General features: G+C 36.8%; 5 protein-coding genes and 2 long non-coding RNA genes across 8 annotated transcripts; 5 read left to right on the top strand and 2 right to left on the bottom strand.

The window, feature by feature from the left end:
• The first annotated feature begins 211 nt into the window (after positions 1 to 211).
• Positions 212 to 39,116, top strand: LOC128029371 (nectin-3-like protein). The gene is made up of 6 exons (XM_052617129.1): positions 212 to 752; positions 25,254 to 25,601; positions 30,097 to 30,399; positions 32,511 to 32,628; positions 32,786 to 32,937; positions 35,511 to 39,116. Exons 1-6 carry the CDS (start codon positions 662 to 664, stop codon positions 36,185 to 36,187), a joined length of 1,689 nt encoding a protein of 562 aa, XP_052473089.1. The 5' UTR covers positions 212 to 661; the 3' UTR covers positions 36,188 to 39,116.
• A 10,995-nt stretch (positions 39,117 to 50,111) lies between these two features.
• Positions 50,112 to 59,978, top strand: LOC128029365 (uncharacterized). Of its 2 annotated transcripts, none has more exons than XM_052617126.1 (14): positions 50,112 to 50,338; positions 52,242 to 52,568; positions 52,698 to 53,006; positions 54,043 to 54,330; positions 54,420 to 54,567; positions 54,777 to 54,946; positions 55,042 to 55,329; positions 56,237 to 56,548; positions 56,859 to 57,146; positions 57,252 to 57,408; positions 58,133 to 58,293; positions 58,376 to 58,451; positions 58,795 to 58,825; positions 58,924 to 59,978. In XM_052617126.1, the coding sequence occupies exons 1-14, from the start codon at positions 50,272 to 50,274 to the stop codon at positions 59,068 to 59,070; spliced, it is 2,769 nt and encodes a 922-aa protein (XP_052473086.1). In that variant the 5' UTR covers positions 50,112 to 50,271; the 3' UTR covers positions 59,071 to 59,978. The 2 variants fall into 2 exon arrangements, with proteins under 2 accessions (XP_052473086.1, XP_052473085.1); XM_052617125.1 differs by having other exon boundaries at positions 58,921 to 59,978.
• LOC128029370 (uncharacterized) lies at positions 59,376 to 66,853 on the bottom strand. Its single transcript, XR_008187368.1, has 4 exons — positions 66,336 to 66,853; positions 65,987 to 66,193; positions 60,879 to 60,959; positions 59,376 to 59,517 (listed from the first exon to the last, which is right to left on the bottom strand). It is a non-coding gene; the product is annotated as an uncharacterized LOC128029370 (long non-coding RNA).
• LOC128029367 (mediator of RNA polymerase II transcription subunit 29) lies at positions 62,661 to 64,566 on the top strand. The gene is made up of 4 exons (XM_052617128.1): positions 62,661 to 62,940; positions 63,031 to 63,098; positions 64,013 to 64,097; positions 64,184 to 64,566. Exons 1-4 carry the CDS (start codon positions 62,710 to 62,712, stop codon positions 64,406 to 64,408), a joined length of 609 nt encoding a protein of 202 aa, XP_052473088.1. The 5' UTR covers positions 62,661 to 62,709; the 3' UTR covers positions 64,409 to 64,566.
• LOC128029364 (C2 domain-containing protein 3-like) lies at positions 65,519 to 92,682 on the top strand. Its single transcript, XM_052617124.1, has 33 exons — positions 65,519 to 65,720; positions 66,011 to 66,271; positions 69,920 to 70,077; positions 70,182 to 70,372; positions 71,060 to 71,169; positions 71,569 to 71,695; positions 71,810 to 71,923; positions 72,067 to 72,214; positions 72,311 to 72,396; positions 72,576 to 72,770; positions 72,864 to 72,973; positions 73,056 to 73,174; positions 73,271 to 73,402; positions 73,480 to 73,890; positions 74,015 to 74,166; positions 74,982 to 75,225; positions 75,309 to 75,486; positions 75,562 to 75,745; positions 84,489 to 84,661; positions 84,779 to 84,914; positions 85,067 to 85,335; positions 85,792 to 85,869; positions 86,281 to 86,901; positions 87,879 to 88,172; positions 88,252 to 88,390; positions 88,884 to 88,948; positions 89,077 to 89,282; positions 89,667 to 89,800; positions 89,874 to 90,017; positions 90,245 to 90,435; positions 90,502 to 91,270; positions 91,516 to 91,624; positions 92,370 to 92,682. Exons 1-33 carry the CDS (start codon positions 65,669 to 65,671, stop codon positions 92,499 to 92,501), a joined length of 6,432 nt encoding a protein of 2,143 aa, XP_052473084.1. The 5' UTR covers positions 65,519 to 65,668; the 3' UTR covers positions 92,502 to 92,682.
• Positions 67,427 to 69,036, bottom strand: LOC128029369 (uncharacterized). Its single transcript, XR_008187367.1, has 2 exons — positions 68,889 to 69,036; positions 67,427 to 68,035 (listed from the first exon to the last, which is right to left on the bottom strand). It is a non-coding gene; the product is annotated as an uncharacterized LOC128029369 (long non-coding RNA).
• Positions 92,683 to 92,778: 96 nt separating the features above from the next.
• On the top strand, positions 92,779 to 106,225 carry LOC128029366 (calcium/calmodulin-dependent protein kinase kinase 1). The gene is made up of 19 exons (XM_052617127.1): positions 92,779 to 93,422; positions 93,518 to 94,067; positions 97,486 to 97,589; positions 98,231 to 98,568; positions 99,025 to 99,072; positions 99,185 to 99,238; positions 99,505 to 99,556; positions 99,634 to 99,767; positions 100,062 to 100,098; positions 100,196 to 100,217; positions 100,299 to 100,387; positions 100,462 to 100,661; positions 100,748 to 100,801; positions 100,875 to 100,948; positions 101,202 to 101,289; positions 101,373 to 101,501; positions 104,491 to 104,591; positions 104,709 to 104,735; positions 104,858 to 106,225. The coding sequence occupies exons 4-19, from the start codon at positions 98,311 to 98,313 to the stop codon at positions 104,928 to 104,930; spliced, it is 1,440 nt and encodes a 479-aa protein (XP_052473087.1). The 5' UTR covers positions 92,779 to 93,422; positions 93,518 to 94,067; positions 97,486 to 97,589; positions 98,231 to 98,310; the 3' UTR covers positions 104,931 to 106,225.
• Positions 106,226 to 110,072: the final 3,847 nt, after the last annotated feature.

Genomic DNA, 110,072 nt, shown 5'->3' with positions numbered 1-110,072 from the left:
AAAATTTGATATATTTCCTCTTTTAACTCCACAAAAATATTTGTGTGAGCATCAAGTTCCAGAAGCATTTAGTGAGAGAAAAGGGCCAATGAAAATGATTGGTTGGTGTAAATGGCTCCACTCCATTGGGGATTTATCACTCTTGGAAGGCATAAATAAAACACAGGGATCATGGAAAGCGTGTCCAGCATGGCTCACTCTTTAGTCTGAGTCTAAGTGATCTGGGAGACATCTCCCAGCACCCCACTGAGCCAAGCCATTCCAATACCCTGTCTAGTTTTGCAGTGTTAAAAGGAAAAATAAAAAAAAACTTTATATTCTATAAAATGTACCTGACAGCTCAAATGCTCAGATGATGAGGCCTATATCGATTAAAGGCGCTTCAAAAAACCCTAAAGATACTCTACCCGGGGACTCTTTCGCTTTTTGAATTCGTGCAGTCTTGTTTTCTCCAACCATTAAGCCGTCGCTATTATAAGTTCATCATTTGTGTCTGAAAGAGAGCGCTAACTGCATCGCAATGCTCCGCGGTGTTAACGGGTTTATTTTTAGTCGGAGACCGCCGCTGGACTGAAGGTCCCGCCCACGCGCGGCTCGGCTGCTGTGGATCAGACACCAAGTGGATTCAACAAGGAGTAACTCACTACTGCAGTCTGAAACCATGGCAGAGGAAGTAAGACACATCTTTGGGAATAGCACGTTTTTCCATGGACTTCTACCTTTTATTGGGCTTCTGCTGAGTGTCTGCACTGGTGGGTACTTTATCTTTTCATGATGATGTCATCTTGAATCGGACTTACCTTAAAGTTAACAGTTTGCGGTGAAGTTTACGTAGCGAGCTGGGATGAGGTGTCTGCGATAGCATGCCTAGGTGTAAATGCTCCGTTAACTGTTTTAAAATGAACTGTTATTGAATTAACAGTAATAAGCTCTTTATCTTGCTCTCAGAATTATTTTTTTTCACTATAAGATGCCCAAGATACAATCGTGTTCAAGTACTGCTTTATCCTTAATTTACTTTAGTTGTAATGTCCTTTTTTAAAATATACTTTATATATGTTACATATAATGTTAAAAAAATGCAAAACTATTCGATGTTCGAGATATCATTATTTATTTTATTTTATTTTATTTATTTTTTTACATCTAGTCTATTGCATATTTTGTTGTTGTTGAACACGACCAGATTACATTATTAAAATTTTTATTATTGTCTTTCTATTAAATGGCTTAGTTATTACTTGCTAATTTTGGCTTAAGCTTTATAGAGAAATTAAGTGTCAGTGACATTAATATTAAACACCTTTGTGTAGTGGCAGTTACCAAACAGTCACACTCGACAGTCACAGTTTCACATCACGGAATGGGCTATTAGAGTTATGGATGATAAAATAACCTCAAATGCATGCATTTGACAGAGAGGGGTACATCTGAACGTGCTCACAACTTTCACTGACCTTTTTAAAAATGTATATAAATGCTAGGAGAAAACATTCTTAAACTAATGTTTATGGAACATTGTTATAATTTATCGTAGCGTTGAGAGAAACAATGCTCTCTATTATTTGCACTTAATGAACATTCCAAGGAACATTTTTTGTAACTTTTAAATAAGATTTTAATCATAGTCTATGTTACGTATGTTACCATCGTTCCCTGAAGGAGGGAAGAGAGGCGTCACGTTGGTGAACAACGAATTAGGGTCTAGCTTCGAGAGACCAATCTGCTTTGAGTGTAATCCAAACAAGCCAATGCACACTGGCATGCAATTATTGCATCCAGCTGCAGCTGATCACAGAGTGAGCATAAAAAGGCAGCAGGTGCAATGCATACCAGGTTTTCGTAGAGGAGCCGAGCCGGTGACCCAGTCGCTCAGTGGTGATACAGCAGTCATGGAGATGGGACATGATGACTACATTGCCTCCTTCAGGAAACGAGGGTTACATAAGTAACCAAGACGTTCCCTTTCAGTCGGCCACTCTCAACGTCATGTGGGTGACGATGAATTGCGATCCTCTACCAAAGCGCCATGGATGTTGCCCCTTCCAGTGCCCTGTTCGAGCCACCTGTGACCCTTTTTGGTGTAGGCTGGGGCTCGCAACAAGAAGACCACTCACTGTTGTCCTTGCACTACCCACTAAGTGAGATTGGATAACACTGGGAAAACATACCCGTTCCACTTTTAACAGGAACGCTGCGGAAGCCCCATTCTTCCCGAAAGAGGTCTCGGGAGCAAATACTCATATGAACATACGTTTAAGTGCATATGGACAATTGGAGGTGATTGTAACCCTCTTGGAAATGGCAGAAGTCTGCCGGGAAAACACAGGCTCTGAGGCTATACAATGGACTTTACACATATGGGATCCGCTTAGGTCTGTATAAGCATCGCTGGCCAGACGAGTACCTACAGACCCGAAAGGGAGGCACTGTTCGCCCTGCCAGGTGGAGACGGTATTAGGACTGCTCCACCGGGGGACCCCCGTATCCCCGCTAGCTGCACCACCATCAAGGGTGGTGAGGGAGGAGGAACCATCAGGCAGTAAAGGATGTTTAAAGGATGTTTTTACTTATGTGAAGAGGATGATCTTTTCTGTCTATTTTACATAAAAAAATAATATATAAATTATAGTTTAACATTCAGATACATTGCGAACATGGAAACATTTGGGTATGTGCAGAACGAGACGTGAGCAATAACCTCCAAATAAATCTAGCCAAACCCGCGCTCGCTCGTCCTCATATGCAGGCACTGTCATGATCTAATGCACTGTAAATGCCAGATTTTTTAAAACAAATAGGCCTAGCAGAACGCAAAAATTCAAAATCGAACATTTTGCAGAACAGGATCAAATAAAGTACTGGTCATAATTCTTGATGTGAAAAAAGCGGTTCACTGACTGCGCAGCACAGCCACAAGTGCCACATTTACGTTTGGGATAATTTTATTTCTAATACTATAGTGTCATTTGAAGACATTGCAATTGCGTTTTAAATTGCAACAACGAGCACCACAAAACCATTTAAAGAGGCACATTCAGCGGTCTCCTTGGCGGGAAACAGTCAACAAAGTAAAATGATCTCAAACGTATGGCGCACTCTCTTCATTTTATCAAATGATCATCATCACATCTATTCATTTTACAGTCCTGCTACTAGCATTTTATTTAGACTAAAACCCCTTTAAATTCGGGTGAGAAAGCTTTTTTTTCCCAAGTGGCTTTTTCACATAACAATAATACCGCTGCAGACGCATTTTGCAGCATTAAGGTTATTAATTGATCGTTAATTTAAACGGCGATCGATCATGGAAATTATTGAATATTGACATCCCTAAATGCAAATGAGTTGGAAGGAAACCTGGTTATTGTCTGCATCAAACCATGCTTCCGAACAAAAGTCATTCACGGTTCTGGGCAGCTCCAGGACAGCTGTCTCTCCGAGCAGTGTTTGTGAGAGCTGCCAACTTCTCCACCCCATTTACAGAGTGAAATTCTTTGATTACCTGTATCTACCAGGACTGTTGTTGAATCTTCCAAAAGTTTTGGCTTGGGGTCCTTCACATGCGGCAGCAGCACTTTCCACTGTACTAATAACACAGGGCTGTCCCCTGACGTGCCTGACTTTAAATCGGCACTACTAAACACGGATATCGGCCAATGCCGATATTTTACAAAAATGACAAATATCGGCCCGATATATCGGTCGACCTCTAGTCTAGTGACATGCCCAGTAATTCCCCCAACCAGGGTTTGCAGGTTTTCTCGACAAAACCTGCCTAATCGCATTTCGGGGGTCCCTCATTAAAAAAAAAAAAAAAAAAAAAAAAAAAAATCGCATTCAAGGAGTAAAATGCATGTTTTTTCCAGAGGCTAAATATCACACTATTAACGTCACTTCAACCAGCGAACATGAAAATCAGCCCGCGGCAACAGTGTTTAAGTAGCTCAATTTTGAAACACTGCGCCCCAGGATCTAGTTGGAAATTTACTAGGTATGAAAGTGAAATTAAATGAAAAGAAGAAAATAACAGCTGCATTCGCCGGTGCCTACACCAGATCTTGTTGCCGATTTACTAAATGCCCGCAATGAGAACATGACTCATCCGTGAACGCCACCTCAGTGTGATTAATGCCTAGACACGTGAGGTAGTGATTGTGACCATCACCCGGTACCAGGTAATGACTGCATCCAGAAACGCACGGGTGAAATGGCATCTTTAAATGACGGTCCATCATCTTTACAAAGACGGCGCACCCATGAATCTCTTTTAGAGAAATTGTTCTTTCAAGGAAATACTATTTCAGTTCAGAGTCACACAGGGGAAATGACCGCTTGCAGCAAAATGGAGTAGTAGAACCTGAAGTGCACAACCCACTTGACACAAGAATGACCACTGCTGAAGCGTCATGATGCCAACACCAAAAGCTTCCAATGAGCACGTTGAACTCATAGCTCACTGAAGAGACTTGGATTGAGCAGAACGATGTTGTAGCTCTGCTCTAAAGTGGAAAAAGCTGGAATTCATTGCTCCTGCTGCCTTTTTATGCTTACACTGTGATCAGCTGCAGCTGAATGCAATAATTGCATGCAAGTGTGCATTGGCTGGTTTAGTTTACAGTTAAAGTAGATTGATTTCTAGAGGCGAGATACCAATTTGTCAGTCACCAATGTGACGTAGAGAGCGACCCACTGAAAGGGAAACACATTTTACCATTTTTAGACATTTTCATTTATCTGGACATTTTAATGTTCTTAGAATATTAAACAAAAACATTCAAGAAATGTCATATTTTAGGTGAAAAATGAAGTTAACATTTTTGTAACCTTAAATTAAAGTTAAAATCAAGACTAGATAACCAGACCTTTCGACATTATAGAAACATTTAAAAACAATATACCCACAATGGTTTTATAACCTGAATGTATTACTTCGGATATAGTCTCGCATTGCCAGACCTTCAGACAGACTGGGTTTAGCGGCATGTCATTTTGTTTGCAGGAGGGATGTTAAAGAATGTGACACACGTGTCTCCCAGAAATCCTGTATAATTCAACCAATCCGTTGATGATTTTGACAATACTGAAGTTGCCACTTTTGTGTCCCATATGCATCAGATGTTTAGCCAACGGTCCATTGGCATGACGTCTGAGGCTGAGACTACATTGGATAGTGTGTATTTCTCTTGGGATACAACTTCTATTTGAGATTCAGATTCCACTCTCACTCAGACTGATGAACCAGAATGGAATGGTTGTAAAAAGTGTTTTTGTAAATGGATCTGGTGTAGAACAAGTGAAAGGGTTGGTGTGTTTAAGCAAGGGGGTTGAGGGTGCACTTTAGTGCCTGAGAGTAAAAGGACTGAAGTAGACTGAAGAGTCTGGAAGTATTGACCTGTTATTGGGCACTCTGCCAGTGGCACCTTCCACTTTTGTTGCCTTAAATATTAGGTTAAAAGAGGAGAATCTCTCCCCCTGCCCTTTAGAAAAACACTGCAAGAGGAAGTGGTATGTTAAACAGAATGATTATAAAAGTTCGTAGCCCAATGGGAAGGGTGGAAAAATGGATGCAGCAAGCAACTTAAGCATAAATAAAGCATTTACCAAATGGCAGGGTTAGGTAATGGGTCATGGGATTTCGTTTTGATAGACTAGCTGCTAATATTGGCTTTCTGTAGATCAAACAGGAGAAACACTGATTTAAATAATAAGAGACATAAATGGATATTGAATAATTACCAGAGTAGATGGCAGACTATATCCCAGACTATGTCATGTATATGTCAGCCTATTTACACATAATATTTAAGAGGTTTTGTGATTTATTTCTGATTTATTTAAATACAATTATTTTATTAAATATTATTATTCACACACACACACACACACACACACACACACACACACACACACACACACACACACATATATATATATATATATATATATATAATATTTTTTACTCAGAAAAATCTATCAAATTTCAAAATAATTTACAAGGAAATGGCTAATGTATATATACATATAGTATAGATGTATAAAAAAAACATTCGAACAAGTTTTTTGAAAGGTAACCTATATAAGTATTTATATATCAAAAGTAAAATATATATAAAATATATACAATTTGCCATTATTAAATTGGATTAATTATGTCCGAAATATAGCATTTTGGTCTGGGTTGATGAATTGTTTTAGCTGATGTATGGATTTTCATGCATATATCATAAATCTAACGTGTATGTAATTTGAAGAGTGAATGTGATTTGAGGCTTTGTAAAATCAGCATTTTTTTTTTTTTTTTTTTAGTGTGCAAGTTGATTGCGTAGGGTCGTTTCAAGTATACATTTAGTTGACAAGGCATTCTCTGTGGTCGCTATCGGCAAATTACATGCAGGCTAATCCCAGGTCATGTAAGGACACGGTGTCTGTGATAGCCTCTCTGTAGATTGAGAAGGATCTATATTATGTAAATACAGTCAGCAAGTGTCACCCTGATCGGACAAATTAGACCAAGGTGAAAGCAATGCAGGCTCAGCTCCTCCATTATGCAAGTAATACGTCACAAAAATATGGGCTGGCCTGTGTTATTTCATTGCTGCAAGCTGAATGGATCAGCCAGACTGATATAGGCTAATTGTTTTTTTTTTTTTTTTGGCTTCCCTCTTGAAAAGATACTTAAGTTTGGCTGCTTTGTATAGAGCATAGAAAAGACCAGTGGATGTCAATAGTGATCCAGAATGCATGCTTACTTTCACAGGGCAATTTAAACAGACTGACTCTTATTATGTGTGCTGCATCATCCAGCCTGTCTTTTTAGTTCATTTTAATTTCACTTAGCCTACATAGAAGCAGGCTGAAATTTAACAATCACATTAAAAGATTCTTTTGAAGATGGTCCATCGGGAAACGAATGTTGGAACTTATTGTGAGCTGAGGCAGCACAGACAAGCCATGACCACAGAGAAGAATTTTGCTGTGAATGTCTTCCACCCTGGAAGATGTGATAATCAAAAGCTATGTAACTGGGCTGCTCTCCATTAAACAATGTAATGCATTAACCTTTAGCCCTGGGAAAGTGCTTCTCCTTGTTATGAGTGTATTTACTTAGTTGAAAAGAGCAGAATGGCTGATCACAGGCATATGTTGTGTTTTGGATGCTGTATTCCCTGTCAGGCTTCTTAACTAGCTTCCACCGGTCAACCAGCTTCACAAGAACACCATGCTGGTAACATTAGGTGTTGGTGAATATGATAATGTAGGAGGTATGATGTTTCACTTTAATAGTCTTATTCCAGCTAGAATTGGGTCAGTGACCTAAAACCCGACCAGAAAAAAATTATTTCCCATTCTTGTGTTTGCACAGTCACAGTCAGTATTGGCAGTTGCAATGCTTACCCAATAACTTCAGATGGGTGTATATTCCTGTACAACACTTGCATTGACCATATTTAGATCTTTTCCGTTGCATCGCTCATGTGATAGGTGCTGAACATCCTCTAGTTTCCTTACAGAATCAAATCCATCTGTTCTTGCAGTATTGAGAGCCCCATCTGTCTGGGCATTGGAACAAAGAAGGCATTTTATGTGCAATGATCGTCTATGGTGTCTTTGTAATTGTTAGTTGCAGTGGAAGTTTTTAACGAGGGCTGCCGTGCAGGAAGGCAGTCCATGTGCTGTGATGTTGACGAGGCCTCGGCTGCGTTCTCTTTAATTGTTGAAGTATGTGGTTATTGAAGGAATATGGAGAGAGTGGGGTCCTAATGGTCCTGCAGAGACATAAAGGTGGTTTTGGTGCATTTTATTTCTATTGTAAATATGACTGCTCCCTCATGAGAGCAGGAGTCCATGGTTTTGTAGGACAGGGAAGCTTTATTGTAGAACTTGTAATGATTATTCAGCAGCGTTGGAAGGATTTCCTGTTGAACTGGGTTAACTTTTGACAAGAATAAGCTTTAGTGGGTAAATCTTCAGAGATTTGTCTAAAATGATGTGTCCTGTAGTACGACTATTTGAGATAATGTGATATGGGTCAGTGACATAAGTGTCGTAAGTGTCAACAATAAAGAGAATTCTTTAAAATATATATACTTTATAAACACATGCATTGTTTTTTTTTATTAACATGTAAATTAATGGTTTGAATACTTTGTATGTCTTTTTTTTCAAATTTGAATTCTTAATTCATAAATATCATAACATTTTTGGGGAGTTGCACTCTTGACGATTTACAACCTGAACCAACTTTCTGACCTACATTTAATAAATTTAATTGCATTTTTTAATTGACCTTTAGAAAGATTCATGAGGTTCTCCATGATAGCATTTTTTACTTTTATGATACCTTAAGATTAAGGTTTCTTCTCAAGAATTGAATTGTTTTAGTGAGGCTTTTTCTTGATTATGATATATATATATATATTATAGATAGATAGATAGATAGATAGATAGATAGATAGATAGATAGATAGATAGATAGATAGATAGATAGATTTGGAAAAACAACCAAATTCTCCATGGATAGAAAAATTGGCCTAGGAAACATAAAAAAACTAGGGGAAAATTTTACTCCTAAATTTCTATATTTCACTAATAATTACAGATGAACAGTAAGCAACACATTTAATAAAATTTGTAAAAAAATATATATATATTATTTCTTTTTGTTGTTGTTTGTTTGTTTGTTTGTTTTTTTATTTACAACTTGGAAAATAATATTGCTGGACTGACAAATATAGGCATAGAAAAAAATTTCACTCAGAAATTGCTAGTAAATTTCTCAAATAACTACACAGAAATGGCAAACACATTGAATTAAGTGTGAAATTTAAAGTAGAAAAACAGAAATATTATTTTCTTCTAAAACATGCTCCAAAAATCAATTAACAACTTAAAAAAAATAATTATTATTTTCCCCCCATCGCATGTGTGATTTTTTTTTTCTCTTTTGTTAAACTGACACTAAATTGATCCCACATGTGCTAATGTTGCTTGTTGACTTTATAGCTAATGGTCACACAGGTGGAGAATGTATTAAATCGGAGGAATTCGACATGCAAGCAAACTTAAGGACAAAGCACTCAAGGTGGGTGGTTTTGGGTATCAATAATGATTTGTGTTCTGGTCAGCCCTTTTGTGGACAGGGAAAAGAGGAAAAGGGGAGTGTGCAGAGAAACTAAAGTCTATTGTGTTTCATGTTGACCAAACTGCTGTACTACTTTGCTTTTTAATTCCGTCCTGTTTGTCTGTCCTTCCCTTTGTGACATCTTGAGTGTTGTGTGTCTTTGTTGGCAACATTTCAACCCCCTAAAAGCCTTGAGGAACAATGTCTCATCCTTTGATTTTGGCACTCCTAGCAGACTTGTTTTAGTGGACTTTTTGAGGACCTAGATGGTTTTGACATTTCTGGCAGCTGTTGCGCAATTTGAGTCATTGTATGTGCTGATCCAAAGAATGCAAACAGATTTTCACACTTCTTTTGTTTGAATAGCCATAAGCTTTTTCAGTTGAGCCCCGCTTCCCTTTGGTGTATGCATGAACACTAAGACTCAGAAGGGAAGGAAAACATTTCTCAGGGAGTTTGGGATGAAAGTCAAAATCCCAGCCCTTGTATACCCAGATAGCGTGCTGTTCTGAGAAACCTCATTAACAGCTCACATTCCATACTTAAATTACCTTGTTTTGAAGCTCACATTTTAATCAGGCGTTCAGAGGAATAATGCTTAATGTAGTGCTTTTTAAACGAGTTCCCAGCTTGGATTTCAGATTGGGATCGTTTTTCAGAACAACGTGGTACTTGAGGAAATTCAAAAGAATACTCAAAGAAGAAAACTCCACTCAGAAAAAGAGTAGGGGCATTTTAATGTACTTACACTTATGTTTAAAAGTTTGAAATCATATATATATATATTTCAATACTTTTATTAAGCAAGAATGGATTAAAATGATCAGTAAATGCATAGTTGCCATTTTTATTTAAATAAAAACATCTGTTCCTTTTAAGTGTTTATTAAGCAAAAGTATCCTGGGAAAAAAATCTATTGCTGTTTTAAAAATATATATTTTTTTCAATATTGACAATAATAAGAAAAAATCTATCTGTTCCATGACACAGAACCACAGAAAATACTTTCATACAGAATTAATGCATTAGAGTATGTAGCAAAATTGGAATCGTAAAGGGAAATTGATTTGTAAGGCAGAATCAGTAACTCATGTAATATGTGAATGAAAGATTTTTATTAACTAAATATTAAGGGAAACTAATCTAACAAACGAACAAACAAACATAGAAACAATCACTCATACAGGGGAAATGGCAAATGAGATTTGATGGAGGATACCATCAGGAGTCGCGATCACGTTCTTCTGGTTTTGAAGAGTGATGAATTCCAAAGATGTCCTGACTCGATAGTGATTGGGAGTTCCTTCCCAGTGAAATGTGAAAAGAGCTAAGAGAGACATCAGCTGAGATCCTAAGATCTTTGGTGAATGGAAAGTCTTAGAACACTAATATGTTGAATAGGTATCAACATCTAATATACACTCTTGTTTAGATCATCAGAAGATGATTTAGTAGGAGGAAGATTTTCTCCACATACTCTTAGGTCATAAAAGTTATCTGGTCTGGCTGAGGTGACGTGGTTGCCATTGTAACCAAGGGTCTGGAGTCTTTCGCAGACATCCATGTTTACACGGGTCTGCAGGGAGCTACACTGTTACCAAAATGGTCACATATGCGACCTTTTGAAATGACATTGCGACCCTAATTTTTATGGAGTCGTAAATGTATCACTGATTATTTTTGTACCTACTTATTTGTTATGCTATGATTTAATATGAGCATTTATTAAAACAGAAATGTGTATTTTAAGAATACGTTTTATAATGTGCTCCGAGCATTCAACACGTCAAGTTGGCTTGCCAATTTAAACATTCAAAAGAGTTTAAAGCATTCAAACACAAGATGCGGTAAAGCTGAACTGAGTAGCTGGTTACCCGCGTGTTGTGTTCGGTGCGCATGAGAGAGCCGCGTCTCATGTGATACAAATCGCAGTTTAAACAAACAGAAAAAAAAGAGCAAAAAGCTTAATTCAGCACTGCTGTGTTCTGCTGTTCAGGGCGCACGCAGAGACGCGTCTCAAAGTCTTCTTGCTTTTGTACCGACAACAGATACATACAAAATATTTCAAAATACCCGTCTTGGAAAGTGTGTTCGAAAAAAGTATGTGGTTAAGTGAAAGTTGAGAAAGAAATCGGATGTGTATCATTATAATGGATGCATTGTCTCTTAAAGTGACCGCGCCTAATTTACTAGCTCTGCTGTCAGTGTCTTTAATGTATGAAAATAAATGTAAATCATTCAATGCTCTTGATTGAATTACTTTGTAGTTTTAACAACAATTTATCCGATTCCATAGTCAATCCAAAAATCTGATATAATTGATTATATTATTTTACTGGTGGGTGCAGGACACTAGTTCATTTATGTAAGTGAGTATTGCAAATTACAGTGATCTGCGAAATATTATACCCCAAAATTCTTCATACTGTAGGCTACCAGTGAAATTGATTAAAAAAAGTTTTAATTTAATTAAGGACCTGACCATGTTTTGCTTAAGTGTTTCTTTCTTTAATTGCTAATGCAACCTGTTCACACCACAGACTGAACCAAATTAAGCATTGCTTGCTTGGTAACTGTTCAACAAAGTATTGATAGTTGTGTAAATATTGTCATACTGACAGATGTCCGAAGTTTTGTTTGATTCCATTACATATTTTTCTATCAAAGTTATCTGACATTATCAAGAGGAGTTCTTGTCATATTTTATTACCAATGTCTAAACTATAGCAAATAAACTACGATAATGTGAGAAATTTTGAATACATTTTGGTTTGACTGTGTATTTTATTTTACAGTGAATACTATGCAGTGCTATTTTAAATTAACAAAAACAAACGTAAAAAATGTAAACATTGTGTAAATAGCACAAATAAATAAATAAATGGAATGAATATACAGTACAAATTAAACCGTTTCCGACAGGGCCCACTGTACAACCTGCACCAGGGCCCCTCTAACCCTAGCTACGGCCCTGGGTTAAGATACCAAGACGTACTGTAAGAAATAAAACTAGAAGGCATGTGGTTTAAAAGATGGCAAGTAAAATAAAAATGACATCTGTATGCAATACAGTTTCATTATTGTTCATTATTATCCAGAGTGGCTTACTATGAATAATTTGTGCGACCAAATCATGTTTTGCGCCGGTAACTGAAAAAGTTAGTAGCACAAGTGCCACCAGTGGAAAAGGTTAGTGTAGTTCCCTGGTCTGTGATCATTTGTTAATCTAATGAATAATTGATTTCTTAAATCAAATGGAAAATGGTGTGTCTGACTGGTCCAAATGCTACAAAGAAGAGCTGCTATTCTAGTACTTTTACACTATTACTATTTAGTATTATAATTTTTTTTAATATATATGTATATATTACCGACATTTATTGAATTCTTGATTGATTGGCTGACAAGTCTTGATTCATTTTCTGGACAGCTATGAAGTATTTCCATGTGTTTTGACTGCACTACAGTTCAGTATCCACATACAAATCAGATATGACAAACAATTACTTTTTTTCAATAGTTAGTTTTTAATATACGGTATATGGGAGTTGCTTTCAAACTAAATGTAATCAGTGGTACACAACATAGAAGCACTCTTTTAGTCTGTTGAGCGAACCGATGGCACTTTTTCTAACCTCTGTTAGACAGCTCCTAAATTACCAACTGTTCATTCACACACAAGGATGAATAACACAAGCACGAAAGAATTTGCCACCACTAATAAGCAATTCACCCTTGCATTGTTCGCCTTTGACCCCCTCTCATGATGTTAATGGCATCTTATGGAAAGCATTCTTTGTTTTGTTTCAAAAGAAGTCAAGACATCAAAATTACGCGTTGCTTGTGCTTACTGCAGACAAATGAGTCTCAGTAAAGGCCTCATTGTTTGGGTCTTGATTTTGGTGTGAAGGGTCGGCAATGTGTGACATCTTTAATGCTAACATTATCGATTCCTTTTTTACTTTAAGTGCCAGTCTTTAAATCAGATGTGATAGCTTAAAAAAAGACTTGCAATAATGAGTGAGGAAGAAGGAAAGGAGCCTTAGGGAGGAGGGAATGTTTGTGTTTTATTTGAATTAAGTTAGAGGCTTTCTTGGCACTCGGAGAATGGTTTCATTGTTTCCAAGAAAGTAAATATATCAGCTTTCACATATTTTATGACTAATGACTAAAAGATATGTTACCAAATATCAATAAACACAAGTCTGGTGGCCTTAAAACATTGATTTGTCTATGTATTAAACAGAGTCTTGTAATGACTGCTCTTAGAGGTATTAATGATTAGTAAACATTTATAAACATTTGCAAATGTTGAATAGTTTCCACTTTTGAATGGGTACTGCAAAACATGAACAAATAATTAATAGATTATTCGTTAAGATGTGTAAATAGAGGTCTACACAACAAACAAAGAACAACAACTGAAAATCGTATGAAGTGAAAGTGGCAATATTTGAAAAATGCTGAAAAGTGGGCAGAGCACAGCCGAGATAGAGGGGAAGAAACGAGGGTGGGGCTGAGCGGGTGTGCCGTGAACCTGAGACCAGCGGTGATGGATTAATTGACAGCTGCTGTCAGAGTCACTGAAATGGAGAGTGACTGTAGTGACGCAAGTAGCATTGTAACAGATCGTTCATTTGAAGTAGAGGATGTCGAGGTGTCTGTGGACACAGGGCCAGGGCCTAAGCCATATCAATTCGAGCCGCTGGCTACAACTGCGGTCTTAACTCCCGCATTGCAATCAGCATCCTACAATACTAGCGATGCAGCTGCGCAAGAGAGAATGGGACCAGTCTCTGAGTAAGGCACTGTGTCGCTTTTCAGCGTGAGCTGTGTGGAGAAGCCCATTTCCACCTCCATTGAGTTGTAGAAGCAATCCCGCGTAAAATGCAGTTTGCACACTCCAGCTCTAGACGGGAACTCACGGTCTTCAAGGCCAAGAGCATGCAACCACTGGCGCTTAATTTTCAAGTCTGCTGGAAAACTATGCAGTCCAGCAGTGCTGTTGCAACCAGCAACAATACACCTACGTACCATCCTGACCACTGTACTAAATACAGATAAATCTACGCTAAGCTATCCTAACTGATGCAATACTATGCTACTAACTATGCTTATAACAATACTAATGTTACACTAACAACTATGCTAATTAACTACATTGGCTACACGTAAATAACTATATAAATGACTGTTATGCTAAATAGATGTTAATCATCATTTTCAATACTCGCAATTCCAACTCCTGATTCGCTACAGTGATTTTGACGGAACAAGATGGTTTTATACTGCCAAGGGTGTGGTGAGCTGGAAACTGCTTACCACGCAAAAACCGCCACCGCTTATGTCGCGTACCACCGCAAACATCCAATAGGAAAAATCAACTGCAGTAGCCACCGTTCAACCTGAAGAGGGCAGCACTCAAACATTTTTACAACACATATTGTAGAATTAAAACACTTTATACTCAAATGTCAAAAAAGTTACTCAAATCAATGAACAGCACTAATAAAGCCCCATTCTTAGGGCCCTATTTTAACGATCTGAAACGCAAGTGTCAAAGCGCGAAGCGCAAGTAACTTTGTGGGCGGGTCTCTGCGCTGTTGCTATTTTCCCGGCGGGATAAATGGCTCTTGCGCCCGGCGCAAATCTAAAATGGGTTGGTCTGAAGTAGCTTCATTATTCATAGGTGTGGTTTGGGCGTAACGTGAAATAAACCAATCGGAGCGTCATCCAACATTCCCTTTAAAAGCAGGTGCGCAAGTTCCATTATGGATTGCTATTATTATGGCGTATTTACCAGGCGCACGCCAGGAGCGGTTCACAGCCGAGGAGACTGATGTTCTTGTAAGAGCAGTGAAAGACAGAGAAGTTGTGTTGTATGGGGATGGGAGAAACCCACCCAAAATACACCACAATGATTTCCGTCATCTCATGTGTTAATATTTTTTTAGTGTAACAATTTATGATTTGCAAAAATAACTGTTGCATCTGTGTAGATTACATGAGCAAAGTGTATGCGCGTTGTGCACGCTATACATTATGGTCAAGCATGCGCCCTTAAAATAGCATAATGAACAACGCGCAACGCGCCACTGACTTTAGACTAGGTTTTTTCTGGTCAGTGGCGCAATTGTTTAATGGAACAGCAAAATAGCACCAGGGATTGTTTGCGCCGGAACACACCTCCTTTTTTGCGCTGAAATGCCCAGGGAGCGCATGTTCATTCACTAGTTTAGCGACGTGCTTCTGTGGAGGGAAAAGCGCGCTTTGCGCGGGTGCAAAATAGGAATGACACATGCGTCGGTGTACAAAGTCAATTGCGCTGGGTGCAAGATAGGGCCCTTACAGATCATTAACTAAAAAAAAGTTGGTTTAGGGTTTAGTTACTCTTTAAGTAAGTTCATTAGTAAACACTAACAAGAACATTATCTCATATTTCTAGCTATGTGAATATATATTTACTAATGATCTGTTAAGCATTATATAATGTTTGTTAGTAATTAATAAATGAAAGTTATTATAAAGTGTTACCTGTGTTGCTAATGTTACACAAACCATGTTCCTGTGATAATATTATAATGAGATATATATATATATATATATATATATATATATATATATAAGCCCCACCAACCAAGTTTACATGATTGGTTACATGTTTGTGATGGCGGTAAATTTTCTAATCAAATGTGTCTTTTTTGCACTGCAGTTTTAAGGAAAAAATACTGGTAATGAGATTGAATGATAAATGTGCAAATGATTTGTCTTCACATGTCAAAATTCTTTTTAAAAGCACCAGATAAGTAAACAACATGCTTTTCATCAAAGGGGGTCTTTAATTATCAAACCCCCAACCCGTAAGTTCTCCATCATTTTGGATGTGTTCATGTGTGCTTGTCTCATTAATACTTAAAGACTACTGCCGCGTTCCAGGCAACCCGTAACCCGTGTTTTTCCAACCTTATACCCATGAAAGTGCACTGGAACGGCAGTCAAACCCGTGACTTCCCACCCGTGAACTCATACTAGATTGATGTACTCCCAGTTATGAGCTCTGATGTCACATAGGCCGCAGAACAACAATGGCAGCCCCTACGGATAATATCGTATACGGATGCAGTGTTTATGCAAGTGGTACAAGTTGAAAAATAGATTTTAGAACAATATAACATTGCAATTAAATTAATAATCTAGCTACTATGGCTTGCGCTCAGGAAGTTTGGCGTGACTTGCCTGGAACGCTACAAAGTCGTGAGTCGCCTGGAACGCAGCATAACTCAACTGTTACATCAGCAATACTGGTTCAGAGGACTAAAGTTATTCTTGTTTCACAGCGTGTCAACATTTTGTTTTTGAGCAAAGCCAGTTCCAACAATTCCCCTTTTTCTTAGTCTGTGGTTTTACTCCCAAATAGATTAATTCTTAGGAAAGAGAGTTTTCTTTGGGGCATCCAACCACAAAGATTTCTAAATATTTATGATTTCCTTTTGGAACCCAATATAATCATCCTTAATGCATTCAACATTTGTACAAGCCTTGAGCGTACGGTCTCTGTTCTGCACAGTAGTGTCTATAGGTCCAGCAATCAGGTCCTATTAAGGGTCATGAACTAGGATAACTTTATGATCCCTCTCTCTTTTGGCAGTACTATATACGAGTAGTCTGGTTAGTAAGGCCCTCTAGCAGAACGAACCTCTCTCTAAACTGAATAACCATAGCAAGTGCCACAAAACAGCAAAGTTAATTACCTTTGGTATGTCTAGTATAGCTGTTGCATGTCATGTCTCTTTAGCCTCTGATATTCATAGTACAACATTGGCATTGTGACCAAAGGTGAAGCAGTTCAATTGAAGTCACACTGCTCCCATCTAATGTAGACTGACTGCAAACTGAAACAATGGTGTCTCTCTGTCTGTCTTTAGGTCAATCTGTATTCAGCAGCTTTAGTAAAAGTCAGAGAATCAGTTGTTTAACCACAAATATTTCTTTGTTTTTTGTTATGCACATTAGTGGTCAAGCTTCATTTTTTTTATTTGTTGGTTTTTCTCACATCACCCTTTTTTTACATGGATAATGAGAGGGAATAAACTGCTTTAAAGTCTTAAAGGAATAGTTCATCCAAAATTTAAATTAAAAATTAGTTCTTGTTATTTGAATACTATTAATATTCTACCATATAATTTATTAATATTTTTTTTAGATTAGCTTTTATTTATGTATTTTCCATTTTATTGTTTTTATAAGTTATTTTTTTAATTTATAGTCAATTTATGCTCTTTTGTAATTTTTATTAGTTTTTTAAAAATATTTATATTTGTCTTTCACTTATTTTTATTTAAATGAAATAATTTTACGTTTTTATAATTTTAGTACTTCAACTTAAACTTTTAAGTTAGTTGTCAAAACCACATTTTGCTAAATTTATTTTAGCAATTTATTCAGCTCAATTAACAATTTTTTTTATTATTATTTAAAGAGATTTATTATTTTATTATTTTTGGTCAACAATTTTTCTCTTCCATGTCAGTCTCTGCTGCTATTCTCCAGAGTACCACAACACATGCGTGTGCATTCCTCTGCTTGTAAACAAGGCACAGCTCTATGTCAGAATGGTTGCTCCTGCGTCAGCAGCATGCATCGTGGTACTCTCATGAATGGTTGCAGAGACTGACTTGGAAGAGAAGAATTGTTGACTAAAGTCATTATTTTTCTTTTTATTGCACAAAAAAAGTTTTTTGTAGCTCCATAATATGATAGTTGAACCACTGTTTCTGGGCCTTGAAAGTGGTAGTTTCCTTGCTGTCTATGCAGGGTCAGAAAATGTGTGTTCTGAAATATGAACAAAGGTCTTATGGGTTTAAAACAGCTTAATTAATTACTGACAGAATTTTCATTTTTGGGTGAACTATCCCTTTAACATTAACAGCACTGATCTGTATGTTTTCTTTTGTGCAACAAAAAAGATGTTCAGCAGAATATTCATGGTTCACTTTTCATTTGAATAAAAGCGCAAAAGCATCATAAAAGTTGCCCACATTTTTATTTTAATGCAATACTATATTTGAAGTCTTCTTAGTTTTAATCTAATTACTTTTTTGAAGAACAGACAAAAAATGAAGCTTTTATTCAATAAGTCTTGCTTTGCCTGATCCCTGTACTTTATTGTGTGGAAAAGACAAGTGTGATCATTCTCCAAGTGTTCTTATTTTCCACAGAAGGGGAGTCATGCAGGTTTAGAATGAAATGATGATAAGTAAATACTGACAGAATTATGGGTGAAATACTCAAGTTTAAACAAGATTTGTTATCTTCTAACCCTAGCTCAGTCTGATTTCTCATAAAGTTTCTTTTATCTTTTATAGTGCATTTCTGTTGACGTTCACCATCTCTCCACTGCCATTATGACATTAACAAAGCATTCATTTAAAATGTCCTCATTGGTTTTGTCTTGCCTCATCACCGTGGTCTTACAAAACAACTCTAATCTGAGTGAGCTGTTGCGTGCAAAAGAAGAGCCTGGCCTCATATGCTTCCTGCCTTTTTTTGAAACCTGAAAGTAGGGGATGCATCAGCTGGTTTTTACCTCCCAGTGACCTGACAAAAAGTCCAGGGCTTTGGGACAAGTCTCCCCGCACCGAAATGAAGTTAAGATGTTTCACAAGAGGGTGAGGTCAGGTTTGGATCTCAGTTCACGCTGGGGCATTTGGCGTTGGGACGAGGAGTGGAATGCATAGTGGAGGGCTCAAATATACTCTTGGACCCCATGAACAGCTTGTAGCAGTTAGTGATGTCAGGAGAGAGAAAAACAAACACAGGCAACGCTTCAAAGACTGAGCATATCTCTTCCATTAATTCATTTCTGATTTGTTTCCCCTCATTTCCTTCTTGTTCTCACTCATCTTCGCCGTTCCGTGTAGCGACCATTCGATTAGTTCCTTGTTACCTTTGCCAATTTTTTTAATTTTATGCAGTCACACTATACTTCTCATTTCCTGATGAATCTTTAAAATCTGATTGGCAGAGCTGGGCTGGCCCTCAGATGACTTTCTCCAGGCCTACATGCTTTTCGAAGTTTTATGTACTGTTAAACCAGGCCTGGATTGAGTTAATGATGGAACCCTTTAGATTGTGATATCCTCAAGCAAAGTTTGCATGCTTGTGAGGGAACGATGGTAATTGTATCTATCAATTGGTTACATTGACTTTCAATTTGTTCAAAGCCATTTTACACGTTTACAACAAAAGCAGTGAACATAAATCTGGCCTTGATTCGGGTATCTGAGGCAGAAGCCATCTGTTCATCTCTACTGAAAGAGCAGGACATCTATAGATATACTTCTGCATATAAGACTCTACTAAAGAACCTTGTGTTAAAGGAATATTCAGGATTATATACAGTTTAAATGCTATCCACAGCATATGTGGCCTGGAAATCATTTTAGTGCATCCTTCAGTTTGTAAGAACAAATAAAAAATATTATTTTTTTTTATTTTTCTTTAATAGATTTTAATTTTATTGCACTGATGAGGACGGAGGTTCTTATACAACCAGTGTATTTTGAATCCCAAATTATTTCTTTATTGACGCATTTCTTTTAAGTGAATCAGAATCACACAGCTCAACCAGTTGAGTGTGACTCAAATGAATCAGTTAATTTTAATGAATCAAACTCATAGAACTTAACTGTGAAATGTAAATCAGTGTAGTTACAGTACCTGGTTGTCCTTATGAGCATGTGTAAATGTACACACATTATGAGTTTTATATATATTGCATGCTTATATCTCTCTCTCTCTCTCGCTCTCTCTCTCTCTCTCTCTCTCTATATATATATATATACACACATACATATATCAATCAAATAAAGGAATATATTTGGTTTATAATTTTTACTATTGACTAGTTGGGGCCAGTTATTTTTTCATTAATTCTTAAAGGGGGGGGTGAAATGCTCATTTTCAATATCCTGTTAATCTTGAGTACCTATAGAGTAGTACTGCATCCTTCATATCTCCAAAAAGTCTTTAGTTTTATTATATTCATAAGAGAAAAATAGTCTGTGCCGATTTTTTTCGGAAAAACACGAGCGTCTGGAGGCGTGACGTGTGGGCGGAGCTAAAGAATCACGAGCGCCAGTAGGCTTTTGCGTTGAGAGCGTTTGGAAGTTGTGACATTACCCTGAGGAAAAAAAAAACATCATCCAAAACAAACAGTTAGATTCAGCGTTTATTTATGATCCAGAATCAGATCCAGAGGCTGAAACTGAACGAGAGCAGCAGCAGCAACGACTACAACAGCGTCTATATGTGGTATGTATTGAAACTGTATATATTTGCTTTCTGACGCTCCTCGCACTCGCTCCGAGAGGGGCTCGAACCCGGGTCTCCTCTAACAAGGAGGCTAAATGGCTACAGCCACTAACGTCTTTTGCTAGTGCGTCTCTTGAGATCGGACAGCACTACTCGCTGGCCTCCGTTACACTTAGCGGTTTTGGAAAATGACTAAGTTCCACTTTATGCCGTCTTTTTTTTTCTTTAAAGGTGCTTTAAAGAAAAAATGTGCTTACGTGCTGATAGCTAAGTTAACAACACAGAGATATTTGAAGCAGTTTTATTCACCGCCTGCGGTTCCAACACAAGAAATAAACGATATGGAAATCCGGTGTCAAACTGGGCCTTGTTTGTAAAACAAGCATCTTGGAAATGCAGGGAACAAACACAAACACTTGCACAACTCCGTTGATGCTCTTTAAAAATAAACTCTGTCCACTGGTCCCTTGATGTTATTTTTTTTTTGGTAATCTGTGCAGGGTTGTCTTGCCCTTGCAACCAAAAACACACTTCTTTTGTGACATTTCGCACTTGCTCTGGTCAGTGAATGTCTCGTCTCTGCTCTGCAGAGCTTAGTGCCCTCAGGACCCATATAAGGAAATTCCGCTCCATCTAACGTCACACAGAGCCATACTCGAAAAAAACTTTCCGAAACTTGTGACAAACCGGAAGTACAAACGTACAACTTAATTTTTGAAACTTTGTCCATGTTTAACATGGGAATCCAACTCTTTAACAGTGTAAAAAACTCAGTATGCATGAAATAGCATTTCACCCCCCTTTAAGGCTGTGTAAACACCTTTTCAAATAATTATTTTAAATGTTATAATCTCATAATTTGGTAATGAATTTGCATTTAGTTTGACCTGTATTCCTTAAAAGTACTAAAATAATCATCAATAGAATCATTAAGGAACCAGAAGCTTCAGAAGAGTTACATTCACAGTTCCCTTTTCTACTGCCTATGGAGCCTAACCTGGGCTATTCCTTTAATTCTGGTTTAATCAGGGTGGTTTGTGGCAAAATTCAGATAGACTCTTTTTGTGGTATCCCAGACAGGCCAAGATGGAACATGTACCATTTATGGATGCCCGAGCTGTGTAACATACCACAAATTTCATCACGGTGGTGTGTATAGGTTTTTGGAGTTGTTTTCACAGGCGACTGCAGGCCAGTATTTTTGTCAGTGTGTGTTCGTTATCCTCCCTGATGAGCGCCGTTGGATGTGTTTGTAGAATGTATGTGTGTACGTGACAGGGGCAGGGTTGCGAGGTCAGCGGTGGTTTGGCTGGTAGACAGGTGACAGCTGCTCCCAAAGCTCAGACTGCAGTGAAGACTGTGTGTTGTTCTGGCCTATACACAACAAATATACATAGGCCAACCATAAACAAAGCATAAATAACAGCTCAAACCTTTGCCAATTGAAATGCCAGTTGACCCTGGTTTTCCAATGATAAAATAATACAACTGTATTTAGTTAGTACTTGAAATTTTCAGGTTGTCTTATGTTGCCTTGCATCCTAAGAGCTCTAAATCTCCTTGTGCTCACCTGGGTTTTGATGTGGCAGCCCAACATCAAACGTCAGACCACATCTGAAGTTTGCCTGGCCTTAAGTTTTGTTGCGAGTTAAGCACAATTTTAAGCCCCTTTTATTATAACTAGTCATTAGGTAAAACAGAGGGTTCCTTACTGAACAACCTCCGTTTTGGTCGAAAGTCATTTACATTTTTTATAATGTAAAAAGGGTTTAACATTTTAAATAGAAATCTTGTAGAATGGAATAGGACAATGGTTTTTATCCTATACATTTCTTCTTCGTTACCATTTGTCAATGGTGTCTTTATTTGTTCTGGTTGTAAGTGCAGTATGTGTGTGTGTGTGTCTGGATTTCTATGACTGTCACATTGCTAATTTCTAAACATGTTTTGAGACCTCTGCATTCTGCTCCATTGTTGCATTCAGAGTTTATTGTAACACAAGTTATGTCCTGTTACAACGGATGTAAAGTAATGCTCTTGATCCTATTTATACACACCTTTTAAATACTTTTTGAATATGTATATGTTGCTACATGTTATAAAATTCTAACAGATTAGGAATTAAATGATGCTGAGTAAATGATAGAAGAGATTTCATTTTGTGTGATTTATCTGTTTAATAAAACAGTAAAAAATTGAGCCTTACAGGTATAAAACTTTTGTAACCTACACTTGCTGATTGACGTAAATGTCTCTGTAATGATCACAGTGTGAATTGAAATGGGTGATCTTCCGGTCTCAGCAAATTTGATAGTCAACCAGTCAGCCAGATTGCAGTGTAGTCTCTCTCTGTCACACACACACACACACACACCCTCCCTTTCTCCGTCTTTGTGTGTGTGTGGTGGTATTCTTGCAATTACAGGGTGGGCAGGGGAACAGTCTGCACCCATACAGGCATGATATAATAGCAGAGGTTTACCACTAGTATGCAGCTGCCAATGTTTTAAAATATCAGCCACTATTTAGTGCCTGCATAGACCCACTTTTTATCATATGGCCTTGCATACCCAGCCTATGGATTTTAAATAGTATTGGTTTTACCTTGTTTTGATGGTAGGAATACTTCTTAGCACTGTCATTTGTAAAAACAGCATTAAATGCTCTAACTTCTTTTTAAAGAGAGGAAAGCATAGTGTCTCAATTAACAATTTTTCCATCTAAAATGCAGCAATTTGTGGCCTTTAATGACTGAGGAGATTTTATTTTCACTGCTCTGTGTTTAACTCAGAATATGTTTTGCAGAGCTCCCATTCTATAGCCTGTAATTTTTCTGTGTTTTCCAGTGATCTTTACGGAAATGTGTTCCTTTGTTTTGTTTTTTAGAACACCATGATTTCTTGCATGAGGTTTAGCTGCAGTGTGTTGTTGTTTTCTAACCAAGATTGACTGTTAAGGGAATAGTTTACCCAAAAATGAAAAGTCTGTCTCATTTACTCACCCTTTGTCATACTAAACCTGTATGACTGACTTTGTTGAACACGAAAGATCCAATGTTGACCCTACTGGCTTTCATTGTATGGTCAAAAAAAATCTTCAAAATAGCATCTTTTGTGTATAAAGGGATACTAAAGTAATTGGAATGAAAGCGACAAAACTATCCATAAAGCACTGTTTACAAGAAACAAACCAGACGTTTATCAGTATTACGGCACCAAAAGTTCAACCAAAGTCACAAAAAGTGAAAAAAATATTTAAAAAAAAATTACTGAACAATATATGTAAATCAGGCTATTGGATAAACATGTACACTACCATTGAAAAGTTTAGGATCAGTAAGATTTTTTAAAATAAATAAATAGTTTTATTCAGAAAGGACACATTAGATTGATCAAAGGTGACAGAAATACTTTTATATTGTTACAAAAATAACAATAATAAATATTTAGAAGTACACTAGCATGATATCTTTAAGCTAACGACATTCTTGACTGTTATATCATGGTGTCTTTGATAGGACCCCTTATGGACTGTCTGATCTCCTTGTCTTCCCAACACCTTTTTTTTAATCATTCATTTCCATTGTAACAGTATACTAGCTTGCCAGAATATCATGAATCAGCAAATAACTCCAGTATGTTAAAGTAAACATGCAAAGGGCACAGGCACAGATTAAAGACACCTGTTAAACAGCAAAAAACTGTTGTTTTTCATCTTGTTCCAGCAGCTTTTATTAGGCAAGGTGCTCAGACGGTTAATGCAGAGGACAGTCAGAGCGTCCCGCGGCGTGATGCGGAGGTCTGTTTGGTGCTCACTATGGATGTGAAGCAAGAGCTGTGTGGCACAGCACTCTCAGCCTGTTGCAGTTGAGAAGGAAGGCCTCCCGCATGGGGCGTAATTAAGGCTGGGGAAAACATGAGCCCTCATTATCTGCCATACGAGATCTCTCACCATTGTACCTCAGTTATGACTTTTCAAGGGTTCTCCTGATGGAAGTGATGTCAGCCAGATTAGACAGATGGAACTGATGAAGAGCATATAACATTTGAAACTGATTCACCGTATAATGTAAAAAGATTTCAGTAAAATGTTCTTCTAAAATGTTCTAAACCATGTCTGCATTTGTGATAAGAGAAACTACAAACAATTTGTAGAATTTGAATCATCAGTGGCAAATTCTTTAAATTTGAAAACGTACTTACAGACTGTGGGTCAGAAGCGAAACCGTTTTGTAAATACGACTTTATTTACAAAACTGTAAATAAAGCAGTTATGGGAGCAACAATACTACAGCGAGAAGAAAAGTTATGCCTTCTTTCTATGCTTGAACATTTGGGCAGTTTTATGCAAATCTTCCCACATTGTGATGTAGAGAAATGGGCATTAGAACGAGCTGTTTTAGGAGGACGTGGTTGACTATTAACTTGTATAAAGAATATCTCTTCGGATTTGAGAGTTTAGTCTTTGCAACTTTACAGATCTTCTTTATGCACCAAGAACTTGTAACACTCCAAAGTGAAAGGAAAAATGTATATTGCATCATATGACCCCTTTAAAAATAAAGGTTCTTTATTGGCATCTATGATTCAATGAGAACTTTTACATTCATAGAAACTTTCCATTCCACAAAAGGTTATTTAGAGTGGAAAAGGGAAAGAACTGTTTTATGAACTGTTCAATGAATGGTTCTTTGGGGAACCCAGCATTGCTTCAAACCCCCTTTTGGAACCTTTATTTTATAGAGTGTTGAATGGAAACTTGGCAACTGTTCATCTATTTCCTGTATCATTATTTCTGATGATCTGTTTCTCTACAGGTGTGTGGGCCAACAGAGTTGTTGTTCCTGAGCAGGTGACTGCAGTGCTGGGGAAAAACGTTACTTTGACCTGCAGGGTAGAGGTCAGCACAAACCTCAGCCTGACCCAGAGTTCCTGGGAACGCCGGCTTCCCTCCGGCACCACCACTTTGGCTGTCTTCAACCCCCAGTACGGGACCTCCATATCTGATGAGTACAGCAAACGGGTGCACTTCATCAACCCCTCAGTGCATGATGCATCCATTGTCCTGCAGGGCATGGGGTTTGCAGACATTGGGACCTATACTTGTAAAGCGGTCACCTTCCAACTTGGAAACATGCAAGCATCCACAACTGTGGACATTATGGGTGAGTATATGTTTGTGAACATTTTGTACACTATATAATTGTATAGTTGCGAATTCTTTGAGGCGAACCATTTCGTAAAACATTTTAGAATCCTCCTGAAACCTAAAACTGTTGGGTCATACATTTTTTATTCCTCTTATCATTGATGAGGTTAACGCTTTGAAAATTCATGTATCTTGTGTATTCATTGGCTCTGACTAAGTCTTGTCATTCAAAACTGATATGTTATATGAAATGTTTTGTTTAAAGAAACTGTAAATTTGCAATAGGTATAATAATAATAAAAATTTACTTATTATTAATATTAAATTTAAAAACATGATATACATTATATTAGTATTTATTCATACATTTATAATTTTTTCACAGATTTGTTTATTCTTTTATTCAAAACAAAAAGCATGAACAATAACAAATTATAAACATTATTATTCGTAAATATATTAATGTGTTTATTTATTTTCCCATGTTTGTTTATTATTTATAAGAACAAAAATTGTTAACAATAACAAAACATATAAATGCACATTTATTTATTTATTTATTTATTTATACTTGTTTTTATTTATTTATACTGTATTTATTTATACTGTATACTTATGCTTATAGTTTTATTTACGTGCAGTTTTATTTATGCAGGGCACTTAAAAGTGATTAACATTCCAAAAACTGTCTATTGAAAACAAGACTGGAATTAAAGGAGAGTGGTTTAGAAGCTTGTGTTGGAATGACTTATTTTTGGTTGTAATTACAGAAAGGGCTGGAAACACCCTTCACAGAGCCCCTTTTCTGCTCGAGTGAAGAGATGACAGAAATATATGTCACACACTAGCATGACAGCACATTCCTTCTGTTTTGATTTGTGGGGTGCCAATTTTTCCTCCTTGTATATTTCCTGCAGCCATAAAAAAAGAAGCTAATCTTTTCTCTATTTAAGTAATAAAACTTCTGAATTGTATCGATCCAGTCTGAAAAGGCATTATTAGTCCTTGGCTTTTTTACAGAAAAGGGATAAACATTTACTCAAACCTCTAAAACCATAAAAGTCACTGGCCAATCAGCTGCTTCGAGTTTGAAGCCACCATCCCTATTCCTGTAAATTTAACAGTGATGAATCATCAGAGGAATTCTCAGTGACCGTGTGAATTTTACCATTAAAACAGATCAGATGCAGCACGCAAGCCAAGTGGTATAATTTGTACCCACAATTCATTCTGTTCCTTTTTTTAACATGACAGCCCTGGTCTGCAACCCAAAGCGGGAATGTTTGGGTCTGGATTTGTGTGGGTGACAATGACCCGGCCCAAATTCCTTCCTCTTTTGATGATAAATCAATACCCTGACCCTCTCTGGGACATTCGCCCACACACAACCTGCACATAAGATCAGCTGGTTCTCCATTCCCCATCTTCTATTGGGAGGGTTGGGTGTGAATGAGTTGCCAAGATGCCCCTGCAAGATGCCCCTGCAAGTGACGCTGAGTCAGCAGAGCTCCAGCGTGATGTAGATGGTATAGGGTTCAGGTTCGATAAATGCAGAGTGGGTCTGACGTTGGCATTCAGAAGACAGTGCTCTGTAATAAACTGTGTCCCCACCATTAAGGTACCACAGCGCTATATTTAGCATTAGGAGTCCCTGGGGTTATTTCGATTTCTCGTATACAGGAGTGGCCTGTAAACAGAGCAGAACAGGTGCGTGGAGCAGACGGCCTTGTGTGTAGGATTAAGTTGACGTTCCTGGCCCACATGGCAAGACTGTTTCTAAAGAGTGCAGCTGTTGCAGTTCTCTGGAGAGAGTGATGGAGAAAGGAAAGAGGGAAAAGGTCTAATTAAAATAGTATTGATGCAATTTTATTATGGCTGCATTCACTGTTCATTGTGGCCCAAATCTGAATTCTGACCTTTGCCAGTTTTCATGTAAGACATTACTAGATTTTTACACTAGATTTAATGGAATTAATAGAATTCATTGTTCAAAAGTGACATTAAACACATTTGTAATATTACAAAATATTTTCTTTTAAAATAAAACGGGTTCATCAAAGAATCCTGAAAAGAATATATGATGATTTACACAAAGTTATTTAACATTGATAAGTCGTGTTTCTTGTTAGAATAATTTTTGGAAGGATCATGTGACACTGAAGACTGGAGTACTGATGCTGAAAATTCAGCTTTGCATCACAGGAATAAATTACGTTTTTAAATATATTTCAATAGCAAACAGTTGCTTTGAATTAAAATTATATTTCACAATATTACTGTTTTTACTGTACGTTTAAACAAATAATGCAGACTTGGTGAGTATGAGGGAATTCTTTCACAAACTTTTTTTTTTTTTAATCTACAGTTTCATACCATTTGAACAAGGACCCATACATTATTATGGACATAGTTTTAATGCCCAACTTGAAGGCCAAGAATCATGGTATATGAATATATGGACCACATTAATCAGGTCATGTGAATATCCTCACAAAACGGAATTTGAACTGAAAATCGAAATTGGACACTGGCTTGTAGTGCGAATGTAACCTTTCAAGTGAGTGGTCTCTTTGTTAACTAATGTTATTTCAGAAATTAAAACAATAGCTGAAATTGAGTCCGTTGTTTTAATTCCAGCAGTCTGGGGTTTAGTTGTTCAGGGCTGCTGAATATTTTACAATGATTGATTCAGCTGTAATACACAGTGGGCCACATTCATCAATCTAACGTATAATGAACACAGGTCCGTGCGACAGCGTTCACGTGTGATTCATGAAACATTCGTATGCCGCCAATCTCATCGTACAAATTATCGCACGTTGATAAAAGTGGAGGCAGAAAACCTTTATGTTTATGACACGGAGAAACTATTTACACTGTTAAAATAGCAAGATCTTCTGCTATAAATACTACTTAATGCAATTATCTTAATAATAACTTCAGTGTAAATGATAATTTTATTCAAATTTCTAAAAGGGTACCACCCTATTCAGACAATAGAGCCTTCCCTACACATACCCTAACCTTACCCGATACTTTATTTTCAACTTTTTTATTATTTCCTTCATTTTTATTGAAAATAAATGCCTTTCCGATGCGATATGGTATTTGAAAAGGGGAGAATTGTTTTTTGGCAAAGACAGGTTTCGAACTCCGGTCGATCGAGTCAAAAAGCGCACACTTTACCATCTTTCACTGAAACTGATGTACGACGTGCGTCTTTTTGAAGTGTTTACTACCCCAGTCACACGTTGGTGGGCGGAGTTTGTGTAAATAGCCTCTGCCAACAAGACGGGCTATTTGCACTTAGTGTAAATAGACACTCCGTTATTTTATTCAATTTATAGACTTCATTTCTGTTGTTTGCCTTTCACAGAAAAAAAAAAGACATTCTAATCTTACTGGTTAGCGATCGACTAATGAACTTCGTTTGACGGTCAGGAAAATAAAAACTAACAAAATGCTGTCATTCATTCGATTCTCCCCCATGAAAAGCAGCTTGCGTACAAGTTCAGGTAACTCCAAAACCTGTGTACACAAGCTGAGACCAGACGAGAGATTTGATCATAGCCACCACTCACATCCATATTGATAAATTTCAAGTTTTGCATTGAAGCGACCGTACGCCCAATTTTCTTCGTAAATGGGGCCCAATTTGTCTTTCCTTCTGTTCTCTATAAATCCATGTGGAATATCTCAATAAACTAATTTGCCACTTTTCTATAGAGACAGAAGCCACTTAGACGCACTCACATCATGTTGTTGTACTCATACCTCAGCACTCGGTCATTTCAGATCATCCATTTTTTTATGTGAATTTGTACGGTTGGTGTAATAAATCAATTCTGACTGTACTAATGCCTGTTTCCACCCTTAACATGTTTATTTATTCATCTTGTTGTATATCATCCTGTAAGTTCCATATCAGTAAATCATTTTGTACAGTTCTTCCTGACCCTTTCATTTCATTTATTATTTATTTCTTGTTTTTCTGTTGCTTAAGTCAAGTACTGTTATACTTAATAACAGTAACATTTATATTATACACACACACACACACACACACATATATATATATATAGTGTGTGTGTGTTTGTCTACTATTGAAAAATCTGTAAGGAAGACTCATTGGTAAGATTTGTTTAATGCTTTAAAAAAAAACATTTTATGGACAATAAGGCTGCATTTGTTTAATCAAGAAATATTGTAAAATAATATTATAATTTAAAACAACTATTTTCTATTTTAATATGTTTTAACATGTAATTTATTCCTGTGATGCAAAGGTGAATTTCCTGCATCATTACTTCAGTCAGTTGTGCTGCACATTATTTTTGTGGAAACTGTGATTCTTTTTTTTTTTTTTCAGGATTTTTTGATGAAAGGAAAATTCAAAAGAACAGCATTTATTTGAAATATATATATATGAACAGTTTTTATATAAAAAAAAAATTTGCATTAATAAAGACAAGATAAAGTAAGTAAAATAGGTTCTCATTTTCTCTGTGTAGTGGAGCCAAAGGTATATTTGTCTCCTGGCCCCTTGTCTCTGTTGGATGGACGTGGTCAAACTCTGGTGGCGACATGTACAGCTGAAAGGGCTCGTCCAGCAGCAGAGGTCTTCTGGGATTCAGACCTGCCAGGCCAGCAGTCAGCAGTCGTCACACAGCAGGAGCCTGAAGGCACTACCACCACTTCAGTCCACTACGTCTGGGCCCCCACCCGGGATGCATTTGGCCGGTCCCTCAGCTGCGTTGTTCGTCACCCGGCCTTATCCAAGGATTTCCACATTCCCTACCGGCTCAATGTGTTTTGTGAGTGTGAATTGCTTTTATCAACATTCTCCCTGTAGAAGAACTTTAATCTTGTTTTGTATTTCAAGGTCTTCATGGGTTTTCTGTATGCACTGATCGCTCTGTTTTGTTGCTCTCAAATTTATAAGATGTTAATATAGGATTTATTTTAATGTTTTAATCTTCATTGTGCTTCCCTTTGACAACTAAAACTGTTGGCTGCTGTCTGTTTGAATGGCGCACTGCTTAATGGAGGCACTTTTTGAAATATCCGACAAGAAATCTACATTTAGAAAGATAATTTTCTGCAGTAAATTAATTTAAGTTTTAATAATGTTTATATATTTTACAAAAAAAACAAATAATAATATTTACAGTGTAGTGTTGAAAGTGGCAACTGTGGTTTGCATTGTTCAATAAGAAAGCAGAACACTGGCAATGTTGATAAGAATTCGATCACACTGTTGTTATATTGACTGCTGGGGTTGAATCTCAAGGCTCTGTGTTTCGCTCCTGAATCTTCTTTCCATATCACACATATGTTTATTTTCTCAGCCACAGCTAAGCCTCGGCATCCTGAGGTTTCTGTGTAATTGAGTGAGCCAATCACATCTCCCCTGGCTGTTTCTAGGACTCACATCCAGAGCGTGAGAATAATGGCACGCTCAGATTTAATGTCTTATTAAAATAATTTATAGTTTCATTGCTTAAAAAAACAATTACAGAGGACTACACAAAGTCAGCTTCCAAAGTAGCATTTATATGGATTAGAGAGATAGTTCACCCAAAAGAAATGTGCCTCTACAATCCTACACTCAACTTTGCTGTTTCAACCCTGTATGACTTTCTCTGTCGTGGAACACAAAATGACAACAATCTAAAATCTTCCTCGAAGCTATCATATGGGTTGATAAAATGTTAAACCAGCCTGATCTCATGGCAATTCATACATATATTAAGAGGTGACTAATTCGAATTCGAATAATGTACGAATGAGATGGTACAAATTCATACGATTTGTGCTAAATTGTATGTATTTTATGAGTTGCGCAATTCATACAAATTTGTATGAATGACCTACACTTAACCACGCCTCTAAACCTACACACCACTGGGGTCTAGACAAAAAGTGAGGTCGTACAAAATCGCACAAGGTTGTAAGAATTCATACGAATTAGCCACGAACTGCTCGTGAGATAGTGTTGGTTAAACTTGTCAGCTCCAATTTCAAGTAATTTTCATTGTATAGGAAAGAGCAGCACGGACCTTTAACAAAATCGTTTTCATTTTGACGAATCAGTATCACTTCTTAAAGGAACACTCCACTTTAAAAAAAAAAAAAACAGGCTAATTTTCCTAACTCCCCTAGAGTTAAACAGTAAAGTTTTACCGTTTTTGAATCCATTCAGCCGATCTCCGGGTCTGGCAGGTAGCACTTTTAGCTTAGCTTAGCATAGATCATTGAATCTGATTAGACTGTTAGCATCTCGCTCAAAAATGACCAAAGAGTTTCTATATTTTTCCTATTTAAACTGTAGTTACATTGTGTACTAAAACTGATGGAAAATGAAAAGTTGCAATTTTCTAGCTCGATGTGGCTAGGAACTATACTTTCATTCCGGTGTAATAATCAAGGAACTGCCGTACCATGGGTGCAGCAGATGCAGTGATATTACACAGCTCCTGAAAATAGTCCAAAGCTATTGCTGCAACTACACAAACTAGCTGGGGACTATTTTAGACTGCCGCATGTTGCCACAATTTACAGTGTTCATTATAATATCTAAAAATGAATAACATTTGAATTTGAACATGCTTAACCTTTAATATTATAGTAATGTGCCAACTAGAGATTCCCTGTATGTTAAACAACATTAGTTAAGTGATACTGAATATATATTTGTACTGTATCTGATATATATTCAGATGAATTAAAATCGAACCAAGTACTTGTGAAACAAAATCAAATTGATTGTGTGATATATTTCTTAATTCCCAATTCTACAAAATATCCTCTTTTGTGTTCTGTGCAACAGAGGAAAGGGTTTATGTTTTGCTAAGTTCTATAAATGATTATAGCAAGGCGAATCATGTTCTGCCTTCATGCAACAGTGATTTATATTATGTCACAGTTGTTCCAGAGGTTATGGTGATAGGCCTGCAGGACGTGTGGTACGTGGGACAAAAAGATGTACAGCTGGACTGTCGAGCCAGTGCCAACCCACCTGCTCTCTTGTTCCTCTGGACCAGGTCTGTACACTCATCTACACTAAAGTTTACTACTGTACTTCTAATCTTATTGGCCAGGTCAAGTCAATGGTGCAGTAGAATTCAAAGTGACGTCCTGCAGCAAAACTCGTTGTCAGCAAGCTCGAAACTGATAATCGTGTCTTTCGTCACTCCCCAGACTGGACGCACCAATGCCTGCAGGTTTGGACACATCTAATGGCAGCCTGCTGTTTACTCGTCCTTTAGAGCCGAGCGACTCCGGACAATACAGGTGTGAAGTACAGAACGATGTCGGGCAGAGCTTTAAGGATGTACGCTTCTTGGTACAAGGTGAGAAGTTTCTCGTAACCTTTCAGGTCCACAGATACCAGTGATGATGTTTTCTCCATAGGGGGCTGAAGTTTGAGTGATAAATGGTGTCCTGACATTCTCTCTACCCTCTTGAAACAGACACCATTCGCACTTATGCACACAGTCATTTACTCAAGTGAGGCAATGAGGCATAACTCTCTAGTTCTCCATAGTGCACCAGAGAATCGACTCAACTGTTACCGAATTTGCTGTTAACTTGTTGAGTTAACACACAAATATCCTGAGTAAAATGAACCATTTATGATTTCATTGATTTATGGAGTGCTGAAAGAACAAGTCCTAAAATGCGAAAGCAAAAGCAATCTTGGACTTGGTTGCATGGTTTCAAAATCAATGTTTTTTTTTTGGTTAAATGCCTAAAATAAGGTCTGTGGTTAACGCAAGCTATTTTCATGTTTTATTCTGCAACTGGCTTTTAAAAGGCACTTGCTAATGGGACTACAGAGGTTTTCTGGGCCATGAATTGTCATTATACTTAACAGGAAAACTCATCTATTTATTAGTCCACTTTTACAGCCTCATTGTGTTCATACTTGCACTCTTGCGAACTATTCTAACTCAAACTTTCCACCTTTCTTAAGTATAATGGTGCTGACGTTGAAGTCATGCTTTTACTTCTGTGTTTAGCCTTGAAAATTCATTTTTTTATGTTGAGTTTATCTTGATGAACAAAAAGTTTGTCGGACACAGAGCTCATTTTCCTTGGAATAATCCAGAGGTAAATATAAAAATACTATTGGCCTTTAGTTGAGGACACCAGGGTGATGTGAACTTCCAGGATGACCTACAAAAATACATCATCCCTGCTGCGGTCTATTAATGATTTCTTCCACTTTGTCCACCAACTTAGATTTATTATAACCTATTATAATATATTTGGAACAGCCTGGAAAACCCTGACAAAACTCACAGGATGTTTTCTTGTGTTTGACATTTTTGTGTATCATTGAGTGCTTCCTGTGACTGAATATGTGAATTCCTGAATCTCTTGTTGAAGATACTGTTAACAGAAGCTCTTTCTGAAAGCTGGATGAATGTGCCAAATGCTTGACACTTGGCCTGCGAGTTTTCTGCAGTGACGCAAATAAGGTTGGACAAAACTCGCAGCAGTTTCAATTCAACCAGCTCTTTGCCACTGTGCTTTTGACCACATGTTTGGCTCTTTCCCAGGAGGCAAAACATGAGGAACCTTTATCATGTAGCTCTGCGGTCAAATCATAATCCAAATATGTTGGCAGTTTTTGGACTTTAGTGGTGCACAAGCATGGATGGAAAACGTTGTCCCAAGTTGACGTCCCCTACAGGAAATGGTTACACCAAATAGTTATTTTATACTAACCAAAAGTTTTAACATCCTTTCTCTGTTTAATGTCCCTTAAAAAGAGTGAAGTGCCAGTCGTGAAGACTTGTTCATTCTTACTGTCTTCACAGGCCTCCAAATTCAAAGAATTGTGCTCTTTGGTGCCTGAACCTGCTGTTACATCAGCAAGATTTAGTTTTTCCTGTTGGTCATTTCAAGTTCTGTCCTATTATCTTGAGTAATAACCTTTTAAAAACCACTTGCCTCTAAACATTATTTTTCCTTGGCCCTCACAGTATCTGCTGAAGGCTTTTTGTTGTTGTTGTTGTTTTAGTTGATTTTGGGACAAAATTATTGGTACAATATCTGTCAATATAATATCTCTGTGTGTTTGTGTGTGTAGAATTGTGCAGTTCTATATCTTTATCCGCATACATACAGTACACTTAAGCAATATATACTATAAAGCAAAAGTGCCTGATTTTTTTTTTTCACAAACTGTACATATATTATTAGCTGGTTCTTTATATAAAATGATAATGGATAGGTATATATCAAGATTTTCTTTAAAACCGCTTTGAAACAATGTGTACTGTGAAAAGTGCTTTAATGTAAAAAAAAAAAAAAAAAAATTCTGATTATTATTGAGACAAAATATCAGCTTGTCAGTACGGACCAGAATTGGTATATATTTTTATTTATTGATTTGATTTAAATTAATTTCTTTGAATTTTTTAGGTATACGTTTAAATCAAGAAAATTGTTCCCAGTGGTGTTTGAGAAAAAAAAAATTAATTCCAGGTTTATTTTAGAATCATTGAGATATTGTTATAGTTTTTATTCATATTTTGGATTTGTTTTTAATTTTTTCTGTTTAATTTAAGGTTTACTATCATTTAAGTAATTTACATTTTTGTTAGTTTTTCATATGTCTATATAGTTTTCAGATGATTATTTTATTTTATATAGTTTTTTTTTCTTCAGTTTTTAGTTATTTTACACAATGAGATAAACTAAAGTGTTTTATATTTTATTTGAATTCCATTGGTTTTAGTTTAGTGTTATGCTCATTTTAGAGTAAAACTGATTTTGTTTTAAAAGTATTGATTTTAATATCAGATTATCAAGACCAACCAGCATATTAATATCGGTAAATTTACATCACAACTTGTCTTTAATTATATACCTGTTTGCCTATATTTTAATATTTGCCAATATCTCGCCCTTTCAGAGCCGCCACCAACCACCGCAGCCACCAGCACCAGCTCCAGCACCAGCACCAGCACCAGCACCAGCACCAGCTCCAGCAGCAAGTCCATCCTGCCTGACACCAGCTCAACCATCACAGCTCCCATCAACCAACATGCCCACTTCACCGCCCCGACTCGGGCCTCTCCGCCGGACAGCGGCCTGGGCACTATCCTGGGTGGTGCTGTTGGCGGGATCCTGATCCTAGTGTTGCTGATGGCGCTGGTGGGGGCTTTCTACATGCGACAACGCCGGACATTCAGAGGAGACTACTACACCAAACAGTACATCGGCCCATCCGACATGCAAAAAGAGTCACAAATGGACGTCCTTCAACCCCATGAGCTTCAGGACGTTTACGGCGACGACTCGGGCAACGGCAGCCAAGACTTGAAGCCCATTCCCGAAGGAGACATTATCTATCCCGATTACTCCACTGACCACAAAGACATGGAGGGCTGGGAAGACAATCTCAGCCTTCAGAGAGAGAGCTCGTATTACTCCGACCAACACAACCATCATAACGTGAACCCCAGCGGGCCGCCGCTACACAACGGCTCCCCTTACCTGCAGGACGAGTGCTACGACAACGGCACGGACAGGGACTACGTGTCTCACGTCGATGGATCTGTGATTTCACGCAGGGAATGGTATGTTTAAAAAGACTGGGGAACTTTAACTGGACAACAATAATTTAAAATGAGCGAGAAAGTGTTATTTAACTCCGCAGAGTGAGATAAAGTGTATGTTATAAATGTATTTTGTGTATTCTTCATGCTTGGTTTACGATTTCATCCTCACGTTTTACACATAGCAAACGGCTGTAATTTACTGCAGATATGTTCTGGATGGTTTTCGTTCAGTGGACCGCTGCCACTGAAGGATGTAAAGGGGGAGGTTTACATGGTTTATGATCACAGGGTGGATTTACACAAAGAAAACATGTCTGCTAAATTTAAGCTACACTGTGTGCGTATTTCAGTTACCACATTGCACATGACTGTCAGCTTTAAAACCAGGTGCAGGGTATTCTTGGTTCCTTCCTCTCAATTTATTTTTATTTTTATTAAATATATACATATGACTTCTCCAGTGTAGGAGCAAAACATCACTTTATTTTCACATGAAGACACATGAACTAATTTCGAAAGTCTTGAGTCATACGTTTTTATTGCACAGATTTTTTTTCTTTTCTTTTTAAATGAGTATTTATATTTTGTTTTTGAGGAATAAATATCTTAATCTATTAGAATATATTAATATCATATTATGATAAATAATAGAAATATCTTGAAGATATTTTTTGAGAAGCAAAAATTGCATGAGATAGCATACTTCAGTGTTCCATGGATGAAGGTTCTTGTATTTATTATAATTATTATCATTATTATTATTTTAAGCATAAAAATAATGCTTGTTATTTAAAAAAATAAATACAAATAAAATAATACTACTAATAATGTTATGTTTAAAATAATAAATAAACAACAGCAGGGTAAGAAAAATAAACATAATTAAATCATTTAAAAAGTTTACTTAATATATTTAATACATTTAATATTATGTATTCTCAAGAAATTGTACCATATTTTAAATGCTACTATATTTAAAAAAAAGATACATTTTCATGAGAAAGCAAAACTTTTCTTCATAAAGAATATTAAAAATGTACGTTAAGTGTTTGTAAAAGTTTTGTTAAAATTGCCAGTCGAATAATAAAAATAAACTTAATTCAAGATGTACTGTGCTAATTTTACTTTCCCAGCTTAATGTTTTTAATACATTTAAATATTAATAATAATATCTTTTAATAAGATTTTGAAATAAAGAAACTGAATATTGCAATATCGCTAAGAATATTTAAAGATTTACATCTGGTATTCCTTGGAAAAGATTTTTTGTATTATTATCATTAATATCATTATAAGTATATTTTTAGGTTTATGTTAAAAACAATAAAAAAAAATGGCCAGTGGCATTAAGTTTATGCAATTTTTCCTTTTCAGCTAAATTGTATTAAATATGAACACATAAATACATAAATGTACATAAATATGACCCAGCTGGTCTATATTTTGATGCATTTCATCACACAGTGTCTTTTTCATTAATGGATAAGTTAGAGAGCAATAGAAGAAGAGTTTTATGTGGTTCTTCTGAGGACCTGTCATAAGGCTGTTGGGGGGTTGACGCTCGCAACAGATCAAAAAGACCACATTCTGCACCAATGGTTTTACCGAAGCCATATGGCCTTTGCCAATTCAGTTCACTCCTTTTAATTTTATGCTGATTTCTTTTTTTCTCTCCACCTCTCCACCCTTGCTACTCACACACTCCCATCCCTGTGTCGAGAGCTTCAGATTTCCCAGAATAAACTGTCCGGCGAGCATCAGACGTGTGCCGCATGGGCTTCCTCTAGCATGCTTCACCTCAAAGATCAAACTTTGTAATGAATATTTTCTGCCCTCTTGAAAACAGGCCTAGCTCCATTCCGTCTCTGAATTGTGCCGAGCATCTGTTCACAAGCACGCGAGGTTGTTTTTCTCCATTAGTCTCGATGGTCACACGTTACATGCCTATCGAAAAAGATCCGGTAGTCGCTAATGCTTGGGTTCGTTGTTCATAAATCAGCGGCGATGTTGCTTCAGCTGCGGAAGTCTGTTTTGAGTTTTCAAGACAGAAATCTTTTTTTGTTCAATGGATTGGGCTGCTTCTCATCTGGATCTTAACTGGGCAGTTATTTGTATCACTAATTATTGGACAGAAAGTCTTGAATCATGTTAAAAAAAGAGTTTACCTCACTGTAAAAGAATGTGGAGGACAGAACTCAACATTTTATGTTCATTGTTGCATTGAAAATTAGTTCAACTGAAGTTCTAACTGAACTTTACAGTGTATTTTTACCTTGGTATATTTTACTTTTATTCCCTATTCCCAATTTCACCCAGAAAGGTGAATATTTTTTTTTCTTTATTATTATTATTTCTATTTTTTTTTTTTACTTGGTTAAAACGTTAAATACTACATTTCTTCCATTTTGAATAAGCATAGTGCCTTTGGCTGTACATCAAAGCATCAGATATTTATTCTTTCACCATTCAGTGACACACTTTTCTGTTCTGTATTCCCAAAGTGTTATTTGTGTTCCTGTTATTACTGTATTTTCTGGATTTCTGGATGTTTAACAAGATGACACTTGTTGCAAGTTCAAATCCCAGGCAATGGTGCAAACTCACTGGAAATTTACAGCAGAAGCACTTGCAAGTGTGACGGTGCCAGTTGCGGTGTATGTTTTTATGTTGTTTTATTTTTGTACATATTCTGGCAGGAGATACTTGTCTATGGAATAAACATATTTTTATATGAGGCCAGAACATTAAGCAGAGAATGTTCACGCTTAGTTAATGTGCTTTTTATCTTCTCATGTTCATTTTTATATATATATATTTAGTTCTCAGGAGTTTGAAAGATTATTTTGTACATAATAGAGTTACACAAATGTTGATGACCTGTAAATCATTTTGGAAATGAGGGACAGATTGTTGTTTTGTTTTTGATGCCTTCTGTTTATAATAAAAAAGGTCTTTTCGAACATGTTAAGGTTACAGTCTCACTTCATTCAGAAAATATATTTTTTTGTTAAACATATGACCCTTGAAGGCATTTTCAATGTACTAATTTAATGAAGTTACAGGACTGTGAAAATTGACAGTTGTAAAGTTAAATACTTCTGTTCCATAAAAGCATCAGTTATTTATTATTTTACTATTCAGTGACATTTCTCTTCAGTATTCCCATAGTTTAAACAGTAAAATAATATATGTTTATATTTAAGAAAAAATTGATGTAAAAGAAAAATAACATAATAAATAAAATATAATTAAAATATATATATATATATATATATCTATATATATCTATCTATATATATATATATATATATATATATATATATATATATATATATATATATATATACATTTTTTTTTTCTTTTTTAAGCAGAGTGGCAGAATAAATTTATTTTGTTTTATGGAAGTCATTTTTGCAAAAACAGACTGTTCCTCACACAAAGCTATCGTATGGACTCAGCTTTCAGATTTGAAATACAGACAACTAAACTATCTTTATGTTATGGTAAGAGTGCTTTTTGGTTTGGAGTTTGACAGCTTCTTGTCACTTCTGCAGGATGGAAAACAGCAGTTTGGACTCATTTTGTGCTTAGCAGACAATAAAGTTAGCTCTGAAGCATTTTAAGACGGAGTAAATGAGGACAGAATCTCCATATTGGGCAAACTACATCCCTACTATTAATCTTCAAGTACTGTCAATAACCAGATAGAGCTGATAGAGATACCAACTATGTGCTTTTTTTGTCATCGAGTTGTGTCAGCAGAATGTTATACTTCTATAAGGATTAAGGGTATTTGTGTTTTGGGATACCAACAAAATAAAAAGATCTTTTCCTGTATTGCAAAGTTCCAATTCGTGGGACCTGATTAGATTCAAAAACTGAGCTTCGCCACAAAAAGGAACCCGAAAACCACGTCCCCAAAGGCCCCATGTGAAAGGAGGCTTCACACCTGTGATAACTGGCTACTGACCCGACACGTCACCCTCCATTAGGACCAACTCAGCACCCTCTCCATCACTGGGAGGGAAAATAGATTTCTGGCAATGAGAGGTAATCGATCACATCAGCACTGCCCTGATGCATCATGCTGTCTATTCTTCTCTGTATTGACCAACCACACCAAAACATAGACACAACCCTCACACAAGGTCAGCTCTGGATCTGCACCACCGGGACAGTCTGGAGGATTTCTCCCTGCTGTTGACGGATCCTGCATCATTGTGAAAAAAGAAAAGAAAACAAGACCCCGGAAGCTTTGGTCTTATTCCAGTAGCCTTCTCCGATATTTTTTGCTTGAAATTTAAGAGACACTTTCATCCTAAGTGACCTATTTGGAATAACGTAATTGAAACTTAACGTTGACATCAAATTCATCCTTGTGGCTGATCAGCAGCTTCCAAGGTTTTCCAGGGAAAGCTCCGGCGGGCAAGCAGACCCTCGGTCACCCCTCATGTTGTGCTTTCAACACTCAAGTGGTTGTAGTGTCTTCTCTGCGGCGGGACAGCTTTTGTGTTGTCGTGTTGTTTCACCGCAGTGGCCCCAATCTCATCCATCATGCTTTCAGCAGCACGTTTGTCCAGTTTGAGTATAAATATCACTCTGCTGCTGGCCTCAAGTTACCTCCTCCTTGCTTCTCTAACTTCAGCTGTCTTCATTAGCATCACCTCCTCTGCATGTTTGATACTTAGCAAATGGCTTTGGAATACATGTCTTTTCCAACTGTACAGAGGTGTTGAGCAAAATTCAGATAACACTAGTTTAAAAAAGAAGCTTAAGTTTTGTATTTTTATGTACTGTAAAATCGTTATCAGCAATAAGAAGAATAATTTCAGAACGCCTTAGTATTTGTAACCCCCTTTTGCTTTACTGACAGCATTGAAAAATACTTTTTAATGAATTAAATTAGTTTTTTTTTTTTTTTTTTTTACTTTTATAGTATAAATATCTAAAAATGCTTAAAAAACGTTTTCTGGTACAACACTGTATAAAAAGTTTTTCTTTTTAAATTGTAATAATCATAATAAACACAATTAATAATAATAATAATAATAATAATGCAGGAAATCTGATCCACACACAAAAAATGTACAGTTAATATAACAATTTTATTTTATTTTATAATTTTTTTATTTAGTAATCTTTCAAGTTCAGTTCAATGTACTTATACAACATATATATATATATATATATATATATATATATATATATATATATATATATATATATATATATATATATATATAGTATATTTTGTATTTAATATATACCAATCTCATCCAATCTTATATATATATAAAATACAAAATATACATTAAATTATATATATATATATATATATATATATATATATATATATATATATATATATATATATATATATATATATATATATATATATATATATATATAATTTAATGTATATTTTGATATTAAATATATTGTACTCCTTTATTATAATATATGATAGTACAGTTATTAATTCAGTGCATTTATATATGTTGCATTTTAAAGAACTGCATTAGTTATAATCAGTGCAGAAAATCAGTGCAGAAGCAGGAAATCTGACTTACAAGAAAAAAAAAATTACATTGTTAACATAGTAACATAATAGTGAAATATATTTTCTCACAATCTAAAAACTAATCTTGAGTTTCAAACCCTCAAAACTAATCTCTAGAATCAGATTATGAATCCTAGAACTTGGTCTCAAACTTTCGGGCCTCACTGTATCTCTACTCAAAGAATGGGTAACAACGTTTTATATCAGGGTGTTGCTCTCCATGCAGTCCTGTAATTATCTAAGTGTTGTTCAGTTGTTCTCAGGTCAGAAACTGGGACTCCCACTGGGTTCCAGACGCCTGGACTGAAATGTTATAGAGCAGGCTACTCTCATTCTTGTTCATCCTAGAAAAAAATGACCATTGTTGCTAATGAACACAACGCAAGCATCAAAGGCCACAACTGACACAGCAGAACACACAAATTGTCTGCGCTCATGGATTTGGAAGTAATGAAATGCTTCAGAGGGTGAGAGAGTTGGGGAGAATTAAAACACAACGTGGGGTCCTGTGGAAAGAATGCCTTACGTGATTCTGGTTGGGAAAATGAAAAGAGTTCCAATCTACTTCTAGAACAAGTGTTCCCTGTGGCTCAGTGCTTCACGTCTGATAATATGAGTGACTCTGGAGGTAAATGTGAGAATGTGGGGGGTTTAAAGAGGCTTCTTACATCAGCAGTAAAATGCAGTCTCCATAGAAACTTGGCTTGCTGCGCTCTGTGAATGAGGACAGGTCATTGAGCAGGACAGACCTCTCCAATATTTACCAAATAACTCCCGCGACTGTTTGTTGCTTAGAGTTCCTTCACTGACAGAGAAACAGCAGCCAACTGCACGCTGAGAAACTTGTTAAACTTGGTAAATCCAGAGTAAAGTTTTAGCAGCTGTGTTTACCGTAACCTTTGTACTGAATACAATCACAATGTATCGATCCAATGACGATATACTACAAGAAGTTTGGTATAAAGTAGCACAAACACACGCACATGTACAGTACATATATATGTGTGTGTGTGTGTGTGTTATTTTTATATATAAGGATTTGGATTCATGAGTAACCTCACATGACTTGCTCACACTGGCTCCAAACATTTGACTAGTCTTGGGATCTGTTGAGAACCAGCACCTAAAAATACAGTTCAGTAGTTTGTGGTTTTGCTAATGAGAACGTGTGATTTAAAGCTGCTCTCGTGACCTGGGCTCTAGTTGGGATCGTGGCATGTAAGCCCTGTGAACAGTTTGGGTGGGCAACAATTTCACTGAAAACTGACAGAGAAACAACCTCACAGTGTTTTTAGTGCCGGAGCAGATATAATCCTACATGAACTCAAATCCTTTGAAACAATATACAACCCCCGATTCCTTAAGTTCTGGGCTTTTGGCTTCTTTAATGATTTCTTTTTCGAGTCAAAGTCTATTGATTGTAATACAATGTGCCTCTGCTTCTCTCGTAATGTTTCTTTGGCCAGTGAGGCACTTACTGCAACTGATTCTTTGTGTCGCTGAGGCATTTTGATGTGTTTGTCCCAGCTGCTGTGCTGCTGACAGGTGGACAGTAAACACACAAGAAAAAACTGAGGATTTCAGTCGCAGAATGAACACTATGTGGGTTCAGGGACTGTATAATTAGAATATATGTGAGTGTATTAATAGTGTGTGTGCACATGGTCGATCGTCAACACTGCCTCCATCATTAAATCATCCATCAACATCTGCTGCTACTGATTTTCAGTTTCTTAAAGCGTCTTTAGTTCTTGCCACGTTGAGACTTATAGAAACTGATTATACATTTTAGTCCATATTTCACAGACTGCTGCTAATCTATAACTGCATTTTTGAATATTAGAAGGATTTAGGATTTATTTTTGAAATGCAATTAATACTTTTATTTAAAAATGCATTAAATTGATTAAAAGTGAAAGAAAATACATGTATAATGTTACACAAGAATTAGGTTTTTCATCATTTATATATATTTTTTTTATCAGAGAATCAACGTTTAGAGAAAAAACAATGTTTCTTGAATATCAAATCAGGATATGAGAATGATTTCTGAAGGATCACGTGGGAAGAAAAAAAATGGCTCCTGAAAATTCAGCTTTGCCGAAAGAGGATTAAATGAAATTTTAAAACACATCTAAATAGAAAACAATTGTAACATTTCACAGTACTGCTGTTTTTACTATTTTGTGTTATATTTATTTATTTATTTATTGTTAATGCAGTTTTGGTGATATGATGTAATGACTGAAAATTCAAACATTGATAAAAAAAAATCTAAAATATATATTTAAGTCGAAAACAGTTATATTAAAATCTTAATACAATCTGACAATATTGCTGTTTTTATTGTAAACATGCAGTTTTGGTGATTAAAAGCAAGATAGCAGCTGTTCAGTAAAAAATAAAAATAAAAGGTCAAGGTCTTGCTGCAGTCATTTGTTTTGATTAATTGCTGTTACTTCTTGATTCTTTTCATGAAAGCTGAGGAGACCAGTGATTAGGGCATCCAAGTTTTAAAAGGGTTTCGCTATATTTTTAAAACTGGTTCACCACAAAATACATTTTTACAATAGCAAGAGTCTAATAAATTGCTTATGACCGAATGTGAGGGGAACAGGCAGCCTTTAAAAGCCATTAAAGGCAAGCAGCTTGAAGCCCTAATTACAGGGACTTAACATCGGCCTGTGCTGCATTCATGCTGTGACGGTCAGACGCTGGCCTCTGCACTAGATGAAGTAAAATAGACTCTCCCTGTAATGAGCAATGAAGACTTGTGCAGCACATTGCCTAGATTTTTAATCACATTGTCAAGAAACCTAATGAGAAGAAGAAATTGTTAGAAAGCAAATTCAGACCTCAGAGTTGACTTCATCCATGGTTACACCCCAAAAAGCCATTAAAGCATATAATAAATAAGTCTAAATTGACTTAATTGACTCTACCATGCATCTGTGCCAGGTAAAATTCCACAGGAAGAAAGATGAACTGTGGAGGAGACGGAGAAGAAAAGAGCTGAAGAGTCGATAAAAGAAGTATTCACGTACACCTCTTAACCTTGGCCTGCTCTGTTTTCTTCAGTGTCATTTCTCCTCTGGGCTCCTGTTGCAGTTTTCTAATCAATACCACATTGAGGGGAAAATAGTTTCATACTCTTTATGTAATGCTATTAGTTGGCCAATGTTTTTGAGGTTCCATTGATTAAAAGTTATTGAAATTCTGTACACATCATAACCCCATAAATTACTCAAAGAAAAATATAAAAAAACGTTTTGTCTTGCATTGTATAAGCTAGCATCATTTGGCCAAAGATGCAGTGGCTAAATATTTTACAGCAAAATGCAGGAGCAATTGAATTTTACTGTCGAAATAGTCTGTTTATCATCGGCTTATGTTTTAATTTGTCTAATGGCCGATGCAAGCAGCACTGTGTTTGATGTTGGAAAGTGCACTTTGTTTGTAGAATGATATTAAACTCAGCATGCAAACAATGAAAAATACAATTCTAATCAGTGGAAAGACAGAACAACAAAACAAAGCAAAGCAAACCTTTTTAGGCCTAAGTAATCAGAACGCATTTACATGGTTACTATTAAGTAAATTTACATTTATGAGACACTTTAATCCAAAGCAACTTACAGGTCATTCAGGATCTACATTGTTTATCAGTATGTGTGTTCCCTAGGAATTGAACCCATGACCGTTTGCACTGCTAACATAATGCACTGCCACTGAGCCACAGGAACACAACATTTGCAACTACTTGCTTATGGTCAGTTTTGTCTCTTTTTTTCTCAGAATTGTGAGAGATAAACTGGGAGACTGGGAGAAAATAAACTTGGAGACTGGGAGAAAAAGGAAAAGTCAGAATTGCAGGATACAAAGTTGCAACAGTGTGTTTTAAAGTTTAAATTGCAAGACATAAACTCGCAATTCTGAGAAATAAAGTCAAAGTTGCATGAAATAAACACAATTTCTACTTATAATGTCAGAGCTACAAGACATAAACTTGCAATTGCAAGTTATAAAAATCTTAATTGTGAGACATAAACTCGCCATTGCGAGAAAAAGTGTATATCTCGTAATTACCTTTTTCATTTTTATTCAGTGGCGGAAATTTGCCTCCATACTTTCAACTACCATCATTACCAACCATTTGATAAGTGTCTTGCTGAGCAAGTGAAGTTATATAATCAGTATGTTTATAGCAACTTGAATAATAACACATCTAGTTTAATGGCAGACATTTGAATGTAACTCAGTCGTGCTATTAAGTACCGTGGTATCTCCGAGATATAAGCTACTTGTGTGAAGTATATTTCCCCCCTCACACAACCAAGTAATTAAATAGCCTGAGAGACTGCAAGACCTTCTTATATTTGTAACCCCACTGACTGTGAATCACAGAGTAATATGTTGCCATCACTTAGTTTTGTCTTGCTAGTGGCTCCTCTGGTGTCTGAGTAACAGAAGGCCTTCGGACAGCTATGTGCATTCTCCTCTGTTCCCGTGTTGCCCGTGCGTCCATTCATGTTATTAAATTCTCCAGTGGCAGTGATACCTAAAGGGCTCATGCATTTATGTCACTTGGTCAATGGGCATAAAGGCTCTGGAAGCCGTGACAATGCAGTTTCATTTCTCCCTGCTTTTGTAATGCCAGAATGCAATAAAAAAGCCTGGCATCATGTCTGGCTCCAGTTGGACTGTTTTACTGATCCAAAATTCCAGCCCTGAAAACTATTAGTAGTGAAATGTCAGATGTAGAAGAATGGCATCTTGTTCCTTGTAGGTTTAGCTGTTGGACACCATAAAGCAGCTGCTGGACAAGCAAGTTACTAAATATTTTAGATGAGCCACATAAGCCGTGTGATTCAACGAACAATAAATATACATGATCTGATCTACTACCCATTTAAGAGGACTTCAGCTACTGCTGTGACTTGAAAGGGGACAATATTTTGGATTTTAACAAAAAAATGTGCTGTAGAGAAATTAAATCATTGGGTTCAACTTTTTGAAGCTATGGTTATTTGTTTGACCGGTTATCATTATCAGTAATGCAAATGAACAGCAAGTGTGACAGATGCCAGTTTGAACCATGTCAGATCAGCACAGAGACAGCTGCCATTAGAAATACAGGTTTAAGGAGATTTTATTTTGGTTTGCATTTATTCATGCATGTATTTATTAGAATTTGAGCGGATGAGATGTAAAGAATTCATCTGTTTCTTCATTCTAGACACACTGCTCATTACACCTCATGTGTGTGCGTGTGTGTGTGTGTGTGTGTGTGTGTGTTTATTTACTTTAAAAAAATCTAAACATAAAAACATATAAATATTTTTCAGCATTAATTTCTTTAGATTTATTATTCTATATATTATATCCTATCTCCCTAATTGAAGTTTATGTGTGTATATGCAAGTATTATAAGTGTGTGTGTGTCTGCATTTATACTTTTAAAATGAATAACATAAAATATAAACATTTATTGAATTGTATTTGTTTAATTATTTGCTAGTTCATTTTTATATTTTTAGAAAATCATGTCACCAACAGTTAAATATTTGCTATAATTATTTGTAACTTTAGAATTGTCAATGACATTTATATATAATTTATGTTGTTTCTCTATTTTCTTGCTTTTTTTCCAATTTACAGCTACATATTAAAATGATTAAAACATGTGTGTCCTATTAAAAAGTAAATTTAATGCATTTTTCTAAGTCTGCCTAATGAACATCTGCCTCTGAGTTTTTACCCTTAGATGGCAGTCATGGGTTGTGTCTGGCACTGATGCATGACTGATGACTGCATGAACACTGACGTTTCTTTTATATTCTCTTGCTTCAAAATTTCCCTCTTAAAGTGACACTAGTTTGATTAAGTGCTCATAAAATACACATTTTGCAAATGATTAGATCTATTGCTGAAAACAATAAAAAACATAAAGTTTTAATGGCATCGTAAAAATACATGATACCTGGTTGGCCAGTCAGGTGGAGTTCTGACTCAGGGCATTAAATATAGCACACTGAAGTGAGCATTTATGCAAAATTCGACTTCAAGAAATGTATTGATTATTCCCTCCAATGTGGTGCCTCCACACTCAGCAAATTACACTCTCATTCACAGGTTGCGTGTGGAGTTTCTGTTGCGTCAGCTTGAAGAAATAACGCATGAAAGGAGATGTAATTGTAATTACTTTACACTTAATTAATAGCATTCTGTTCCCAATCTTCATAAGCTCGTTTACTCAGCATGCAATACTTTCATCAGAACTGGACTTTCATCTTTTTACAATTTATATGATTTTTATTTTATTTCTTTAATAATCAACGTTAGCATGAATGTGCAGCCCATTTTACTTCTGTAATGTATGATTTATTGATTTTATCCATCTGGAATCGAGTGGACATGGCTGGAGGAAATGTGGACTCCCCAGTGTTGGGACATCAGTGTTTGTTGGCATGGAAAAGCTGCCTGGGTTGCTGGTTTTTCACAGAGACAGTGAGTGGTGCACGGCTCGCCAGGACTGGTGGGCGAAAGTTTGGCTTCCTCTCAGAAACGTGGCATGGACATCAAATCATCTGCCATCTGTTATCAATGTCATCAGTATTAGATGTTTCTATGTAAGCATCCTTTGAAATTATTTTATATATATATGTATATTTATTTATAATAGACAGCAATTTGCAGTTACAAGTGAAAAAAAGGTCAAAAATGTGAAATAAAAAATGTGCAATTTTTTTTTATTATTATTATTCTGTGGCAGAAACAAAAACAGGATTGTGAGATGTAAACTTAAAGAAATTAGAGGGAAAAAAATATAACTTGCAAGAAGTTTATAACCTGACATAATTCTGAGAATTCTGAGAAAAAAGTCCAAATTGTGACATAAAAAGTCACAAGTATCTTTTTTTTTATTCCATGGCTGAAACAAGCTTCCATTATTCATAGATTTTACTTAAAAAAAACGTTAGTTTTTTTTCTTGCTAAATATAATTTTTTACTGTATATGGTGAGCTAACTTACAGGTTTCTATTGTAACCTTTTTACACTCTTTTGTTATGTGCTAAAGATTTTTATTTTATATTTGTGAGCTGTTTATTTGCAGTTCATCCAAGTGAATCACAGCATAGGCAGCATCTGCGGACTCTGTATCGATAAACAATAAATCCCAAAAAGCAATTCTTGTGAATGCAATTCTCTTTGATTCTGAGAAGTGATAGCTACAGTATTGCAATTGTATTACAGTCATTCCCAACTACAAGGTGTGACAATGATACAGCATCATTAGAGGCCAATCTAATGAAACTCCGAACAATGATATGAAAACATCAGAAAATGAAAAACGTATTAATACAGTTGGTCTGTTTTGCACAAGCTCCACTGATTGCCTTTAAAGGAGATTTTTACATTGACTAACAGGAACCCAGCACTGAGGCTGGCGTTTGGCTCAAAGTCTTCCTGTTTACCTTGATAACTGTCATTTTGTGGTGTAAATGTGTGATGATTTGTGTCTGTGTGTCTACGAGTGAACATGTCAGTTGCCATCATGTTTTAGTGCACAGTAATACTCTTAGCAAGTCACAGTTACTCGTAAATCTCAACAGAACAGACGGCAAACGCTCCTGCCACCTACTATTTGCAGTAGGAAACTGAGAAACCTCAATCGAAGTGTCTGCCGTGGACTGAAACTACTTTTTCACTGTTTAGTGAATGAGTGAAAAATGTTGTTGAAACCTCAGTACCCCTTCAACCGATGAGTCAACAGTTTAATTGTAGTTTCCCAAGCAGTGACATCCATTCTCTACAACTCACTTCTCAACAGGACTGAAAGAGGATGTATGACTAAGAATGATAACTGACTAATTTGACAGTTGTAAGCGAATAGAGGTTATACTCTTAGTGACAGGGGCTGAAAAGCTGTTTAGACTGCGTCTACACAATGAGATTTACTTTTTTTCTGTGAACACAAATTGTTCTATTTAATCAGAAAAATTAATCTGCATTTAATAATTTTGCTGATTAATGTACAAGTATGTTAATAGAACCAATCTGGTCCAAATGGTTGGCAGTAAAATGTCATCAACATTTAAATTTAAATTTAAAGTTTGTCATATCATTCTTAATGTGTGGGTTTTTTTGTTGTTGTTGTTGTTGTTGTTTTTATACAAACAACTCATCATCTCATTATAATCTCATTATCATAAACTTAACAGGTTGTCACATCAAAACATCCAGGGCAAAGATGCTAGATCATATCTATGACCATAATAAATAGGCATGAGAGTTATTTTTGAAGTAATGATCTACAAATGTAGTGTAGACAGGCAGTTTCGGGGTTATTCAAAGCCTGACTATTTTTGGGGTTTGGGGTGAGGAGCACACACACATTCACACACTTCTCTAGCAGCTGACTATGACCTCTTCTGTCCCGCAGACTAACAGATTCAACCACACACAGACACACACACAGACACACACACACACACCCTGGCACATACATTGAACTGTTTTTTGCTCCAGTTGCCTTCTTTAATGACTTCAACATGGGCCTGCCAATATTTTTTATTTCAGCAATTATTCTAAATCTTGCTCACAGAGGGGACATGCAAGGTAGGTTCATATTATCTCAGATTTCATTATTTTTGCTTAATTTGATCAGATGATGCTGTTGTGTTTTCTGGCCCTTTTGAATAGCTTGCATATTTTCCGATTGCCTATGTATAATAACAGACCGATTTGGATATAATGTGAATTAATAGAATATGGTTAGATACTTGAACACACAACATGTGCATTTCATCTGAGTCTGTCACTTTGCTCACACTGAGAAGACGTTTCCTGAGAAAAGGGAGGGAATGAGAATTTCTGGCAGGCTTTGCAATTGTGCATAATTAATATTGTTACTGTTTCTTTAAAGTAGCCTGTTGTTTGAATTGTTGCTATTGTTATTTTGATTTTTTTTTGAGGGTTTTGAGTATGTGATGATAAGCATGATAAAATCGGTTGCTCAGTGAGAAAAGCTTCGTGCAATGAACGAAGATTCTTTGACAAATTCTGCTTTAGGCATTTCCACTGTCCTTCGCCAGACATCCTTATTTGAGAAAAACATTGAACCACTTATCCTTTCATTCTGAAACTAATAAATGCTGGTGCATGGAAACAATCAGTTGTGTCTTGTATTTAGTACTGATGAAATTATATCCCTGGAAAAGATTAAATCAGATTAAATTCTTACGAACAAGAAAAATGTGGTTTCAATTGTTCAGTTAACATACAGTAGCAATGCAGAATGCAAGATGCTTTTTTCAGATGGCAAAAAAATGCTTCTTGCAATTGTGTGTTCTGCTGGCTTTATTTATTTAGTTATTTATTTTTTATTTTTCTTGCTCAAGCCATCAGATTCGGAACATCGTCAAATCAGGGTAGTAATGACGCATGCAAAGGCTGTGATTTTGAACACACAGAATTGTGTTCGCATGTAATCAGTTAAATGACGTACAGTGGTATGTGTGCGGTTTGCAGCAGCACGCAGCATTTGTGCAAAAGACCTGTGTTGGAAAGTCTTGTCACATGACTGAAAAACCAAAAACATCTGCTTCCTTTTGTGCAAAGCATCTCAATTTCCATTCTAGACTCTATGCATGCTGCGTGTGATGTCACTTTTGTAATCAGGGCCTTATGCGTTTTTTTTTTACACTGTAGGAAATATTGCCTAATGCATTTTTGAGGTACTTTTAGCTTTTGTAAACAGCGAGAAAATGTCATTGGTCTTTATAGAATTACATTTCCGTCATTTAATTACCCTCATGCAATTTCAAATGATACATGACTTACTTTCTTCCTTGTAATACAAATGCAGATATTTTGAATAATGTGCTGGCCCCTCTTTTCCATCACAATGATAGGGACAGGATGCAAAAAGGAGGCAGAAGCACCATAAAAGTAGTCAACATGACTTAAATTTGGGCCTGTTCTTCACACAAACTTATCACATAACTTCAGAAGCCTTGCAATATGGCGTGCAATTCTTTTTAAGTTTGACAGCCCCAGTCTCCATTAATTTTAATTATACGGAAAAGAATGGCCAGGTCATTTTTCAAAATCTCTATTTTTATCTTAAGTCTTTTGGGTTTGGAACCACAAGAGGGTAAGTAAATAATGACAGACATTTTTGACTGACTTTTTCTTTTTTCTTTTCTTTTAAGAAAGTGGTTTCTTAATTTACTCTGTTGCATAATATACGCCCTTCAGTATTCATTTCACAAAATGTTAGGGGGTGTTAAATGGACATGTCAAGAAATCCTTTTGTCGGCAGCCCTATCTCAAATGAAGAAATCCGTCTAAGTTTGTAAAGAGTGCCAAGTGCTGACATTTCCCCCGACTGTGCTTTATAGGGGTTACACAATGGGTGCAAAGAACAAATTAAAAGAGTTCTTGGCTGAACGATTACTGTAATGGACTATGTCATTAAATCTTTGAGTAATATTCCTTCCTCTGTTTTATTTTTATAAAGATTTGGAGACCAGAGACTTGGTTCTTGACCAAAGAGTGACAGGGATTTTGGGAGAGGAGGTCTACCTGCGCTGTCTGTACACTGGACAAAGTAACATCTTGTTCTCCTCCTGGAACCGTTTAGATTCTACAAAGAAGGCGAGGAAAATGGCAGGCTACAAATTCAGTACCAATTTTTTCAACAGAGAAAACTTTGACATCCCGGCATCAATTACAAACCTTACTGTAAAGGTGAACGTGACTAGTTTTGATCAAGAGGGAGAATACACATGTGTCTTTGACTCTGAAGAGGATGAAACAAAGGACACCACGTATCTCAGTGTTATCGGTGAGTATACAAAAACGCATTTTGCCCAGAAAAAAAGCAAGCATATGAGTTTGAAATGACATGACGAATGTGTAAACTATTGAAAACCATTGGGGGAAAAAATCATCGAACCTCTGTTTTGTCTCTAAGCTCGTCCTGATGTTGACATAACTTTGAAAGAGGAAGTTGTGAATGGGACCATCTACCACGCTGTCACTTGCTCTGCCTCCGGTGCCAAGCCTGAGGCTGTGATTAGATGGGAGATCTCTGGTGCCCTTCCAAGAGACGACATCTTCTCCGTGAACAAGATTAATCCAGTTCATCCCAATGGCACAACCAGTTCAATCAGTGTACTTCGCTTCCCCCTAATTATGAACAATGAGAGCACTGTCACCTGTGTGGTTGAGCATCCAGCTTTTACTGAACCCAAAAGAGCCAACGTAGAGGTAGACACATTTGGTAAGTTCTGTTTCGATAGGCAATAAAAAGAGATCGTTTTATTAGGAAAAGCCAGAGTGTGCAAGACAACATAAGTTAGTTGTGTGTACTTTTGCACTGGCTAATTTGTTCAGAATGAAACCTTAAACACAGAACTGAGAAAACAAGTTTCATTCTCCTATTGTCTGCTCTTTGCACTAAGGCCACATGTGTTTCCTGTGGTACTGTCACATTTGCAGCAGATGTCTGACCACAAAGAACATCCTTGTAGAAATCAAAAACTGCAAAACTGTGAAGAGTAAACATCAGTAGTTCTGTATTTATTACCACTTATTAAATAACCTTTTTATTTATTTATTAACCATATATTACCATTTATTTAAAAAAATGCCTGCTAATCAAACTTATGAATGCTGGTGAACTCAGCAAGAATTGTTCTCACAGCAAACAGTTTATTTGCTTGTTTTCAGGCCTGATTCACAAAAAAGTTATGCAAATCGATTAACAATACCAGCCCAAAAATGTAGTAAGAATTTGCACAGTGCAGTTTCTTAAACTTGCAAACCTGATCAGATAAAATTGTGTTTACCTTCTGCTTTACCTTAGCGGTAATAGAGCAAGACGGACTATTGACCTGTAATTTTGGTTTAGAAGACAATCCGTAAAGTGTTTGCCTATAGTAGTAGTGTTGAGGCTGAAATGAACGACTTCAGCTTAATTGAAATACTCCTGCGCTAAATGCTAAACTATATTGCATTTGGTTAGCGAACAGGTTTTTGCAAGTGTAGCAAATGTTTGGTGACTTAATCTTTTATCACTTCTTGAATCATGACATCTAAACCAAGTGTCTTTCATTCACTGAGAAAGTACCTTGCTTGGAGCTGGAGTAAGTGTCTCCAACAGCTTGGTAAACAGACCGAGCAGCTGTTCAAACTCCTCTAAACTCAAATGTATGCTAGTTTAACCTTAAGATTATTCTCAGACATACAAAGAAAAGACCTGTCTCTTTTTCATGAACTTCCTCTGTTCTTATTGGCACTTTTCTTCTTTTTAACAGTGTCTCCTGTTATAAGCATGGAGACCTCCCTGGTCCAAGAAGGAGGAGAAGACTTTCAAGAGGTCATATGTACAGCAACAGGAGGGAGGCCACATCCAAATATCACATGGATACTGCCTGAATTCAAAAACATGCCACCTTTAGAGAGAAATGTCTCCAGGACAGATTCAGTTATCAGTTCATATTGGTTCCCTTCAGATCCTTATGAAGGAGAAAATATCATTTGTGTCTTTAACTACACGTTTCTCCCGTTCATAAACTCAAGGACAATCACTTTGCCAATTTACTGTGAGTACCAGCACTATTTAAACTGAATAGATGCACATGTGTAGAATATTTGAAGCACTTTTTAATTCGTAAACCTTTTTCCCATCTAGATCTTTCCTCACTTCAGCTGAAAGACCTTGATTATGGCATTAACATTGAGAATCAGACTTCACTGGTGCTTGTGGAGGGGGACACGGATATTACAATCAGGATGGAAGTTGTAGGCAATGTACCAAGTTTTAAAATGAAATGTTCCAGGTAAGATGAAGTAATATTATCACTGAAGGCCTTGAATACGTGCGTAAAATTGAAATAAAAAACGAGCACTGATACAACAAAATGATAGAGTCAATTTTATACACAATATAAAAATTTAAGTATTAGATTGTAGTGTGTTCTTCACAGAATAAAAGCATTGAGACAAGTTGTGAAATGCTTGCTTTGCACTTTTTTATCACTTGGTCAAGGCAAGGCCAACCACTGCCTGAAGATGTGGATGTGGTTGGCAGTGATCTCTTTATCAGAGGACCCGTAGAGCTGCACCTTGTCGGACAATATCTCTGTCAGGCCTCCTACCGTAGACATCAGGCTTCTCTGCACTTCACAATCAAAGTAAATCCAAAAGTCCTACTGCCAGGTACTTTATATTTGCCATCACTCAGTGTTGATATTCTACACTCTACAACTAAAGATTGTAAACTGACTGTAAACATGCTTTGTTTTTACTTTTAGTGACATTTCCCCCAAATATCAGTGTGAATTCAGTAGAAAATTCAGGCTCTGTTCACATTGAGTGTTTGGCATCCAATGCTGTTCCCGCTGCAAATGTGTCCTGGATTCTTCCACAAGAGATTAATAGTACAATTCAGTCTGAAGACACACACCTTAATGGATCTTTCTCTGTCAGAAGTGTGTTGACTGTGTTTAGCTGCATGAACCGCAGATATGTAGTTGAGTGCGTAGTCGACCATCCTGACTTCATGGAAAAAGAAAGGCGGCAGATTGCTCTTCCTGTGTGTGGTAAGACATTGTTGGATGGATGGATGGATGGAAGGATGAATTGATAGGTGGACAAATGGATTGATGGATGGATGGATAGTATAATGATGATAACAGAATGATGGATAATGATGGATGGATGGATGGATGGAATAGTAGATGGAGTGATAGGTGGACAAATGGAAGGATGGATGGATTGTATAATGATGATAATATAACAATGGATGGATGGATGGATGATAGATGGATGCATGAATAGAACCATAGATGGATGGAGTGTTTGACGAATAGATAGATGATAGTACAATGATGGTGATAATAGAATGATAGATGGATGGATGGATGGATGGATGGATGGATTAACCGATCAACAGAACAATGGATGGATGAATTGATAAATAGATACGTGGATGAACAGTAGATAGATGGATGGATAAGTGGATGAATAGATAGGTGGATACCTGGATGGTTGGATAGAACTATAGATGGATGGAGAGGTTGATGAATGGTAGATTATAGTACAATGATGATAATAGAATGAATGATTGATTGATTGATTGATTGATTGATTGATTGATTGATAGGTGGATGAACAGTAGATGGATGGATGGATGGATGGATTGATTGACAACTGGATGAATAGATAGGTGGATGTATGGACAGGTGGATGAACAGTAGATGGATGGATGGATTGATAAGTGGATGAATAGATAGGTGGATGAATGGACAGGTGGATGAACAGTAGATGGATGGATGGATTGATAAGTGGATGAATAGATAGGTGGATGAATGCATAGGTGGATGGAGGTATGGATTGTATAGAACAATGGATGGATAGATGCATGCTGTTTACATAGGCAGCATACTAGGTTTTAAAACAGAGCCATCTATCAAAAATTCTGACATGTAGTTCGTTTTCTGGTTGTAGCACCACCGAATATAACCCTGCAGTCTGGTGTCGAATGGGACAATGGCATGACATATGCATGGCTGGTGTGTTCAGTGCAGAGCCAGACCCCGGCAACAAACATCACCTGGACTGTCGAGCGCCATGGCATTGATACGAGCTCTAGTGAATGTGCAATGACTCAATCTGCGTTTCAGGAGGATCATGTGAATGTTGCTCAGAGCAGGGTGCGTATTCCTATTCACTCACATGCCGGATGCACCGTGACCTGTGTGGTTGAGCTTCAAGGGTTAGAGAAACCAGAGAACAAGAGCATCGTCCTCCCATCCTTGAGTAAGTTTTACTATTACATTAACCCCAAAAGTAGTTTGACACTTGAGCCACACTTAGAAAAGTATTAATGTGATTGCATAAGAAAGCTACAAATCAGTCCATTCATACTTTTTAAACATGACCTAATTATCACCGTGAAACTGCTATGCTTCTTATAGCTTGAATTTAAAGAAATAATCAAGTTTAATTGACAGCAGTTGATGAAAACCTAAAACCCTAAAATGACCACTACAATGACAAGAACAGCTTGAACAGTTGCTTTTACAAAATTAACACAATAATGAAGTAATGAAAACGTCTTTGCTGTCAGGGCCATCTGCAAGCCGCGCGTTTCTGGGTGAAGAGAGATACACTGAGATTTGGCATGCAGTGTGTGAGTACAGCGGTGATGGGGTGAAACCCAACATCTCCTGGGTCCTTCCTGATGAAGACGCTGTAACTCAAGCGACTACCGAGGTCAAATATAACGGAATTAAAGTAGAAGTCAATTCAACTCATGAATTTCAACTCAGTCAGTATGAGGGGAAAGATTTGACATGTCTGATCCAGAACAAGCTCGGCAGGGATGAGAGGCGGAAAATACGAGTTCCAAAATATTGTAAGCATTCCTTAACCCCAAAATACTGACTGGCACAATTTCTGGCTGTTCTTTCAGTAAATGTATTTTATTTGCTGAATGCAATCTGCTTTATCGTTCACTCAGCTATTTCAAGTATTGAGGTTTTAAACAAAACCACACTTGATCGTAGAAGTCATGGCCAGAATGAGCATCGTTTAGCACTGCAAGAAAACCTCTCGAATCAGAAGATACATCTCAGAGCCCATGGCAATGCTCCATTGTACAAGACAATATGTTACAGGTATGTTGAGTAGAGCATGCTTAAATAAGGCACAAAATACTCAAGAATTCAAAGTTGCCGCACAGAAAAACAGTTCATTAATGTACCATGGCCTATTGCACAGTTCTCAAAACCTAAATACTGCACACTGTTTTTTCTTTCATTTCGGACATCCAGAGAGTAACATAGAGAAGACAAGGGCTAGTTAATGCTTTCACATTCATGTTTTACTAAAGGATTATTTATGCTATACAATAAATGTGGTGCCCTCTTACCAGTAGAATTATTCAACTTAAAAAAAAATAATTTAGTTTAACCTTAAGTACTAAAATACCTAAAGCTAAATTACTTTAACCTAATAAATAAAAATAAATAAATAATATATAGACATGTTAGAAAAAATGAATTTTACTAAGATTACTAAGACTTTTGTGAAAATTGTGTGTGCTCCTGTGGCTCAGTGGTAGAGCATTGTGTTTGCGATGCGAAAGGTTGTGGGTTTGGGTCCCAGGGAACACACATACTGTGAAAAAAAAATTTAGAGCCTGAATGTACTGTAAGTTGTATTGGATAAAAGTGTCATTTTGTGTGATCTACCCCTTTAACTTTTCAGTTTTGTTTGTGCTAATTTCAGACATCTTGACCAAAACTCTTCTAGATCGTCCATCTTTCAGTTTCTAGAGAAAAATAGACTTTTTTTTCCCAAGTTGTCATCTGAGACGTCTCTGAATTTTTCTCATCCCAGGGAGGACGGGTCGGCAGCTGACACCGCGGGAATGGCACTGGTTTTTACAGAACCAGTGTCTGAACTGGATGCAGGACTGTACATATGCCACGTCTCGTACCACCACCACACAGCTAAAGTTTTCATTCGGGTGGATGTAACTAGTGAAGAGACTCAACACAGTGAGTTTTACACATATCAGGCCTAGATTATCAGCAGACGGAATTATGGTCAATCGGGGTAATGAACGTCTGTTTCCCACAGTGATATTCATCACTATTTGTTCCACATCAGCCGCTGCAATCACCCTCATCCTGATTATCATTCTGGCTGTCCTCTGGTGAGTAGACTCGCTTTCTAACAAACTAAATAAAATTCAGCTGTTTTCTTTTTGGATATTATACCATACAGGTGAGAACAGTGAAGGCAAACAGGAAGCAAGGTATCTTACCTAGACCAATGGCATGCACAGTGTTCATAAACAGGATACATGGTGGCTTGCACAGGCTGGCAGTACGAGACCACATCTCTACCACATCTCTGCTATTCCTGCGACATAAACAGACTGCTCATGTCTTAGTGGTAGACATGTCAATTTGAATTGCAAAAGTTTCTGTGGCTTTTTGTTTTAGAAAAAAAAAAATCCCCCTTGATATAAATTTCCTAATCTTATTTCTTTCTAGCAAAAGTGGGAGAAGTCAATCATCACAAAAGGTACAAAGACAGAGGGTTATATAATTGCAACTATAGCTTGTCCAATAGATATCAAAAACTGATTTGATTATTATTATTTTTATTTTTTTTCAAAGAAGAAAGACAGAAGAGAGCGTGAGTCTCTAGCAGCTCTAATGCAGGACCCTCACTCCCCAGACAAGACGGTGATTCCAGGCACGGCTGGGTCGCACTATGCTGAGCTTGTGCACTATTCCATTGTGTTTGATGCTAAAAGCACCGTGTGACCCACTTGTTGAATTATATGACGTTATGTATAAGTTTTTGCACATACTTGTGGAGCTCATCACAGCTTGCGTGCATTAAAAGGGGGCCTTGTTTAAGAAATGTATTCATTTTCAGTCAGATTTTGCTGAAAGTTTACTCAACATCAGGCCATCCACGATTTTAGACTAATTGTTTCATCTGAACACATCTGGAAAAATTACAATAATCCACAGCACTCCAGACCATCACTGCATGTTTCAGGTTTCTCCAAAACTTCTCCAAATCTTTTCAGACGAAGAAACAACTCATCTGCATACATGGGTGAGCACATTTAAGCAAATGTTTATTTCTGGATGAACTATTCTTTAGTGGTCTCAGGGGTTTTGGACCCCACTGTACAGTATATACACTTTGCAGTTGGTGTTTCTGATATGTAGCTGTTCTTCTTCCTCAATTATAAATACCATCTGTAAGGAAAATGAAGTAGCTTGGTATTACTTTCAGCATTATGATTTCCTTTGATAAGTAGCATTGTTTCAGAAATATTCTACGCACATTTTTAAACGTTCTACTACTTTTAAAGACTGTTCTGATTTACACAGATGTTCTGATATGTTCTTATTCACACAGAGGTATACTTTAAGAGTCTGACTGGGGTTTTCTATCTTGTTTTCATTGTAATTGATCTTGTAGCAGACAAACTGACTGACTCTGTAACGCTGCAGCGTCCTCTGCTGATCATACAGTATAAAATGAGGGAATCCACATCTGGGCCTGATGTGTCCAGTCTGATATTTTAGTTATAAGATTCACAAGCTTCAGTCTTTGTTTCAGCTTTGTGTTGCGCTAAGATGTTTAGGCATCTCCAGGGTAAATAATGTGACTCTGATTCTTGTAAAAATACAATAAAATACTTGATAAGTTTAAATAGTTTTCGACTCTGTTTGTTTTGTCAGTTAAAAACTATTATCCAATCATAAGTCAATATATGAGAAAATTCATTGAATATCACATGTATTTTTTTTTCTCAATTAAATGTAGTTTCCTTTTACATTGATTTACAAAACATACAACACTATGGGGAGATCTGACCCTCGAAACTGAATTACTGCTGACAAACCATTCATACACAGTCCATACATAAAAAAGCAAAATATTAACGTTTTGTTAATATTTAAAGTTTCTTGTAAAGACAAGGTTTAAGTTGAAAATCAACTTTATTCACATTCGCAGGTGCTTTCCGTGTCTTTATGAATTCTAAACAGTAGAAATGTGTCCTGAAAAAATAACAAAATAGATACCTTCTGAACAGCTCTAGTTCATTATGCTACATTTTGATTACTACATTACGATCTATTGCTATCTCCATTATTTGAAAATCTGATGACATTTTATATTAGTGTTGTTGTTAATATATTCCATTATTAATCAACATACTATCAGAAAGGCACAGTTCTAGTCTGCAACGCTGATTTTCCATCCCTAATACAGCATTAGACCTGCAACTGACAATCCTTTATGATAATTAAGGAGATTTTTCAAGTGATTTAATAGATTTTTGATAACAGTCCTTGATTATTTGCATGTTTGTCAGTTTTTAATAGAAAGTCTATCTATAAAATAAATCAGGGGTGGCCTGTAGCTTTCTAGTTACCCTTAGACCTTGTTCAGGTGTGTTTGATTAAACATTCATCATTCATCTAAACATCTGAATGATGTTCTCTGGAATAAATTGCACAATATCTTATCGACTAGCTTGAAGCCCAGACTTGACAATGCACCAATGAACAAACACAAATCTATGAAATATATGAAATAAGACAGTTACCCCATCACCAGGACTCTGTTTGCTTCTGTCAAAAATTCTCCCAGATTTTTTTTCTCCCAGAAAGAAAACAGCAATATCTACCTGTGAACAAGTAAAAAACAGAGCCACCTTAAAATACTTACTTTTGAACAGTTCATTTTGATAAACCAAGATACATAATAATAAGGTATATTTTTTGTTGTTGTTCAAAATTAAAAGTTTAAATTCCCACTGGCTATTAATATATTATGTAATTTCATGATTATTCCCGTTGTCTTTAAAATAACAGCCCCAATAAGGTAAAGTGTACTGACGAATGAAACGACAAGCATTAATGCTAAACTAAAATATGCTTTAATGTCATTTCTAATGATTGATTTCTATTCAATAAGTATCTAAGCTACAATTATATTCATTCTGGTGGCCTATGTTTATCAACACATGGAAATAAGTACTTTTTTTAATTCAAATAAAATATATTTAAACGTAATGATAATGAGCTAAACCCGTTAATTTGGCATTATTACAAGATCACTTTTTAAAAGTGTACTTAAAGAGAGATGCCTTGGTGACATTTCTCTAAACTATATTTCTCCATCTCTCAGGTAAGATTCTGGCTTCAATTAACTCTACATGTTTTATACATATATTGTGTAACCATAAGGTATTACATTTTTTCAGTTACAAGTTTGTGCAAACTAGTTTTGATTCTGTAATGACCAAATATCAAATATGATATGACAATTTCCTCTTAAAGGCCTCTAAAATCAAAACTTTGCTGAAAAACCTGATTTATCTGCCATCTGATAGTAGTTTATTTTATTTCTTTTTTTGCAAGTATAGGCCTAGTAATGTAAACTTAAGGTTATGATTCACTCATCTTTATTTGTCTTTGCTGATTTTTATAAAGTACATATAAAAATAACTTTTATGTTATTGTTAGTACTGTTGATAATATAAGTTAATAATATTTTAAGACGAACACTTAATGGACTGAAGTAACTTAGGTGTACTTGATTATGCATGTTTTTTTTTATCATGTTAAATATGAATATCAAATATGATTAATCAGGCTTTTGAGCGATGTTGATTTGTACATTTTTCAAAACATCATTGTATTGTATTGCATTGATGTGGTTAGTCATATAATTAACTAAATCTATTTAAAATTTGTTTATTTATTGTTAAAACAATAGTTGACAGTGCCACAAATGTTCCTCTAGATGGCGCCATTTGATTTTATTTCAACCATGGTGACGCCATCTGGTTTATGAAACCACTCTTATTTAAATCTGCTGTTTATCAGATTTTGAGACACTTGTTTTTTCATTCATTGTGAAAAATAAACAACTGTCTGGTTCCCGACCCAATGACAACACTAGCGATTAAAGATTAATCTCAGATATTCAGATAATGAAGTTATTCCTTTCATGTCAGTCAGACCATAGACAGTAAAAGAGTCAGACTTGAAATGAACTAGTGTACTTTACGCGCATGATATTTGCAGACCGGTTGTTCGCTTATGCAAATAATAAGTTAAATATATTATTTTCTCTTGTACGCTTTCAACCCAAATCTTTTAAACATGTTTTTATTGTATCTAAATAGTTAAGTTTATATATATATATATATATATTCTTCTTCTGTGTTTTTTATTTGGCGGTTTGAAAACGAAGTACATTACCGCCGTCTTAAGTTTGTCAGTTATTTAAGTGTCATTAATGAAGTAGCCCAGAGTGCGGTCAGGAGGATGACCGATCCGGCTCAGAGTCTTCTATCTAGCGCCACCTGGGGGAAGGCGACATTTCTGTCTCAACAGCTACTAGCTAAACTAGCTAGCAACGTTTGCTCTATGGTTCATATCCGTGAGAGCAGCTTCCAGCGGAAGTGGTCGACTCTCTCATTCATGTCAACAATGGCGTCGCAGCAGCATATGGTCACTAATGCTCAGATGGGCGCTCAGCAAGCGGCTGTTTTACAGCAACAACAACAACAGCAGCAGCAGCAGCTCAGTCAACAACAAGATTTCGACCCCGTTCACAGATTCAAAATGCTGATTCCTCTTCTGAAAGATAGTTTACAGGTTTGTTTGTCGCCTTTCGTTGATCATTAGAACTGAAAGTGCTCGCCTGAAACACCAGACTAACATTAATTTACACTCTTATCTTTGCAGAACGTCATGACCATTGCTTCACTGAATTTTGGACAGAATGCAGCTATTGACAACGGAAGAACAACAGAGTGAGACTCCCTTGTTATTATGTGCATAACAGGTTCATGAATATACAGTACATAAACGCGTACATGTATGTACAGTGCTGGGTAGTAACTGATGTTACATGTAATCTGGATTCAGTCAAATTCCAAAAAAGTACTTGTGATTAGATTATTTTACATTTTAAATACGCGTAATCCGATTACAGTTACGTTTATATTGATTAAAGTTACACGATTACATATTACTCTCACAAGTCTTTGTCTTTAGAAGGGTTATGTTTGGTTATGGTTATGTTTTTCAAACACATTAAAATGTTTAATGCACTTCATGCTGTTAATAACAACAAATGGGATATATCTCCATTCTCTATGTATTTTTGTTTCAATTTGGAACAGTATTAAACTATTTAAATCAATGTGATAAAAGAATAAGTTTACAAAGACTACAGTTTGTGAGTTATCTTCCCATGTGTTTAATACTGTATGTATTCTCTGTACTGTCTATCAATTTATATACATGTGTATATATATATATATATATATATATATATATATATATATAAGCCTGTTTTTGCCACAGAATAAACAAATAAAATTGTGACTTTTTAATTTCACAATTCAGACTTTTTTTCTTGCAATTCTGATGGTTAAAAATTAGGAAAATATATATAAACAATATGAATTCAGAGTTTTTTCCTCATGACTCTGTTTTTATTTCCATCACAGAATGAAAATTAAGAATGTAATTGTGACTTTTTTCCTCACAATTCATATCTTTCCATAATTCTGACATTGCATGTTATTGATGGGTTGTGAGATAAAATGTCACAATTATTTATTTAAATTCTGTGGCAGAAATTATATTCGATAGAAAGATTTCTGAGTGCATAAACCAATAAGTAATATTTAAAAACTATATTTCATTTCTCAAAATGTAGGAAGGGTAATGATGCAGCAGTTCAGCGGTTTGACAAAAGTTTAGAGGAGTTTTATGCTCTCTGTGATCAACTGGAGCTCTGCCTGGTAAGAAACCGCTGTGTTTGTTTCTGTTGAAAATGTCATTCAAAGCACTTTTTTCATTTTGATTAACTGATGTTTTTTTTCTTCAGCGTCTGGCCCACGAGTGCCTCTCACAGAGCATCGACAGCACAAAGCATTCTCCAAATCTCGTACCTACAGCCACGAAGCCGGACACCGTGCAAACAGAGTCTCTGTCTTACTCTCAGTATCTCAGTATGATCAAATCACAGATCTCATGTGCTAAAGACATTCATAATGCTCTCTTAGAGTGCTCGAAGAAGATCGCTGGGAAGGGTCAAGGAGCTTGTAATTAATTGCTGCCAGCTGGATTGAGTTTGCTTTTTTATTTTTATGTTGCGTAGCTTTGATGCTGATTAAAGAATATAATTTTTTGTATTTTCAGCTCCTTTTTTCTGTTTACGACTGTGACAAATGTATTCACACAATTAAAATGATATATTATCTAAAAGAAGTGTGTGTGTGTGTGTGTGTGTGTGTTTGCATGCTATTATGAACTGTTTTGATCTAAAAAGCATCTTATGGGTGCTGTCTACTCATTTGCTAAGAATATTTTAGTATTGTTTATATATTAAGAGTTATGTAGTATTATTTCCATGCTATTATAGTATTCATATTTATAATTAGCTTTTATTTTAATGTTTGAAGCCTTATCATTTTATTAGTTTTTTACATTCTGTTTAGCTTTAATTAAGTTTTATGTCCAATTTAGTTGTAGTATTTAGCATTTAAGTTTCTTTCTTTTTTTATCCAATTATATTTTATTTAAGCTTTATCTGAATTAAGGAAAATTATTTTTTGAGTGGTTTAGATTTCTGCATCAACCTCACACTTTTGTGGTTTAATACTTTTCCTGTAATCCAGTCATGCTTCTCTTTGAAGATCTTTTACTGTAAACATGTGAATAGGTCAGATCATTTGCAGCCAATTTACTCCTTCAGAAACATACCTTATACAAACAGAATAGAACTGAGTAGGGAGATGAAGTGCGGTTCTTTGACTAGATAACATGGATTGTAGAGTTTTTGTTTGTTTGTTTGTTTGAATAGCACTGTTCGTGTACATGTGTGATTTGAGTTGATAATGCATTTCAACAGATCATGTATTATTGACCTGCACTCTTAAGGGCTCACTGAAAATAAAAAAGTACAATATTACTGTCACACAGGGCAAAAATACAGTGTATGAGAAATTCTATCCATCTATCTGTTTCTCTCTCTCTCTCTCTCTCTCTCTCTCTCTCTCTCTATCTATCTCTCTCTCTCTCTCTCTCTCTGTGTGTGTGTGTGCAATCTGTATAATAAATAATCCTGGGATTACGGTGACTAGTGTTGGGATGTCAGTATCAATTCGTTCCCCTGTAATTTCACATCTGTCCTTTTGAGGCGCTAGAATCCCCTCTCACTGCTTGTCAGAGCAAAGAGAAGAAGTCGTTCCAGGCTCTGATTGGTCGAGCCGTTGCTCAGCGGTATTATGTTTGTTAACGCAACTGTCAAGGAAATATGAAATCTTTGATTCATTAATAACATTATTTGGGAACACCCTCTATGTAAGGAATGAAGAATAAAAGTGTGAAACCCTCGAAGGGTGTAAACAACAGAAAGAGAGGTCAGTGGGATTGGTTTGGAGGTTGTTAGTTGTCGCAACTTTCTTTTTAAAAGAGATGTAAAACCTTGTAACCCTCGCGAGGACAAAACCTGCGTCTAAATAGTGGTCTGTCTACCAAGACAGTATGTTAATGCTCACTGCGTTTTTAGACAGACAATGCTTATTTGTTGTCGACTGCACTTGAAGTCGGACTGTAAAAAATAAACAGCTGTAACGTTATTCCAGGCACTGAAAGTTAGGAAACGCTGTTATTATTATGAACTCACATCTTTCCTACTATCTCACTGCAGTGCTGAGCGATGTGTCTCCATCCAGCAGTGTTCCTCCTCTGGTGGAGGGTCATCTGAGATGTTTTCTGAGGGTGACGGTGAGTAAAGTGCTGTGGACCATCCCCAGACCTCCTCCTGTGACTCTGGTCAGGCTCAGATGGTGGGGAGAGTCTTCCACTGGCACCTTCTTCAGGCCTGGACATGCTGAACAGAAGGGGGACAAATCCACAGTCCGCTTTCCCGTTCGATGTGGACCCAAACAGCTGACGTCTTATTTGACAGGTTAGATTTGGCTGCTATACAGGTGACGGCTGATTACTGACTGTTCCTAGAGAGGCATATTTACCTTTACACATGTGTGGGTTTCAGCGGATCTTAAATCGATCTCAGTTGAATCTGCAGAAGGCTTGAATTGATTTGTGTGATGCATAGTAGAGTTGTTCCGATTCCGATACTAGTATCGGAAATATCTCCGATACCACAACAAATTCTGGCATCGGCATCGGCGAGTACATGAACCCATATACCGATCCGATACCATTTTCTTAAAAAAGACCTAGTTATGACCGCAAGCTTTGCCTAACCGCTGCACGGTTCTTCTTCGCTGCTCAAAATGCATTGAAAACACAGGAAGTTGTGCTGTGTTGCCACAAGCAACCCCTGTTTAGAGCAGCGAAGAAGAAATGAAAACGCGTTAGCAGCCCTTATCTATATATGACTGGATCACTCATCACATTCTAAACTGCCAAAAGACAGTGAAGCCGCTACTATATTATAGATCAGTGGTTAGCAGTATGTCTCTGTAGTACCGGTAGTTACAGACTCTCGAGTATATTCAGTACCGGCAACTGCGTTCATTCGCTTCCGTGTCAATAGTATGTTCCTGCACAACCGGAGGCTGCAGATTCAGGACCGCAGATCTGGGCCGCAGTTCTAGGACCCTAGTTTTTCCTGACAGCGCCACCTACCGTACTGGCCAATATAGCGATGGCTGCAGTTTCAGGAACGCAGTTCTAGTATCCTGTTGTAAACTGCGTTCCTGAAACTGCAGTCACGTTTGCAGTCACGTTACTTTGTATATAGCATCAATATATTAATCTCAGTAGCATGTTTTTAAATGTAAGCTTCAAAATGCAGCAGAGTTAAATTACTAAGTGTGCTTTGAGTCACAATTTTAAATTTAAACATGAATTTACACAAAATATAAATGAAATATCAATTTTGTAAAATTGATGTATATCAATGTTAAAACAATTGTAATAAATGAAGAACCGTAAAAGTCTTGAAATGTCTCTTGAATTATACAGTATATTGATTCACTTCCTTAAGGTGAATTAGCTCATTATCAGGTAAGTTAAAGTTGGAATCAGCGTATGGAGTCACTAAATTACTGCCAATATTTTAAAAGTTGTTGAGAAGCAAGACAAGACACAAGAATGATTCAAGAATGTTTATTTATATACATATTATAGAGTCACACTGAAGGCATCAAGGGCTATTTGATCAAGAAGGAGAGTGATGGCGTGCTGTGCCAGATGACATGGCCTCCACAGTCACTGGACCTGAACCCAGTCCAGATGGTTTAGGGGTGAGCTGGACCGCAGACAGAAGGCAAAAGGGCCAACAAGTGCTAAGCATCTCTCAGGGAACTCCTTCAAGACTGTTGGAAGACCATTTCAGGTGACCACCTCATGAAGCTCATCAAGAGAAGGCCAAGAGTGTGCAAAGCAGTAATCAAAGCAAAAGGTGGCTACTTTGAAAAACCTAGAATATGACATATTTTCAGTTGTTTCACACTTTTTTGTTATGTATATAATTCCATATATAATTCCACATGTGTTAATTCATAGTTTTGATGCCTTCAGTGTGAATCTACAATTTTCATAGTCATGAAAATAAAGAAAACTCTTTGAATGAGAAGGTGTGTCCAAACTCTTGGTCTGTACAGAATTTACATGTCATTTTTGTGACAACATCACAACAGCACCAAAGTGAACCCCTTTTCCATCAGTTGCTGCATGGATAGAATGGCTGTAGGCTTCAACTCTAGAGAAAGAGAGAGCGAGAGACAGAGAGAGATAAATAAGAAACATTTGTTTAACATATTCAACTGGAATATATATATATATATATATATATATATATATATATATATGAAAAGTGAAAGTCCTTGCAGCATGTGGTGCATCTCTTCAATTTGGGCAGGGATTTCCCTTTTTGATTGTTATATGTATCTTGGAAAAGTGAGAGTGTACTTGTTTAGAATATTTTGAGATCATGAAAATATCCCTAGTGCCTTTTTTAATCATCTGTCCTACAATGAGCCTAATCGAATCCATAAAATCACTTCATATTGGCCATGCAGAACATGACAGAAACTAACACATTATAGCAATGTATAACTGTATGTGGAATAGACCTGCAGATTAGACCAAATTGTAACAAACTATTAAAATTGCCAAATGCCTAGTTTACCATTGCAAAATAATGCCAAAACAACAGGCTAACACATACTGCAACTAGGCAGTCAGTGAAGTTTAATTATGAAATATATTTTATACCTAAATATGGTAAAACAACGACTATTAAGCCAGTATTCACTCTAATACATTAAGCTGCAGGTAAATCTAACAAACCTTACATCAACCATGCTCTTGTCATCTGATAAGTTTAATTAATGTGCAGGCTAGATTCACTTATAATACTTCGTCATTAAAACACAATTATAATTTATGAAATCATAGCCACGAATTAACGTCGTAGTAATTAATAAAACTAGCTCACAAATTCTTAATTTGGTGGGAATTTATTATTAATTCATAGGTAGCAGTTCTCACTATGTAAACTTTGCACCGTTTAAACGTTTTAAAATAAAACTTAATTAAATATCGATACTCACCGTCTGGTTGCTGTCCACGTCGTCCATCTTTAATTAGTGTTGATTCAGTACAGTAGGTGGCGCTGTTACAAAAATACTAGGGTCCTAAAGCTGCGGTCACAGAATTGCGGTCCTGTAACTGTAGCCTCCGGTTGTGCAGGAATACCCTTCTCTTCCGTGTAAGTCAAAACGCAGGGCTCCAGACAGTAGCCGAATATATACTAGTGTCTGTGAATATTAAACTGCAAAATACTATTTAAATATTACTCCCGCAAAATCTACATCTCTGTGGGTGACTGGCACAGATGCGCGAGAGCTCGCTGTTTTGTAGTCTCTGCTGTGTGTCATGAGGACACGAACGCATAAACCGTCACTTCATGAGAATTTACCGTTTCATTTGAGAATACTGTCATATCATAAACACAGACACTCAAAGATCTTCATGGCAGCCCATTAAAATAAATGTTTGGTTTACATGAGTAAATTGACAATATATAAAGCTACTGTTGTAGCCTACAGTAATAATAATACATCTCTATAATAATAATAATTATGCCTAGATGGTTGCTTGTTTTTTACTTGTTTTTTACTTGTTAGAGATTATCTGATTAATAGATCTTTTTTTTATATTCCTAGACTTATTTGTTGCAGTTTTTTTATACAGTTATATTGTAAAACTTAAATACCTTTTTTAGTTTGCGGTGTTAGATTTTTGGCTGCATTTGAAGTTCTTTTTTGCATAAGAAAATAAATAATACTGTCAAATTCATGTTAGATAATAAAAATACTGTAATAAATACAGTAGTTCACCATGTATTTGTTCATGTTTTATTGAGGGATCTGTCTGAAGCACACCATAAAAAAATTCTAGCAATTTACACAGGGCTAGTAGTATATACAGCTGTATATACAGATATACACCCAGGTATCGGATCAGTACTCGGTATCGGCCGATACCCTGAGCCCAGGTATCGGAATCGGTATCGGGAAGAGAAAAAGGGTATCGGAACATCTCTAATGCATAGCTGAATTTAATCATTCGTTCTTCACAGATATGGGCTCATTGGTGCTGGATGTGCTTACAAAGGTTGATCATTTGCCTATAGCTCGAGCGCAGGTCCCTGGGATTGCCCGGCTGTCTTTGTCTCACTCCATAAATGGATATTTCACTCTTGTTTCCCCGTCATCAGAAAAACTTGGAGAGCTTCAGGTGGGTGATATGCTCAGCAGATTTCACATTTATCATGTTTTCTTTCTTCCCCACAGATTTTAGTTTCAGTTTAACTCCCATGTTGTATTCTGTTCATTTTGTAGGTCACACTTGCCCTGGAAGCGTTAACAGAAGGATATGACAGCAGTAGTTCAGTACCCACGACTGATATGAGCCTGGACGCTCAGGCTCCTGGGATTACAACTGACCAGAACATGTGTGTGCTGCCATCCCAGGACCAGGCTCTCCCAAGAGTGAAGGAGACCGCTGGCAGCAGTTCTGGCCACATACCTAGGTTTGTTTGTTTTTTATCTTTTGGATGGTTTGACTGTTGAATGAATAATGTGGAACAAACTTTAATTAAATCACTCCACTCACATGCTGTTCTTCAGCAACAACACGTATCCTCATGACTGATTTTGTTATTCGTTTCAGTCTGGAGTGTTGTCTATGAGCGGATTTGGATAACATGTCTTTTTTAAATAATGGAATTAAAATTATTTTATGTAAAATGTTTCAAGGAGTTCTGTGGTAATAGTTTTGTCCCCAGTGGTATTTTAGTGTTATATTTATAAAAATAAAACAAATTCTATTCATGATTTATTAACTAATAATATTATTGTTTTCTTATAAACATATAATAATAATAATAATAATAATAGTAATATGTACAGATTTTGAATTATATTTGTTAATGTTTGAATTACCGTTTACTTTTCTGTTTTTCTATTTAATTTCAGTTTAAATTTTATTAAAGTAATGTGCATTTTATTTTATCAGTATTTCTGTTTATTTAGAAATTAAATTATTTTTATTTCATTTATCGTTTTAGTCATCTCAGTGCTTTCAACTTATTTTATTTCAGTTAGATGCCAAGGCACAGATTTCAAATTCTTTTCTTTAGTTCTTTGTTTAATTATTTTTTTTAATTCAATAAACGTCAATAGTAAAACATTGATTTTGTCCAATATTCTTGTTTTAGAGGGAAGGATTACCTGTATTTTCAAGCAGATTCTTCTACTGGAAAACCTAAACCCGCTTCTCCCCAAATTCCTTCAGCAAATACACAAGCACCTGCTGACCTTTTGTCAGGTACAGCTCATTAACTTGATTTACTGAATTCATTACATCGACAATACTGCTGACCACAGCAACACGTTGGGTAAAATAGTGTGTGACATCGATGATTTCAAAGGACTGGTCAAATTAAAGAATTGTCTTCTGCTGATTGATCTTGAGTTTTTTTTTTTTTTTAATGTAAAAGAACGTTTAAATTTGAAACCTTATATTGTGTCAGTACAGCACTATACAAATTACACTTTTTCTATAAGAGATGCTTGTGGTCATTAAATGTGCCAAATATATAGACATAAAGAGAATCGATACACTGTTTAGTGATGCATACCTGATGTATAAGCAAGTGTTTATTTATTCTTTACTTATTGTCCATTATATAGTTGACTCGTTTTCATTATATTTTGTATTTTCCAGTTCTTCTGGAGCGTGGCAGCAAACTCCGAAATGCAATGGTGGTTTCAGCCTTAAAATCTGATGTGGGCTCAGATGTTCCTCTGAAGGACATTGCCCTGCCTCTCTCCACAGACAACACTGACGCCTTGTATGAACTCTTCTGTTTCATTCATATACTGTACCTATGAAGGGCCAAAATAGAAAAGAAAATGGTGAATGATGATGATTATAAATAATGTTAAACATCATCTTCCGCCTAAAGGCCAGCCAGGCCCTCCTCAGGAACGTTTCTGGAGAACATCCTTCAGTCAGAACTCCAGCCTAGTCAAAATAGAGTCAACACAGAGGACATGGCTGTGGATCTCCTGCTGGGAAGGTAGTCAAGCCTACTGTCACCTTTAGATAAAGGGAAGAAAATGAAGCTTTGCTTATAAATACTTGACAGAATTGTAGGTAGATTTTTGTTTCTCTATGTTTGTATCAAACCGTTTTAATGTTTGTAATGGCTCTATTCCTCAGTGGTAATGGATCCGTGCTGCAGTTCTGGGATGGAGAGGGTTCTCTCCCAGATTTCTTTTCTGATCACAGTAGTATGCTCATGGACAGTGAGCTCAACGACCCTCAGTATGATCAGAGTCTTCTGGAGAACCTCTTCTACAAAGCTCCTGTATGTCATGCACTGTGACCAGCAAACTATAATATGTAGCTACTATGTTTTCTTTAGCTTATAACTAACTAATCCAATTTTTTCTCCCTTTTTCAGATATCTAATGAAGGTTTGGAAATGGACGATCAGAAGAAAGACCCGGAAGAGAAGCCAGTACACACAAGACCAGCTAAAAATGCCCAGTTAGTTACAATAATGCAGGAAGAAATGCTCCAAACTCATTCACTTAAGACAAAAAAAAATAAAAAATACACAACCACACATGTGAATGTTTTCACATCTGTGTAAAGGCACAGAGATGTTATACAGTATATTTAGAATAATATATATTTTTTTTTAATTGCCTATATTTTTATTGAAGGCTCGATTCAGAAGATGTGCAGCTTTCAGAAGCAGGAGACGATTTCTCTGGACTTGGCGTGGATAAAATAGCTTTGCTTGGAGATATTCGGTTTGCCAGGGTCACCATCAGTGAGTTAAAAGTTCCCACTGAGAGCACTTCGAGAAGTCTTTCTAGAAAAGGAAGGCCACCTCGTCCCGTCACCACAAAGAAATGGTACAGCGTTTAAGATTCTTCACATTATCATGGCTAGGGATTTGTGTGTCCATTTTTCAGAACTAACCAGATACAAATATCCTGTTTATCTAGCTTTTATATCGTTGAGTACCTCTTTCCATTGGTCTCTGCTGGGAATGAAGATGTTCGACATGTACCTTCAGAGATTACTAAAGTTGTCTCTGGTAAAGTAACAGAGGGCGGTGAGTACATCTGTAATAGAGAACTTTTACTAAAGAGAAACCAGAAGTTGTGTAATGATCTGGGGATTCATTTTTGTTTCAGTGGTGACGTTTCAGCACCAAAGTTTGTTTCCAGTGAGGTTCGGCAGGTCGTCTCTTAAACAATGGTGGAAGATGAATGTCGCATTCAAGATTTACTCCAGAAATAGCCTTCAGAAGAGCGTAAGTGCAGTGTGTGGCAATCACCGAATCAAACAGAGCTCAAAAATAAAGGCTGATCTGAAATCGAGGCCTGATCTTGTCTTGTGTGATGTTCAGCCTGTTCTCGTTGGATCGGCGATGTTTCCTCTGAGCTCTGTGATGCAGAGTCAGTCACTGAGCATTTCTGCCGCCCTTCCTGTTCAAAGACCGGATAGAAACGCTGAGAAACAAGCATTTGGTCCTCTGAAAGTAATGTATAACTCATAAGAACCACATTTAGGAGATTTATTTGATCTAAGTGATTCGTTCTTTGTCCTTTTTTTAAGGTGTTGTTTGAATTAGCAGCAGACAAGAATGATTTCTCCACCAAAAAGAGAATTCTGGGTCCAAGCAGACCGCTTTCTTCCCGTTTGACTGAAGAGCATGATGGACCCAAGGGTTTATGTGTGAGCGACCACAGGAGAGACTCGTCTCCTAGTGCAGGTGTTATCCTGATACCTCCATCCAAATCACGAGCTACATCACCACCCGTCAGATTCCAGAGCTCTCTTCAGCAGGAAGTGGAGGAGACTGAGATTTTGCTTCATATGTTGCTCATGGTGCCCGATGGGAAAGATTTTAACTGTGCACCCATGCAGCCCAATGTCTACTTGAACTGTAAGCTCCTCGGATCCGATGAAACCGCTCGATCGACAGTGAGCTGGAGTCAGAAACATCCAACATTCGGCTTCATTCAGGTCCGAGCTAAATATAGAATCCAAGGCTTTACACATTTTACTTAGGGTTCCTGTGATACAGCATAATTTATTAGAAAAATGTAGTTTGTTATTTGTTTTTAACCTGGTTTCTAATATGATGAAGGTGGCTCCGGTCGCACTGACCAGCAGACTGTTGGAGAGAATGAAGAACAACATGATGGTCATTGAAGTTTGGTTGAGAACCAGTAACTCAGACCATGATAAACTTCTCGGTTTGGTAAAACTACCTCTCCACCAGTTCTACATGTCCTTCAGGTAGGTGTATTGATCTTTCTACATATGTATGTATGTGTATTATATTATATATATATAAAACATTAGTATATTATAGCATATTACATATAGTATATTAATTTTGTAATTGCAGTATAATATTGTTTTTATTATAGATTTCTAATTAAAATAAATATGTGAAACACACATAATATTAATTGTTATAAATGTAATATTATTGTATTATATAATTATATTAATAATAATAATTTTAAAAATAAGAGTAGTAATATATATATATATATATATATATATATATATATATATATATATATATATATATATATATATATTGTAACATAATATAGTTAATTAACTTTTTATGAAATATAGCAGTGTAGTTGCCATTAAATAAAACCAAAGCTATTAAAGAAATCGAAAGCATTTTAATTAATTGAACTAAATCTGAAATTCAAAGCAGTAATACTCCTGTAGGGTTGTGGTTAATATTAAATGAAAACTTTTACAATTTTGCCTTGGCTACTAACTGAAATATATATATATTTTTTTCTTACTTAAGTTTTAAGTGGAACTTTAAATAAGTTTGACATATTTTGAACTACTAAAATTACAGAAAATGAAATAAATATAGATTAGAGCTACATATTTATATTTAAATATTAAAAAAATTATAAAAAGACAAAAACAAATAAAAATACTTAAATATATGAAATATATAAAAATGATTAAATAACTTAAAAATGTGAATAGATATTATAATAGTAAATAAAAACTGCTAAAATAACACTGGAAAATGGAAGTTTGGTCTTTTTATTTGTACTTTATTTTGTCTCCAGAGAGCCCAAGATCACAGAGCTGCTGTTGCAGTCTCCGTATCCAGTGGTTGGAGTGGACAGTTTTATGCCTGTGGTTGATGTATTCAGCGGCAGCACTCGTGGACACCTCAGGGTGTGTCTAGCACTGGGTCTAGCACAGCAGATCACAGCACTGCAGCGAATGAGGGACGACGAGCTGAGCCCCGGGTCACCGCTGCCTCGACCAGCGCACATGTTAGACCACCGGCCACATGCCGAAACTAAGGCTAGTTCTCTTTGAACTCCCAAAAGCAGGCCTGATGCTTAAAGGATGAAGCTTAATTTGTTTGTGAATCAATGTTCTTGTAGGCCAGTACCACTGTGGATGTTCTGCGTGAGCATGTCTTCATGGTCCGAGTAGAGAGAGTGAAGGGTCTGACGCCTCTGCAGTCCACAGTGTGGGGAGAAGCTGACTGTTACATCCAGTACTCCTTCCCTGCACAAAATGAGTCGAGAGAGGACATGGACCCACTTATTGTGGAGAGCAGTAAGCTGTTTTCTTGCTGACTGTATCAAAAAGTCTTTTTTTTTTTTATTCAGCTCAACTAACTCTCTTCCACAGATGTGGAGCTCAAGGCCTACCGCTCTCAGACCACTCTCTGTGTGCCGGACCCTGTGTTTGGACACAATGAGACTCATGTCCTACTGGCTCCTCCTGATGTCCCAGTGCAAAGAGTACTGCTGAGCTCACTGGCCAGTCAGGGAGCGAGAAACGGAGGAGGAGTGCAGTTTGAGGTTTGGTGCAGGTACAGTACGTGTAGAAATTGCAGTTTAATCCTGAATTTTATTTATTTCATTTAAAATGCATTTCTTTTATTCGGCAATAATTTCACTTCGATATATATATATATAATTTTTTTTTTTGTTATCAAAATGTATCTTTTATTTGGTCGTATTTAAAACCTTCATCAGTCTCTTATTTAATCTTTATTATTATTATTAATTTTATTTATTTATTTTTACATTTGAAATGCATGTGAAAGCATGTTTTTTTTGTTGCTGCAATATTTGTTTATTTACTAATTTATTTACATTTTAGCATTTAAAATATCTCTCTTTAGTTTGGCCATATTTTAATTTTATTTCGTTTATTTTAACATTAATATTATTTAAAACATGTCTCTTATTTGGTTTTATTCATTTATTAGGGCTCAAGCCTGGAGGGCGAGAGCCCTATTGTTTTCCTTAGGATTATTTTTTTTTTTTTTTTTTTTTAGGGCTCAAGCCCGAAGGGGCGAAGAGCCCTATTGTTCTTCTAAGGATTATTCTTCTTATTATTATTTTTTTTATTTTTTATTAAACCTTCCGGGGTTTTTTGGAGGCCTTAACATGCTCAAAAACTCTTGAAAATTGGCACACACATTGGAATCTGCGGCCATCAGGACGCCACAGAGACTGGGACCCGGGCGTGGCACAGGGGCTCTACAGCGCCCCCTGGAACACAGTCAGAAATCTTGAACCATAGCTCACACACACTTTCATGTATTTATATGAAACTCAGTACACTTATAGATCTCATTGAGCCGAACAACTTTCGCACTCTATGTCATAGGCTCCGCCCAACAGGAAGTCAGCTATTTAGGGCTGTTTATAAAAAGCATGCTCTGGAATTTGATATACTTGTCATAGGTCTTTTACTTGATTGCCACCAAACTCGGTCAACATGATCTCAAGACATTGGGGATGGAAAATTGCGAGGGGATTTTTGATATCTCGAACGGTTTGCCCGTGGCGAGGCGTTGAAATTATGGCGAGAAATGAGAAACAGGAAATGTCTAATAACATCCACATACATTGCCTGAGTTTGATCAAACTTCATTGGTTTGTTCGTTGTATGATACCGATCGCATATATGTGACTATTAAGAGTCAACATTATAGCGCCACCAACTGGCAGCAGGAAGTGTGTCATTTTCCAAATGCTTTGAATTCAGCATCTTATTTTTACTCTATTTACTTAAAACTTCATCAGAATAATGACAAAACATGGCCGATGTAAATCTGTTGTGGGGATATTGATATCTGATATTGTGTTGCCATGGCAACGTGTCAAACTTGAATGTTCTGTTATGGTGAGTTTGAGGCAGACAACAAGCTCAGATTTACATGAAACTCAAAACACATATCAGTATTAGTGATAGCTAGACAATGGCAAAAGCTTTTAAAAGGGCGTGAAGGAGGCACTCTATAGCGCCACCTTTTGTCAAAAGTGGGGGGGTTAGTTTTAGCTACAGACACCAAACTTGGTACATAAATTGTTCTTTTCAAGACGGACAACTTTCTAATTCACAGTCATCAGCTACGACCAACAGGAAGTCGGCTATTTTGATTTGAATATTTAAATTGAGCTTTGATTTAATGCATACTCCTCACAGGAAATGTTCACTATACTCACCAAACTTTGTCTACATGTTGAAAAAACATTGAGGAACTTAAATTGCGAACGTATTTTGGTTAGCTTGAACGGTTTTGTCGTGGTGATTTTTTGAAATGACAGTAAAAAGGGAATCATTAATTGTCTTGTATTTTTAAATGGCAGCTTCCAAACACTTAAAAAAAAAAAAAATCATACAGAGATCAAATCATTCTGAGGACATATGCATAGTTTCATGACTTTACAACACTGTATGATTAAAAGAAAATTAAAAAACTGTCAGACATCTCAACTCACTCTGTCCCTCTGTTTGAGGAATGTATGTGTGCTGACTGAGTGTGTGTGTGTGTGTGTGTGTGTGTCTGTGATTGGGGGATGGGCATGAGCTGAGTGGCAGACACAATGAGAGAGAGAAAGAGAGAGAGAGAGAGAGACTTAATCATCTCTTTAATCACCAGAAAAAAAAATTATTTTAAATTGTTATTTTTTGTTGCTGTTGCTAACATTGCTGTTTTCATTACAGCTTAAGAAATCTCTTAGGCCTTATCCTTTTCTGACAGTTTCAGGAATTAAAAACAAAATTCTAAAAATACTTATTTGTGCTGCAAATAATAATTTAAATCTCATTTGATACTGACCTATTCCATCCTGTGACATGACATTTATCTTAATTTACATAATCTCATGGATGTAACAGTAAAACTGTTCAGCTCACAGATGAAGACTAAGCTGTAATGCAAGCAGAACTTTCACAAATGCTTGTAAGTCATTAAAGAATTTTATAACACTGTAAAATAATGTCTAATTTGTTAACATTAGTAAATGCATTGGTAACACTTTATAATAACTGCACTCATTAGTAAATAGTCAGTTCATGCTTTATAAAGCCTTGTCCCAATATTAATAGTCAGTAGTAAGCAGCTTATAAATACAGCTATAAATAGCTTGTTCTTGGTTTATAAGCACATTTATTAAAAAGGAGAGTAAAGGGTCAGTTATCTTCCTATGAAAAATAAAAAAATAAAAATAAAAAAACAACAACACAGATTGATACAGAACTCAGAAATTTTATTGTGGATTTATGATAAACTCAGCCTGTAAATGAATCATACTCCTCCAAGAAGACACAAGTAGTTCACACCAAACTTTTTCAACATGATGCCAATATACTGAAGATGTTAAATTGTGAATGGGTTAAGGATACCTTAAATGGTGTGGCCAAAGTAACATAAAAAAATACAATAGTTATTTTACTATATCTTTAACATTCTTCATTCCAACTCTTCATAATTTTTTATATACGTAGAAGTCATCATTTGAAAGAAGCACAGCAAGTTTCATAGCTTTATCATTTTCAAGAGCCAGCTTAAAATTAAAACTATCATAACATATAAATCAAGCTTGCAATTCTTAGTACCAATAATGGCCACCAGATGGCGATATATGATTACTTTTAAATAATTATTGTAGAAACAAGTATGATTTAAATCATTTATAGAAATCTTTCAAAGAAAAATAATATGTATTTTACTGATAAAATGACCCTCACTTAATTAGAATAATATGCTGAAGTATTGTGAAATACTGTGTATTAAGAATAATTCTTTATAGGCTTTATGGACAGATAAGTTTGGAGTGACTCTTGAAGGATCAGCACCACATCCTCTTTTACCACTGTTTAAAGAATTTATCTTACAGAACAGGTGCGAATTAGTTTTGGATAGCTTGAATGGTTTTGTCATGGTGATTTTTTGAAATAACAGTAAAAAAGGAACCAGTAAATGTCTTTTATTTTTTTAAGTGCAGCTTCTAAACACTTCAACAAAATGTACACATAGAAGACAAGTCATTCTGAGGAAATATGCATAGTTTCATGACTATACAACACTATATGGATGATAGAAAATTAAAAAAACTACCATACATCTGATGTCACTCTGTCCCTCTGGGTAATGTGTGTGTGTGTGTGTGTGTGTTTGTGTGTTAAGTGTGTGTGTGTTAAGTGTGTGTGCTGAGTTTGTGTGAATGTGTGGGAGAGGGGATGGGCTTGGTGTCAGAGAGAGAGAGAGAGAGAGAGAGAGAGGGAGGGAGACTTAATCATCTCTTTAATCACCAGCAGAAAAAAAAGCAATTTTGTGTTGTTGTTGTTTTTTCATCATTACAGCTTAAGAAATATCTTAGGCCTCAACATCAACTGTTGCTAGCCTACTCCCAAAATTAATAGTCATTAGTAAGCATTTTATAAATACAGCTATAATTAAATTGTTCATGGTTTATATGCATATTTATTTTGAGGAGATTAAAGGCTGTAATCTTCCTAAAAAAAACAAAAAAAAAAACAAACAAACACAGAACTCAGAAACATTTATTTCAAGATGCAATAAAAGAAAACTGTACACTATATATATATATATATATATATATATATATATATATATATATATATATATATATATATATATATATACAATTGCATAAGTTTATATTTATTTTTTTTTATCAAGTGTACAGCTAATAATAATAATAATAATGCATTTTATTTAAGGCGCCTTTCAAACCACTCAAGGTCACCGTACAACAAGTAACAACAGTAACAATATTAAAACAAAAAATAACAGCAAATAACAATGTCAGTAAAAAAACACAATAATATTAGAATAGCACAACATATTGTGGAATACTATATTAAGACTTTATATATAGGCTTTATGAACAGATAGGTTTTGAGAGATTCTTGAAGTACTAGCATCACCTCCTCTTGTACGACGGTTTGAGGAATATATTTTCCAGATAGTACCGCCGCTCCCTATATGCAGAATACGCAGTCTTCGTAGGGCACCAACTCCCAGAGGGGGCACCATCCCAGTAGCTAAAAAAAAAATAAAACATGCGCCATTCTCCCATCCGCGCTCGCGACCGCTCGGACATTTGCGGATGAATGTTCGTAATTGATGGATGGACATCTATGCCCGGGTAAAAGATATCAGCAATCCGGCACAGAGAAAAGAAAAATAAAGTAAAAAACAAAACAAAAACAGGCATAAAGTTGGCTTGACATTGGACATTCGAGAGTCTCAAATTTAGGGACCGTCTCTAAAGTTTCATGTAATATTGTTATACACTTTTCTAACGTCAGTAGCATTTGAAGAGAATGACTTACAGTCATAAAAACAACTGTAATTGTTCATCTAGGTGACAGCTATAATGCACCATTAAATTGAATGTTTGATATTTATTAAAACAAACTGTAAGTCATATGTAAATTATGCTACTTTTTCACATGGGCTCAAAAGCAAATTTGAAGCTCAATAGCATTTGAGGAGAAAGACTTGCAGTCATAAACCAATTGTAATGTGTTCATTTAGGTGTCAGCTACGATGCACAACTTATACATTTTTTATATATATTAAAATAAAGTGTTACTAAAGTTATATATATTGTTCTGTGTATGTGATTTCAAAGTCTAGACGGGTCGGATTAACCCTTTAACTGCCATATCCCTTAAAATTTGATTGCAAGAGGGTTACTGTAAATGCTTATGCCCGCTGGGCACAGTTTTCCCGATGCCACCGGGGTGGTGTTGCACTGACGGCTTGAGCCCGCCATCGCTGCTTGCAGCTATATTTTTTTTTTATTCTTCTAATTTTTTTCTAAGGTTTCGGGGGCTTTTGGGGTCCTTAACATGCTCAAAAACTCTTGAAAATTGGCACACACCTTGGAACCTGCGGCCATTAGGGCCGGGCAGAGTCTGATACACGGGCGTGGCACAGGGGCTCTACAGCGCCCCCTGTAGTACCGAGGGCCATATATCATGCATACTTGCACGTATACATATGAAACTTGGTACATATATATAACTCATCAAACCAAACAACTTTCACACTGCATGTCATAAGCTCCGCCCAACAGGAAGTTGGCTATTTAGGGTTTTATGAAAAACACATGCTCTGGAATTTGATATACTCCTCTGAGGAACTCCACCCGTTCACCACAAAACTCGGTGAACACGATCTCAAGACATTGGGGATGCTAAATTGCGAAGAGATTTTTGATATCTCGAACGGTTTGCCCGTGGCGAGGCGTTGAAATTATGGCGAGAAATGAGAAACAGGAAATGTATAATAACATCCACATACATTTGCTGAATTTGATCAAACTTAATTGGTTTGTTCGTTGTATGATACCGATCATATATATGTGACTTTTAGGAGTCAAAGTTATAGCGCCACCAACTGGCAGCAGGAAGTGAATCATTTTCAGAACGCTTTGAATTCAGCATCTTATTTTTACTTGATTTGCTTCAAACTTCATCAGAATAATGACAAAACACGGCCGAAGACAATCTGTCGTGGGGATATTTATATCTAATATAGTGTTGCCATGGCAACGTGTCAAACTTGAATGTTCTGTTATGGTGAGTTTGAGGCAGACAACAAGCTCAGATTTATATGAAACTCAAAACACATATCAGTATTAAAGATAGCTAGACCATGGCAAAAGCTTTTTAAAGGGCGTGGAAGAGGCACTCTATAGCGCCACCTTTTGTCAAAAGTGGGGGGATTAGTTTTAGCTACAGACACCAAACTTGGTACATAAATTGTTCTTATCAAGACGGACAACTTTCTAATTCGCAGTCATAAGCTACGACCAACAGGAAGTTGGCTATTTTGACTTGAATATGGATTTTTGGGAATTTTCTTTTGTGAATTAATGCATACTCCTCCCAGGGGAAGTACACTATACACACCAAACTTTGTCAACATGAAGAAAAACCATTGAGGAACTTAAATTGCGAACGGATTTTGGTTAGCTTGAACGGTTTTGTCGTGGTGAATTTTTGAAATGGCAGTAAAAAGGGAAACATTAATTGTCTTGTATGTTTAAATTGCAGCTTCCAAACACTTCAAAGCATTTTTTCATACAAAGATCAAATCATTCTGAGGAAATATGCATAGTTTCACGACTTTACAACACTGTATGGATAAAAGAAAATTAAAAAACTGTCAGACTTCTCAACTGACATGATCTCACTCTGGCCACCCTGTCTGTGTGAGGGAAGGGAGGGGGAGAGGGAGGGGGAGTGTGAGGGGGTTGGTGACTGTGACAGTGTGTGTGGACTGTAGGGAGGGGCTGTCTGGCAGAGAGAGAGAGAGAGAGAGACCTAATCATCCCTTTAATAATCAGGAAAAAAAAATCTATATTTTAAATTGTTATTGTTTTTGTTGTTGCTAATGGTGGTGTTTTTTCCTTTCATTACAGGTTAAGAAATCTCTTAGGCCTTATCCTTTTCTGACAGTTTTAGGGATTTAAAAACATCCTAAGAACCCTAATTTGTGCTGCAAATAATAATTTCAAACTCATTTGATACTGACCTATGACAACCTGTGACGTGACATGACATTTATTAATCTCATGGATGTAACAGTAAAACTCTTCAACTGACAGATAAAGCTGCAATGCAAGCAAAACTATTTCACAAATGCTTATAGGTCATTAAAATCATTACAAAACACTAATACATTATTTAAGGATTTGGTAACACTGTAAAATAATGTCTAATTTGTTAACATTAGTATATGCAATGGTAACACTTTATAATAATTGCACTCATTAGCTAAGCATTAGTAAATAGTTCATGATTATAAAGCCTTTTCCCTTAATAATAGTCATTATTAAGCAGTAATACATCCATAAATAAATTGTTCTTGGTTTAAAAGCACATATATTACAAAGGAGATTAAAGTCTCAGTTGTCTTATAAAATAAATAAATAAACACAACCCAGTTTGATTCAGAATTCAGAAATATTTATTTCAAGATGCAATAAAAGGAAACTGTACACTTGAATAGCTTTTATGCGATTCTTGAAGGATTAGCATCACCTCCTCTTGTAAGATGGTTTGAGGAATATATCTTCGAGATTGTACCGCTGCTCCCTATATGCATAGTATGCAGTCTTCTTAGGGCACCAACTCCCTGAGGGGGCACCATCCCAGTTGCTCAAAAAAACAAAAAACAAAAACCATTCTCCCATCCGCGCTCGCGACCGCTCACACCTCATGTTTGCGGCTGAATGTTCGTAATTGATGGATGGACATCTATGCCTGGGTATAGGACATCAGCAATCCGGCACAGAGAAAAGAAAACTAAAGAAAATAAAACAGGCATAAAGTTGTCTTGACATTGGACTTTCTAGAGTCTCAAATTTAGGGCCGGTCTCTAAAGTTACATGTGCTATTGTTATACACTTTTCTAACGTCAGTAGCATTTGAAGAGAATGACTTACAGTCATAAAAACAACTGTAATTGTTCATCTAGGTGACAGCTATAATGCACAATTAAATTGAATGTTTGATATTTATTACAACAAACTGTAAGTCATATGTAAATTATGCTACTTTTTCACATGGGCTCAAATGCAAATTTGAAGCTCAATAGCATTTGAGAAGAAAGACTTGCAGTCATAAAACAATTGTAATGTGTTCATATAGGTGTCAGCTACAATGCACACCTTATACATTTTTTATAAATATTAAAATAAAGTGTTACTAAAGTTATATATATTGTTCTGTGTATGTGATTTCAAAGTCTAGATTGGTCGGATTAACCCTTTAACTGCCGCATCCCTTAAAACTTGATTGTCAGAGGGTTACTGTAAATGCTTATGCCCGCTGGGCACAGTTATCCTGATGCCACCGGGGTGGCGTTGCACTGATGGCTTGAGCCCGACATCGCTGCTTGCAGCTATATTTTATTAATTAGCTTTTGACATTTTAGGATTTAAAAGCGTTTTTGACTGTTATTTATTTGTCGCTCTTATTTGGAAATATTTATTTATTCATTACGTTTAAACATTTAAAGCATTGTTTTATTTTAGCAATATTTGCCAATATTATTATTTCATACTTTTATTATTATTATTATTATTATTATTATTATTATTATTATTATTATTATTTTGTGCATTTAAAAACATTTGCTTTTATTTAATAATATTTGCATTTAATTCTATTTATTTATTTTACACATTTGGAAAATCTAAATACATGTCTCATATTTTTTCATATTTTTCATATTTTTGGGGAGATTATTTACAAGCCTATTGAAACATTTGCAGGTATTATTATCCTAATGTTAGAGATCAGCTAGTAGCCAGAGGATTGCTGCCCGTGTCCAAACTGTGTGCCATGGTGACCATGCAGAAACAGGGTCAAACCGATGCACAACTGTTCTCTCTTCCTCTGGCACCGAGAACCGACCGACCTGTTGACACACAGCCTCAGCCGCCTGGTACGTACATATCGAATTATCTTAAAACTGCAAACAAATAACATAGAAATTATTATTATATGAATTTAAGACAAATGTAATAAAGTAGACGCTGCTTTTATCTGTGCTTACATGTAGGGCTGCTTGAAGTGAGTGTCCAGTACAAGTCTCGCCCAATGAGGAGTGTGGGAGTGAAGAGTGGGGTGGTGCCGTCCCGCAGAGTGATGCTGGTCGTGCAGGTGCACAGAGCGGCCGGGCTACAGGCTGCAGCCAAGTGAGTCAATCTGCCTCCAGTCTAACTTTAGCTTTTAACCAGCTCTACTCTAACAGCAATCTAGAATGATTACAATGAACTGCCTTTACACGAATTACAATAAATACATGTAAATAGTGTTTTTATTTACCATCTTTTTTATTATTTCTCAGAGCTCTTGCAGATCCAGATAACGCACTGCAGTATTACTCTGAAGTGGGGCTTAACTCTTTCATCACCATGCAGTTGTCCTTCCTGCCGGACAGCGAGGTTCGAAGCACGCGCGTGGCGGTCAGAAGTTTCTGTCCAGAGTTTGAACATCACGCCGAGTTCTGCTGTAACCTGCTGGTGCAGAGAGACAGCGGGGAGAGCGTCAGTCTGGCTGAACTCCTGCAGGAGGCAGTGGCTGTCTTCACCATATACAACAGAGACACACGCAAAAGTGAGTGACCCAACCCAAGGTAGACAGATACGTGGAGATTTCATTTTTTTCATGACACGCTTCTGTTAAGGATGTTTGGATACCTTTAGGTTACGAATGACTCCACAAACACATGCAGCCCTTCATTACATAATCCCATCGTGCAAAAGATCCGAGGTTGTGTGTAAGTGTAGATCTGTGTTGTAAGCAATAAAAAACTTGGCTTATAATAAGTGGGTAGATTAAGTTTTGTCTGCACATAAGTGGTTCAGATTATTATTTTATTTTCATTTGAAAAGGATATTTTTCCAGTTACTGTTCATATTTTCAGGCACATTTGTAATGCAAGTTCATTTTTATGTTTTTACACTTACAATTCAGTGCCATTTTAATATTTACTTGTTAATTATTAGTATTATCACTCCATTCCTGCATTATAAATACTATGTACTGCATGTTTTGTTTATCTCATTGTAGAAGCTGAAACAAGATCGCAGGACACTGTCTTGGGCACTGTGAAAATTAAACTAGCAGATCTGATTCATAAAAGAAGTGGTATGACAGTCTTCAATATTAATAGAATTTAAGTTCTTGATTTATTTTTATATTGTAGTGTTAATTAATATATATCATTTAGTATTTATTTATTTCTTTTTATATTTATATTAACTTTTTAGCATTTAAAAACTGTCCTGTTTTACTTTGAAATATTTGTATGTTCATTTTCTTCAATTAATTATTGATAATTATTAATTATTTAAGTTTGATATATATATATATATATATATATATATATATATATATATATATATATATATATATAAAATAGCTTTTTTACATTTTAAAAGTTAAAGAACTTGTCTTGTATTTGGCTATGTTTTTAGGATTTCATTTCTGTATTTATTTATTTGTGGTTTTAAAGTAAAAATTAATGGAAATATAACATATGTATATGAATGTCTGCAGGCATATCTGGCTGGTACAGTCTGTCTCTACCTCCGAGCACAACCTCCTCTCACAGTCTGACCTCAGCAGGAGCGCTTGAAGTCTCCATTAGTTTTTCTCATCATGCCGATAGAGAGCGAGTCCTCAGTTCAGCCCGTGGACTGGGATGGGACGTGGGGCAAAACAGTGAAGATGAGGCAGATATAGAGGACGAAGATACTTTGGAAGCAAGCGCAAAGTCTCTGGCATTATCAGTCTCCCTGCCTAGAGCGTGGCTGCCCATCCATTGCCTGCTGCTGCCAGGACATGAAGACTTGCAGCGTTCCACCTACTGCTACTACAGATACAAACTGTACAACCAGCAGACGGTCTGCTCTGAACTCAGACATCCTGCTCCAGACGAGTGTGAGGGAGGAGAAGGTTTAGCCACGGTGGCATTTCAGGGGAGTAGAAGCGTGGTGCTGAGGAGGACTCAAGCCCTGCGCTGGTACCTGAGGGAGGAGAAGCTGGAGGTGCAGGTGTGGGTGCCCTTTGGGAAGGAGAAGAGAGTCCGGCCTCATAACGCTGACCGTCTGGTGGGCTCTGCATTTGTGGATCTCTCTGCTCTTTCTGGGACTTTGAAGCACCATCAAACAATCAGCGGTAGATATTTGTTTTATTCCTTATTTATCTGTGAAGAGGCTATTTGTGTGCTTTAATAGCTTTTATTTTTATGCTGGCATATTATTTAATCATTCTAAAAATCATTATGAAGAGGCACTGTTACCACATAATGATTTCTCCCTTTTTAAACGGTACATTACAAGACAAGTTAATTTATACATAGCGGTCAAAATCTGGGCTCTTGGTAAAAAAAAATAGTTTTCATTCTCTTGGTAAAAAAAAAAATTTTTCATTCTGTGATGACAAAGCAGTATTTTCAGCATCATTACTCCAGTCTTCAGTGTCACATGATCTTTCAGAAATCATTCAAATATGCTCAGTTTTTAAAAGAACATCATTTATATGAAATAGAAATCTTCCATGACACTACAAATGTTTTTCTCTTTTTTTTATGGCAGTGTACATTTCCCAGTTTTTACAAACATTGAGGTTGAGTGCTTTCATCAAACTCAACCTTTTTCCCTCGTTCAAGCCTTTTACCAATGTTACTATATATATATAACAAAGTGCAAATATTTTCCTTTTAATTTATACAAAATTAAATTTTATATAATTACTAACCAATATTTGGAGCCAAACTAGCCTTTTAAAGGCCCATCCTTTTTCTTTTTTTTCTATTATCAAGACTTTATTTATAGAGAAATATTTGGTAATAGGGTTGAAAAAACAGTATATCATATTAATATAAAAATAAAACAATACATACAGGTTTAGTTTAGTTTGAGGTCTTTTTTTTCTGAAGGTTAAGCACGTCCCTTCCTTGCCATTTTGTTGAAGAACAGAAATTTGATTTAATTCCAAACGTTTCAGTCACGAGTTTGAAGTCCATTTCTAGCTGATATCAGAAGTGCTAGGAAAATCCTACTTTCCAATGATGTGTCCTCTGCTCATATCTAATATATTATTTGGGTAACATGAAATCTGTGTTCCCTCTTCATTTCTCTCTCTCATGTTAGGTGTGTATCCTCTGTTCAAGCGCTCTGCTGTAAACCTGAGTGGTGCTGCTCTCAGAGTCCATCTCACGGTCACAACAGACTCTGTACCACACGAGCCTCCGTCCAGCGAGGAGCTCAACAGCTCAGTAGAAGATGAGGAGGATGGAGGCTTCCCCACCACAGCGCTGTCTAGACCATCTCAATCCCCCAGCAAACAGCTGATCACTGATGCTCCACCATCCAAAGAAATCAGCAACGACGAGACCTTCATAGCCAGCATTACTGTGGACAGAGCTATGCATCTGAGCCTGAAGGGTGAAATAACCAGAGTTATTACTGATTTTACTTCATTCTCGTTTCCATTTATGATGTTTAATGCTGATGTCATCCTCAGGATGTCCTCTCGCTGAGCGTGATGGTGGATTGCCTAGCTGCTGTGTTTCTTATGCCACCGCCGATGTCCCGGGCACAGTGACAACAGCACTGGTCAAAGACACTGACTGCCCTGTGTGGCACCACCAGCAAGAATGCAGGTAAACCCATTTAAACCCATTTGACATTTCTTTCAGGGATGCACCGGTTGACCGGACATAAATCGGATCCGGGTGGTTTTTGCTTAAAAACCCATTCGTTTGAAAAGCCAGATGTAAACGTCAGTTCTGTATAGGATGATTATTTTTATTCTTACCTTAAAATTATATCGACTGAATTTGATTTTAAAATCACCTGCTGTAAAGTGTTTCATTCATCCAATAAAAAAAACATTTTGGGTAATGATTCAATTCATTGAGACAATAGTTATTTATTTTTCATTTTTGTGTTTCACTATGTTACTGACACATGAGTGTTATGTGCCACATTCAGCGCTCCCATGAAAGTGATGTAGGTGTGACAGATTAAGAGGGGCCACTCAAGTGGGAAATGTAGTACAGGAAATGCATGTAAAGACCAAGTGCATGTATGCATCTTAATACCAGATGGAAACAAGTCCAGTGTTAAACTTACGGCTGTTGTTTTTGTCTTCAGACTGTCGAAAGAGCTACTTTTGGATCCCCAGCAGTCCTTGGTTTTCAAAGTTTGGCATAAAGGAGGTAATAGCAAAGCAATCATGCACGACGCCCTAGCATTGCGGCAGCTAGTTTTGAACATGCAGGCAGCATGCATATTTTCATCAGAAAAAAAATAAATAATTAGTTTTGCAATATGTTTTCCTTTGCAGAGGTTGAGCGGGTGATTGGATTTGTGTCTGTAGACCTATCACCACTTCTGTCAGGATTTCAGTCGGTTTGTGGCTGGTATAACATCACTGATTTCAGCGGGCAGTGTCAGGGGCAGCTGAAGGTGTCTGTGTCTCCTCTGAGGGCAGTACAGGAACTCCGGGCACAGAGACTGACGGCCCACGACGCCCTCGCTCCAGATTCAAGCGTGAGCCATTTATAGAGTTTTGTTGTTTTGTTTGCTGAATTGCTGCTAATGAAATCTCTTTTATTATTTTCATTGTTGCGTACTATTTTTGTGGAAACCTTAATACACTAGAATTCAAAAGAATCCAGAAAAAGAAATGTATCCTGATTTCCACAAAAGAAATTATTTTAAACCTTGGTGAGCAAAAGAGACTTTTTACAACATTATTCCAAACGTTTGACCGGTAGTGTATAAAAAAAGAACCTGTTACTTTGACCTGATGATGTTGTATATATATATACAGTTATCTCACATGGTGTCTCACATGGATATATTATATATGATGTTATTTCTATGTATATAAAGTTGTCTCACATGGTGATGATTATGATGTATCTTTTGCAGGCTCTCTTTAGTGCACTTCCACTTTGCTATCAAACGACATCTACGTACAGCAGCTTCCCCAGCCACATCAGTCGATTCTCAGAGCAGAGGATCAGCACACCTCCTGATCAGTTTGAGAGGCTGCTCTCTGACAGGTATTTCTTTAGGAAAGCTGCATTATTGTCAGAATTACTGTCTGAAGTAACACCTGTGGGGATGTGTTTTCAGGTCCAGTGTGACGGATCGTCACGATGAGCACATGGACAACATAAGAATGTTCCACCAGACTCTGCGTGGGGAAGAGAAAGCGTCTCACTCGTCCACGGCTGGAGATTCCCACCCATCCAGTTCAGCACTCTTCTCTGCCCTCAGGTACACACACCGCCCTCCACTTCCTACATGAAAGGAGAAGAATTATCACGAGATTATGACCAGATTCCACATGAAATCCAAATGTCTGCAGCATTTCAAAAAAATAAAAAATAAAATAAAAATCATTTTTTTCAAATTTGGAGACTGGGGGGAGGGGTAGAATGACAATTCATTACACTTTGGCTTTCATTTTTGATTGTTAATGGGATTCTTTGGTGCATTTTAAGGAAAAACCTCAGTGAGCTGGATGATATTCAAAGATATTTCAGCCGAAAGTTGTCCGCTCCGACATTCCCAAAGCTGAGTGAGCTGAGAGGAACGTCCGGGCAGGACGAACACAGAGACTCCGAGACAGACGCCACACAACTGCTACTGAAGTCCAGTGAGCTGGTGGGAGAGGTCAATAACATTATAACAGGTGAGATCAGTTTGTGATTTCCTCTTTATTTAAAGGCTTTTTAACTTTACATTTCTTTCAAATCAGGCTTAAGTGAACACCAGACGAAAGGAGCACCAACTTCCCATAAAAGCTCTTCTGCTCTTGTTGTGGTTGAGGAGCATTTAATGTCTGGGGCTGATCGGCTGATATTATCAGAGTCTGATAGCTGTGAGATAGAGCCACGCTTTCATAAAGAATCACACATGATGTTGGAGGATGAAGATGAAGTCTCGCCCATCAGCTCTAGACCGTCACCAGCTGCTCCTGAAAATGAAAAGCTCCACCACAGCTCCAGCGATCACTCGTCTGATGAAGATGAGGGTAAAGAAGAGGAAAGAGATGAGGACGAGCGTGAAGATTTTGAAGAAACTTTAATACAGCCCCGAACACTTAATGAGGTCACTTCAGTCACAGACAGAACCAGCCCTTGGACCAGCCTTCTGTCTGACCCAGATGTGGGATCCCTGGAGAGTCTGGAGTCTCAGGACGACACCATCCACACTCGAGGGATGGAAAGAAACAGCAGAGAACTTCTTCCAGACTTCAACCAAGACGTCGATTCTGATTCAGATGTCGGTGTAAGATCTGAAACTGATCTGGAGACATTAAGGAGGGACGACGGCACTATTGCCACAGATCATCGGGAACTGCAGCCTTCTCCAGATGGTCTGGATGGAGATGCTGCTCTTTCTAGGATCAGTGAGGTGGAAGATCATGAACAAAGTTACAGTCGGCCTGAAGAAAGGGATGAGACATCAAACGTGCCTCCATGTACAGCAACAGATGATGAAAGTGATGAGTGGACAGCAAAACCGTATCCTTCCAAGCTTTTTCTAGTTCTTTTGACCGCATATGTTGCATGCTGTTGATAAAAACAGAAAAAAATAAATAGATCCATCTTCATCTGCTTCAGTTTGTAAAAACCAACAAAAAACACTGGCACTTGCCCCATAGACTTCCTTTATAAGGGAATTTTAAATGGAAGTGTGTGGGACAAGTGTTTTAAACTGCTTCTTATTAAATGATAAGAGGTTATTTTTATCTAAGCCCCCTGTGCAGTTTGGGATCTGTAGAGCTTCCAGATTACTTCCTGTCGGCTCACCATCTGGAAGCATCCATGAGGACTTTGAGGATGGCACCTGTCTTTCCATCGGCAACAACTGAATCTGTACGTATTCGCCCAATATTATTATTATTATTATTATTATATATATTTTTTTAACTACAATAAAGCTGCTGCAACTGACAAATTTAAAGGCGCAGTATGTCTTGTTATTATTATTTTTCTTTTTTTGACTGTACTAAAGCATAAAAATATCGTAATATGTTTGCAGATATTTCGGAAACATGCTAAGTTCATATACTTGTTTCTCCAAAAAAAAAACAATGCTGCAACCAGTTATTCAACTTTGAATGTGCATTCCGTGTCGAAATGTCTGTTTTTGTTCTGGTTCATTCAGTTCCACCCACTAGTATTACCCAATAGTATTTCAACACCCTTGGTTACAAAAACAGAGTGTATTGCAGCCATGGAAGCCAGCAAATGAACTGGGTCAGAGATCACAGATTCTACATGACCTAAAAAGCCTCAAAATCCATGTAAAAAGCTCTATGACATTAAAATGTGGATGAATCAACTCATCAACCCACAGTGTAAAGCTTGTCTACTTCCATTTTCAATTGTGTTTGTTCCTGTTGCATGTGTTCAATCTGACAACCAACATTATTGTCAATTCTGATATTTTAAACTGCGACTGCTATATGAATGACTACGTTTTCAAATGTGGTCCAAAATGACCAACCTTTATCTGGACAGTCTACAAAGTTCATGAATCTTGGTCCACTTTCTTATTTGTAAAACTCTTTGTTTTTAAGCCTGTCGTGATTTAGCTATTAATATCCATTCTTTGTAGGAGACTGGAAATCCTGGAAATCTATATCGAAGACTGCCTCGATCAAGACCCAACATCCCTGCATCCCAGAGAAGTGAAGAGACCAAAAGAATTGCTAAAATATTTGCTTCAAAGTTAACAGAAGAACGTTAATGTTCTTCTAATTTGTGTGTGTGCTTTAGTTTTTTATATATTTAAAATATGTGATGCCTATTTATTTCTTGAGGAATGCAATATTCTTTTTAACATTTAATTTTGGATAATGTGAGCATTAAAAAAACTTGTTTATTTACAGTAATTAAGTATTTTTATAATAAAGAATTTTGTATTTCCATCTACGGAGAATTGTTTTTGAAGGTCCCATTCTAACCATTTAGTTTTTCCTCTTCTAAACGTTGTCAGTTGTCTGGGGCAGTTAATATCTGCCAGACTGAGCTGCTCAAAGACTAGAAGCATTTTGCTGACAGATGAGGAAAGTGCCCAATTTGAGCTGCTGCAGACAATGGCACATACTGACAGTGATGTAACCAAAGTATTATCCAGAGACAAAAGGAGCCAACAGTTAGACAAAAGCTCTCCTTTACCCTGTCAGCCTGTTCAATGAGCTCTAATTAGAGAGATGAGTCCGATCAAAAAACAACCTTCTCCTAAACCAGATGAAACAACTGACAGACTATAGAAGATGGCAGCAAATTAGGCTAAATATAATAGATGAAAACTATTGACCATCACCAATTATTAACCGTTTTAATACCTAGAGTGGACTCTGAATTGGTAAGGTCTTGTAAAATGACTATTTTACAAAGTTGTTTTAACAATAATTTAGTGCCTTTTGCAGAGTTTCCAGATCACCAGCACATCTTTACTAGGGGAGTCTGTCAAATGTTCGGTTGAATCTTCTCAAGTGGCTGTAAAACAGCATGTCTTTGTGGCCATCGGCGAGACTCAATTCGAGCTTGTGTCACCACAGCCATGATGCTTTAATAAGATGTGATGTTGGAGATAAAGGATGATACTGGAAACCAGGTGGAAAGATAACAGGAGCGCTGCCGCTGAAAACATTGATTGTGGTTGGTGAGTGCAGAAAGCATGCATGATGCCCAAGACCGTAAAAATCAGCATCTTGACTGCATATTTGTGCTTGATGATGAGGTTTTGGATCTTTTCAGCTTGAAAAAAAAATCGTAGATGACACAACGTCTGAGAGCTTTGAAGTGATTCCACAAAATCTGTCAGCAGAAGTTTTCTTTCCATGAACTTCTGCCAGAGATTCTGGAGAGCAAAAAATGGAAATTGCAATCACAACTTTGAAATCAATCTTACGTCTTTGAAATCTGCTTTTCATGAAACCATATCCCAGATGTACCTCAGACTGATGGAAGGATTGGTCTTCTCCTTAAGAAGCTTATGAATCACTCGAGTTTCTCCTGCAAAGTTTCTGCATATGGCACAAGAAACATTAGATCAATTATATACAGTGAGTGACACACATTAGAAAAGAAATGCATTATATTGCAAGCTTGACAAGAACCTAGCCAACTTTCTCTGTTTGCATTGCACTGAAGACAGCATTTGACCAAGAATCTGGTACTTTCCAGCTGAAAGCTTTTTTAGAGTTGTTCAGATGTGGCTGATGTGCTAAGTTCCTCTTCGCAAGCCAACAGTTGGAGGCCATCAAGATCTTTTTACACCTCTGAAGATGCTGTAACTGCAGATCAAGTAAGTCATATACAATGACACTAAAATTGTATTTAGACACTTTTGAAATCTTATTCATCTGTAAACAAACGCTATCTGACATTTTCAATTTTTGCAAGCAGCTAATCTCAATGACATTTTTAGCTTAACTGACATTTGACAACCAGACGTTTTTTTATTGTCTGTTTGTAATTCGATGTTGAACCAAACTTGAATGAAGTCTGACATTTTCATCTTTCCTTATCTCGTCTTCCAAGAGCTCCAGAAGTTGAGCTGTGTTTAAACACTCCAAATTTAGCATTGAATCCCTTTTATGAGGCATTGCAGCTGTGGTAGTACACATTTAAGAATCTGTTTAAAATATACAGTATTGTTCAAAATAATAGCAGTACAATGTGACTAACCAGAATAATCAAGGTTTTTAGTATATTTTTTATTGCTACGTGGCAAACAAGTTACCAGTAGGTTCAGTAGATTGTCAGAAAACAAACAAGACCCAGCATTCATGATATGCACGCTCTTAAGGCTGTGCAATTGGGCAATTAGTTGAAAGGGGTGTGTTCAAAAAAATAGCAGTGTCTACCTTTGACTGTACAAACTCAAAACTATTTTGTACAAACATTTTTTTTTCTGGGATTCAGCAATCCTGTGAATCACTAAACTAATATTTAGTTGTATGACCACAGTTTTTTAAAACTGCTTGACATCTGTGTGGCATGGAGTCAACCAACTTGTGGCACCTCTCAGCTGTTATTCCACTCCATGATTCTTTAACAACATTCCACAATTCATTCACATTTCTTGGTTTTGCTTCAGAAACAGCATTTTTGATATCACCCCACAAGTTCTCAATTGGATTAAGGTCTGGAGATTGGGCTGGCCACTCCATAACATTAATTTTGTTGGTTTGGAACCAAGACTTTGCCCGTTTACTAGTGTGTTTTGGGTCATTGTCTTGTTGAAACAACCATTTCAAGGGCATGTCCTCTTCAGCATAGGGCAACATGACCTCTTCAAGTATTTTAACATATGCAAACTGATCCATGATCCCTGGTATGCGATAAATAGGCCCAACACCATAGTAGGAGAAACATGCCCATATCATGATGCTTGCACCTCCATGCTTCACTGTCTTCACTGTGTACTGTGGCTTGAATTCAGAGTTTGGGGGTCGTCTCACAAACTGCCTGTGGCCCTTGGACCCAAAAAGAACAATTTTACTCTCATCAGTCCACAAAATGTTCCTCCATTTCTCTTTAGGCCAGTTGATGTGTTCTTTGGCAAATTGTAACCTCTTCTGCACATGCCTTTTTTTTAACAGAGGGACTTTGCGGGGGATTCTTGAAAATAGATTAGCTTCACACAGACGTCTTCTAACTGTCACAGTACTTACAGGTAACTCCAGACTGTCTTTGATCATCCTGGAGGTGATCATTGGCTGAGCCTTTGCCATTCTGGTTATTCTTCTATCCATTTTGATGGTTGTCTTCCGTTTTCTTCCACGTCTTTTTGGTTTTGCTCTCCATTTTAAGGCATTGGAGATCATTTTAGCTGAACAGCCTATCATTTTTTGCACCTCTTTATAGGTTTTCCCCTCTCTAATCAACTTTTTAATCAAAGTACGCTGTTCTTCTGAACAATGTCTTGAACGACCCATTTTCCTGAGCTTTCAAATGCATGTTCAACAAGTGTTGGCTTCATCCTTAAATAGGGGCCACCTGATTCACACCTGTTTCTTCACAAAATTGATGACCTCAGTGGTTGAATGCCACACTGCTATTTTTTTGAACACACCCCTTTCAACTAATTCAACTAATTGCCCAATTGCACAGCCTTAAGAGCGTGCATATCATGAATGCTGGGTCTTGTTTGTGTTCTGACAATCTACTGAACCTACTGGTAACTTGTTTGCCACGTAGCAATAAAAAATATACGAAAAACCTTGATTATTCTGGTTAGTCACATTGTACTGCTATTATTTTGAACAATACTGTACTGATCCTATGTTCTGACATACTGTAGCATCACATGAAAAACTAAGGTGGAGTACATTGTATTTAGCATTTAGGGTAAATATGATGTCATCAGACAAATGATTCTTAGGCAAAGTTTGCAGCAAGAGGTCCACGTTATAAAGATGCTGCCTCGCAACAAGGCCCTGAGCTGATGCTGCGAGATCAGGCTGCATTTATACATCTTATAACGTGATCACGAGCTCCAGAGAGATTGGTTGCTTGGGACTTCTGAGCTTTCATTGGAGCCAACCCTCCAAAACTCGTGATAAATGTAGACAAGAAAAAGCACAAAATCATGAGCCGAAATGTATGAGGACTTTCAGCACCTCGGACAGCTCTAGAATAGTTAGAATAACTTATTAGTAATACTAATATTAGCAGTATTATCTGTATGTACATTCTGCTGTTTAGATACGAGTAATCTATGTTTCATTCTATGACATGTAAATAATGACGGTCCACATCCACATTTATTGGCTTCATTAGGGGTTCAAGCAGGTAGTGCATTGAAACCCTATTGTAATTTCTTTTATTTTTTCTCCATTTCCAAATTCCCTTTTTTTATCAAATGTGTACATTTGATGGAATAAACAAAATATACAGCATATAACTAGTGTATTTATTCTCGCATAATGTATTATAATAAAAACAGCAAGACAACAAATTGTCAACCCTGTCACTGTGATTATATCTATGAAACAATCATTTAAAATTAGATATTTGTAGAAGTATTAAACTCGGCATTAAACGGCATTAAACTCTTTCTAATACCATGAGCATGGCCAAATTAATAATAAAACTATCAACATGCCACCATCAACCCTGTTACTTTATATTTAGTTATATTCCAACATATTGCTTTTCATTAATTTACTAAATATTAGACATCCAATTAATAGAATAACCTTCATTAATATATATATATATATATATATATATATATGTGTGTGTGTGTGTGTATATACATACACATTTCCGAACAGGGAAAACTGTTAAGGATATAAGCTTGTAAGGTTAAGGATATAAGCTTCACATGTTCTATAAAAGTATCTTTGTTTTGGATTAAATCCAATTATACTGTCCAGTGAATGTCCTATATGAGGTTATGTAACACTTGATCTTCTTTCCCACCTCAAGAGTATATTGCTTTTACCCTAAAGTGGTATCCTAGTTATGCTTTGACTTCGAGGTTCAAGAACGTAGCCACTTAGCCATCATCATACTTGCCATACTTTGTGTGTTCACACTTTAAGTACTTTACCGCACTTGGCCTCAGTATGACGTAGCCTCGCTCATTGATTGCTGTTTATGTTCTTTCACTGACTGCTGTCAGTACATGTAAACAGTCTTTTGGAACAGATATAGCCACACTGGACTAAATGTGACCATGCTAACTAATCCTCTTTGCCTCGGTGATCCCATAGAGTCTGGAGTCCTCTGGGCTTCAGAGGCACAACAGTGTTTTCTGCCTGATGAGTGGAAGACCATGCAACCCTATGGCTGGCAATACAAACTCTTACTGCTCTATGTAAGTAATAACAACAACTATATATAGTAAAAACTAGAAACCTGTACAAATAATACTTTCTTGATTGATACAACCTACTTTTATTTTATATTTATGCTAATTCAAGTTTTATTTATTTTGTAAATCAATTTTGTCACTTTTAGTAGTTTTTTGTGTCAATGTAATTTTAATTGTTTTAATACTTCAACTTAAACTGAATGAATGTTGCCTCAGCGACTAGCTGAAATATTTTTTTTTCAATTTATTTCAGAATTCAATGTTTTTCTTTTTTTTAACTTTAGTTTTAGTTCAAGTTTTAGTAATAAATTATACTAAACAAAAATGACATTTGTTGGTCATGGTTTTAAACCATTGTAGATTTCATTTTTGTGTTTATCACAGCCAATATTCAGACTATTTTAAAATGTATTTTCTCAGTTTATGCATGTTTATAAATGGAATACAGATGGTTTATAAGTAATTTCTCTTTAGCAGTGGTCCTTTTTGTGTGCTATAATAGTAAAGAAAAGCATATTTAACCTGAGATGAGAAAGTTCTGTTGTTTAAAGAGAACAATGCATCACTGAAATGTGTTTGAACTTATGGCAACGAGTGTGCTTTTTATTGCTGTCAAACTCTGCCATTCTGTTCTGCTTTTACAGTTTGACGTTCCCAGCGAGGCTCTGAAGAACCCTGAGATGTGTGCTTTGTTCTAAACAGCTCAGACTGAAGCGGGACAGTCATGAGTGCTGACGTAGCTAACAGGCTGGATTTGGACCCTGATTACAATGCTGAACTGGCTGACATGGTAGCAGCCATGAACGTGGCTGCCAACAGACTGACCCCTTCTAATGGATACAGGACCACCCCGCATCGCCTCAGTCTCTCCGATCGCAAGCTGTCACTGCAGGAGCGATCCAGTAACCAGAATGGCATCATCCCACGAATAGCCAGAAGACCCACTATTGAATCGAAGCGGGTGTCTATCTCTGATGGGGATGTGAGTTGGGCAGGACATTTTATCCTTTTGCAGCAAAGTGTTACGTGAGATCGTTGAGCATCAGTGGAGTTCATTATACCTGGGCTGTCAAGATATCAGATTTTCACTATACCTGGTTATCAAGCGCAAAAGAGTTCATAATTTAGGTGTAGGGTTTAAAATTTGCACTCATAAATTGCTAGTAAATTTGGCAAATCATTTTAGAGAAATGGCAAAAAAGATACTGAACTAAACATTCAATATAAAAGTAGAAAGACTAAAATATTTTTTTGTAAAATAATATTTTTATGTTTTATTTACAAATGTAGATATATATTAAAAAAGTTGTTATTCATGTTTAATATTTTTTTATTTTTTTATTTAATGTTTATGGTCAGTGAATTACACTCAAAATATGAGTGTATTACATCATCAGTAAGTATTTATTTATTTGTGTTTTTTATATTCTTCCCACAGGACTGTGTCCAGCTAAACCAGTACAAGTTGAAGAATGAGATAGGAAAGGTTAGTGGTTCTACTTAAAACACTTAATTTCTTGGTTTGTTTTTTATTTATTTGTTTATTTATTTATTGACTATTTCTGGTAACCTTCTTTTTTTATTATTTTTTTACCCAGGGTTCATATGGGGTGGTCAAATTAGCATATAATGAAGATGATGACCAGTTTTACGTAAGCATATTGGTTGTGAAATTATATTTTCTTCTCTCAGCATTCAAACATAACATTATCATTAATATTATATTATATTATATTATATTATATTATATTATATTATATTATATTATATTTTATTATATTATATGCAATTAAATGGCATTATAATATAATATAATATAATATAATATAATATAATATAATATAATATAATATAATATAATATAATATAATATAATATAATATAATATAATATAATATAATATAATAATTTATTGCAGGCTATGAAGTTGGTATCCAAAAAGAAGTTAATGAAGCAGTATGGATTCGCACGTAAGCAATAAACATTTACATTACATTTACTCTTATGACTGCAGACTATTAATATGAATGTTGTGATGGTTATGTAGGGCGACGTCCTTCCAGAGAATCCAGTGGATCCCTAGAGAATCTTTTAAAGCATTCTGGCCTGTTGGACCGGGTGTATCAAGAAATTGCTATTCTGAAGAAACTTGACCATCTTAATGTGGTTCATTTAGTTGAGGTGAGTCAAACACAGTGTCCCAGTTTTTAACAGGATCCTTCACCATACAAGGCAAATGTGTTGGACCATAAAGTCTAACTGTGTTATTTTGGTATCATTTTTTTTTTTTTTTTGAATTAGCTTTTATTTTCATGTAAGCTGTCAAGGCAATATTACTAATTTAAGTTTTAAAAAATTTTAATCTAATATTTATATTTTATTATATTCCAGTTTAATATCATTAAACAATGTTTTAATTGCAATAACAACTCTGCTGTAACCAAAACGCATCTGTCCTGTGAAATTTATCTGAAGGTTCTTGACGACCCGGCTGAGGATAACTTGCACATGGGTAAGTCTTTGAATCATTAGTCAGCAATCTGTGATAAAAAAAAAAACATTTTGCTTTTTACTCTTTGATAAAAAAAAATTCTGTGTCCCTTTCATAGTCTTTGAGTTGGTACCTAAAGGGTGAGTATTTGTACCTATACGTCATTGAAACACGTATACAAACGTGAGGTTTCTTCAGTTTGTTTTTTCGCCCCGTCCTAGTCCAGTGATGGAGATCCCAACAGACAGTCCTCTAACAGAAGAAATGGCCCGCTTCTACTTCAGAGATGTCCTCCTAGGAATTGAATACTGTACGTTTCCCTAGTCTAGGGGATTTGAAGTTGTCATGTGGCATTTATAAACTTTAGGGTTTTATTTTTTTTAGTGCACTATCAGAAAATCATACATAGAGACATCAAACCCTCCAATCTGTTGCTGGGGGATGATGGGCACATCAAGATCGCAGATTTCGGTGTCAGTAATGTGTTTGAGGGGAACGATGCTCTGCTGTCAGACAGTGCAGGAACACCGGCTTTCATGGCACCTGAAACTCTGACTGACCAGGACCTCAGATTCAGTGGAAAGGTCAGTAGATTTATTAAATATTTCTGTTGACATACAGTGAAGACATCGATTCTTTATTATTTACAATCGACTCTCGTTGGATTCAGGCTCTGGACATATGGGCAATGGGAGTGACGCTGTTTTGTTTCATCTTTGGAAGGGTAAGATAGTCACCTTTTAAAATAGCATCTGTCGATATACTGAATACAAATCTGTTCATATTTCTTCGTTCAGTGTCCTTTTCATGATGAATACATCTTAGGCCTGCATGAAAAGATCAGAACTGCGCCAGTTGAGTTCCCAGACATGTGAGTCGCCAGTGCTGAAAATCCCTGTTCTGAACTATTATAGGAAAACAGAGAAAGAAATTGTATCATTTTCAGTTATGCATTAATTTAATTGTACAGTATTTTTAGCAACTGAAAGTGACAAAGGAACTGCATGTTCTAGGTGAAAATAGCACTTAATGAATATTCTTATTTAAATAAAGTGATATTAATATAATGTATTTTTAACTATTTTATAAAACCAAAACAAATCTGGGACTCTACTTCTGCACAGGTCTGTGATCAGTGATGGGCTGAAGGATCTCATCATCAGAATGCTGGACAAAGTCCCTGAAGCTAGAATCACATTACCAGAAATCAAGGTGAAATCATATTGAAAGATTGCTGAGAAGTATTGTGGAGTGTATGTGTGTGTGTGTTACTCTGAGTGTGTATATGTGGGCAGCTGCACCCGTGGGTCACGCTTGATGGGACGGATCTTCTGCCTCTGGAGGAGGAGCACTGCACCGTGGTGGAGGTCACTGAGGAGGAGGTGCAGAACTCCGTCAAACTGGTTCCCAGCCTGTCTGCTGTGGTGAGTACATCTGAAGGAAGAAAACAACAACAACATTTACCATGCACTGTAAAACAATCTATTTAATATAAATAAATAAAAATTAGGAGGAAAAAATACACATACACATACAAATACACATACAGTATTGTTCAAAATAATAGCAGTACAATGTGACTAACCAGAATAATCAAGGTTTTTAGTATATTTTTTATTGCTACGTGGCAAACAAGTTACCAGTAGGTTCAGTAGATTGTCAGAAAACAAACAAGACCCAGCATTCATGATATGCACGCTCTTAAGGCTGTGCAATTGGGCAATTAGTTGAAAGGGGTGTGTTCAAAAAAATAGCAGTGTCTACCTTTGACTGTACAAACTCAAAACTATTTTGTACAAACATTTTTTTTTTCTGGGATTTAGCAATCCTGTGAATCACTAAACTAATATTTAGTTGTATGACCACAGTTTTTTAAAACTGCTTGACATCTGTGTGGCATGGAGTCAACCAACTTGTGGCACCTCTTAGCTGTTATTCCACTCCATGATTCTTTAACAACATTCCACAATTCATTCACATTTCTTGGTTTTGCTTCAAAAACAGCATTTTTGATATCACCCCACAAGTTCTCAATTGGATTAAGGTCTGGAGATTGGGCTGGCCACTCCATAACATTAATTTTGTTGGTTTGGAACCAAGACTTTGCCCGTTTACTAGTGTGTTTTGGGTCATTGTCTTGTTGAAACAACCATTTCAAGGGCATGTCCTCTTCAGCATAGGGCAACATGACCTCTTCAAGTATTTTAACATATGCAAACTGATCCATGATCCCTGGTTTGCGATAAATAGGCCCAACACCATAGTAGGAGAAACATGCCCATATCATGATGCTTGCACCTCCATGCTTCACTGTCTTCACTGTGTACTGTGGCTTGAATTCAGAGTTTGGGGGTCGTCTCACAAACTGCCTGTGGCCCTTGGACCCAAAAAGAACAATTTTACTCTCATCAGTCCACAAAATGTTCCTCCATTTCTCTTTAGGCCAGTTGATGTGTTCTTTGGCAAATTGTAACCTCTTCTGCACATGCCTTTTTTTTAACAGAGGGACTTTGCGGGGGATTCTTGAAAATAGATTAGCTTCACACAGACGTCTTCTAACTGTCACAGTACTTACAGGTAACTCCAGACTGTCTTTGATCATCCTGGAGGTGATCATTGGCTGAGCCTTTGCCATTCTGGTTATTCTTCTATCCATTTTGATGGTTGTCTTCCGTTTTCTTCCACGTCTCTCTGGTTTTGCTCTCCATTTTAAGGCATTGGAGATCATTTTAGCTGAACAGCCTATCATTTTTTGCACCTCTTTATAGGTTTTCCCCTCTCTAATCAACTTTTTAATCAAAGTACGCTGTTCTTCTGAACAATGTCTTGAACGACCCATTTTCCTCAGCTTTCAAATGCATGTTCAACAAGTGTTGGCTTCATCCTTAAATAGGGGCCACCTGATTCACACCTGTTTCTTCACAAAATTGATGACCTCAGTGATTGAATGCCACACTGCTATTTTTTTGAACACACCCCTTTCAACTAATTCAACTAATTGCCCAATTGCACAGCCTTAAGAGCGTGCATATCATGAATGCTGGGTCTCATTTGTTTTCTGAGAATCTACTGAACCTACTAGTAACTTGTTTGCCACGTAGCAATAAAAAAATATACGAAAAACCTTGATTAATCTGGTTAGTCACATTGTACTGCTATTATTTTGAACAATACTGTATGTTTACAAATATCCGCGAAAAACGGCCAGAAATGGTGTATAACCTATGCCAGGCCAAGATGGCGATGGCCTGCTCCGCCCACTTTGAGCTTCAGAAACTCTCATCAGGAGTCTACGGGTGACGTCACGGACACTACATCCATGTTTTTAAACAGTATATGGTGTTAACAAGGAAACGATAACGGTGTTGTTTTAAAAAAAAATAGCAATTTGAAACACATTTTCAAAAATATGCATTTTCAGTACACACAATGCCATTGTTGTATAAATGAACAGGCAAAACGCATAAACGTTTCCTGTTTTTGGCTGAAATCGTTTTTGTGTAAATGACCACTTAGTTTCTCCCAAACACGCACACATGATGCAATGCATTCTGGGAGCAAACAAATCCATATTTTTCTTTATGAAACTGTTATTGTTGGAATTTTGTTGGTCTAACATTCACTTTCATTCAAACCCAGAATTGATAAGATATAGTAATGTTTTTGAAAGAAGTCTCTTATGTTCACAATTTATTTGTGCAAAAATACAGTTAAAAACAGTAATATTGTAAAATGTTATTGCAATTTTAAATAACTGCATTCTATATTAATATATTTTCAAATGTAATTTATTCCTGTGATGGCAAGAACAGTTTTTTCCAGCCATTATTACTCAGGAGTCTTCATATACTGTGTGTGTGTGTGTGTGTCTATATATATATATATATATATATATATATATATATATATATATATATATATATATATATATATATATATATATATATATATATATATATATATTATTTTTTTATTTATTTTTTATTTTTTTTTTACATTGTAATGTCTTTACTGCCACACTTGATCAATTTAATGCAAAAAAAGATGCTTTAAAAGAGAGTTCACCCAAAACTGAAAACTGTCATCATATACTTACCCTTGAGTTGTTCCAAACCTGTATGAGATTTTTTTTTTATTTTAAACACAAAAGAAGATATTTTGAAGTATGTTGGTAAACAAACAATTGATGGTAGCCATTGATTTTATACATACATATATATATATATATATATATATATATATATATATATATATATATATAATACTATAGAAGTCCGTTGCTAATGTCAACTGTTTATGTGTGTCTCAAAAAGTCCAATGTTGTGAATCAAAGAGTACCATGTTGTGGTTCTTTGTAAAAGTGTATAGTCTAGTGAATATGTCTAAATGTTCTCTTTTGCTCTGTATTTGAAGATCCTGGTGAAGTCCATGCTGCGGAAGCGCTCCTTCAGTAACCCGTTCGAGTGTCCCAGCCGCAGGAAGGGCAGGTCCATGTCTGCCCCTGGAGTTCTTGTGTAAGTCCAGAATGCAGATCCTCGTCCACTGCACATCACTGCATCCTGAGACTCAGAACACCTGTGATTTCACTGACATTGATATCTTGTTCTTATCTCTCTCAATTATTTCTGCAGGGACATGTCACTGTTTCGCCCTCTAAGGTATCACACAATAGACCTTACTGCAATGATAATCAGCTACATTTAGTATTTCAAACTCAATACTCATGTTTCTGTGTGTGTGTGTGTAATACATATTCATATTTTGATTGTCTCTCCAACAGCAGAGGGAGTAACAATAATGGAAGCAGAGAAGGAGAGCTGGAAAACCTTATTGAGGATGAAACATTTACATAAATTAGCAAAAATCATTTTTCTTATTGGCCCAATTGTGTGATTAGCCACTTTGTCCTCATCTGCGCTGGATTATTTTGAGCATCAACATAAAAATTCTATATACTGTGTAACGCATGATGGTTATCTTATGTAGGTACCTTTAAAATATAATGCCGAATCTGGTAATACTTTATATTAGAGTAATATTTGTGTTTTATTGCATTTACGTGCCAAACCTAAAGTAAATTTGAAAGAAGTTTAGATTTAAATGCATATATATATAATGTTTGTATCAGTGCATTCGACAGATAAGCGTGATCCCTTTGCTGTGCAGCAGAAATCAGCATAGCTTTGCATGACATGTATTAGAAGTCTCTGTTTCATAAATGGTCTGTATGCTTTTTTTTTGTTGTCCTTTTGAGATTTGAAGTAAAATTGAAAGAGAGAGACAGGCCTATTTTATTTTATTTTTTTATAATAGTCACTGTCGAAACATCTACAGTAAATATGTTTAATTATATAAAAATAAGAATATAAAAACGTATTGCATTCTGAGTATAGGCTTCTGGGCTCCTTTAGTGTGCACTATTATTAATCACAACGGATGTACCCTAGTGCCTCTGTGAGGTTGTTCTCTGATTAGCAACACAAGCCCCAGGGACTCAGAATGTCACTCTTTTTTATTTTTAAATAACCGTCTAAGGTAGATAGTATGTCAGGATATGGCCTAGACGGATATGTCAAGATGTAAACTTCACTGCTGTTTATCTTTTAATGTTATGATGACAGTCCACTTCGACAGTCCACCAATGATCACACTTTCAAGTTGTATTACAGAACTTTATTAGACCAAGCATAAGTGTTTGTTAGAGGTGGATAATGAAGGAAAATGGGCCACTGGATTTTACAATGTGGCTTTTTATATCAGAGCTTCAGTCTCATGGGTAATTCAGGACAAAGAATGCAGGCGTTTGATTCATACTTAAACTCCCACTTTGAGGTGTCTCTCCAAAGTATTCCACAAAAACCTGGCAATCATTAAATCGTGTAATTACCATACAAAAGCAAAGAACAGATAATCCCAGTATGTTCAATTCCTGATTTTTTGGAAAAGCTTTTATTTTGCCTTTGTACTCTAGGGTAAATCTCACAAAATATGTCCAAGACTAATACACTTTTCACCCCATATTAAAATTATATATAACAAAAACAAATCCCTCCAAATTCGTATTAATGTAATGCATTTTTTAGAATTCCCATGATTTTTATAGAGGATTGTCATTACTGCATATTTTGTAATAAATATCTAAACAAGATATGTGTGTGTGTGTGTGTGTGTGTCTGTATGTATTTTTTTATGATTTTTTTTTTTATCTAAAACTTAAGTAAATCTTTTTGAAAAAACTTGTAGCATAATGATAATAACAGAACTGTATTTATTTATTTTAGCCATTTTAGAATTGTATGAATTCCAGCTTATAGTATTTTCATTTGCCATTATAATAAATAATAATTCTCGTATAGACTCATGGTCTGGATGATATTTTTGAGTAAACTCAAAATGTACTCTTGAACAGATTCCATGGTTAGAGTGAGCTCCAGTGCAGACTCAGGGCTTGAGTGGGGGCCTGTTACTAAACCCTGGGTTCTGGGATGAAGCCATCACTAAACTGTGGTCTGGGGCTGCAGCCATCACTGGACTTTGGTCAGAGGTTGGAGCCATCACTGAATTCTGGTCTATGACTCGAGAACTGGAATTAAATTTAGAGTTATTTCAGTGTGGCCTCTGATGTTGATTCAGGGGTTAGAGTGGGCTCCCAAGTAGATTTGGATATTGTGACTGCCTTGATACTGATCACTGCGGCTGAAGCAGACTCATTACTGAATCCTGGAGTGGACTCATAACCGAAGTCTATGGGATTAAATGTAGGGGCTGTAGGAGGCTCTTGACTAAGGTGGAGGAAATGAGCAGATTCTGTGGCTGGAGCTGACCCTGGAGCCAACACTGGAGCTGACTCAGGGGCTGGAGCCAACACTGGAGCTGACTCAGGGGCTGGAGCCCACACTGGAGCTGACTCAGGGGCTGGAGCCGACATTGGAGCTGGAGCTGACTCATGGGCTGGAGTCCACACTGGTGCTGACTCAGGGGCTGGAGCCGACACTGGAGCTGGAGCTGACTCATGGGCTGGAGTCCACACTGGTGCTGACTCATGGGCTGGAGCCGATACTGGAGCTGACTCAGGGGCTGGAGCCGACTCTGGAGCTGGAGCTGACTCATGGGCTGGAGCCGATACTGGAGCCGACTCAGGGGCTGGAGCCAACACTGGAGCTGACTCAGGGACTGGAGCCCACACTGGAGCTGACTCAGGGGCTGGAGCCCACACTGGAGCTGACTAAGGGGCTGGAGCCGATACTGGAGCTGACTCAAGGGCTGGAGCCCACACTGGAGCTGACTCAGGGGCTGGAGCCCACACTGGAGCTGACTCAGGGGCTGGAGCCCACACTGGAGCTGACTCAGGGGCTGGAGCCGACACAAGCTGGAGCTGACTCAGGGGCTGGAGCCGACACAAGCTGGAGCTGACTCAGGGGCTGGAGCCGACACTGGAGTTGACTCAGGGGCTGGAGCCAACACTGGAGCTAACTCAGGGGCTGGAGCCCACACTGGAGCTGGAGCTAACTCATGGGCTGGAGCCGATACTGGAGCTGACTCATGGGCTGGAGCCCACACTGGTGCTGACTCAGGGGCTGGAGCCGAAAGTGGAGCTGGAGCTGACTCATGGGCTTGAGCCGATACTGGAGCTGACTCAGGGGCTGGAGCCAACACTGGAGCTGACTCAGGGGCTGACTCAGGGACTGGAGCCGACAATGGAGCTGAATCAGGGGCTGGAGTTGACTCGGGCTGGAGCCGACACTGGAGCTGACTCAGGTGCTGGAGCTGACCCAGGAGATGACTCTAGAGCTGGATCCAACACTGGAGCTGACTCAGGGGTTGGAGCCGACACTGGAGCTGACTCAGGGGCTGGAGCCGTCCCTGGAGCTGACTCGGGTTTGACGCGACACTGGAGCTGACTCAGGGCCTGGAGCCATCCATGGAGCTGACTCAAGGGCTGGGGCTGACTCGGGCTGGAGCCAACACTGGAGCTGATTCAGGGGCTGGAGCTGACCCTGGAGCTGACTCGGGCTGGAGTCGACAATGGAGCTGACTCAGAGGATGGAGCTGACACTTTAAAGCAATCTGATTCTAATTGGACTGGAGAGGACTCTGGCCTTGACCGTAATTGGGTGACTCTAATATCACAGGAAGGATGAGCTTTATTTCCGGAAGTCGAGTGGCTCATAAGAAGGGCATATAGAATATATTGTTCCAACGTGCAGTTGTTAGTATTCCAGGTCATTCATGAATATAATGGTTTGTCCAAACCTACATGGAAGAATCAACACATCATCTTCCAAATCGATGGCAGGTGCTAGCAGAAGAAGAGATGATGGGAAATGTAGTGCTTTATATATCTATCTATACATTATAAGTTAATAGAAACCAGAACTGTTTTGTTACCAACATTCTTCAAAATATCTTCTTTTGTGTTCCACAGAAGAAGTCGGTAACACTTTATTTAGGGTCTCTTAACTATAGTTGCTTATTAGCATGCATATTATTAGAGTATTAGCTGGACTAATTAGGACTAATTAAGCACATATTAATGCCTTATTCTTCATGACCTTATACTACATTACTAATCCTACCCAATACCTAAACTTAACAACTACCTTACTAACTATTATTAAGCAGCATATTAGGAATTTACTGAGGGAAAAGTTAACAAGCGTTCCCTATTATTAAAGTGTTACCATAAAGTCATACAGGTTTGGAACAATATGTGGGTGAGTAAAGGATGACATATTTTTGATGTTTGGGTGAACCATCCCTCTAAATATGTCAAGTAACATGTAAGTTGTTTACTTAAGTCCATCTGTAATCATTAGGGCCACAATGGTTTCTAGTGTCGTATATCTCTGCATATTCTGTTATTGATTTGGAAGTCATTTCTACATTACGCAGATGGGATCTTAGATCAAAGCACATCACAAATCCTTGGCATTCAGCTTTATACAGATGGTACAATGTTTTAATGAATGTTCTCCATTTTCTTTCTCCAGATCAAACTTTAAATGTGAATGCCCATGAGGCGCAGAGATGGATGTATTAAATCCTATTCCAATTATACTTGAGACTTGTACTTGAATGTTTATCAGACGATTTGAGTATGAAATCAATTAAATAAGCCTCAATAGAATATAATTAAATAATGCCGCAAATATATTTTGAGGTGACAAATTTTCAGCTGAGAAACCTTATCTAAAGAATTTAGCCAGAGCAAAAATATACAGATCTTCAATGCTTTCTATCATGCATCCGATCATAATGCAGCAGAAAATGGTGGCTTGCTCCTTTTGTCTACATGACAGAGTCTCAGTGTGAACAAGGGGAGACAGGTTTCCCTTGAAATTTAATGGTGTCTCTTAGGTTCTGATGTTTATCTCTTTGCAGGTTGTTCTAGATGTCTGAACAGTGCCAATGGGAAAGGGGGAATGTTTTTTCTCAAGCCCTAGCAACATGCACTGGATTGGTGAATATGACAGCTCACTGTGCCTGCGATTGGCTGTTATTGTGGACCATTTTGAGCAGAGAAATTCATCTCTTGCTCTACTGGGTGTGGGTTGCTGTAGGAGGCTGCAGCAGAATGCTGAAAGAGCCAGCAATTCAGTTCGTTTTACCTCCATGATAGATAAAAACGCAAAAAGGCGCAAGAATGAAGCATGATTTCAGATGGTGCTTGTGCCGTTTAAGTGGCAGTCACACATCACGTTCATTTCAGACAGCAGATGAGATCCGAGTTTAGCATTAGTGAGACAATTATTCAAATAATTAGTCGTGCTGATAATGAATATAATTGGACATGTCTGCAGGCATGCAGGTTTGACATGTAACCTTCAAATTAAGTGAGAGTCTTTGCAGTTTCTACTCTCATCAGACATCAAATAATTTTAATGCACATACTGTAACTAAAGCCAATAATGTGGTACTCATCGAGGCACATTCATGTCAAGCATATTACTATATTGTGGAGAGGTGAGCTCTGCAATGCAGTGCTGAGCACTAAT

This window comes from Carassius gibelio, chromosome A15 (genome assembly GCF_023724105.1).
Source record: "Carassius gibelio isolate Cgi1373 ecotype wild population from Czech Republic chromosome A15, carGib1.2-hapl.c, whole genome shotgun sequence".
Classification (NCBI taxonomy): Eukaryota; Metazoa; Chordata; class Actinopteri; order Cypriniformes; family Cyprinidae; genus Carassius; species Carassius gibelio.
This window is presented reverse-complemented; position numbering and strand designations above follow the sequence as displayed.

Excerpts from the sequence above, each read along its gene's own strand:
- LOC128029371 (XM_052617129.1), top strand. The coding sequence starts at position 662 with ATGGCAGAGGAAGTAAGACACATCTTTGGGAATAGCACGTTTTTCCAT. Across the intron at positions 753-25,253 it reads TCTGCTGAGTGTCTGCACTG|GTGTGTGGGCCAACAGAGTT; the intron begins GTGGGTACTTTA and ends GTTTCTCTACAG. Across the intron at positions 30,400-32,510 it reads CTACCGGCTCAATGTGTTTT|TTGTTCCAGAGGTTATGGTG; the intron begins GTGAGTGTGAAT and ends ATTATGTCACAG.
- LOC128029365 (XM_052617125.1), top strand. The coding sequence starts at position 50,272 with ATGGGCCTGCCAATATTTTTTATTTCAGCAATTATTCTAAATCTTGCT. Across the intron at positions 54,568-54,776 it reads TTTAAAATGAAATGTTCCAG|GCAAGGCCAACCACTGCCTG; the intron begins GTAAGATGAAGT and ends CACTTGGTCAAG. Across the intron at positions 54,947-55,041 it reads TCCAAAAGTCCTACTGCCAG|TGACATTTCCCCCAAATATC; the intron begins GTACTTTATATT and ends TTTTACTTTTAG.
- LOC128029367 (XM_052617128.1), top strand. The coding sequence starts at position 62,710 with ATGGTTCATATCCGTGAGAGCAGCTTCCAGCGGAAGTGGTCGACTCTC. Across the intron at positions 62,941-63,030 it reads TTCTGAAAGATAGTTTACAG|AACGTCATGACCATTGCTTC; the intron begins GTTTGTTTGTCG and ends TTATCTTTGCAG. Across the intron at positions 64,098-64,183 it reads ATCAACTGGAGCTCTGCCTG|CGTCTGGCCCACGAGTGCCT; the intron begins GTAAGAAACCGC and ends TTTTTTCTTCAG.
- LOC128029364 (XM_052617124.1), top strand. The coding sequence starts at position 65,669 with ATGAAGAATAAAAGTGTGAAACCCTCGAAGGGTGTAAACAACAGAAAG. Across the intron at positions 84,662-84,778 it reads CACACAGCCTCAGCCGCCTG|GGCTGCTTGAAGTGAGTGTC; the intron begins GTACGTACATAT and ends GCTTACATGTAG. Across the intron at positions 85,336-85,791 it reads CAACAGAGACACACGCAAAA|AAGCTGAAACAAGATCGCAG; the intron begins GTGAGTGACCCA and ends ATCTCATTGTAG.
- LOC128029366 (XM_052617127.1), top strand. The coding sequence starts at position 98,311 with ATGAGTGCTGACGTAGCTAACAGGCTGGATTTGGACCCTGATTACAAT. Across the intron at positions 98,569-99,024 it reads TGTCTATCTCTGATGGGGAT|GACTGTGTCCAGCTAAACCA; the intron begins GTGAGTTGGGCA and ends TTCTTCCCACAG. Across the intron at positions 101,290-101,372 it reads TCACATTACCAGAAATCAAG|CTGCACCCGTGGGTCACGCT; the intron begins GTGAAATCATAT and ends ATATGTGGGCAG.